Source organism: Perna viridis, chromosome 4, assembly GCF_037379345.1.
Source record: "Perna viridis isolate PV_CMFRI_1.1 ecotype Kerala chromosome 4, ASM3737934v1, whole genome shotgun sequence".
In the NCBI taxonomy this organism is placed as follows: Eukaryota; Metazoa; Mollusca; class Bivalvia; order Mytilida; family Mytilidae; genus Perna; species Perna viridis.
This window is the reverse complement of record NC_142448.1, coordinates 52828445-52950044: the sequence shown is the minus strand read 5'-3', so window position 1 is coordinate 52950044 and position 121600 is coordinate 52828445. Positions and strand designations below refer to the sequence as shown.

Sequence of the window (121600 nt, the reverse complement as noted above, 5' to 3'; positions counted from 1 at the left end):
AAATTCCAGTTGTTCTTCGTGTAGGGAGAACTAATGGCAGCATTGACATTCTTCAAAAAGTAGCATAGAATCACATTTCGTACACTCACACCAACTAATATCATCTTTACGTGAGATTTTGTCAACTTTATTTTGTTTCTCTTGGACGGCGTCCATGAACCATTCGTAAAAAAACAAATAGTGTGATAATATTACATATACCAAAAACAAAACTATTCTGAACTACTGAACAAAATAAAAAATACATAAACCTCTTACAGCAAAACGGATCATCTTATCGCTCTAGAATATTAGAGAGTACAATGAACAATGTGCACAGTTTGGTAAAGCTTATCAACTCGTCACTATCCAGGATGGTATTTGGTACCCTTTCTACCAAAATTTGATATTTTGTCTCATCATCAGAACTGTCAAGTTCTATGAACAACTGCAGAGGATAATTGTCAATTACAATATCCCACCAGACACGTACATCTTGTAGAAGCCAAGTCGACGAACAATTCAAGAATGCGTGGATATAAATATCTGGGAACGGTATGTTACAGTAAGTACGTATACTTCTGGATGAATTTCTGCCCAAAGTTTTGTAATAAAATACAATCTCTTAATTTCCGTAAACGTTCTTGAATTCTTCCAGAAAAGGGCTAATTTAATACGAATGGTGAAGGTTTCGAAATCTCGAAAAATCACTATCACTGTTCATACGATTGTTCCAGTTAGATGTTCGCTTCTCATCAGATGCACTATTAACTACCAATTTCCATACAGGTTTAGAAGGAAAGTCACTATCCAGGATGTAGTCTAATAGGTATCCAAGTAGACCATATTTACCAAGAATATCAACAATATTTGGAATGAATCCATAATGTTTATGCCTGTTGTCTATCATAAACGAGAAAAGTTTTATCATAAATATCTTCTTCGACAGGTAGCACTCGTTAATTTCACACAGTAAATGCAGAAAGAAGTTTCTTCTTATCGATATAATCATCAATAAGGTACAGTCCCAATATACCTTGACAAGAGTCTGATCCAGTTAACGTTTTCAGACCCAAAATGTACTTCACTAGTACTATAAAATGTTGGAATTTATGCAATGTCAACCAGTCTGTCGATTTCAAGTATGTCAACATTTCATAACCATAAAGAACAGTCGGTAAAACAGATGGGTTTGTTGATTCAGACGAAAGCCAGTTCAATGCAAAAAAGGAATTCCGTCCTTTTCTGCAGGCGGACGTAGTTCTTTAAATTGATTTCAATTTCGAGTTGATATCGATTCCAAAATGAGTGTAACCGTTACTAGTCCGAATTAGCTCCTCAAAATTGGGATTTGGCGAAACTACGCAGACTTTTTGTATCGCGCTAGAACTCTAACAAATATATAGGCTTTTGGCACAGGGTTATGTTGCTACAAGATTGAAGTCATCACTACAGAAGTTTTATGGTCGTCATCATGAACTCGTGGATCGTTTTGGTGTATCCATCTGCACCATGAAAACTGATTTATTCAACGGGTCATAGTTTTCCTTTCCTCGTTTGTCTACCCCGGACTTGACTTTTTATGAGCAACTCGGCCTGGTCCATTCTCCCAGTATTTAGTGGAGTCTGAGTTGCTCGTTTACTTTTGTTACTTTGTATGTATGATTTTAGTTACTTTATGTTCTTTGTTGTGTGTGTCTGTTTTCTATGTCTGGTCTTTGTCCCTGGATTGGCTTTTTTTAATTCGGCTCACAATTTGGTTTAAAATTCCCTTTGTATAAGGGTACAATAAGTCCAAGTTTCCACCTTGTAGGAATATACCCTTATTCCTATATTTAAAAAATGTAATTGAATACAACAAATCCATTTTTAATATTAGGAAATCAATTTCTAATATAAAATAATCCTTATTTTAATATAAGAATTTAATTTGAATTTTTTATATAAACAATGATTTTTTAATATTAAAATAGGGTTTTGTAATATTAAAAATCAAATTTGTCATATTAAAAAATGAATTCGTTATATTAAAACATAATTTTTTAATATTAGAAAACACTCATTTTTGTCCACTTTGGCTTGCCATACAAATGTACAAGCAACATTCATAAGGAAACAAAATGATGTGTTTTGTGTAATATAAAACACTAGCAATGCCGCCATTATCCATTACAGTACCCGAACAGGTCCGTGCAGAATAAAAATGAGGGTATTACCCCCTTTTTGGACTTGTTATTTTAGTCATTTTTAAAGTGTACTTTAGACTTAGGCACACAAATCCATAAACTTAGCATTTCGAAACAGCCGTGTTTTGTACTTCAAATTTCATGGAATTTGGACTTTACCAAAAAGTAAAATTTGTACTTGAGACTTCATTCACCCAAAACATAGAGTGTACTTTGGACTTGAAGGGGGGAAGGGTGATACCCTAAAAAATTGCGTTTCTGATTAATCATCGATCCGTCAGACCGATCCATTAAACCAGTGATCGCGTCACGTGACCACAGAGCGGCCGATATATTTTTACAGATTCCATTGTTTTATTTGTCTATTTCATACATATAAACATAATGTGGCAGATTTAAACATCAATTGATACTTTTATTTTACATTAGTTTTATTTTTATTAGATCATTCGTCATTTTACATATCAAAACTGTGATCAGATCGGTCACCGGTTATCAATCCGTCGACCAGCGATCAATTGAAAATGATAAGATTCAATGCAGTTGACAAATGTTAAATACTCAGCCACCAGAAACATGCAGTTACATAAACAGAACCAGTCTTAGTCATTAGGTTGGTGAACTTTTGAGATAAAAAGATAAAAGTTATATCGATTGTGCATGAAACTGGAAATTTGCAAGAGTTGTTCTTGTGCTGGTTTGTGTATGATCTTTTTTGTATGTGTATGAAGTCAGAACTGATTTCAGAAAGGGCAATACAGCAAATTAAACTGATTTCAGAACGGGCAATACAGCAAATATATACCAAAAAGCATCATTTGTTGGGTGTGTGTTTCTACATAATTTAATTCCTGGACTATTGATAGTGTCTAAAAGGGGCTGGCAGATTTTGAAAAATAATCTGTCTCGGTTTATTTAGGAAATAAATAATCTGGCCTCATCATACCAGAAAATAAATAGTCTGACTTCGCCTGCAAATTGTTAGAAAATATATATATTCTGACTTTGACTGGTGAAATAACGTCTAATGATAAACATAAAAATGAACACGTGCTTTGATATAGAACCCAAGCCACATATATTGATAAAATTTGTCAAGCCCCCGCCAATAAGAATCTAATGGTCATCCCCTAAGGAACAATAATATCAATTTTTATTACATTCTGTCCATTCTGAGGATCATTTTTTTTAAAGTAATATCAATAAAAAAATGAGGAAAAACTCGAAACATGGCGCAACAAATAATCATGAAAATTTGAACACAAGTAGATATCATCATGGTAACCCTTATAATAACTTCATGTTAGAATAGGCTTAATCTAATGGGTTTTTGAAGTATATGAAAAAAAAACTTCTGTCGGACCCCTATATTTTATATTTAGTAACAGCAGCTACATTTTTCAATGGATCAAAAACCCCCACATTAAATGCCACAAGGAACATTTATACACAGTTTGGTTCTAATCGATCCGGTAATTTCATTGAAGAGTTTAATAACAATGGACAACGATGAAGGACACCAAGCGATGGCAATAGCTCACTTGGCCTTCAACTTAGTGAACCCTCCATAAAGGACAGCAGCATTTTAAGTTTTCAGGATTGTTCTCCAGCTCAGATTGTCAAATGAAAATTGTAAAACAAAAATACAGGAGAATGCAAGTCGTTTGATATCCATCTTTCACATTGGATGGAACACAACCCAGGAAAATTAAATTAATAAATTACTGACAGAGGACTGCCAACCTGTGTTGTAGTTAGAGGTCAATTTAAATATAGCTCATTGGCTACAGGATTCATTCTTAAACCAAATAGGTTTGTCACTAGCCATCACGGAGTAGTCTGAGTTGGATCCTCAGTGGCAACTGCATGGTCATGCTTTCCATTACATTTAATCTATAAGGCTAAATTAAAAAGTTAACTGTTTTCATTATATTTTAGAACATATGATGGTATGGTTAATTGATTCAGAAAAATATAATTATCATCATTAAAAATCATTTGATTTAAAAATGTCTGGTAACTATAGTCACCACTGTTCTGAGGATTAAGCCCAATATCTCTTGATCAACTTAAGTCCAATTTTATCTTATATGCTAGTATTTTATTGGGTCTTTTTCACGTTGGACATCAGACAAGTTTGACAGATAACACAAGAGGCCCCTCAGGAGCCGGAATCGTCACCTGCTTCATTTTTTGCTTTTGCCTTTCTTTAACAAGGAGTCATCTGATAACCCAATGAAGCCTTTAGTAGGTCTAATCATAAGGATCATTTAATCATCAACTGATGTGTTTTTTGAGGGAGTTCATTTTGCTAGTGCTTCCATTTTTTGTGCAACATCTTGTTTACTTTATCAACAGTTTTTTTGTACGTCTTGTTTACCTTATCAACAGTTTTTATGTGTTATATTTATTATTTGGTTTGCTACATTGTGTATTCACATTGTCTCTGTTTCATGTGTTCACGTTTAGGCCATTTTGGGGGATTTTGATGTATTTGAATCATCCCACTGCTGATGCTTCAGTATTTTTTGCCACTATTTTTAAAGGTTTTTTTTGTAGTATTTATTTAATTTTTTTATGATATTGGCTAAAAACAACAAAAAAAACCCCTAATTTTTTGCCTTACAAGGGCATGAACTCTAACAAGGAGACATCCTAAAACTGTAACACAATGAAGACTTTGGTAAATCATTTCATTTCAAACAGGAAGCTGTTGTCCTTTTGGTCTGAAATCAAATCCAACAATATGGCATAATTTTATAAATCTTCTGTCAAAATGTAAGTACTGGTAGTTGCAAATAAAACTGTGATAAAAACGTTTAGATGACATCATGTAGAGCAAGTTTGTACATACGAAAAATATTTTTGTAGCAACTGAAATAGTTCCTGACTGTAAGTATCCCATAACATTTCTCATTCCCAGGTTAATGCTTCTTTGGCATGATTTTTAATGTAGCCTTTTATAGAACAAAACAATCAAGTTAAGTTAAAATTTAGTTTTCTTTTAATAACAATCAATAACATTGGTTTTATCTTCGTTGTTTAATGTGTCATGTGATCCGACATATGATAAAATATCATCTAATAGTGAAATAGGGTCATGTTCATCACATCTTTCTGAAACTTGTGACAATTTGTTTTCTACATTAAAAGACATCAATTTTGTTAATAAATCAATCAACACTGTTATTTCCCCATTTCTTATGCTTTCAAAAAGTTCGTGATCTAGTTTAGGTTTTTTTGTAATGTTACAGCAACCCATAATATGATCATTTTCTAAAGAATCTTGAATAAAATCTATTAAATTATGGTTTACAAAAAATTCTTTAATTTCCCTGATCAATTCTAATGTCTTTTCAACAACACTGTTATCAAAATCATCTGTAAGAACAAATAAGGCTTCTAAACAACCTGATTTAGAAAACCAGAATAATTTGTGAACCAATGTTTCTTGATTTGTTGTTTGAAAATCATGTACTGAATAACTTGGAAATGGTTTCACTTCTATGAAAAGTCTTAAGTCATACTGAATGACATGTTTCCAGAACTGAACAACCTTCAACTTCACTTCCCAATCAAAATCCTTCACCATGTCACATGACATCAATTGTAATACAGATTGTTTATGTTGTTCCTCCAGTACAGAGTTATCTCCCCATAGTAGTGTAAAACAATCTACTACAGATCTTCTGACAAAAGCTTCAGTGTCTGTCTTGCCAAGATTTTCAATTTGGGATATAACAATATCCTAAAAATAAACATGTATACATTTAAATACAAGACAGCTTCAAGCCACTACTCACTAATTGATAACACTATTCTAATTAAAAAAATATGACAGAAAGAAAACAGAGAGAAAACTAGAAAAATGTATGCAATGCTCACTAAATTGATAACTCCAAACTCCCTTATTTGATAACAAGCACCTTCTATGAGGGAGCACAATGGTAAAATGTAATGAATATTCTGCCAAAGTTCATTAAATTCCATTCAGTTGTGTAAAATGAGACAAAAATAAGAAATAGGTACCCACATGTAAAGGAATGAAAATGTTAAATAACTACAAATCAAAATCAGAAATATCAAATTCTAAATAAAGACTGTTACAATAAATTCAATTCAGTGACGTAGAGTAATTGATAACAGATGGGTACCCCCAAGTCCCCATATTATAAATAAAAACTTTGTATTGCGCAGCATGACACTATCCCAGTGGTCAAACCCTGAACAGTTGGGGCACATGCAGACACAATATTAGTTTTTGACACACTTAAGCATAAGGACTTACAATTTATTATGAACACAACAAATGATTCCAACACTACATTGCACAAAATTTTAAATTCAATTGAAAATCAGACCAAAAATATAATCAAAGTGTTGTTAGCACTGGAGGGTGTTGATTCTTGTGAAATTGTAGCATAAACAAAATTTCAAAGATTTCAAGATGTAAAATAAAACTGTGATCATGCATTTGCATTTTACATATTATCACTAACTGTTTTTTTCCTAATATTTATAAACCAAATGTCAATTCATACTACTGATCAAACCTCACACACATTTTACAAATTTTGTTCCACTTCACCTTTTTCCCCAAATTTTTAAACCTGTCCAAAAGTTAATATGAATTTACATTCAAAAACTATATTAACAGAGTATTTATCCTACACTGTAATTACACTCAAAGAAAACAAACTTCAGCTGAAGAAAATAATTTCCTTGATGAACAGAAGATTTTCAATAACTAGACACTTTTATCCATTTGAATTTTCCCACCAATTTTACTTCGTTAAAATCACTACTCTTCACTTCCTGTTTATTAGTGGTAAAATATTAATGATAGGATGAAGAATTTGACTGATAAATGTGTTAAATGGAACATTCTTAACACATTTTAAACTTCTTGACACTTTACTGCAAGAATTAAATTCCCTAAATGCAAAATTACTAAATATCTTTCATGGCCAAAAAGAAGTTCCTCAAACCTTCAGTTGATATGAAGACTAGATCTGAATTTTATTTGCAAAAAAAAATACAATATTTTTAGGCTGAATAAATGCAAGAAAAATATTTACTGGTTATAAAAGAGGTATTGAATGATATAAAAGGAATTACATTTGGACTATATTTTTGAGTAGTGTTCAGAAATAGTAGGGAAGTTCCAGTAATGGACCGGCGACAAAAGGATCAAAAACCTAAAAAGTTGATTTTTTCAGATGTGGCCAGCACGGAAATAAAGTTTCCAAAGACAATGGCAGTGCCATAACATTATAAGACTGCAAATTTTTGTGCAAATTATATTAAAAATCCCTTTATAAAATATATTTACCAAGCTCAGGGTGTCCAGTTCTGTCATTAAATGGTCTCTAAGTATTTGACACTGTAGAATATTACCCAGACAAGAGATGGCTGTAGACCTGACATAACTCTCACTATCTGACAGTCCAAGCCACACTGCCACATTCAATCTGTGATCACAGATCCACTTCATAACAACACCATCAGCTTAAATAAATCAATATAAACTTATCACAACTTAATGTGTGTTTATGTTAATGCATATGGGGAAAATAGTAAGACTGTTGAGAAACTTACATAATGAATTATCTCAACTGCATTATCAAAATACCAATTACTCCCCCTATCATTTTTAGTAGGAAAGTCTAACTTCTGTGCTTTTCTCCACATGTGTATATTACATACTCACCTTTGTAACAGCAGAATACAAATTTCAAGAAGGAAAGAGTTGCTTCCCTTCCATCCCAAGATATATCACAGAGGTGTCGTTGTATGCTGTACACAAATGTGTCCAAATGGATAGGTTCAGAATGGGAAGAGTTCAAAGCATACGGAAGTATGGCTGCAGCACAATCCAAACATTTAGAGTAGGTCTGGAACAAAAGAATAAGAACCTAAAGAGAGCCATACAACTGTTCATTTTTCACCTTTATATTCAGTGTCATAGTCCAAAGAAAGGACCTGAACCTGAGTCAAGAGTTCTGCTGTCATGAAAAAAAAAGAGAAAAGATACCACTTCTATTCACCAGAAAGGAATGGGCAAATGATACAAAGTTACCACTAACATTTATCAGAGCAGAAGTGGGCAAATGATAATACTTTCCAATTTAACATTCATCCCAGTAGAAGTGGGCAAATTATACAAAGATTACCTTTTTTCTAGTTATTGAATACTACTGTAAATTGCTGAGGAGCTTAAAAAGGACAAAACATTTGCCACTTATCCATGTAAACAAGATTGCTAGTAGAAGCCATATGCCCAATGCTGCTGAAAACCAAAAGTTGGTACCACAAAAGTCCAATTATTCCTGTAAAATTTATAAAATCAATGTGGCCATGCAATATGATCAACTATTGATAGTGACTAACAATCTAACAAAATTTGAACAAAATTGAAGGAGGATCTCAGTACACAAGTACTCCTATAGTGTACCATGTACAAATTAAAAAAAGGCCCATACCCCTGTAAAATTTGTTGAATAAAAATGATGATCTAGTACATTTAAGGGACTTACAAACCTGAAAAAATCTGAACAAGATCAAAGCAGAGGTGTCCAAGGAGTTGCATCCACAAAGTGTTCTTGTAGTGTAGCATGTACAGATTCAACTGAATGCCATAACCCTGGTCAATTGTCAAATGGATGGCGACACATATGATCAACTACATATGGTATCTAACAATCCTAATATTTGAATAAAAATCTGTGGGGCAGAGGTGTCCGAGGAGTTTCATCCACAAAGTGTTCCTATAGTTTAAATGTACCAATTCAACAAAGTCTCATAACTCCTGTAAAAATTAGCCAAAATGAAATTGCCATACTATGATCAACTACATATGGTTACCAAGAATCCTACAAAATATGAACAATTTCTATTGAGCAGTTTCCAAGGAGTTGCCTCTACAAAGTGTTCCATTCAAATTCAACAAAGTCCCAGAACACCAGTAAAACTAGTCAAATCAAAATGGCATTGCAAAATGATTAACTACATATGGTGTGACTAACAATGAAGCAAAATTTGAACAAATCCAATGAGGGTTTTTCGAGGAGTTGCATCTATGAAGTGTTAATATAGTTAAACATGTACAAATTCAACAAAGTCACATAACTCTAGTAAAATTTGTCTTTTTGACATGGCAGCATATCAACTAAATATAGTGGCTAACAATACCACAAAATTTGAAATTGGAGCAACAGTGTCAAGAGGAGTTGCATTTACTAGGTGTTCCTATAGTGTAGCATGATTCAACAAAGTCCCATTATTACTGTCAAATTGCTGAATCAACATGGTAGCATAATATGGTGAAGCCTCTACAAAGTGTTCCAAATTCAAAAAAGGCCTATAACTCATGTAAAATTTGTCAAATAGACATGGCAGCATAACATGATGATCAACTACATATGGTGCCTTACAATCCCACAATATTTGAACAAAGTCTGTTAAGCTGTTTAAGAGGATTTGTACCAACAAAGTCAAGTATGATGGACAAAAGGATCAAGTGCAATTTACCTTAAGTCCCCTTCAGTGATCATTGCAGGTAGGGGACTAATAGGTCATACTTACAACAATATCTACATTAGACTTCATACAGATTGTTGACAACACAGCTATGATTCTGCTTACATACAACTCCCAATTACTTGTACCTGAAATAAGTTCAAATAAAAGAACAGCATTCCCATGTCCCCCATGAAAAAAAAATAATTGAGGAAAACTTTAAATTCACTGAAAGTCCAAGGTCCATAACTTCCATAAAAATCAATCAACCCTAACCGAAAGTTGAACTTAATCTGTAACTTCTCATAGTAATACTACACACAAAATCTAAAATCACTTGGTGAAAGCTTTACAAAAAATAGTGTGGAAAACTGTAAATTCACTGAAATTTTCTAAGTCCAAGGGCCATAACTTCCGTAAAAATCATTCAACCGTAACCAAAGTCAAACCTAATCTGTAACTCTTCATAATAAGGCCACATACCAAATTTATTTGGTAAAAGCATAACCAAAAAAAGTGCGGAAACGCAGACGGAAGGACGTCCGGCATTTCCATGTCCCGTTGCAACACGTCGCGGGGGACAAAAAATAAATTAAATCAATAAAGACCTATAAAAAAAAAAATAAGAAGCATTGTATTAAGGTAGATCATGCCTAATACTTCAAGCATACAGATTTTTTTTTTTTTGACTTGACTTCCAGATAATTGGACTTTAATGCAGGCAATATCTTTTACAACATTTTATATGGATTCTGAAGGGAATTTTCACTATACCGCAAATAATTACAAAAACTGGTATATACAATTTCTTAAAGTTTGTGTACAGAGCAGTTAACAGACATATTTTAAAAAAGAAAATTTGGGGTCATTGATCTCTTTTTCTTGTTTTATGGACAAAGCGTCAGCGACATCTACATATGTAGAATGTAAGACCAGAACTAAGAATGGCTAAAAAATATTCTAATGGAAGTGACGAAAATTGTTGACACAGAAGTAGACTATTGCATAAGTGTGGATACGATGTTATATTTCTTTATTCAATAATAATTTGGAAATTATTAGCTGTGTAGAAATATATTAAGCTTTCCCAGAAGAAAGACTCACACATTCTTCTCACTGAATGAGGCTTCACCCATAGCAACATGGCGGTGCACCATAAACAAAAAATGAGTTCCACCCATCATAGGCACAACTAAAATTCCCATTGCATATTCCCACCAATTATCTCCCCTTTGAAAGAATATTCTGACCAAGGCTTATTTACATTAATGTTCATAATTTTACCATACAAAATTTTTTATCAAAATTCTTTTCTAATATTGTTAAAGTGTATGCATCTGCACCACAAGAACTAATTTATTCATAGTTTTCCATGCTGCCAGTTTTTAGTGGGTTTTGAGTAGCCCATTTACTTTTGTTTCTTTGTACATGTTATTTTGGTTATTGTGTGTGTCTGTTTCCCTGTCTGGTCTTTACCCTTGAATTCCATTCTTTTGATTTCCGCTATCATCTTGGTTCCCTAGATACTCTTTAAACATAATAGATTTGCACTCTATCTGTTGGTCCTTCTGTCAGTCTGTCAATCCCCCCAAAAATTGGAGTTTTCCACAATTTTTTTCTAAATGCTTGTATATGTAGTATATGTTTCGTTCCGCTTCACTGATTTTTGTGCGAGTTATAACCTTGAACTTTGAAAAAATTCACCCAAATTTAAGTTTTCTGCACTTTTTTCATAAATGCTTGTAGATATTGGGCTAATTTTTGTTATGTGAGTCTACCCTTATGATTTACAGACCAAGTATATGTTTTGTTCTGCTCCAGTGATTTTTGTCTGAGTTATGGCCCTTGAACTGTGAAAAATTTTCTGAAATTCAAGTTTTCCACACTTTTTTTCTAAAGGCTTGCAGATATTGAGCTGATTTTTGGTATGTGAGTCAAGCCTTATGAGTCACAGATCAAGTTTACTTTTTATTCCGCTCTGTTGATTTCTGTCCAAGTTATGGCCCCTGAACTTTGAAAAATTTACCCAAATATAAGTTTTCTGCATTTTTTTTTCTATATGCTTGGAGATATTGAGCTGAATTTTGTTATGAGGCTACCTTGATGAGTTACAGATCAAGTTTATGTTTTGTTCTGCTTTGCTGATTTGTTCCAACTTACTAACTTTCAGTTTTACATGCGACTCCAAAATTTCAGTTTTATGCACTTTTTTCTAATGACTTAAGATATTGAGTTGTTTTTTAGACAAATCAGTAAACTGTTATTTGAAACCTAATCTGTCCTATTGTCCGTGCATAAAACTTTGCAAATCTGATTTGAACATCTTTCTTGTCTTTGTCTATGTCCCTTCTGTTCAAAATCAAGGTCATTTCCTCGATCATTTATACTTGATCCAAGGCAGTATTTTGGTCAGTGATATAAACAGCCGGTACTGGACTATGTATTGTTTTGCAATACTCTCAGAATGCCTGTTTTTACATCATTTCAAGCATCTTAGTTTATTGAAAATACATCTGTGTTTGTATGGTTTTGCAAGATGACAGAAAAGAATGCACCATGTAGGATATGATCTACCTAAAGGATTATAGAATATAATATTTTCATACTGGTCCTGTACTATAATCAGGGACATGTATTAGTCAGCCTGTTGCAATAGTAGGCCTGATTATTTTGGGTTGAGCCAGTATTAGTTAGCCTGCTCCAATAGTAGGCCTGATTATTTTGGGTTGAGCCAGTATTAGTCAGCCTGTTGCAATAATAGGCTATTGCATATTCCCAGTTATTTGTTCATTTATTTCTCTATTGACTTTATTTTTAATCTGTATACGATAATGAATTCACCATTTCAAACTAAACAATTATAATCATGCATGAGGTAAGTTCTGAGCTGATCAATGATCCATGAACACCATTACCCATTACTACTAAGCCTTATTAAACAGTGATTCATGCTAATAATATAGCAGCTTAATAAATATATCTTCATACACAAAAAAAATAAAATAAATATTTTATGAGATTTAGAATGAACGTAATCTTTACATATTTGAAATGGAACAGAAATGGAACATCCTCTGCATACTGTATATACCAAAGTTTCAAAAGGGATTTTACAGGGTATTACATCCATTGTGTGAGGACACATTCAATTTCTTTGTATTTTTTTAAGTTGACAATAGACCTTGTAAAATTTTATACCAATCATCATTTACTGTAATTAAATTCCTGACATGTTTTACAACAATACAACAGTTATGCATGTTTTTAGTACATTTTGTTGAGGTAAAAGTTCATTATCAATCTAAAGAGTGAGTGTGTTGTAGGCTGTCAAACAATGATTCTGCTGGATATTACATAAAATTTAGTTGATTTTATTGTTTCTACATTAAATTATATCAAAAATATATCTGCAGAAAAGACACTTGATCCATGACTTGAAAATAATAACATCATAACTTTACTTTAAAAGAGGTCTCTTTTGACTGTAAAATACCTATTAAAATGTAAACATTGTAATTTAAGAACAAAAAGTGCAAACAATCTGGTTTCTGCATTTGTTATATGCAATTAATACATTAAGATTGTGGATTGGAGAGGAAAGTTATCAGTTCACTACACACCTAGAGATTGTGGATTGGAGAGCAAAGTTAACAGTTCACTACATACCTAGAGATTGTGGATTGGAGAGCAAAAATAACAGTTCACTACATACCTAGAGATTGTGAATTGGAGAGTAAAGTTAACAGTTCACAACAAACCATGAGATTGTGGATTAGAGAGTAAAGTTAACAGTTCACTACAAACCGAGAGATTGTGGATTGGAGAGCAAAGTAGAGTTAACAATTCATTACACACCTAGAGATTGTGGATTGGAGAGCAAAGTTAACAGTTCACTACACACCTAGAGATTGTGGATTGGAGAGCAAAGTTAACAGTTCACTACACACCTAGAGATTGTGGATTGGCGAGTTTAGTTAACAGTTCACTACAAACCATGAGATTGTGGATAAGAGAGTAAAGTTAACAGTTCACTACAAACCATGAGATTGTGGATTGGAGAGCAAAGTGAAGTTAACAGTTCACTACACACCTAGAGATTGTGGATTGGAGAGCAAAGTTAACAGTTCACTACACACCTAGAGATTGTGGATTGGAGAGCAAAGTTAACAGTTCACTACAAACCTAGAGGTTGAGGATTGAAAAGCAAAGTAAACAGTTCACTACATACCTAGAGATTGTGGATTGGAGAGTAAAGTTAACATTTCACTACAAACCTAGAGGTTGAGGATTAGAGAGCAAAGTTAACAGTTCACTACAAACCTAGAGATTGTGGATTGGAGAGTAAAGTTAACAGTTCCCTACACACCTAGAGATTGAGATTAGAGAAGTTAACACTTCACTACATACCTAGAGATTGTGGATTGGAGAGTAAAGTTAACAGTTCACTACACACCTAGAGATGGTGGATTGGAGAGCAAAGTCAAGTCAACAGTTCACTACACACCTTTAGTTTCTTGTATTTCTAGCATCTTCTATATTATGTCAGGAGTGCAACAAAAAATCTTGGAAATCTCCCAGGTACAAGATATATTTTCATGTTATAATTTTTTTTTTCTGTGAATTTTATGAGGCCTCAATTTGAAAGAGAAGTACTTGTTTTGTGACAAAAGTATCTATTGTTCTTGTAATTAAAAAACTTTTTACTTCAACAAAAAATATTTTATAGAATTACTTTTCACCAGCGTGAAAATGTATTGAAAACTGTGAACTGTTCCTGTATAGTAAGTTAGCCGATAAAATAACTGCTAAGATTAAAACTTGAAAGTCCAACTGAATATGTTGTATCTATAACTGTACCTTTGTTCAATATCTGGAGACATTTCTGTTGGACTTTTTGACTACCATGTAAAAATGTTTCCATTCCTGCTCCACACTCTTCATTGATTGTCAGCTCAAATATCTTGACCACCATTTCCTTGATCTCTGGATCCTATAATAGGATGGACAGAATGTTGACAAGCAGTCTTATGAAATGTGACTATCTTGTTTTATCCAATTATATAAATAGTACAGTCCCTGAACATGGAATATTCCTATAATTTCACAACATTAATATACTAGACTAACTTGATACATCACTCTCCCATTTGTCAATAGGTATCTTTTGACATCAAAATTGATTTGGATCAAAATCTAAGATATCTAACTACACTATAGCAAAATAGAATTTTGAGATGATTTCTTAGTATCTTTAAGCACAAAAAACATTTAAACTTGATCAAGTCACAACTGACAGACAGGCAGACCTGTGGACTGTAAGTCATACAGTAGACTTGCCCTCTATTGTATATATGATATAGAATCAATGTTATTAACCTCTCTGATAACGCCACCAGAGAGAAAAAAATGCAACCAATTTATTGTTCAATTTAAAGAGAGGGACTTGCAGCAAATCTTGTCACACAGTTTTAATGATGAATTACACAAAACTCTATATCAAATAACATAAGACATGTGCTATATCAGCTGAGTCTAAACATAAAAACATTTGGTGCTGGTAATCAGATACACCTGTAGATCTCAGATAAAATTTGGTGCTGGTAATCAGATACACCTGTAGATCCCAGATAAAATTTGATGCTGGTAATCAGATACACCTGTAGATCCCAGATAAAATTTGGTGTTGGTAATCAGATACACCTGTAGATCCCAGATAAAATTTGGTGTTGGTAATCAGATACACCTGTAGATCCCAGATAAAATTTGGTGCTGGTAATCAGATACACCTGTAGATCCCAGATAAAATTTGGTGTTGATAATCAGATACACCTGTAGATCCCAGATAATATTTGGTGCTGGTAATCAGATACACCTGTAGATCCCAGAGTTCTGTATGGAATATTTCTGAGTAGTTATACCTAAAAACATGGGATGTTAAATAAAGCATGTTTTTCTTTCTTTTTTCCTCAGTTATGTTTTTAGCAGATTATTACCAATTTTCATCCAGAGTACAGGGTTAGTTTGTCTTTTGTGGAATAGAAAAACAGAACTATGTATTATTATTCTAAAAAGGTGAACGTAGAGAAAGAACTATTTTTGTTGGCATAATCTGTTCTCATGTACCAATGCTTATGCCTTCTTTTTTAAATGCACCAAAAGAGGACTTTCCAAAATCCTCAGCATGAGTCAGATTATAATATCTTGTGCATTTTTTTTTGTAAATGAAAGTATAGAAACTAGCAGCTAAATATTAACTATCATCCAGATTATAACACAGATTAGTGTATCAGTTAAAATAGCATGAAAATTAAATGTCATTTATATACCATGTTTTGAATGTTTTCTTTTCCAAATGGATACAATTAAAGGTCAAAAGGTTAAGTGATTAAATCAAAAATAAATAATTTAAAAAGACCAATTAGAATGTTAAATGTAATAACTGGAAAGTTCTGGGAGGCTGGTTTCATATTAAATGGTCATTAATGAATAAAGATATGATCACTATGACAAGAAGCAAGTCAATACTCAGAGGATTACCCTATAGACTTATCCATATGTCAACTAATTAAGTCTATAACTTTTCTTTAAAAAGTTCAGCCATAGTCATTGAACTGTCTTTGGAATGGTCAATATGTGAAATGTTTATTTCTCAGAAGAAAATTCTATCGTGCAAAAAAACAACCTACCCGTTTATATGGCAGATTCTCAATGTAAAGATCTTAATATTACCTAACATTATGAAAGGTCTACTAGATTTTTTTGGAGATGACCTTTTGAGTTTTTTTTCCATGGAGAGTTAATTGCAATTCTTAAATGGTTATAGCATTATTCTGTGTGTAGAGAGAATGGGGACTGCTGTATGTAAAAACAACTTGCAGACTATAACAATGAACTAAATTGTGTTATAATGATATTGTACAATAAATATAGAAGTAAAATAACTCACAGAATTAATGAGCTGATTAATGAGGATACATCATTTAGATAAAAGACATATGAATGAGTAAATGTGATAACTATCTAAACACAACAAGATATCTGAGGAAATTTTACTTTTACACATTGTAACGGTATTAGAATGATATATGGAGAATTTATTTCTGACAGAAAAAAATCAAAGACCTTGCATTTTAACTGACTGAAGACTACATGAATCAAGGAGAAAAGTATCTTAGAATATGGATAACACAAGACTGTTCCAATTTCTTTTAAGCTTCAAGTGAATTAATTCGATGAAAGAAAAAATGTGATGATTTGATATTATTGAAGTAATACTGAAATGACACAAAAAGTTTTCTGTCATGATAAACAATACTGCTCAATGTGTATGCAGTTCCTAATAATTTGAGTATGGAGAATCCATTTCAATCTTTTTAAATGGGTGGCAAAGAATTTTTAAAGAACCTGACAATTCAAAATGAGGAAAGGTTTAAAATCATCAGTGGATATATTACACCATGTGTTGGCTTCATTGCTACTATATCTAATATCTTGGTTGTTTTCGTTTACATAAAACAGCTGAGGAATACAGGGAACCAGATTAGGAAAGTGTCCAGTATTCTATATACTGCTATAGCAACATCAAACATTCTTTCATCTTTTCCAGTTGCTGTTGTCAATGGTTACATTTTTTCCTATGAGAGTTTTTCTAACTATATGCCATACGAGTTGTGTTCTGTTTGGATGTATATGTTGAATTGGGTGTATACTCCACACATGTCCTCAATATGGTATGTAACATTGCTCTCATTACAGCGATACATGGTCATCAAACATCCGTTTACATCACTTGACAAGTGGTCATGTAAGAAAACATTGCTATATGTTTTAATCATTGGAATACTATCAATTGCGATTCAATTTCCAAGTTCAGTAGATTTTTCAATAGTTCCATACAGACTTTATAGGAACGAGACATTTAACAATACATTTGCTATCACATGTGCTATTGTGTATAAAGATTGGACAGGAGAAAAGCCAGAAATTTCTGACTCAGTCATTAATATAGTAAAACTTATTCTCTGTATTATGATGCCATGCATGATGATAGCCACATGTAATCTTTTACTACTTCTGTATCTAAACAAGGCAAAACAATTCTGTGCCCAAACAAGTGACCATCCTAAAGACAGTTTTAAGACCTGTAAACAAGATTTAAAACAGAAGAAGTTAAATCATCAACAGTCACCTGTTACAAGTCAACAAGATATTAAGGACCAGAAGAATTTACTTGTGCTTGTTTTCTCATCCACTATATTTGTTGTTCACATACCATACCTAGTGATAATGTCACTGTATATACACAGTATAGCAACAAAAAGTCACCACTTCATCAAATTGTTCAATGTAGGAATTATCAGAAATGTAATAGATTTAACCATTCACATGACCCATCCCCTACTGTTTATTCTATCATGTTTACTTAGTCAGCAATTCCGACATCTTCTAAATCAGTTCTGGAAGTGTACTAAACAAACAAGTTTTCAACAAAGAACTGTAATACTTGAAGTTTAGAAAATAAACAAAGAGTTCATGTTTTCTTCATTATAGTCTCCAAAATAACAGAAAATTTTCAATCTTGTACATGTAGCAACATAACCCTGTTCCAGAAGCCTATTTGTTAGAGTTCTAGCGCGATAGAAAAAGTCTGCGTAGTTTTGGCAAGCTCTGGCATAACATATGAGTTGTGATATGAACACTCCATATGCAGGTGCAGAAGGGATGTTGCCACAGACGAAAGGAAAGTTTACAATTCTGAATGAAGTCATCATGTTTGTGTTAAAAGTTTGGTCAATAGTTTTCCTTTACCATCAATTTCTAAGTGTAAGTCAAGATATGAGCTGACCTTACAGTGTGTGTAGTATCCTTTATCTCAAGTTCTTTGGGTAGATGTGATGTATCAAATCCCCGAAATTAGTAAAGATAATACGTCATCTATATGGCGGAGAAGTAGCCAAACGATATTCTATCTTTCTGATTAAATCAGCTATAAGCTATAAATCAGCTAACAAGATTAGGTTACTTACCACTAAGTCAACCAATGAGCTTTTAGAACCTACACAAGTTTTAGTGCACTTGTGTTTTGTTGCTGTGGAAAAAGTGCACATCACATCTGCACAAGTGATCTTGTATTTGGCAGGGAATTATACTTTATTTCTACATAAACTGGTCACTATAACTTAGTGAATTAAATATTTTTTATGAGTTCTGCATGAAAACCCTTTTTGTAAAATGTAGGGTAATTCCCATTCTTCTAGGAGCCAGTGTCGCACTGCAAGGTAGTAAACCCCACATAATGTTTTCAGGGTTATTAGTGTACACATGCTGTTTTAGGTGATGTATAGTCTTCTTGAGATTGAACTTAAGGTAGAAGATCCATAACTCATTGAACTTAAGGAAATTAGCTTGGAGCCTAGTGGTTTTTAGCCAGAATACCCCAAGGAACATTCATACCAAGTTTGGTTCTAATAGACTAGTAGTATCAGAGGAGATGAGTTTTGAAAAATTGTTGACGATGGACGATGGCATGTTTCCTTTGCTAAGGCGACAGATTTTCCCACCAAAATTTTAAAGTGCTCCAATTGTAATGAAACTTAGTTTTCAGGGTTTGACATGCCTAGTCTAAATTTTGAAGTTTCGAGATGATTCAAAAGACGACATAGACAACATTCCAAATTGGAAAATACGAAATTGTTTTGAAATTATACAGCCCTACTGGACAAAACTGGTACCTAAATAATCATACTCATATAACAAAACTTTTGTCTGAAACATTTTTGGCCTCCCAAAATGATAATTATCGTTGCTAATTTTCTGTTTGTAGAAAGTAAGGGCATTGCTTTAAAAAATTGATTATCTGCTTCAAATCAATCAACATCAACTTCCAGCGTGAATTTCCCCCTTGCTCTCCATTACGCGACCTGCCATTTTACCTAAAATAATCTTTACTGGAAATGGGGGAAAGTATAAGTTAATTACTTTTTCTTCAAATATGGAATATAGTCTATTGCCATGGAGACCAATTTTTCTGCCAAATTTTCAAATAATTTGATAAAACTTGGTTTGATATGCAGAGTCTGAATTCCAAATACATAAAATATAATTTCTGAAGTGCACTTTTTTTACTTTTTTAAATGTAATATATAAATTACCGACTTTTTCACAATCAATATGTTAAATGGACCCATTTGAATATATTGACAGGTCCATATATAACATACTGACTTTAAAGTCCATAATTGATAAATAATATACTTACCTAAGTTTCAGTTTAATTGGTGCAAGCATTTCGTGTGAAAATGTGTGTGACCGACTGATGAAGTAGGGTAAACAACCTTATTTTAGTTGCAGGAACATAAAATAATTAACCAATAATTATATGATATCTGATTCAACAGTCAATTATATTTAGGATGTCAATAGTTCAGTATTTATTCTGGTAAACAAACTAATTGTCAATAGAATTCCAAGTGAAAATGTAAAGAAAACAGTCCATTAAGTAGAACATTAATGACAGTGCCTTGGGAGGGTGGATATAATGTATAGATAATAATTCATTTATTGCTGAGCAGAAAAATAGAAATAATGCTTTTTCTTTGTAGAAAGATCACTTTTTCATTGGAATTTTATGTGTAATGAAAATTTCTTGTTAACCTGAATCACCTAATTAAATATAAAATAGGCTCAATAATGCTTTTATCCTAGATTTTACAAAGCGAATCCTAGCTTTCAGCTCATATTAAAGAAGTAGTCTTCAGTATGGGGCATCTAAGCAAAAAAAAACCAATTAATTCTACAGAGCCTTAATTAGAATTATTATTAGTCTTAATTAGACATCAGTAAAAAAAAATACTAAACATCAAAACAAAAGGAAAATTTAGAGACATAAAAATACCAGAAAAAATGGCCAAAACATGACCACAAGCACCAATCTACACAACAATAAAATAAAATACTTATCACTGCCATTTGATATTTTGACAGAAGCAATATGTAAACATGATAAGAATGTCATATTGTGCAATTTGATTTCAGACTTAATTCTGGTGCCTTTTCAAACATATAGTTTAAGGACTTTTCTAGTTTCTATCTGTTACAGTTTTCAACAACTACATGTAAAGATTAAAACTTCAAAATGGTCAATTCTAGCCTACTTGTTGCTTTCAAGGACAATTAATATTCTAACTAGAGACTATAAAAGAGCCAGAATTGCTCACCTGGCTCTATAAGCATTCTATTTTTGTAAACCAGCTATGTTTTTACTTGTATAAAATTTCCTAATGCTAATTCCTAAGGAACAATCATATCAATTTTTATTAAATTCTGTAGTTTCTGAGGAGAATTTTTTTTAAAGTAATATCAATACAAATAGCAAAAAAAACATGGAAAAAGGGCAATAACTCCAACAGATTAACACAAAAATTTCATCATAGGTAGATCTCATAATGTTGAAAATTTTTACCGTCTAAATTTTGCTAAACCTAACAATTTTGATACATGTGAAAACTTCTGTCTGCCCCCACCCCCACCCCATGTTCAATTTTTAGCAACAGCAGCCATGTTTTGATGGATCAAAAATCCCCACATCAGTTCTATTAAGAACACTCTAAGGAACATTCTCACCAAGTTTGGTTGTAATTGTCTGTCTGGTATTGACAGAGGAACAGATTTTTGAAAGAAAATAAATCTGAAATGGGCAATAACTCCAACATGGCACAACAGATAATCACAAAAATTTGACTACAGATAGATCCTATCATGCTGAACACTTTTTATGTCAGAATTTCACTAAACCTAATGGTTTTGGAGATATATGCAAAAACTTCTGTCTGGCTCCTATGTTCTATTTTTAGTAATGACAGCCATATTTTTCACTGGATCAAAAATCCTCACATCTGTTCTATGCAGAACACCATACCAAGTGTGGTTCTGATTGGTATTGTAGTTTCAGAGGAGAAGAGTTTTGAAAAATTGTTAACGAAGATGACGACAGATGCTACATGATAGCTACAGCTCATAGCATATGGCCAGGTGAGCTAAAAAGGCAGAAAGAAAGGGCACTACATTTTTAAGCCGCCATGTTTTGATGTACAATCGCTCAGGAATATGCAATACAAGATTGATCCCTACAATGTAACAGTATCATCAGAGTTATCTCCCATTATTTAACAGTTAAAAAATTATATGTTATTAAGGTCTTTCCCCACAGGGGAGGACCTTACTGTAATTCTTTTGATTATTATTATTATTATTTTTCTCCTGTAAATTCTTAAAACTGATTTGGCAAGAAAAGTATGCGACACATTGTTACAACACTTCTCACTATTGACCTGAATCACTAGGACTATGCGTTACAGACTTGCGGGGAATGACAAGTTAATGCACTCTTAGTTATCTCCCCAAACTCCAATTTGTTGTTTTTTCCTCTATTGGAAAAACTTGTATAGATAAAATCAAACTGACAAGTGCATAAAGTTTATCTTGTACTTGGCCAACAAAAATGTCCTGTCACTCGAAGTGATTAAATAATTCCTTGTATGAGTTATCTAACTTTAACCGAAATCAGTTTCCGTCACTTTTATTTTGAAAACCATAAGGCATAGAAACATAAGACTTTCAACATTCATCCTAAGAGACATATGATGTTTCCAAAAATGTATCACTTGATGACCTCCGATGACCTTGTGCTTTGAAACTGCTATTCCTTTTTCTTCTTATGACACAAAAACAAATAGTCATAAAGCTTATCGGAAATGATTTTCTAAATATAGAAGCGCATTTGTTTTACAAGTAGAATAACATATTGAAGTATTGAATCAATAAAAAATTTTCAATATCAGCACAATTTGACCAATCACTGTGTCGGAAATATTTACCTGAGAAAAGGTACATGAAAGACCAACCTAAAATAATGAGAGATGGTACCGTCCTACAAATAACACTAAAAAGTAATATGAAGTCCCTGTTTTAATACAGTATTTATTTCCTTTAACTGTACATAATAGAGTAATCACTTATCTCAAGTATAAATGTGATATTTAGTATGGTAATGCATTAGGAAAATTGGAAGCAGTACGGTACTGGTAGTTGGTGCTTTGACAACGTAATTTCAAAAACCTGAGTGTTAATGTGTATTGATAATACTGAACCTACAAATCATGTCATTATTATCTAACCGACTAACTTATATTACTTTAGTTGTGATTTTCTCTCTGCCAAGCTCGCAGTATACAGGAGTAAGAGTGGAGACTGGTTGATGCAGTGTCGGAATATTGTGATTGAATAAACTGAATGTGGTGAGTTGCTTCAATAGCTGTGTCTGTATGTAGGACTAGGAAAACGGTTTGATAAGATGTTCTGGTTATACAGTTCATGAAATATCAAACCCACATGGTACTTATACTGACCAAGTGATTTTTTCATCACTTAAATCTCAGTTACTCCGTATTAAGTCCAAATTTACAATTTTTTAGCTCCTTTACTTTATATTCACAGAACACATTTAAATTTCAGCTACTAGCTTTTGTTTTGATTCAAGATACCTTTTTCATTTATTCTATCTTACTACAACATCATTAGGAAATATATAGGGTAGATGTTTGAATGTTTAAATTTTCATATCTAGATCAGGATTCGAACCAGAATTTCTCACAAACATGCGAATACTTTTCATTAAGCTATCAAGATTGAATTAAGATTACAATGTTCCACATATTCCAAAGTTATTAGTATCTCAATGCCTGGTTTGTGAAGAAGTATGAAACACAACCTAAGTTAATGATGCATAAAAACGTGACCATATACCTTTTTGACGGATTCTGTTAAATGAAGAGATTCGGCGAGTGTTTGCAGTAATGAGGAATGATTTAAAAATGTTATTTTATGTACGCCAATATGTGCTATAACCGAAAAAAAGTACATCATGATAACATTCTACATACTTTGTAGTTTTGTTAGGGGTATGACCCATGCCCTGTGTTGGCTTTTTTTTTGGGGTAAATTCTGTATAGCAGAGCCTATAAGATAGAGGAATTATTCAAAGTAAATCATGAAGTGGTTTAACAACTGCAGACAATATTGGTATTTCAGTTGATACAATAACGGAGACATATAGATTGGTACTAGACCTTTGAATCATCTATTTAACCATATATAATGATCGGAAATTAGGCATATGTTTTTAGACAACCAGTCACACTTTCTTTGGACACTCTCAGCTGATAGATTCAACCTATGCATTCATCATAAGCATAATTCATTATGGACAACAGAGAGAGAAGGTTGATGACAATGTAGAAAATGAATGGAAATACCTTAGCAACAATTGTCCTTTAATTTTGTTTAATATTCTTTTCTAGGTATTTCAGAAATATGTATAGAGTATAAAAGATTATGGATAATGAAAAAATGAAAAGAAAATAATGAGAAAACTACTCTCAGATGAAATAGATTGTCTGAGTATATCAAAATAATAAAGTAGGATGACTTCAATAGTTTCAACATAATTTTCATTTCTCAGCTAATGCAACCATGGTAACTACATATATTTATGGTGAGCCCCAGATAGGATTACCTACTAGTGCATTTTATAATAACTGCCTGGACTGATGAACCCCAGATAGGATAACTTACTAGTGCATTTTGTAATCCAAGTTGATCCAATTTCTCCAAAGTAAAACAATACAGTTTAATAGCTTCAGTTCTAGAGGTCACCTGCCCCTGTATATCATAGTCATGTTTACTTTCTGTAGAAACCAACAATTTAAATGGTGAGGTTATGACACTTTTCATCCATTCTAAATGTTCTGGAATTAACCTAAAACAATATTCAAACAAAATGCTGTTATACATTTAGTATTCTACATCCCTGACTGTCATCATGGTTATAGTAAATCTAAGTTATACATGTCTTACCAAAATCTACTTACACTTTCATACCAGTAAATCATGAAAATCACCTGTATAACACGAAACGACTTGGCAGAAAGCTAATGTAACTTACTTGCTGACTTAAAATAAAGTTTAACTAATTTAAGTATCATATGAACCTGATAGTAAGCCTCTTACCCAGAATGCACCAGTCTGTAACATACATCCTGTCCTTTCATAATCTGATTTTTCATTAGTCTATTAATGACATCTAGAACTCTAGCTTTCAACAGATGAATAGATGTTACTCTAAAGGAAAATAAAACATCACATGTGTATGTATATAAATATCACAGTATATGTATATAAATAATCCTATATGAGTGATATACTTTATTTAACACTTATTAGTATATACTGAATATCACATGTGACACAGATTTTAAAACATGTCATGTGCATTATATCATATATTTTAATGTAATTTAAGTATTGTCTGTGAAGGGATGTGATATAGGTCTAGGGGTATGATATAGGTCTAGGGGTGTGATATAGGTCTAGGAGTGTGATATAGGTCTAGGGGTGTGATATAGGATATGCAATATAGGGTAGACCATATACAGTTGAAACAAACACTTATAATACATGTACAAAAAAGTCATATTTTAATCTAAATATATGATATAATTCCCTAAGGAAGTCATTAAACTTTTATTATTAGTTTGCAGCAGCTGTTGTTAATGAAACCAAGGACAATACCAGTCATTACTGAGGAGCTGTTATTATTGAAACCAAGGACAATACCAGTCATTACTGAGGAGCTGTTGTTAGTGAAACCAAGGACAATAACAGTCATTACAGTGAAGCTGTTGTTAGTGAAACCAAGGACATCAACAGTCATTACAAAGGAGCTGTTTTTGGTGAAACCAAGGACATCAACAGTCATTACAGAGGAGCTGTTGTTAGTAAAACCAAGGACAATAACAGTCAGTACAGAGAAGCCATTGTTAATGAAACCAAAAACAATAACAGTCATTACAGAGCTGTTATTAGTGAAACCAAGGACAATAACAGTCATTACAAAGCTGTTGTTGTTAATGAAAGCAAGGACAATAACAGTCAGTACAGAGGATCTGTTGTTGGTAAAACCAAGGACATCAACAGTCATTGCAGAGGAGCTGTTGTAAATGAAACCAAGGACAATAACAGTCAGTACAGAGAAGCCGTTGTTAATGAAACCAAAAACAATAACAGTCATTACAGAGGAGCTGTTATTAGTAAAACCAAGGATAATAACAGTCATTACAAAGCTGTTTTTGTTATTGAAACCAAAGACAATAACAGTCAGTACAGAAAATCTATTGTTGGTAAAACCAAGGACAATAAAAGTCATTACAGAGAAGCTGTTGTTGGTGAAACCAAGGGCAATAAGTCATTACAGAGAAGCTGTTGTTGGAGCTGTTGTTGTTAATGAAACCAAGGACAATAACAGTCATTACTGAGGATCTGTTGTTGGTGAAACCAAGGACAATAACAGTCATTATAAAGCTGTTGTTGTTAATGAAACCAAGGACAATAACAGTCATTACTGAGGAGCTGTTGTTAGTGAAACCAAGGACAATAAGTCATTACAGAGAAGCTGTTGTTGGTGAAACCAAGGACAATAACAGTCATTATAAAGCTGTTGTTGTTAATGAAACCAAGGACAATAACAGTCAGTACAGAGGATCTGTTGTTGGTGAAACCAAGGACAATAACAGTCATTATAAAGCTGTTGTTGTTAATGAAACCAAGGACAATAACAGTCATTACTGAGGAGCTGTTGTTGGTGAAACCAAGGACAATAACAGTCAGTACAGAGGATCTGTTGTTGGTGAAACCAAGGACAATAACAGTCATTATAAAGCTGTTGTTGTTAATGAAACCAAGGACAATAACAGTCAGTACAGAGGATCTGTTGTTGGTGAAACCAAGGACAATAACAGTCATTATAAAGCTGTTGTCGTTAATGAAACCAAGGACAATAACAGTCATTATAAAGCTGTTGTTGTTAATGAAACCAAGGACAATAACAGTCATTACTGAGGAGCTGTTGTTGGTGAAACCAAGGACAATACCAGTCATTACTGAGGAGCTGTTGTTGGTGAAACCAAGGACAATACCAGTCATTACTGAGGAGCTGTTGTTGGTGAAACCAAGGACAATAACATGTCATTATAGAGGAGATAGCTATCTCATATTAACATATTCACCTCAGAAGGTCATAGGTTTAATTCGTTCATGCCAAAGATTCTGTTACTGTTATTCTGCTTAGGATGCAGCAAATTTAGGGATATTATGGTGATAGGTTGGCTTGAATTTAGAATAATGTGTCCAGATGGAGTTACTCAACTTCCTGTATCAGTGAACATTGCTTCTGTGATGTTAAACATTTGACTCAGTGTGTCTGTCTAGAACAAAGTTGTGTTCTTTTGTTTGATCAAATACTCTCATTCTTAAATGTGTTAAATAACTAGCACAGGGCATTAAACTACAATCAATCAGACAACAAAGTATATGACAAGGCAATCCTCATTTTCCATATTCAAAGTTCCATTAAACTTGACATTAAAAAATTAAAATAAAATGCAAAAAGAAGATAGCTCTGTTTGTTTATGATGACCAAAATCTCTCCAAGCTTTTTTGATCCAAGTTACAGTCTTCATAAATATCAGACAGGTGATACATGCCTGATAACATCCACAAAATTCACCTTGATTTCTGAAAACACTCACAGACCATGTAACCAGTTATAGTTCGTCAAAAAAAAAACTTTCGAGATTTGCAAATGCAATTACATAGATTCTGTATTTTGCAAGATTTATTATTATTGATTTATTTTATTTAACAGGGAGATGATTGGTTCTCTCCAAAATACAAATCTTTGTACAGAAACAATTAGGTATTAATTAATCTAGAACTTAAATAAAACCAGGTCAATGTATAATATACCTATCCTTTCCCATCAAACTGATCAAGCATTGGAGACAATATTCATAAACAGGTTTTTCTCCACACTCTATTCTTTTTAAAAGAAGCTCATCAAAGTATGGTATCTTCTGGTAGATCTGTGTCCTCCAATCCTGAATTTCTATCAGATGTTTAATGATTTCAAAACAAGCTACCATGAAATCATATTTCTCATCAATCTTCTCTGTGGAGGACACATTTTCAATGTGCTCACAAATTCTGTTAAGAAAAGTGACCAGTTCTTTTAAATCATCTGAGCACTTGGAATAATGAGAAATGACAAACTGTATAATAGCTCTTCTCAGGAAAAAACTGCACCTCCTTTGTAAGGTTTTAAAAGTGACATCCATCAAATCTGCCCCAAAAAAAGATAAAAACCACTTTATAAGTAATATAAAAATACCACTTTTTAAAAGGGGTACTGTTAATTAACGGTAATACAAAATGAAAAGAATAGCTATTTGAAAAAGAGTGAATAACCAAAATATGATCATAAGAGCCAAAGAACGCCTAGATTTAAGGAGTGCTTGGAATTGGTTCCACACACAAGTTAAATCCTAACGCGTTCTCAGCACGAGTGATCATATTTTAGTTATTCACTATAACCAATTGATTATCTTATTTATCATTAAGATTTCCTCCATTATTCGTTCTTATTTTCTACATAAATTTCAAATTTTGTGACAATTTGGCAAGAGAAAGCGCCAGAGTGAAATTACCAAATTAATTTCGCACAGTGAATTATCGAAAATTTTCACACTGGGAACATTTGGTAAATCACTGGTGTCTATATAATAAGTGCAGTTAACTTACTTTCAAGAGACAGTGAAATTGAGCTTGGAATTTCCTTTAGGACAGTATAAAATGCTTCACCAACAGATGGCTCTTCTAAAAAGTCATGTGATAATGTTTTTTGCAACATCTTAATGACTAATTGGTGATACTGTTTCCTCAATACCATCTTGATACCCAAAATACCTGCTACTCTAATGCCAAAAACCAAGGTGGGAATACCTATTTCTGTATGGCAGATGATTTGGAAAAATTCTGGTATTCCACAGTCTTCTACATCAGCTATATTGTCTACTGTAAAAACAAGATCCATTAACATTTATATTCACATATATGATCATAAATATCCTAAAGAAATATTCAATCATGCTGAATTGGCATTAAAAAATTAAAAAACATGCCTGAGGCTAAAATATTGAGGTACATGTATGATTGTTAAGAAAGAGATGTACAGAATTGGAGGTTTACTACAGAGCTTTAGTGCAGTAGCTAAAAGCCTTTGACACAAAGGCTTAAGCTATATGTATGTTTGAGAAATGTATAATTACCAGTTTTACTATATACATATTGGACAAATTCTTAAATACTAATGCATAGTTACCAGTATTAATATATATATATTGGAGAAATGTATAATTACCAGTATTACAATAATATATAATTACCGGTATTACTATAATGTATAATTACCAGTATTACTATAATGTATAATTACCGGTATAACTATAATGTATAATTACCAGTACTACTATGATGTATAATTACGGGTATTACTATTATGTATAATTACCAGTACTACCATAATGTATAATTACCAGTATTACTATAATGTATTATTACAATTATATGAAACAAGAATCAAAATCATTCACTTGATCCAACAGACTACTGCTAAATATCCTTTCAATAGTTCTGTTTGTTACCACACTTTCACTGAGAGGTGAATGTTTGATCCTCAGTGTTGCAGGGTCAAATCATACTCTCTGGCAATCTAGTGATAATTACACCTATTATTTGTTTCATTCAGTGGTCTCACATTAATTTCTAATTATTGTTTCAACAAATGAAACTATAGTGGCACTTTGTACATGTACCTCTACAGAAACTTACAAATATGTACATAGTAAATCTGACAGAGACACAGAACTTTGTACATGTACCTCTAAAGGAACTTACAAATATGTATATTATAAATCTGACAGAGACACAGAACAATGTACATGTACCTCTACAGGAACTTACAATTATATACATTTTGTACCTTTCCTTGTACATAACAAATTGTGTTTTTATAACATTTCCCTGCATAATTTTCGAGTCCAGGTTGTATATATTAGTAGTCTAGATTAAAAAAATGATGTTTGCTGAGACATCTACATTGTATAATATGACATTTATCCTATACTAACTGGGAGGTGACCAAACACAAAGAAAGACTCCTACAATGACATGATTAATAATTTAAGATAAATAAAGGGCTTCGCCGAGCACAGCAGGATACTATTGCAGTGGTCAAACTCTGAACAGTGTGGGTAAGGGTGGACACATCATTAGTTTTCGACACTTAAGCATAGGGACTTACAATTCATTATGGACACAACAACTGGTTAAGACACAATATAGCATAAAATTTAAAATTCAATGAAAATTTTTCCAAATCAGACCAAAAATTTCAGGCCGTCATACAGACCCTTTAATACATTATAAATCGAAAGCTGTAAAAGATATCAGTTATCTGATTGACAAATGCAGTCAGGGAATTTTATATAGAATCCAATAAAAAAAAGGAATCAAAAGAGAAATTTTTTTTCAAAATTGGATCAAAAATAAAAAAGTTAATTTATGGTAAATGTGTCTGTAAGACACTAATGATGCCCCCACTTGCTAGATTTGCAAAATTAAGAACATGCTCATTTTTGTATTAAGACATGATCTATAGATTCAGAAAGGTTATGTACTGTTGGTTGATGAAGTAATATTTGGTATGTTAGGCTAAACACTACAAAAACACTTGCAATGAGAAAAAGAGGACTGATGGACAGACTGATGGACATATAAAAAAAGTTAATACCACCAATACCAAATCCCTAACTTTGTTGCTTGGGGTATATTTCTGACAAAAATTACAAAGTCCAAAATCACCCAGTTCCGTAATATCCCAAAATCCAACTATCACCCAGTTCAGTAATATTCCACAAAAATCAAGATCCTATGACCTTGCACACCATCATTATGTGTAGAAATATCCTGCAAAAAATATTTTAGTTGTAGTTCAAAAATAACAGGAGGAGATAGCTAGACAAGCCATATAGCCCTATTTCTTATGAAAATAACTAAGTTATGCCTCATATACATGTAGATGTATATATAGTCCAAATTTCCCCTTATCCTGCAACCGACTTTTTTATTTTGACATTTTAGATAAGTTGGGTGGGGTCAGAATGTTCAATGTTGCGCCTTACCAAAAGTTGGATTTTAGTCATTAACCCAAAATCATCCCCAGCCTTCCATTGGTTGTATGGCACCTTGTAATACAATTTCAAAGATATTCTAAAACAGTTTAGGCCAAAACCTCCAAAATCAATATTACATTGTACCAGCCTTCCTTTTCTGGTTTGTAACACTGTCATAAAATTTCATTAAGATCAACCAACTAACATTCAAGTAATCTCATGAAAACCAAGTTTCTATGAATGACAACACAGACGACAACAACTACATGGACAACAGCGCCATACACACATAAAAATGGTGCCTGAAAAAAAGTTTTAAAATACAATCACCGGAGGTAACTTCAAACTCGGGAGATTTGTGACTCCTGCACAGGAGAAAACATTTCATCGGGAGATTGGCCTATTTTGCCGGAGTCTCCCTGGGATACAGGAGGGTCAGCACTAACGATTTCAGTTTGTCAGGAAGTTATATTGCATAACTCTTGGAGATATAGACAATAGACAACATTCATTTGCGCTAAGTCATTTACAATTAATGGTTATGGCATAAATACAAACAATACAATTAGAAACCTGCTAAAGAGTAATCAAGGGAACCAAGGTTATAGCGGCAATCAAAAGAATGTAATCCAGGGACAAAGACCAGACATGGAAAACAGACATACAAAACAAAGAACATTAAGTAACTAAAATCATACATACAAAGTAACAAAAGCAAATGAGCAACTCGGACTCCACTAAAAACTGGGAGCATGGACCAGCATGAATCTCTACTACGAACTATATATTTGTATTGAAGTGTACCATATTTTTTGGAAAAACAGCGATGCATAATGTTTTTCAGTCCGAATTTTAACTGAGTATGTGGAATAGAAGTATACAGTGTTGAACAATCATAGGTTTTAATGCTATTATATTCTGATAATAGTCTTGAACTGATTGTCTCCAAAAGATCTTTCGAATTTTTCAGGATCCACATTGAATTAATACCACTACCTGAGTAACAAGTGTCATGGTAGGACTGAAAACCCTCTTTTACAGCTGCGAGTATAGAAGTTAAAAGTTTTGAAAGAGGTTTGGTGGTACATTTCGCAGATCCAGCTATGTAACTTTGTTTGTATGGATTCTTGTGGAGTTAAGGAATCCAGTACATAGATGGTAAATCACAGTTATTGTCCTTGGTAGAGAGGATAGCACAGATTTATAGTTTTTCCACAATTTCTTCTTTGGAGAGTGTGGTAGCAGTATAGGTCTTATCACTGCTATTATTTTCTATGTCTACCTCTGATAATAAACATTGGATGTAAAATGTTGTGCAGACAAAAACAATGTTTTTGGGCTGTCTGCTGGTACGACAACATATTTGTCGTATATAGTAGACAATGTTTTTGCTACATCGGGGTCTTTGATGTAGCATTGGCACTCATTGACCTACTTAAAACTTTCATTCGTTTCAAAATTAAAGACCTCACAGCCTTTAACCACTCTGACAGAGAATCAGTCTTCTTGTTCAAGTTTTATCAATTTTCTTGCGTAGTCCTCCATGGCATTCATAAGAACTTGAAAAGTTATAATTCCAATTTATGGAGGGTTTTTCACGGTACTTAAACAGTAATACTATGTACATTGTACTACACTTACAACAATGATGTGACAGTGATATTTATAGCATACAAGTATGACAGAAATAGATAATAAAAATTATTTCCAAAAAATAGATATATACAATGTATGTCCAATTTCAAAATATTTAATTTCAGAAGTAACATGTTTTCTGACTGGATAAAAAATTGTGTCCATCTCATAGACCAAATTTTGTAATGTGACTTTATCATCAACATTTTTTAATGATTTACTTCATTGTCAGTGAATCTGGTTTTGATGGACCTGCTTCCATCTTTGAATCTGGTTTTGATGGACCTGCTTCCATCTTTAAAAGTGCGAACAAAAGTAGCAAATAACTTTTTGGTACCCCTACCATTGCTTTCATAACATAAAACACTGAATGGTTTCTGTTTATAGTTTTCACAGTATGTTTGTAACCTCAAGACTTGGTACAATAAACTGCTTTATGATTTGGGTGCATTTAGTCCTTTTACATTAAATTTCTCTGCAATTAAAATGATCAGCCACAAAGAACGGCCACAAAGTTCATGTGGTATCTTATACTACATATAGAAAGAAATACTGTGATGAACTACTATATTTATTCTACATTTCTAACAGTCTACGATTAGTTACAGAATGAATCAAAACCCTAACTTTAATCTTAACATGTGCCAAGCTAATTAATAGAACAGAGGACTATAGAATGTTTACAATGACAGTATTCCCACGATACCAATTATCATAACCTGAAGATCGGAGCTGGCTAGACTTCGCTGCAGATGTTAATGTCTATATAATTGTCAATCACTACAGTTCGTAAAATCTTGACTTTATTAGCCATTCAAAATTGTAAATCATGCTATTTGTCGATATGAACAAAGATAATTCTAGAGAGACTCATAAGTCGATCAGCTGTTCCAATAATTTTTTACAATAAAACGCCTTCATGACACACGTAGTTGTTCACATAAACCAAAATGGCAGAAAAAAATTTACGAAAATTTGATAAATTCAATTACAGGAGGTATTTATGGGTGGAATTCTTGAAACCGGGAATCAATGTCTCCTGCACGAAACTTTTTTTTTGCGGTCAAAAGGTAAAATTACGGGAGACTCCCACAAAAAACAGGAGGGTTAACACCTATGATATTAAAGAAAGTCTTTTATCATAAAGTTGGGTTTTGATAAAGAAAACTAGCACTTTATTTTTAGTTACTCACTATACATTTTTGTAAATATATTGCTCTGATGTATACTGAGTGCACATCAAAAACAAGTGATGTACATCTTCCATGTCACCACTGTTACATGACAGACAAATATGATTAATTACTTTGGTTTCAGTATTGTGGAATCTGTCCCTTTTTATAGTCAATGTACATGTTAATCCCTTGTGGGATGCGTCAAATCCCAAAAGGGATTAATGTACATGTATGTCTGCTTATTGGAAATAAACTGTTAACACAGGCCTTGTGTTTTTTTTTGTTATAGCACCGATTCTGACCGAGGCTTCTAGTGATACAATAATACATGGATACTACTGTGTAATGTGTTATTGTTTACCTAATTACATCAATTATACAGGTCAGGGAGAACCATTATAATTGACATATAATATACTGTTTTTCAAATTATATCTTTTATTTTAGAATGGTGCACCACTTTTCAAAACAAAACCCATTATATGACCCTTCCTGAGCCCAAAAAGTATTTTCTTTTTGTTGAAGCATGCTGTATTTCTTGAGCCTGCCTGTTTACAATTTTTCTTTTGTTGTTTCAACTGTTCCATTGACCTTCAATACTGATGATCAAGTATTTAAACAGGGTCAGAATGTTTCTATTCAATTTAACACCTTTAATACCTGGCTCTAACCTGTTCAGGCTGTTGAGTGAAACTCATGTTCACTTGACCGCACACATTATTGATTTCGATCGACTGATAATTAGGGTCAATGTAATGGATAAAATAACAATAGGTGAACATACAAAAGCAATTTTAATTTAAATGCAACATGACGTGTTAACATCTAGAACCTGGAATGACAGGAATGTCATCACACTTCAGCATGGTTTCCTTCCTATTTTATTCTATTTTAATTCACCCATTCGTTTTGTTTGGTATCACTTACATGTTTCAGTAAGAATGTCAGCAAGTTTATTTAGACAGGTATCATCGCCGACATAGACAGTGGACCGAGTTAAGCCCTGAAAAACTTGGTGCATCTTCTCTTTCACATGTCTGTCCATTTTATTACTCTATACACTGTATATGGGAAAAAATCAGAGACATTCCGAAAAAGGCGCGTAATTTATTTCCGAATGAAAATAGGAATCTTCTTAAAATATACTGAATAAAACTCAACTTAGAATATAGCAAAAATCAAATCAGTGAAAGTTCGATCAGAAGAAAAACTCTAGACTTCACGAATGAACTGATGAAATTTCTAATGCACAAGATATCTGCAAATAAAATTTTAAAAAAAATCGGTCTTACTTCCGGATTGAACAACCAGTTTTTAGTATGTTATGAAGGGAGATAATGTCACTGTCACGTGACCTTTACCATTCAAGTTATCGAAACTGTAGCCGGTTGTTCAACGAAACGCCAAGAATGGCATCAAGAACGCCGGGGTTGTTACTTAGGTCACTGAAAGTAAGCGCAATCTACTATTCATAAGTTGATCTGAGAAAAATGTTGGTGGTTATGGTCACGGATATTGCCTAACTTCCTAAATCAAGTAATCAAATGTTGACCTTGGCATTTTGCATTTTTTTTCCCTATTCTGTAGGAACATGAGGAGTAGGTAAATTAATATTTTTCGCTTAACCTTGACATATTTTCACTTACAGGACCTATTGTAAAGGAAGAAATTAGCAAAAATTCTCATAGTTTGTGTTCTCTCATTTGTATTTGACGGGAGAAGTTTTTATATTTGATTACATGGACAAAAAGGTCATAATACATGAAATCACACTTGTAATTTTGCTCCAAATGACCCCAGATTTGTCTCTGAATTACCGTTGATGTCCGTGAAACAATCAAATTTTAAATTGTTACGTCATTGATCTTTCAGTTAAAGGAGAATTCAGTAAGAAAACAACGAGAAATTATATTATTTTCTTCAATGTTGTCCACAAGTGTAAATACCAGGGCTCATGCTACTGGGCGTTTGGGTGTAGTAGCTCACTTAGCCCTCTGACGACACTAAAAGCCAAGTACATGTAAAGTCGCCCAAACATTTTCAGGTATCGCCCCTGATCGGAACTGTACTCCATCTTTTAGCAGTATTTTGATAAGAGTTATCTCTCTTTCGATAAAGATTCAAGGTGTAATACCACTATTTCGGAAACCAGTGGCCTGCACATACAAGAAAGTAGTTCGTAATGACAAGAAGTAGTCCCAATATTGCACTCTATCATTCTCCTTGTTTGGTGGAGATATTCAAACTTGGTGTCATCTGAAAGCTAAATGAATCAGCAATACTCTAAAAACTTCATTTTCTTTATACAGTGTAGGGTAAACGGTTCTGAACAAAAACTCTAGGCCCCTTGATATGGCTAAATTTCAAAACGAAAGTAGTGATTTCTGCACCTGTCTCTTTCACTTTACCGTTCTTTCTTAGAAGACACATAAGGTATGTTGGTATTTTTATGAGAGTTAAGGTAAAGGGTGACCATAATGATACCCCTCTAGCACCATCTGTACTGATGTAAAAAAAATTTGAGCCTTATAAAAAGCTGAACTTAACATAGAAAGTAACGGAGACCAGAAATAGTAGTATGACACCTCAAACAAAAATGGCGCCCATAGGAGAAAATAAATTGTAAAAATTTTCAAAATCTATTGAATTATTTGTTACAAGCAAGTTTTTTAATCAACTTTTTGTTTCAAACGTTGAAAACTAGATACAGAATGAACATTTTTCACTTCAGCTTACAATAATTCATGTTTTACTGTTCACATTTCATTACAAAACATGCAAATTTGTTGTGCGGGTTCTTTGGTTAAATTTATCACAATTGATAATTCGGTAGAAAACCCAAAGCATTTCTTGTGATCTTCACGTTCCATAACAAACAGCATTAAGTTATCCATTTCGACAGAACATTTATTAAATTTGAGACAAGTTTGTACCAACCTTGACAATATGTGTCAATGAAGTTTCAGTCTTGATTGTGTTAGTAAAAAATTTTTAACATTACTATTGATACTCTTGATTAACTTGCATTAAGAGACTTGATATTTTGAAAAAGAAATCTGATGGATTAAGTGGGATCATTCCCACTTCTCCCTAGTGTCTCTCTGAAAGAGGAGTCACTTCTCTCTGTTTTTCTCAAGTAGCCCAGTATATGTCTCTTGTTATTTTTCAAACAGAATTTACAAAAACTTTTCCTTTTCATTGATGTCTAGATTAGGTGCTGCACTTACATCATGTTTTAACCATATTTCCACAACTAAATGTGCATGTCATTGTGACCATAGTTTTGATTGTATATTGGCAAAAAAAAATACTGAAGCATCAGCAGTGGGATGATTCTAATACAGTGATAGGGATTACCGTGCGCCATGCGCCATAATCACATTTTCTCTTAAAATGGCGCATTGCATGACTAATGTGCCATGTCATGGGGGCGCATTAAGTTTCCATCATTAATGGTGGAGTATTGTCTGCTACTTGTGGCAGCTAAAAAGGCATGAGCATGTCTTTTAACAAGGATTTTATTAGCTACATGTGGGTGTTTTGATCGCCACGTTTTCGAGGGGATTTGAGGACCAGGGAATGAAATGGTTCTTTGTTGTGATTTGTTTGGATTGCATATATTCTTCATCATTTATGCGTTTGAACGCAAGAACAATAAATATTGCATTATAAAGAACTTAAATAACACAATACTATCAGGAAAGTATGTACTGGTGGTCCCATTTGAAATTAAAATTTGTCACTAAAGTAATTTTTTAAAGCTTGACCCAAATCCAAACAAGTTATTTTTTGGAAACAAAAGATTAATGGTTGGTAACCAGAATCAAAACTGCAATTTTTGTAGAAACTTACTTACTTACTTGCCAACTGAACATGATTCTGAACCCTCCAATTGAAGATTGATGATGGTGGAGTCATGTCATCTGGTCCTAAAGCCGCACCAAAACATTTCCAAGATAAATGGGCAAAATCTAATTGTAATTCAACAAATAAAATGAAATAGGCTCTCACCTAAACAACTTCGGGTTCTGTGGTGGTGTGGACTATGATTAAGCAATAGACAACACATAACTATAAAACCTCAAGCAGAAAAGGAAAGTGATTTGTTGTAACAATTAATTGAATTTGACATATGATGCAGTTACATATAATACTGAAGAACGTAATTTTTAACTCTTAATGGAATATTAATCTGCAGTGTAAATTAAAGTTTGTTTATGCTACGATTATACATGTGAACCTACCGCCAGTAGGTCATTTCTACCGGAATGAGAACCTTTCTACAGTTCTACTGCGGGAACAGAAAATCGACCGCTTTCTGATTGTCAAAAAATATCTAGCAATACTAGTATTCAAATCCCAAAATTTGTGTTTCAATCTCATTCCTTTGATTATTTAATGATTATTTAATAATGAGCCATAAATTTGACAAAATGTGTTAATTGCTGTCTAAACAGATAAAGAAATGTTTTACAATGTATGACAACATTCTCGGTGGAGCAAACAGCTGATCAGTGTTATCGATGATGATTGACAATTAGAAAAATGGATCCCAATTGGATACATCCCCATTTTATGGACAGCCAATTATTTTCTATAGATTAATTTAATTTGTTAATTACTGTCAATTTAACAGTCTAAATTTTGTAGAGCCACGTGTGTTAACAAATTTTCAAATTACCATTCTTGATTCAAAATGTCAGTTACATGTACCTCCCTTATAATTCTTATTTTACATTTTCTATAAATTCAACAGTACATTATATTTCCCGTTTCATTTGCCATAAGTGAAGAAAATAATACTCTTTTTAAAGAATTGTGATGATTTTGGAAATTTGGTATCAACATTATTGAATACATATCCACAAATATTTAACCTCATGGTATGCAGTTAATGAAAAAAAAAGGCTTACACTTCAATTTTAATTGTCTTGGTAATGGTCATAAGAAGATGAAAATAAATTGTCAAGGAAGGTGGTGCTCAAATATGAAAATAACTTACGACATTAGAAACAAGAGAAAGGTAGGAAATCTTTTTTCTAGATTACTCAGCAAAGCTTTTAAAGGAAACAAACTTCAAGTATGAGGTTGTCCATAAACATCATATATAATTTACTTGTAATGCTAGGAGAAAAAAAACACAAATTAAAAACCTCCAGTTTTCAAACCAAATCTCCTGCTGAAAAATGATTGATCTCAAGTTTGGAGGAACCATTTTATCACATGTATGTACATATGTACATTGTACATTTAGTCTGCAATATTTACACAAAGCTGGCCATAGTTGCTATTCCATATTTTGTCCCATGGCTTTTTTTAGGATGGCTCATTAAAATTGAAAATGTCCCATTGAAATGAAGGGTAAAGGGGCCATAGTTCCATTGGCAAAATTTTAATCCCAATCACTGCTAATATGTCAAAATCCTAAAACATGGCCTGAAAGATGAACTACATGTACATACACAATGTAGCAAACCAAATAAAAGACTACACATAAAAACTGAAGATAAGGGAAACAAGAACATCACATAAAAAACTAAAGCACTAGCAATATGAACGCCCACAAAAAACCAGGTGTGAATCAGGTGCTCCGGAAAGGTAAGCATGTCCTGCTCCACCATTGGCACCTGCCTTATTGCAACTGAGTATAATCTAGTAATAATCAGCAACAACAATGCAATTTAACAACACGTTTCAAAACACTTGACATTAGGGTGTATTATCATTTATTATTAACTGATAGAAAATCATCATAAAAGATCAGTTAATATTTTGTAAATATGAGAATTTGATCTTAAATTTGATATCATAAATTAATAAAGTGTATCATGGATAAAAATTACACAATAGCACCATGTTTCCAAATAATAGATAAAATGAGTTCGCAATAAAATGTAAAAAAAAAATGTAAACATGATAAAGCCCCTTTAATTAGTTACTTTATGTTCTTTGTTGTGTATGTCTGTTTTCCATGTCTGGTCTTTGTCCCTGGATTACATTCTTTTGATTATCTGCTATAACCTTGGTTCCCTTGATTACTCTTTGAAACATTATTTTCTTTTCAACAAATTTATGTTTTTGTTGTTCACTTGTGAGCTCTCTCACAAGAGAAATCAATATGACACAATCACTAATTCTCTTATTTTGAATTTCAGGGCAGATTGTATGGAACTGCTGCTGCAGCTGCCGAATCATCAGAGGGGGCCAGTTTAGTGAGACAGCCAGCAAGGGTATTGAATGGCAAACTCATTTCCCATTTGTTACACAAAAGATCACCAATACATATTCTGTCTACTTTGTTAGGATGACCCAGCAATTTAGTCCTGCTTCAATTCTACCCCTGTCATTAAATTTACAGAAATTTTCATTTCAGTGCTACAATGTATCAACCTTGGCCTATAGTACATGTATGTACTTGTAAATGCTGAAAGATATACATTTATCACAATGAAATATATTTGTGTTAGTGCTGAAAGTTATCCCAAAAATGGAATACACTCTTAGATTTGTATGTGTAGAACATTCCATTTATATGATGAACGGTGAACACTCTTAGACTTGTATGTGTAGAAAATTCCATTTATATAATACTACATGTAGTGTTTTAACAGTAGCTATATTGGTTAAAGAAAGCATAGCGCAGTTAGCTAACATAAAATACATATTTAATCTCCGATCAAGGTTAACCAGTAAGCACTTTGAAACTTACTAGATGGTACTAGACACAGTAATTTCAACTATTACTTCAATATCAGGAAACTATGAGAATATACTTGATTTAACCAGGAAACTATGACAATATATTTGATTTAAATTATGTAGTTATTTACTTGTATCTCAGGTAACTAAGCTTGACAATGGACTTACTGTTGCTTCAATAGAAAACTGTTCCCCAGTTTCTCAGGTGGCTGTTTTAGTGAATGCAGGTTCAAGATTTGAGTCACGACAAGACATTGGTGTTACTCACTTGTTACGCACAGGAACTGGCTTGGTAAATTTTTCTTTTTTTTTTTTTGAACAAAGAATTTAAATACAAGATATACTGTGCCCCTTTTGTAGTATGACAGCTATGATGTGATATCAAGTCTTAATACAGATGGTTCAGAAATAATTTTTCTTGATTAAAACAGAACTCCACATATTCCTTATTGTGTTAAAGTAAAGTTATGCTTAGATCATGATGTTTAATATATATTTCTTTTTTATATGTTTAGACAACAAAAAACATGAGTGACATCAGCCTTCTGAAAACTGTGCAGCAGGCAGGAGCTTCACTGGGGTATCGTATTTTAGCATTCATTTACATACATGTAGATTGTTAATAAAGCTGAGACATAGTTAAATTTTAATGATAAAATTGAAACAGTTACAGTACTTCTTGAATAAAAAAAAGAAAATATGCAATCTGTGATATTTTCTTTGTGTAAGTATCTTTTTCCTGGAATAATGTCCTCCTTTTTTCTAATTTTCTAATTTTGTTTTATTATTATCGTTTTTGTACTTAAAACTTGCATGTTCAATTCCACATGTATTTTAGATGTACTGGAACCAGAGAATACTTGATTTACAATGTGGAAGCTCTAAGAAATGAAGTGTAAGTATCCTATGACTACTGGAAGCTCTTAGAAAATGAAATGTAGATATCTTTTTTTATGACTAGTAATATCTTACATGTACAAATTTCTGGGATTAGTGAATATAGAGTGCAATACTGTGTATACTTAAGTAAAGGTTATTACAGAACTGAATTAGAAATAAAATCCCTCATTAAGTTAGCACATTTAAGATGTCCATAGTCCTAAAGGGAAAGACCATCTTTTCATTAAATTAGGCTCTTATGAAAAATCATATCCTTGTAAAAAAAAATAATAACTTTTAATGTAAACTATGCTTTTGTAAAATGCACTAGGCTATGCAAAATTCGAAATCTTTGAAATATATGTTGATAGCCATTTGGCAGAACTCTTCTATCTGAAGGAAGATCATAAGCAGACTTTATTGATTTTTTTGGATAGCTTCCAATTAGCTTTTGACGTCACTAAGTCGGTTTGGTACTGTTACAAGTACTGCATATTAATTTGCAAACAAAGAATATTCTGTAAATATTTCTACGATCCTGTTTTTTTCTAATCACCAAAACATGCTGTTTAGTCAAGATTACGATTGCACAAATGGTAAGAGAGAAATATTCAAAAAGTTTTTTGACCAGCAACACAAACACTTTTTAGAAGTAGCCATTAGATTTTCCTCAGACATACTAGTTTTTTAGCTGAATATTGCTGCTCGGGCGTTAAACCCTAACAATCAATCAATCAATCTAGCTGCAAATCCTATTGTTCGTCAATGTTGTGTGACATTTGCTTACACGTTATGCCTCAATCTCTTCTTCTGTATATTTTGGGTTGAAATTTTAGGGGAAAATATGCACTTTCTTCGGATATTGTACTCAATTACCTATTACTTTCACTTTACAAACCGACTTCATGATATCACAGCTTAACCGGTCATGGTGGCTCCCATTTTTTTCAATTACATTTTCATGAACATTTAAAAGATTTGTTTCGATTTTTATTACTTGCACAATAACATAGTCTTCTCCTTTAACAAGCATTGTAGAAAGGTTTAAATGGCACTGTTTTGTCTGGTTCTTTCACGTAAGGTTTCCTAAGGATTAATGACCTTTTATTGATAGTTGATACAATTTTTTCTTGTAGTTTTAAAACACCTATGGATGCACTGAATGAAATTATAGTTAATCCAGACTTTAGGAACTGGGAATTGCAGTTTGGTTCCATTAGAAATCACTTAAGAGTACAGTTAGCAGATCTTAAGGAACAGCCTCAAGTTCGTAAGTAGAGGTTGTTAAGCCTTTGTACAATTTACATCTATACAAATGTATGTGACACCAAAAATATTTTGGTCAAGATGTACAGAATATGGTTACGGTTTCATATTCATCATTTATCAGTTCAAGATTTCTACTATAAAAAGATATATGTTCCAACGTTTTCTTTATAAACTTATTACATATATTATGTGTATGTAAAACAACAAGTATCACATTGAGTAGTAGGGACAGTTGTGTATCCTCATATCACTACAAGATGTCTAGCATTTTGCAGTGATACAGTTGTGTACCCTCGTATCACAAGGCATCTAGGATGGAGTATCACACGTGTTTGCCCTATGATTAGCACATCCTTATTCCTGCCCACCAACAATTATTAAACTACTTGTGCATGTATACAAAGTACTGAACTGTTATTTTGTGTATTTATGAATCTCATGTACCATATAAGACAGTTACAAACTTTTAAATTATGGTAAAAATTTCCAAGATTAGAAAAATTTGGCATAGGCTTAATAATCTAGTAAAAGTGAATACTGAGTATACTAAGCATGCTAAGCCATAAGGACACTATGTATTTTGGGTAAAATATAATACATATTATTTTACATGTAAATTGACCTTTTTTTTTGTTTTTTTGGTTAAGTAAACATTTCAATATACATAATTCTGATTTTACTGTTGTGATTCTCTTTTTACTGTATATTTTATTCTGATTTTGTTAATTTCCACTCCACTTGCTTGTCTCAGAAAACCAGGTTAAAGTAAAGGAGACTTCAATGAGTTCACCTACGTTCCAACTGACATATATTATCAGACAGTAAAATTGTTTACAAACACAAACTTGTTGCTACCTCTTTACAAGTTGAGCCTCTTAGCATGAAAGTTCCTACTATGTACTGGATTTCCAACATACAGATTTATTTCCTTTTCAAGTCACTGCTCAAGCACCAGACTTTCAATTTACTTTGTTACTAGTGTGCTCAATACCATAAAAGTCTGTAACAATTACATCCCCATGTGGGACCTTTGAATCTGTGCAAAGTTTAGATTTTCCTATCCTATACACTACTCTTCCACATAATGTCATGAAACAAAAATATGCATTTGTCCTTTCAGGATGTGAATATATTTGTTTGAATTCTTTTAAATCATTTTTAGTAACGAAAAACATAAAAACTACATTAATTTGACTTTTTTAACATACTTACAGCACCAGAGTTCCTGTTGGATAACATTTTCCTTCACGTTAGTGATACTTATTATCATTAAGTTATTGCAATTCCAGTGGGAACCAATTGTGCACCACTAATTGAGGACATCTTTCTGTATTGTTACAAATCACATTTTATAGCTATAATAAATAAAGGCCCTTCAAAACAGCATTAAGTAGATTTATTTAAGGCTGCATTAGCTGTCATTTTCATAAATTTTTGTTTCTGTTGAAATATGCCTTAACTTCGAATTATTTCTACTAAATTGTACTCTTCCTGTATAATTTCATTCGATATCCACAAATAAAATACATTAAATATATAAAATAGGTGTCTCTATATTTATTGTCTTGCAAGACAAAAATTGACCTAGATAAATTTGTATGCATGTGACTTCTGATGACCTTAATCTCTGCACATGCGCTGTAAGAGTGGCTTTTTTTTTTAAATGATGACTTCCCCTTGTCACCATCATATGGTGTGTACACATCACAGTTGGTTCAATTTGCTCATATATATATAACAATGTTTTGAATTATAAGGAAAGAAAACTTTATATAGACAAGACATTACTTCATGAAGGTTTTGGATACCACAAGCTCATAAAAACATACACAAATTTTTTCAACCAATACTAGGAACTAATTTTCAAATACAGATATACCTTTAAACGAATAATATGTGCACACTGCAGGTATTTCCCACCCTATATTTTGTGGTAATATTCTTCACAAAACATGGAAAGCCCAACAAGTTGACTAAACCATTAAATTGCATAGAAACTAACACACTACACATGTATTTATAAGCAATTTTTGGCATGACATATGATATATCCTTATTCAGTGACTTTTTATGTTCATTGGTTCTCAACCCAGCATGGGAAAAATTGGGATTGATATAATATACTATGAGGACTTAACTTTTTGTAGGTTTAAACTGGTCTGGGGCTGGTATGTCAGTTATGGGTAACTGCAAGTAATCCTTTGTTTGTTCATTTGTGTCACATATAATCACCTGTACCTGTGTATAATGTTGTTTTGGGTACAACTGCAGCCTGCTCTATGGTTAGCCTTGAACTGACATTTTCCATCTCGATTGGTTGTTGTTTCCTTGACATATTCACCATTTCCATTCTCGTTGTATTTTAGATTAACTAATGTTCTCATGAATGGCATAGAGGCACATCAAATATAATTTTTCTTTTCTTAAGGTCTGATGGAGATGGTTCATGAAGCAGCTTTTAGAGATCAGTTAGGAAGGTCATTGTATACCCAACCACAATTTATTGAACAGTTTAACCAAGAACAGGTAAGTAAGGAATACAGAGTATATCCATCCACAATTTATTGGACAGTTTAACCAAGAACAGGTAAGTGGGGATTACAGAGTATTACCAGCCACAATTTATTGAACAGTTTAACCAAGAATAGGTAAGTTAGGATTACAGATTATACCCAGCCACAATTTATTTGAACAGTATTACATGTATAGACTCCTATGATGTCTTCACAAAGATTGTTTGAATCAACAATCTCCTTCATATGAAGTTAATAAAATCTTTTTCGGGCCTGGTGAGCTATGTGCCCGTCATAGCTGTCCCGTTAACTTTTTCAAGCATCTTCTCCTCTGAAAATACTGGATAGATTGTAACCAAACTTTGCATGAATTTTCCTTAGGGTATTTTTAACAATCTGTGTGTGTGACTTTTGATCTGGCGAAAAACATGGCCTCCTTTACTAAAAATTGACCATAGGGTCAATTGCGGAATTTTGCAAATAACTCAAAAACAGTTGGGTTTAGTTAAAATCTGCTCAAGTAAAATTGTTCAGCATAATGGGATTGACCTACCGTATATACTTGCATATAATTCGGATTTTTGGGAGTAAATTTGGAGTTGCTAAGAGGGGTTCCGACTTATAAGTGAGATCTTGGCCGTGGGTTGAAAATTCTAGGCTGAGAAAGTGGAAGAATCAAAGTATTGACACGTAAAGGACACCTACCTTTAACACTCAGATCAGCGCTATACTTGTGTATTATAAAAGCCGATCTATGTTATATTTGTTATTATTGTGTATGCTCATAAAGTTATTGAATAAATGAATATTTGCAGTTTTATGTTTATTATAGTAGCATTGTTAAGAAATATTTAAAATTTATTTTTAAATTGTAATAAAAAGACTTTATATTAACAATATAACAATAATAGGTATGGTGTGTATATGTCGAAGAGAACTGTTTTGATTGACTTGATTGAAAAGAAAACAATGAAAGATTACCAGGTAAAAAGATGTTATAACATTAATGAGCAATCAATCCTTTGATTCACTTAATGGGTAATAAATTTATTAAAATTCTTCGATCTCAATAAGTCTCAAAATTTCTGATCAAAAATTGTTCTTCGCAGTTCTTTGTTTTTACTGATTCTGTCCTGGTCATTAGTTGAATAAACAAATATCCTAAAATGGCAGTCTCGCATTGGTCACTGGTAAACCTTGAATGATAACAACTCAAGTGGCTTGTTATATTTACTATGTAAATCATTACAAATATGTACAGAGTAATTTAATGAAACAAAAAACCAACATACACGTTTACAAATCTGGGAAACTGAAATGTTGATCAGACACGATGTACATGTAGGTATGCATGTAAATACTTCCGCAACACCAAAAGAAAAACAACAAACACATGATCATTCTTCACATTTTCCACAAAAAATTGTGTACTTCCTTACAATTTCACTGTTTGATGTACCTGTAAAAATTCAGCCCAAGTGCAATCTGACTTATAAGCAGATCAATGCTAGATTCCAGAATTTTTGGGCTGAGAGGGGGTTACGACTCATATGCGTTTCGACTTATACGCGAGTATATACAGTATGCCAAAATTTTCAGAAAGATTCATTGACGGATGAATAAGTTATGGGCCCTGAAATGGATTTTTTCACAATTTTTCATTTCTAACTTTGAAAATGTTCTTCTCTGAAACAAATGGATGGATTGAAACAAAACTTAGCATGAATGTTCCTTAGAACCTCTTTAACTTGTGTAGGAATTTTGATTTTGCAAAAAAAACATGGCCTCTTTCACTAAAAATAGACCATAGGGTCAAATTACAGAATTTTGCAAATAACTAAAAACATTTGGATTTAGCTAAAATCTGGTTGGGAGTAAATTTGTTCAGCATGATTGGATGGACCTATGCTGAAATTTTCAGGAAAGATCCATTGACAGCTGAATGAGTTCTGGGTGCTGAAATGGATTTTTTTCTGAATTTTACATTTACAACATTGAAAATCTCCTCTGGAACTACTGGATGGATTGTAACCAAATCCTAAACAATCTGTGGGTGGAGATTTTTTTATCTGTTGAAAAACATGGCCACCAGTACTTAAAATTGAGTATTTGTTAAAATAGTGAAAAATGCTGGTCATTTACCTGCAAATTTTGCAAATGACCATTGACCATTTTCCAATATTATACATGAAAAAGTGTCAACCCTTATAAAATTACAGTCTGCCAGGTGGTTTTATTAGTGGCTAAACATCCTGTCTACCTGTCTCCTAATTGTTTATTGGCAATATTGGAAATTAATTGACAGGTATGTGTCAATTGCCTGATCTTTGATCTGGATTTACCTGTAACTGAATAGTTTATTGCATAATTATGTTACGGTACACATGTTTTTACAAAGCCCCATTGTTTCTGTGCATGAAATGAAGAAACTTGAAGGATTTTCATGCATTTATTACTTGATTTTAAAAAGCAGGAAAAATTCCATGGACTCCACCATTTTCCCGCTGATCTTTCTGTGGTAACGAAAGCATGTGATACTGAAACTGTCTGTCATGTATTATGAATTAGTGGGAGATCATGATTATTTATTTATCAATTGAATGCTTTTAATACAGAAGTTAACACACCATTTGAAACAACATATTCACTATTTTCTTTAATTTACCAACATGTTCATATCTCTGAATTCCTCGACTGTTTTCTGATATGAAATGAAGAAAAAGTTTGAGAGATTCAATGACATATGTTTTGTTTACTTGTTAGAATGTCCACTTATGGTCAAAATCAACCTCGTTAGTTTTTTTTAGATGTACTGTTACAGACTAGTATGTGATGAAATAACACAAATTCCAATATTTATCTTAAATGAGTACGAAAAACATAAGTTGTTTTTAGTTTATTCTCAATGTGAGCATGTAAAAGATCAACTTTAAATCTGAAGTCCAATAAAATGACCAACATGGGCTGTCAAAATTTCTAAAGCCTTGGTTTAGCCAAATATTTACAAGGTAAGATTGATCAGCATGGTTAGACAGACCAATGCCAAAATTTTCATAAAGATCTGTTGATCAATGTTGGAGTTGCTGCCCTTGAAGAGTCATTGACTATGAGCGATTTATTTTATAATATGAAAACCAGATAGATTACTAAGATGCCCTCTATTGATTTTGAGATGAATAGCCTATGTTCAGTCATGCAACAATAGTGTCATAATATCTTAAAATATACCGAAATGATAAAATGGCAAAATTCAGAAGAGGAAGAAAACCACATATTAAGCAATTAAGATGTCCATTTAAAGTAAATTAGTCTTCATATATGTGTAGTTAAATTTGTACAAGTATTTTATTTAAGCAGATACATATCTAGGTCACCTTGTATATTTAGTACACTGTAGAAGATAGAGAATACGTGTAATGCATATTATCAATGTGGATTTTGCACTCTTCATTTAAATTTCAGTTATTAGCATACCATAAGAAGTTTTACACATTGGACAGAATGGCTCTGGTAGGAGTTGGGGTTAGTCATGAGGATCTGGTAGCAGAAGGAAAATCATTTACCCTTGGAAAAGGACAGAATTTGTCAACAGAAAAATCAGTATACCATGGAGGTCAGTCAGTTATGGGTTAACACATTTTTCTTAAACGTCTTCCAATCTTTCATAATAAAAGAATGACTAGCTCAAGTCCAAAATCCTCTAGATCAGAGACACAACTGTTCTGTTGATATACTGGGGTATGGCATGACATACATATTTGTCATCTTCTGGTGGGTGGCATGACATATATTTTGTCATCTTCTGGTGGGTAGTATGACATATATTTTCTGTCATCTGGAGGATGGCATGACATATTTTCTGTCATCTACCAGTGTTTGAAAAAAAATTTGGGCAAGTGAAAAGTCTTATCCACTGGCCCAAATTGCATGGTGCTGGCCCCAAAAGGATGTAATTTGTAATGGTTGAAAGTTGGGAAAATGAACTAAGAAATAATCAATCAGATTACAAAGACAATTCAAGCAAAGGCAAATTGCATTAATACAAGGAAAAAATAAGAACTTAAACCAATTTATTATTCTCACTAAACACATCCTAGAAGTAAGAACACCACAAAGAAGGAAAATTGTATCTCAACCTCCTTGTCTTTTTAAAAAGTTATAGCCCTTTTTCAGGCCTTGATATTAACCTTTGATTCAATTTGTTAACGTTGCTATTGCTCAAATGTATTTCTATTAACCCATCACGAAGGCCGTTATATATCTACGCTTTGTCCGACAACAATGTTGGTTGAATCGTATTGTACATTGTATGAGTTACGCTGGGAGGAATTGATCACTTACCTAAGTTATTTGCCTTTGTCGAAGGAAGTGTAAAGAAAAATAAAAACATGAAATGACGATTTCTAAAAAAAAAAATTTTCTAGCACGAGGGAGCGGTCGCCTAAACATTTTTTTGGGGCCAGCAACTTCATGTCTTTTGGGACCTTTTGTTCACCCTAATACAAAACTGCTCGCATTTGGCGAGCCGGCAAGCAGCCATTTCAGGCACTGTCTAATGGTGGCTGGCATGACATATATTTTCTGTCATCTACTGGTGGGTGGCATGACATATATTTTCTGTCATCTACTGGTTGGTGGCATTACATCTATTTTCTGTCATCTACTGGTTGGTGGCATGACTTATATTTTACTGGCATCTATTGGTTGGTGGCATGACATACATTCCTGTTATCTTCTGGTGGATGGCATGACATATATTTTCTGTCATCATCTGGTTGGTGGCATGACATATTCTACTGTCACCTACTGGTGGGTGGCATGACATATTTTACTGTCATCTACTGGTAGTTGGCATGACATATATTTTACTGTCATCTACTGATGGGTGGCATTTCATATTTTACTGTCATCTATTGGTGGGTGGTATGACACATATTTTACTGTCATCTACAGGCAGGTGGCATGACATATATTTTACAGTCATCTACTGGCAGGTGGCATGACATATATTTTACTGTCATCTACTGATGGGTGGCATTTCATATTTTACTGTCATCTATTGGTGGGTGGTATGACACATATTTTACTGTCATCTACAGGCAGGTGGCATGACATATATTTTACAGTCATCTACTGGCAGGTGGCATGACATATGTTTTACTGTCATCTACTGGCAGGTTGCATGACATATATTTTACTGTCATCTAATGGCGGGTGGCATGACAGATATTTTCTGTCATCTACTGGTGATTGCAGCCTGTCTTTGTTTTAATATTGTCTAAAATTGAAGAAAATCACACTGTTTTGTTTGAAATCAATATTGTACTTGTTCTATGGCTTCATTTGGTGACATTTTTAATTTGTTGGATAATCTTAATCTAAGTATTGCCATTGCCTGACATTTTATTGTCTCTTGTTCTTCTCTTTATATATCAACATAGTCTTCTAAATTTAATGTTGTTTAAGACTTGATTTTCAACAATGATATGTTGTAGGAGAAATCAGACATAGTAGTGGTGAAGATATGACACATGCAGCTATTGTAACTGAAGGTCCAAGGTAGAGTGCCAAGGTTTTATGTGGTACCTTCCAGATATATCAGTTAGTCCTTCCACCCTGACAGTTTCCAGATGATAACTTTAGAAAATATGGAAGGATTTTTTTCAAACTTTGTACATTTATTTAGTATCATAATTTACCGATAAGTTTGATTCGATTTTTTCACTAAAGTTCCAACTATTTGTATTGAGTTGGGATAGTTCTTATCCACAACTCCTCTGAAACTGCTGAACAAGATTTCAGGAAATTTTCACAAATTTAAAATGATGTATTGTGCACCTATGTTGTTTTTTTTCTTCAGAATGACTTTCAGGTTTTTCTTATGCAAAATTCGGACTATGCTGTTGGTTTATCAAAGGGGGACATCTTCTAACCCTCAACTCCTCTAAAATCACTGAATGGAACTCAATGAAAATTTCATTCATTTTTATCACATATTGCCTTTGCATTTCCTTTCTTTGTTCATGTTGTTTCTCATCTGTCGAAATGACTTCTTTGGGTTTCTATATGGTTTCTGTGTAAGAAGTAAGAAGTAAGGGGTTTTACCGAGTGAGTTTAGTTCAGGTTTCCTTGTTTTTAATTAATTTGAGTTATCTTTCTTGAAATATGAATAGGTGAATTTTTTTATATTCATTTGGGATTAGAATACTTCAAAAAGATGTATGTATTATGGAGAAGTTTGAATTTGAGTTATTTCTGTTCTTTCTATTAGATGATTTTTAATTTAGCATGAATACTGTGAAAGTACTTTAATTCATGGATTAGGGAAGAAGCACAAGGTCATGGATTCTTGAATATGTGGTTTTGAGGTTTTCAGTATACACATCAATGGAAGTCTCCTTTTCATTGGGAACCAAATTTCAAGGTTTGGCCTACCCATGAAAAACATGAAAATTGGTACCCCACGAACAGTTGTACCTTCACGGTATCTAAGGTATTAAATGTTGAACAAGACAGGTTGGGGTATCATTTGATTGGTCCATTTGGTGCCGTATTATAACATAACTATCTAATCAGTCAGTGTGTTACATCATCATTGGTCCATTAGATGCCCTATTATAACATAACTATCTAATCAGTCAGTGTGTTAATTTATCAAGTGAATCAAGAAAACCTGTGTTTCTTTCATACCCTATTATGGTATCATTATGACTTTTCAGATGATTGAAAATGATTTTTATTTAAAAGTAGACATTTTACTGATTCATAATAAGACAAAAATATGTTCAAAAAAGCTGATTTCTTAATGATGTTTTGATAAAAGTTAACAATAATACAAACATTTGGCTACACAACATTTAAATTATTTTTGTAGTTTGAAAAGTAAAGATTTGTTTGCTGTGTGTATACTCCAGCAGATCATGGGAACAGGGCCATTCATTAAATATGGAGATAACAGATTATCTAAACTTGGCAAAGCTGTTTGTGAAGCCATTCCTGAACATGCCTATGCTGTGAGTACCTTATATATTTATAGGTGACTGTTATGATTACATAGAAACATGCAAATTTCTAGATCAATAGAATCTGTGTCATTTTTATTTTCTTAATTTTTCAACAGTAAAAATGTTAAAAGATTTGGTTACATACGCATAGTTTGCTTATTTGAATAAAATAAAAGCTAAGTTTTTACAAAGAAGCATGAAAATATACCAATAATCAGTTTTCTCAGTACAGAAGGCTTATAATTTTTCAAAACTTTAAAATTTTTACTTTTGACAAAATCAAAGAAAATTAAGCAAGATTACTATATTTATACAGTTTTCTTATTATATCTTATTTCTAGCATCCTAATAGGAATAATTTTAAATTGAAAATTCAAACAGAGTGACATCAAATATTTTTGGCATAAGTCATAAAAATTGAGATTCCATATATTTGCAGACAACATGTGTCAGTGCTAACTACACCGACTCTGGTCTATTTGGATTCTACCTCTGTGCTGCCCCAGCTGATATGGAGAAGGGATTAAGAGCAGCCATGAATACGTTTGCTAGTGTAACAAAGAGTGGGGTCACTGATGAAGAAGTTACAAGGGGAAAGTAAGCTTAATTTATAACATGGTCAAAACAGGGAAATACAAACATTGATTTTTTTCAAGAATATTTGGCTATGTACATGTGTATGATGGAAATTTGAATTCTAGAAATCACAACATTTTGCATAGACAAGTTATTTTGCAGAAAGAAAAATGTAATATTCAAAAAATCTTTTTTTTTAGTTCACCTGGCCAAAGGCCAAGTGAGCTTATGCCATGACTTAGCGTCTGTCGTTGTCATCGTGGACAAATTTTTAAAAATCTTCTCCTCTGAAACTACTGGACTGACAGGTTTTAAACTTGGCATGATTGTTCCTTAGGGTGTTCTGCACAAAATGACCATTGGGAGTTTTGATCCATGCAAAAACATGGCCGCTGTTACTAAAAATAGAACATAGGGGTCAGTTGGCAGTTTTTTGCAAATAACTCAAAAACCGTTGCCTTTAGCAAATTTCTGGCACAATATTGTTCAGCATCATGAGATGAACCTATGCCAAAATTTTCAAAACGATTGGTTAACTGATGTAGGAGTTATGGTCCCTGAAAGTTTTTTTTTGTATTTTCGCATGTGCAACTTTGAAAATCTTCTCAAAATCCATTGCACAGAATTCAATGAAAGTTGACATATTTGTTCCATAGGGTATCCCACACTAATTGACGGTTGGGATTGTTGATTCAGGAAAAACATGGCCGCCATTACTAAAAATAGAACATACGGATCAGGTGGCAGTTTTTTGCAAATAACTCAAAAACCGTTGCCTTTAGCAAATTTCTGGCATGGGTAAAATTGTTAAGCATCATGAGAAGGACCTTTGCCGAAATTTTCAAAACCATTCATTGACTAATGTAGGAGTTGTGACCCCTGAAACAGTTCTTTTGTTTTTTTTTTCACATGTACAACTTTGAAAATCTTCTCTAAAACCATTTTCAAGATCATTGAATGAAAATAAGCATAATAGTTCTTTAGTGTATTGTGCTCAAAATGACTGTTGTGATTTTTAATCCGTGAATAGATATGGCTGCCTATACTAAAAATGGAACTTAGGGGTCATAAGACAGATTTTTGAAAAAAATTTAAAAATTGTTGCCTTTAGCAAAATTCTGGTTCAGGTCATGAAGATGCTATGAAAAGCATTTCTTGCATTTGACAATTTAGTTGATTTTAACTAAGCCTGTCTCATTCCTCAAGTTTTTCAAATAGGCAAATGGTTAACCAGGTGAGCGATTCAGGCTCTCTTGAGCCACTAGTTTATTGAATAAAAGGGCAATTTCATTTAAAATTCATACCAAGGAGTGGAAAACATATTCTTGTACAAACTACCAGCACAATTTTTACCCCATTTCCAATGAAACATTTTTAGAACACTTTGCAAATAAACAGAATGCTTTTCAGGAACCTATGTAGAACTGCCATATATCTGTTAAAATCCTATTAAGGGGTATTATTGACCATCCACTCTCTTTCTGTTTTGTTTCTTTATTTGGTATTTGATGTTAACATGATTTTTGAGAGGAATATGTCTTTATTGTAAATCTATGTAAGTCACATTTGTATTTTACACTACTTAATTGTCATTTTTACTTGATATATCAACTCCCCATTCTTCATTCTTAATTTTGTTTTCTACAAGAACTTCCTTTGACCTTTATTGTGAATAATAAAGATACCTTTGAAAGTCTGCTGCTGTAAACCACTTGCAGGTCACAGACTTGTCTATTACATTCATTCCACGTACTTCAAAAAACTTTCAGAGGACAAAGGAAAAAAACTGCTTTATACTTCTTATCACAAAAATATTGTTAACTTCTGACCATCAGAAACATTGAAATACTTCGCAAGTAGTGGATTTTCTTGAGAGAATTTAGATAATGTACACAGACATAGCTAATTGTACCCTTTGCCTATAGAAACAACCTATTATTTATTTATTTTGACAGAAAAAAAAATCCAGCAGTTAATCCATAGTTAGATATTTTAATTAAAAAACATATTTGAAAAATTTGGCTAGTACTTTTGAGGCTGTCCATGTAAAATTAAGGCAAATCCTGTTTTATGGGTCACCAGTGGCACAACAAATTTTTCCCACTGAATTTTTTGTGACCATGTAATGTTTATATCATACAAAAAGTATCTTTGTAAGCAAAGATATTTTTTAATCAACAATGGATGGCTCAGAAAAGGATTTTAAAACTCCCCAACAAAGCAACCAAATTTGGCACAAAATAAAGTTATCTCCCTTTTCCAATGAATTTCAATGCTTTCTATGTATATTTCTCTTTAATCGTTGCAGTTAATCAAAAGCAACATTCAACTTTGACAAAGGATGCATTTGTGATATAAAATAGATGGTACTTTTTTTTATATACAAAATTTGTGATGTGCCACAGACTGTCTGGTTTTTGCATGGACACAGTCTTGGTACATGAATTTAGTTTCATGGGGGTGGAAGGAAATGTGAATATTTCTTTAAGAACAATATTTGAAAATTTTTTGATAGTAAAGTTCCAGTTGAATAAATTACATCATGTTCTATCATCAGTGTAGAAATGTAAATCGTTATATTTTCCCAGAAATCTCCTCAAATCAGCTATTGCCATGAATTTGGAACAGAGTGAGAATGTCCTACAGGATTTGGCTGAACAGGCGTATGGAAGTGAGAAGATTAACTCTACTGAAGATCTAATCAAAGCTGTTGATGCTGTACAGACCTCTGATGTCTCTAGTGTAAGTTATCAATCATTTTAGAAGCATGATAGTGTTTTTTTTCTTACTGCAATATGATGCTGGGACATGGAAAATGCCAGACATCCATTCATCTGAATCTTCCAAACACATGCCTACATTTCTTTATAAAATCACATAATTTATATACTACATAGGTTATTTCGACTGATTAGGTGCTGACTGATTTTTACAGTAAGAGTTATTGCCTTCTGAACTTAGAAATCTTACTTGTATTCTACTTTACAACATTGTAGGAACTATCAGGGTCTTGGAAAATCTCCCTTATTTTCATCTAAACAAAAAGGTAGTCTCTCAGGCCTCCATTTCTTTCTGAATTTTCACAAGATTTATACTGAAGGAAGTTCCCACCCATAGCCTTCATAAGATATATACTGCAGGACTTTGCCATCCACAGCTTTCATGAGATTTATACTGCAGGACGTTGCCACCCACAGCTTTCATAAGATATATACTACATGATATTGCCACCCACAGCTTTCACAAGATTTACACTGCTGGACGTTCCCCCCACCCCCCATAGCTTTATTTAGATATATATACTGAAGAATATTGCCACCCACAGCTTTCACAAGATATATACTGCAGGATGATGCCACCCACAGCTTTCATCAAATTTATACTGCAGGACGTTCCCACCCATAGCTTTCATGAGATATATACTGAAGGACAATGTCACCCACAGCTTTCATCAGATTTATAGTGGACGTTGCCACCCACAGCTTTCATCAGATATATACTGAAGAACGTTGCCACCCACAGCTTTCATCAGATTTGTACTGCAGGACATTCCCAACCATAGCTTTCATAAGATTTACACTGCAGGACATTGCCACCAATAGCTTTCATGAGATATATACTGAAGGACATTGCCACCCACAACTTTCATACAATACATACTGAGGATGTTTCCACCCACAGCTTTCATCAGATATATACTGAAGGACGTTATCACCCACAGCTTTCATAAGATTTATAATGGATGACATTCCCAACAATAGCTTTCGTAAGATTCACACTGCAGGACATTGCCACCCACCGCTTTCATGAGATTTATATTGCAGGACGTTCCCACCCATAGCTTTCATGAGATATAGATATATACTGCATAACGTTACCACCCATAGCTCTAATATATATTTAGCTTTTATCAAAAACTTTAACCATCAAAATGGTGCTGTACTTCAATATTTAAAGTGTATTGATGGCACAAAATTAGCATTGTTTAATTTTTGACTTAAGAGAATATTAAAAGGATAATTAATTGGAACGATTGAGTAACCAAAATATTATCACAAATGCCGAAAAATGCCTAGATTTAACAAGTGTGCAGAACTTGTTCAGCGCACAAGTTAAATCTTCAAAAGTTCTTAGCACGAGTAATCTATTTTGGTTATTCACGATAACCAATTGATTATCTTATTTATTACATAGATTTTCTTCATAATTTTTCAATATTTTCAACATGAATTTTAAATTCTGTTATTGGCAGATTGGCATCAAAGTTGTGACATTTTGGCGGGAGAAAGTCCGAGAGTGAAATCACTGAATTTATTTCAATGTGAATTTTCCAAATTTATTACACTTGGAGCATTTGATAAAACACTGCTATCAAAATAATAATCATTGATAAATTTAAATTTATTACATAGAAGTTTTTCTCATGTGCATCAATATCTATTTATGGAAAATTGTTTTAGTATACCTCTGCAAGCAAAGTTTTGTGGGTTATGTATAGGAATCACCCCATCTGTCTGGCAAATTTATTTTACTATATATTTTCTTCAGTCTTCTGGGAGAGAGGAGGTTGATACAAGTTTTGAGGAAGTAATAATATATTTTTTGTTCTTGTAGGTTGCCAAGAAAATCATTAATGGAAAAGCATCTATGGCTTCATTAGGAAATTTACAAAGTGTCCCATACTTAGATGAACTGACCAAGTAAAAATCCTGCGACTTTTAAGACACTGATCAGAGATTTATTGACAAGTAGTTTGTGATCTTTGGTGAATACGTGCAGATGGAACTTAATTGTGTTTCATTATTTGTTTCGGAAAATAAATTTTATGTCGGTTATGTTTGGTTCTTTAGTGGTAAATCACTTGTCCCTGTCAACTGAAGTTTTTCAGTGTAACCAGTACTTAACTAGCAATCATTTACTACATTTTCATCATATATTTTCTGTCTTATATTAGTTATATCTAAAATCTGGAGGTTGTGATTGGCTGCATAGTGTTTTCTCCTGTTCACGTTGACAAAAATCAATCCATCTGAATTGGTAATCACGATTTTCATGCTCCCAGTTTTTAGTAGAGTCCCAGTTGCTCATTTACTTTTGTTACTTTGTATGTATGATTTTAGTTACTTTATGTTCTTTGTTGTGAATGTCTGTTTTCCATGTCTGGTCTTTGTCCCTGGATTACATTCTTTTGATTACCGCTATAACCTTGGTTCCCTTGATTACTCTTTCAATTTCTTATGCTTCTTTAGTAAAAAATTAGGACGTTGACTTTACAAGAAAAAAAAAAACTTTTACATGCTTCTACATTTCTGATCTTGACCCTAAGAATATGTTATTGATACACCTTACAGGAGTTTCATCCTTGTACTCTTGACTTTAGTAAGTTCTGAAGTTGACAACAAATGTATTCATACACCCTCCCTGTACTATTACTTTTTAATCAGCACAAATGTATAAGATACAGAGAGAGCAATAATACATGTAATAATACATTGTCCACCACTATTTTGTTACACCCTATTGAGGGATGCTAATATATTTTACATTATAGTGTGTCATCAGCTTTCATTATTGCATAAAAAAGACATAAACTTAAAAGACTACACATAAATAAAACTTTGATAGAAAAAATTTACCTATTTTAAAAATAGCTTTAATGTTTAAATACACAAAACAACACCACATGGACAGCCAATAGAACTGTTATATTCCATATCATCCCTGACTGAACAAGACTGAAGCATGGAGACATAACAATAACATTAACGGTGGGGATAATCACGCTGACGACTTCCACTAGAACCAGAATATCTATCCCTATCTGATCCTGTGTATCCACGACTATCTCCTCCTGAATATCCTCTACCATCAGGAAATCTATCCCGATTGTCTTGTCCTTGATATCCTCGTCCATCTATAGGATAACTGCGATTATTATCTGATCCCCCATAGCCACGATTTTCTGAACCAGCAAATCCGCGAACATCTCTGTTATCTCTATTTTCTCTGTGTTCACCCCTACCCCTTCCTCCTGATGCCCCTCTTGATGAAGAGGATCCCCGGCCTCTACCTCCACGGCCACCACGCCCAGAACCAGAACCATCCTTTGGGGTTGGAGATTTTGGTCTTAATCTTTCAATTTCTTCTGTGCAGCCAGTTGTTAAATTTGTTTGATTGAAATAACTTGAATACAAATCTCTATCATAATTACTGCTGGTAAGTTCATCCCCAAGTGTAAGCCAGCCTGGCCTAATCGTATCATCTCGTCCAAATAAGTGTAAGCGACGCCTCCCAAGACAAAAATGTTCAACCATGTGGAAAATTTCAACAGGTTTTTCTTTACTACCATATTCTTTTTCCTCTTCAATAATTAGATCAATGTCAACATTTGCGTGTATAAAATCTCCATCTGTGCTCCGTTTGACTGTACCTTTAATGCCCATCAAGCAATGTTCCTAAATATAGGAGAAATTTATAATACTTTTACAATGTTCTTAGATATTGAAGAAATGTATCATACTAATACACTGTTGTTACTCTGAACCAAGACTAAGACAGATTCAAGAATACAGACAAACTGTTCCACTACCTTAAATCAAAAGGTATTCAGTAATTCATCTTCTAAATAGATTAAATTCTAAATCCCTCTCTACTTAACAAATCAACCAACTACTTCATTGATGAATAAATAAATGTGAACACCATGGACCATGTGATTGGAAATGGTGATATCAAAACTTAGGAGTTACCAAAGTGTTGCAAAAAACCTAAAAACTGGTTGGTCAAAACAGGAGCCTTATATTACAGGGACTGCTCACTCCTAACAAAATCTATATAACATACAAAAATAACTGCCTCCCTGGTTTTATACTGGGTAAACATAAAGCAAAAGGTTTACATTTGACTTATACTGGGGGAAGAGAAATTATTCAGGATTTTAGTTATATAAGTTATAAAATTAACAAATTGATTGTGACAAAGTTACGATGAAAATAGTGGGAAAAATAAATATAATAATCAAAGACTGAAGTCTTCAAAGTCGCTAATCAAATATTCACTGTCACTGATTTTGGCATACTTTCAACATCCAAAATGTCACGAATGTGATATGCTCTAAAATGGATGACTTCTGCTAACATCTTGTTTCCCTTGATATGGTTGCATACTCTTTCATAACTGTGATGACCCGAATGTTTACAAGTTCCCAGTACCAGATTAATATTACATCAATTCAATGCTAACCAATCAATTCATCTTTTAATGTAAACTTCACGTTCTCATACAAGCAAAAAAACCACACAGACATCACAGGCCCTTTATCAAAAAAATATTAAATCATTTTGTTTCCATATTTGAGTTATTACGTGTGTTCTCAGACATGTCCACTTACTATTTAATGCTGTTTATACTATGCCCAGTTTTTTGTCTCTCCAAAACTAGGCATAGTATAAACAGCATTAAATAGCAAGCGTGCATGTCTGAGAACATGCATAATTACTAAAATATGGAAAAAATGATTTAATTTTTTTTTTTTTGGGAAAAAAAAAACAAAAAAAAATCCTGGTCCCAAGGGCCTGTGATAGACATATGTATGATACTTTTTCAAAAAAGAAGGTACATTTTAGTGATCTTCAGTTTGCTTATTATATTGACAAGGGTACTAAATTAGGTACCAGATTAAACAACTGGCAATGAATATACATAGATATCGGGGCTGTGCTAACCTACATAGTCTTGTAACAAGCCCCTGTGCCTGAATTGGAAACTGGGTTATGTCCATTGCTAACCGATCATTTCATGTAAACTTCCCGTTCTCATACAAGCAAGAAACACACATAGAACACATGTACATGATACTTAAGAGGTACATTTTGATCTCATATGACGCTATGCCAGTAAACACGGTGAAGATCTGCAGCTTTATGTGGTGTATAACTATATACTTATGCAAATCATATGCGAATACTGAGTACTGAAATTACGAGTGTAAGAAGTCGCTAACAATATTAGCGACTCAAAAATGTCAAAATTCACCTGTAAAAATCAATAATTACTTATCAGTAATTGCTGCAGGAAAAACTAAAGAAATAGGGTAACTTCTAACTGTTAATTAAGTATTTCAAATTCATTACCAGTATTATGCAATAAAATTATATCATTTTAAGGTAGATTATACCTAATACATCTAGATGACAAATTTTCCAAGTTTTTCTTAAAGATGACCTTGACTGAATATACTTTAGAATTGTTATATAAGAAACATAGGTCACCGAATTTAATTTTGAGATAATTAAGCCTAATTAAAGCCAATATTTTACTACATTTTATATGGATTCTGTAGGGAATTTTTAATATTTCGCAAACTTCTAAAAAAAAACTGGTTGATAAAATTTCTTAAAACTTTAAATAAAGAACACTTAATTGAAATTCTTTCATATTTCAAAACCAAAACTGGGGGTCACCAAACTTTTCTTCTTGCAATTTAAAAAAAAATAAAATTACCTACATATTTCAATAAAACATTTTCCAGCCAATTATCACCCCTTAAAAGGGCTTTTTTAAAATAATGTTTTTATATATCCTGACAAACAAAATTTTAGGTGGTTGGTTATATAGGAATCACCCTGTCTGTCTGTCTGTCCATATTTCTTGTAAGCACAACTCCTTTTAAACTGCTCAAGTGATTTTGATGAAATTTTATAGGAAAGTTGGGAATCATATGTAGATGTGCATGAAATAATATAATTATTGTTGGATGATGTCAAAAGGAGATAATCCAACAAGTGTATCAAATTTGAGTCCATTTGAAGCGGGGTATTCTCTTTGAGAGCTTGCTTACATATTTCTAGTTAATTTTACCATTCTAATTTTTATGTCAAAAAATCCTTTAAAATGACTTAAATATATCATTTTTTCATCATGTCGAACATTGACAGTTCATAGAAAATTTATATGTTTATATAATTTTGCAAAATGACAGAAAATAATGCTCTGTGTAATAGGTACGATCTACTTTAAAGAGATTTCTTCAATTTTTTAATTAGTAGTAAATTCAACAAGTAGAAAGACACAATGATTAACAGCTTACTCATCAAAATCCATCCAGAGATTTTTTCAAACCCTCTGAGCAAAGTTACCCTATTTTCAACAGAGAAATTTGACAAAATTGGCTAATAAACAGCAAAATAGCAACAGCAGTGTTCTATATAGATAACTAGTGACTTCTCCCTCTAATCTACACTCTTTAGTCAGAGGGACAGTGTGACATTTTTGACTGTTTTGTAATTTCATAGATGATCACTAAAATTTCCTCCATGGAAAATGCTGAATGTCAAATATTCCAATGGAATCATAGAAAAATAAGTTTTATAGCTTGTGAACCATGAATAGTGTAAAATATCAAGTTGTTTAATTTCATTTCAACATCATAACAAATGAGCCATTGTCAGTTTGTTATCAGTCACTTCCATCTAAATTTCAGACAACAAGCTCCTACCCTTAGTCTGAAAAGAATTTTATTTGGATACATTGACTTAGAAGCCAATTTTTTGCAAGGCCACCTCTATTTTTACTAGGATTGGCAAGTGGGCTGGTTCCAATTTCAAACAATGTGTTATCCTGTTGAAACTATATACAGGAAGTTGATATTTTGCAACAATTAACATCAATTTATTATGGAACCTATAAATTCTATATATTAGAATGTTTTTGAAACTTATGCTTACTTTAGTTCTTTGAAATATTGAGCCTGGTTCTAACGCCTTTGTTCTATCTGGGTTTTTTATGTTGGTTTTGATCCAACAAATATCTTCACAACGTCGGAAGCCCCATCTCTTTAAGCACTGAAATACACAACAAATATCTTCAAGCTTTCTGGTTGGTTGGTTTTCTTGAAGTGGACCACACAATTTATGAACTTACTTGGATACAGTGAAGTCATCAATTGAATGGCCTGCAGTCCATGATTTCAATAGCATTTTGGTAACAAATTAATTCTTACTTTTTTAACAAGAATTCAACCAAATTATAAGTAAATTATCAATGTATCTCATTTTTTTACAGTTGAAACAAAATATCGCAGTTTCATAGTCCTAAGTATCTGTTTAGGAGGCACAGCCTATGTAAGCAGGAAGTATTTTCATTCAATGTCTGTTTCTCAGATAAATTATTTCTATCTATCATAGTTTTCAAGATATTAATGGCTGAAAACTGTAAAAAAAAAAACAAAAACAAAAAACAAAAAGGATATCATTTTTCACCTTTCAAGAGAGTAATAACTCTTACAAAGAGTCATCTGACAACTTTGACCCCTTCAAAACTTTTGTAGGCCTTATAATAAGGATTATTTCAGCAATTAAAAGAATTTGCCTAAACCTAACAGATTTGGAGACATAATATGCAAAAAAACTACTGTCTGACCCTTATGTTCTATTTTTTTGTAAAGGCAGTCATGATTTTTCGACAGATCCATAATCCCCACATCAGTTCTATGCAGGATACCCCAAGGAACATTCCTATCAAGTTTGGTTACAATTGGTCCAGTAGTGTCAGAGAAGATTTTGGAAAGAAAAAACATCAAAAATGGCATAAAGACGTCGAAAAAGGGCAATAACTCAAACATGGCTGAACAGATTAAAATGAAAATTCGACCACAAATAGATCTCATCATGCTGAACACTTTAATCCTGTCAAAATTTGGCTAAATCTTATGATTTGGAGGTATATGTAGAAAAAAACTACTATTTGACCTTTATGTTCTATTTTTAGTAAAACCAGCCATGTTTTTTCAACAATTCAAAAATCCCGACATTAGTTCTATTCAGGATACTCCAAGTAAAAAAAGAAAAAAAAACAAAACAAAACAAAAAACTTTCATTTCTCCCCTTTTACGGGCAAAAACTCTTACAAGGAGTTGTCTGACAACTTCTATCCCTGAAGACTTTTGTAGTCCTAATAATAAGGATCATTTCAGCTATTTAATGAATTGGGCTAAACCTAATGTTTTTGGAGATATATGCAAAAAAACTACTGTCTGACCCCTATGTTGTATTTTTAGTAATGGTGGCCATGTTTTTCAACGGACCGAAAATCTCCAGTAGTAGTGTCAGAGGAGAAGATTTTTTAAAGAAATATTATTAACAAGAGTCTCCCAGGAGCCTAAATCGCTCACCTTGTTGAATTTTGCCTTTCAAAGGCAATAAATTTAACAAAAAGTTGTCCAACAATTTTGACTCAAGAAGTCTTTGGTAGGACTTATCATAAGATCTTTTCAACAATTGAAAATTTCTTTTAATCTATCATAGTTTTCAAGATATTGACTGACAACTGTTAAAAAAAGTCATTTTTTCCCTTTCAAGGGCAATAACTCTTACAAGGAGTCATCTAACAACTTTTATCCCTGAAGACTTTTGTTGACATAATAATATGGATCATTTCATCTCTTGAAAGAATCTGGCTATACCTAACTGTTTTTATGAAATATGAGAAAAACTACTGTCTGACCCTTATGTTCTATTTTTAGTAACCCCTGCCACGTTTTTTTGACAGGTAAAAAATCCCTACATCAGTTCTATGCAGGATACCCGAAGGAACATTCATATCAAATTGGTTTCAATTGGTCCAGTAGTGTCAGAGGAGAAGATTTTTGAAAGAAATAACATTAAAAATGGCAAAAATCGTTGAAAAAGGGCAATAACTCCAACATGGCTGAACAGATTAAAACCAAAAAGTTGACTACAGAGATCTCATTATGCTGAACACTTTTATCTAGTCAGAATTAAGCTAAACCTAACGATTTTGGAGATATATGCAAAAATCTGGTGTTTGACACTTATGTTCTATTTTTAGTAACGGTGGCCATGTTCTTTAACCAATCAAAAATCCAAACGATCGTTTTGTGCAGGATACTCTAAGGAGCAAACATTATAAGTTTCATGCAAATCTATTCAGTAGTTTCAGAGAAGATGTTTGAAAAATTGTTAACAGCAACGACGACGACGACAGACACCAAGTGATGGCAATAGCTCACATGGCCTATGGTCAGATGAGCAAAAAAACACATCTTTAACATGTATATAAGTACTGCATACTGAGTTTCAATATTATTGGTTATATACTTTTTGAGTTACACAAAGTATGTACCCTCCACAACATAAAGTAATGAAAAATGGCTAAGTTCAACAAACTAACATTTGCCAAATTTCTTCATAAAAGGAGGTGCATATCGTCAATGTACTATTTGAGATTTGAATTATAAATTACACAAAGTGGGTACCCTTAAGCATGATGAACAGAGCAGAGTCAGACAGATGCTATAGACCTGCTTTCAATACTGGTGATGAAGGTATATAAATGACTCATGGTTTTCATTTTTTGTCTTTGGACATGAAAAAAATATTTTGCTGGCTAAGTCATAGTTACAGATTACACATTGTGCTCAACCCAAATGTCTTTCATACTAAAACACCTTAAATAAAAAAAATCATAGTTTTGTCACACAGCAATATAAGCCAAATTTATAAAATGTATGAATTTATAGAAGTACTTGACACTTGTTTTCCGATCCACTCTTTATATACACTATAAATGATATGATATTTTACACAAATTGTCTTGGATTATACCCTCCATCTAAATACATGCAGTGGTACTCACATTCCTGCCCCTTTCTAATCCATCAGCATTTCCACACCAGATCCACAGGAATGATCTTTGGGCAGCTACAGATGATATATCTAATCTTTCAATCTGTAATGAACAGTCATTATAATTCATAGAAAAACTTCAAATGGCACATTTTTTTCCTTATCCATAAAATTCTTTGCAATATTAAAAAAAAAAGGCTGACAGATTTTACTTAGTCTGTTGTTCAAAATTTCATCTGCTGGACAAATATTATCCACTATGTATAAATTGTACTGGACTTATCAATAGAAAACTTTGTCAAGTAGATTTTGAATGTTTAGCACAACTAAATTCATTACCCTTTACCCATTGGTCAGGTTCCGAAAGAAAAAATACTTTTGGTTGCTATTTTTGGATCCTAGATCGGCAAAAATGAAATTTAATAATCAAAGGAACCAATATTTAATTATGTAACAATGCCTTAATCATAGACATGATAGACATTGACAGGTATTTGAGATCATGAGTTAGATCCATTAAATGGACAAAAATAGTACTAAAATGCTGTTTTAACTATTTTTCACATTGTACTATCGAATCTCTTATGACTGATCTTCAAAAGCGACATAGTTGTCCCTTGCACAGTGCATGAATATGACAGAATCATCAGTTACGTTGCTTCCTGCGGAATTCATAAAACTTTCCACTTCGTACAAGAAATGAAAAAATACTGCAGTGGGGAGACCCAAGACAGTAATTGTGAATGAGACAGGGGTCACTCCTCTGCCATTAAAAATAAAAAATAAGGCATGTAGCGAGGAGATTGACTCAATTTTTTGGTATTCAAACTGAAGTTTATAGTGAAATCCAAGATGACGGCCTGTTCCCCTTGTGGTTTTTTTAGTGTATGGCCATTTATCATCAAATGTAATAATTAAAACAGTATTTTAGTACAATTTTTGTCCATTTAATGGACATAACTTGTCACACAGTGTATAGCCATGGATAGTTAAATGTAAAAAATGATTAAAACAGCATTTTAGAATATTTTTGTCCATTTAATGGATCTAACTTGTGACATCGAGTCCCTGTGTTTAAGACATTTCATTTTGTCTAAAAATAGCTAAATTTCTGTAACAAATAAAAACAGTTTATTCACCTCATCCCAGTTCCAGTATTTATCATATACAGCCCCATTAGCAATATTGTAGTGCTTCAGGGGTGGTTCTATGAGAATTACATCAAACTTCATATCTAGATCCCTCAGGTCAAAGTGTTCAAGGTCACATTTCAAATACCTGTAACAAGCAATGTTAGTTAAAACACAAATCTACTTTAATCAAATCCTTATATAATTTTTAATTCTGTCAACCTGCTACTACTCATCAGCACTTCACATGAAAAGGAAACGAGCTGAAAAAAAAATCATATAATTTTTCAAAAAGCATTTGTTTTTAAAGCCAAGTATTTACCATGCATGTAATTAATTCAGCATTAGGAAAAGTTAAAACAGTGCTTAACAACTGTTCTTTTTTTCTGCAGGATATCAGTAACTATTTATTACATTAGAATCATGTATGTCTCACTAATATTTTCTGCACAATATCAGTAACTTTATATATTACTTACATTGGAATTGTGTTTGCATCACTTATTTTTACTGCAAGATATCAATAACTATTACTTACATTGGAATTGTTTGTATCATTTATTTTTACTGCAGGATATTAGCAACTATTACTTACATTGGAATTGTGTTTGTATCACTGATATTTTCTGCAGGATATCAGTAACTATTACTTACATTGGAACTGTGTTTGTATCACTTATTTTTATTGCAGGATATCAGTAACTAGAAATCATGGAGATGGCAGCCATCTCTTAGGGCCCCGCTGGTTGAAAATATATTTTTTAAATATCCACTGCTTAACAAGGAATATTGAGAACTTGGTAAAAAATTGGTCGATCAAAACGAAAAGTAAACATGACTTGTAACTCATAATAATTGACACATGATTGACTTGCTTACCAAATATAAGTCCAATATCTGCATGCGTATGGGAAAAAAGTGCAAAAAAATGTGATTTTAGTGGAATTTTGGAATTCCAAGGGCCGGAACTTGGTCAAAAATCAGTGGAGCCGAACGAAACATACACTTGAGTTGTAACTAATCATACTTGATACATATACACAACACTGGTCCATTATCTGCAAGGGTATGGGAACAATATGCAGAAAACTGCGATTTTAGTGAAATTTTGGAATTCCAAGGCCGTAACTTGGTCAAAAACTGATGGAGCAAAATGAAACTTAAACTTGATTTGTAACTATTCGTACTTGACCCACATACAAAATATCAGCCCAATATCTGCAAGCATATTGAAAAAAAGTGTGGAAAACTGATTGTGTTACGGCCGGACGCACAGATGCACGGACGGACAGACTGATTACTATAGGGCGGCTGCCACTTAGTGGCGGGGCCCTAACTATTACTTACAATGGAAATGTGTTTGTATCACTGATTTTTACTGCAGGATATCAGTAGCTGTTACTTACATTGGAATTGTTTGTATCACTTATTTTCACTGCAGGATATCAGTAACTATTACATTGGAATTGAGTTTGTATCACTGATTTTTACTGCAGGATATCAGTAACTATTACTTACACTGGAATTGAGTTTGTATCACTTATTTCTACTGCAGGATAAAAATAACTATTACTTACAATGGAATTGAGTTTGTATCTCTTATCTTTACTACAGGATATCAGTAACTATTACTTACATTGGAATTGTGTTTGTATCACTAATTTTTTCATCCTTTAATTTAATTAGTTCGCGTAACTTGGGATATTCCTCAAATCTGTTGGCCAAACCTGAAATAGTATAGATTGAATAGATAAACAAGAGGCTCCCAGGAGCCTGAATCACTCACCTGGTTAAATTTTGTCTTTCAATGGCAATAAATTTAACAAGAAAATGTCTCACAAGTTGGACTCGAGAAGACTTTGTAGGACTTATCATAAGGGCCATTACATGGCTTAACAGATCAAAATGAAAATCTGACCACAGATAGATCTCATCATGCTGAACACTTTTACCCTATGTCAGAATTTGGCTAAACCTAATGGTTTTGGAGATATATGTGAAAAGCTGCAGTCTGACCCCTATGTTCTATTTTTAGTAACGGCGGCCATGTTTCTTGAAGAATCAAATATCTAAACGCAATTTTAGTGCAAGATACCCCAAGGAACATTCATACCAAGTTTGGTTCCAATTGGTCATGTAGTGTCAGAGGAGAAGATTTTTTGAAAAATTGTTAACGGACGACAATAACGTGGACAACGGACGATGACGACAGACGCCAAGTGATGGTAATAGCTCACAAGGCCTTCGGCAAGGTGAGCTTAAAAGAAGTATCAATATAATGGAAATCCAAAGGCAATATCACTTCATAAAAACAGGTCTCTAAAATTTTAGATTTTCTTGCTGTCCAAAGGAAGGATTGGCATGAAAGTAACTTTTCATACATCAAATTCAACCATTCATATTCTACTACAATAACAACTAATCTTGTGTTAAATTTAAATTGCTATGGATATTGAGAAAAGGTTAAGGAAAAATGTTTCAATTAAAGAACCTAAGTGAGCGTGCTCACATACCCAACGCGTCCCTATGTTGGATACTTAAGTAAATTTGTTTGTAAGAGAAATACATGTAGAAGGACCCCGATAAAAAGAGGAATAAGAATGTTTTTTTAGGCTTTAGACCTTTATCTTCTAACTAAATTCTATTACTCAGAATGGTAGTTTCAAACTCCAGACTGTGATTTCTTTGAGTTTAGTTAATCCAAAGTAAATATCACAGTAGCGGAACAAAACATACACTTGACCTGTAACTTCTTATGGTGAACTTATATACCAAAAATCATGTCATAACCTGCAAATGTTTAGAAAAAAAAGTCTGAAAAACAGTTATTTCTGAGAATTTAGCTAAGTTCAAGGCCCGTAATTTTAGTAAAAATCATCAGAGCGGAACCAACTACAAACTTGTCCTGTAACTTATCATGGTTCATTTCTATACTAAAAATCATGTCAATATCTGCAAATGTTTAGAAAAAAAGTCCGGAAAACTGTTATTTCTGTGAATTTTGCAAAGTTTAAGGCCCATAATTTCGATAAAGATCATCAGAGCAGAACGAAAAATAAACTTGACCTGTAACTTATCATGGGGAATTCATATACATGTACCAAAAATCATGTCAATATCTGCAAGCAATAAGAAAAAAAGTCCGGAAAAGTTTTTTTCTGTGAATTATGCTAATTTTAAGGCCCGTAATTTCGGTAAAAATCATCAGAGTGGAACGAAAGTTATACTTGACCTGTAACTTATCATGGTGAACTTATATGCCATAAATCATGTCAATATCTGCAAGCATTTAGAAAAAAAGTCTGGAAAACTGTTATTTCTGTGAATTTTGCTAAGTTCAAGGCCCGTAACTTCAATAAAAATAATAGGAGCAGAACTAAAGTTACACTTGACCTGTAACCTATCATGGTGAACTTATATGCCAAAAATCATGTCAGTATCTGCAAGAGTTCAGAAAAAAAGTCCGGAAAACTGAAGACAGACTGAAGGACTGATCAAAAACATTATACCCTTCCCCACTTTGTTGCGTTGGGTATTTAATAAAAATATTTGAAGATTGATTGTAATTTGATTAAACTGGTGATAAAGATTTCAACATGCGAGAACAGCCAGGTGTTGCTGTCCAAAGTCGTACTTTAGAGCTTTAGAGGATCTAGTTGAGAAAAGGGTGGGTGAATTACCACAACAAAAAAATCCAAAGAGGTGGGCATGTGAAATCTATATCACCAGTTAAATACAATTACAATCCATCTTCAAATATTTTGATGGATTGAAACATTTTATTAAACTGGTGATATATACGATTTCCTATGAGATTTCAGAGCACAACTAGATCATCAACCTACAATGTGAACTGTAAAAACAGCAGACAGTGCAATTCCTACAAATGCAATATTATCAAAATGAATGTATAACTAGCTTACCCTTATCTTAAACTTACCAACATCTCGTATAAAGTTTTGAGGTCTTTCCCCAGTATCAACAAAATTCTGGCAATAATCATTGTGTGGGTTAGCACTTTGTGTTCCCTGAAATTTAAAGTGGATATATATAAGCATTCATTAACATGACTAAGATAATCATGATCAATGAACTTTTCAAACAGAAAGCAACCTATTTAATTCAATATTAAGAAGAACATAAGTGCCTTCATTGTTATGTGGGGTTTCATAAACTAAATAAGAACTTCCCGTGAGGAGCCTGAATCACTCACCTGCTTACATTTTGTCTTTCAATGGCTATACATTTAACAAGAAGTTGTCTAACAATTTTGACTCAAGAAGACTGGTAGGACTTATCATAAGCAGCATTTCAGCAACTGAAAGTTTCTTTCTACCTATTATAGTTTTCAAGATATTGGCTGAAAACTGTAAAAAAAAAAAGAAAAAAAAAAGTCATTTTTCATTTTTCATTTTTCAAGGTCAATAACTCTTACACGCAGTCATCTGACAACTTTGATCCCTGAAGACTTTTGTAGGCCTTATAATATGGAAAATTTCAGCAACTGAATGAATTTGGCTAAACCAAATGGTTTTTGAGCTATAATATGCAAAAAACTACTGTCTGACCCCTATCTTTTATTTTTAGTAATGGCAACCATGTTTTTTGACAGATCGAAAATTCCCAAATCAATTCTATGCAGGATACCTCAGGGAACATTCGTACCAAGTTTGGTTCCAATTGGTCAAGTAGTGTCAGAGGAGAAGATTTTTGAAAGAAATAACATTAAAAATAGCAAAAAAACATCAAAAAGGACAGTAACTCCAACATGGCTTAACAGATTAAAATGAAAGTTTGACCACAGAGAGATCTCATCATGCTAAACATTTTTATCCCTGTCAGAATTTGGCTAAACCAAAAGGTTTTGGAGATATATGCAAAAAAAAAACTACTCTCTGACCCCTATCTCCTATTTTTATTAATGGCGGCCATCAAAAATCTAAACACAACTTTCGTGCAAGATACCCTAAGGAACTCTGTGAGATGAATGCATGATTTTCTCAAAAGTACAGATCTAAATACGTAAATGATTATTGTTAAGTAAATATATAGCAAATGTATACTGAAAAACCACCGTTTGTTTGGTGGGTTTTCCTACACCATGAATCACTTTACCATTTATCATAGTAGTATAGTAGGCAGTGTCTGAATTTTATATGGATTGGTAATTAATTATTGCGATAAACGTTATGAATATACCATATTTTCAGGACTATAAATGGATGTGAAGTATAAGTCAACTTGCCTAATTTTGATCAAAATCGACGAAAAAAAACATAGATAAGTCAAATTTGGCAGATAAGTCGAGGGTCAGACAGGTGCATTTATATCGTAGGTGTAAACGGAGATCCGAGTTGAGTGGTTTGTTTTTAACAGCATATTATTCCAGCGATGTTATTTGGTATATTTCTGAATTAAATTAATAATTGTATTTTTGTTAAGGTGTACTTTGTCAGTGAGTTCAATTATTTTTATTGAATGGTGTGTCAATGGCTCTGAAGCCTCAGATCATCACCTGTATGAAATCATAAACATGTCAAACATGGGCACCCATGTGTGAAATAAGCGGGAAATTTTATTTGATGAATTGGTCATAACTACCAGCGGTAACTGATAAACAATATTACCTGGTATTACAAAATACAATAAAACATAATTGTTACCTGCAATTTTGGTAGGAATTAGCCATTTAGATAACACCTAACTGATTATAATTTGAGCCATGTGCGAATGTGTTACAACATACCGTAAATGGGTATAAATTTGCATATTAAAGGACCGATAACTCCAGAACACTCGATAATGTCTTTCCAGTTTAAAAGAGTTTTGTTAACGTATCTGCTAGAGTTTATTTATATATTTTAGCGGTTTCAATGTTTTTATTAACATCATCGTATGCATTCATAAAAGATAGCAGCAATGATCAATAATATTTTAATTCAATCGCCGGTTTGACTGTTTGAGTGACAGCTTTCGTTGATTGCAGTTTACCAAAAACTTTGAAATAAAGCAATCAAAAGTTAACTAAACAAATTAATAAAATGCATTGTAGATGAACATTTTTTCTTAAAAATCCTTATATAATTCAAAGTGGACAAGAAGTCCAGGCTGACACTTTGCTGAAAAAAAATATCAACCTATAGTCCAGAAAATACAGTAATGGAGTTAACTGTTTTTGGAGTATCAAAAAATCATTTAAAATATTAGATTGCCTTCATAACTTTCAAGATTCATATGATTCTTTAAAAAGTTTTGACTTTTCTACCCTGTATACAATACTGCCACATAAACTAATTAAGGAAAAGTCACTTAATGACATGGTCTTTTGACCTATCTGGCTCTCAATAGTCAATTCATTTCTTGTAATGACTACAATGCTTTTTTCAATGAATTTATATGGTATAAATACACTATATATATACCAATACAAACCTTGAGAAATGTACTGGAATCTGTGTAAATTTCTTCTAACTCTTCATCAACATCATCCTGTTATAATAATTAAACTACAGAAAAGTATTCTGGTTAAAGGTTAACATGATAGAAAAACATCTTCTTGGAAATATAACTTCATTTTAATGCCTTTCTAAGTTAAAAAAAAAAAAAAAAAACCCTTGTAGGGATCATTCCAAATGAGAAGTAATCAGGATGGAAACTTTCCGTAATAAGAATAAACCATTAGGACCCCTCCTTGATGAGAAGAAAAATGGTTTGGAACCCTTTATGTTCATATTGATATAAGTGTCTAACCTCGTCTTTTTTCTTTTTATATGATTTCTTTCTTTCCTCTTTTGAGTCCAGAGTTTTTGACCCCTCATCACTTGCTCTTCTCTTCTCAACAACAGCAGTGGTTTCTCTGAAATAGAAAAATAAACTAAAGTCTACACTACTGAAGTACCTGTTCCATAATACAAAAAATATCCATGATAACTAAAATCCTGCTTCCAAGAAATGGTGTAACTCACTAAAATCCTGCTTCCAAGAATGTTTAACTCAGTTTGTGGATATTTAATGTGCTCAATATGACACAACAAAGTTTATTTCATGTTATGTGGATGCAAAGTGTGCATCATGAATTTGAGGATTAGGTGTTCTTTACATGTTATGCTCCAGGACTTCATAAAATTTAGAGTGCTTTACATGCTGTGCTCCAGGACTACACAAAATTGAGTGTGTACTGTGCTCCTAGATTTGGGGGATTTAGTGTACTTTATTGCATTAAATTTACTGTAACTGAAAATTACAGAAATGGTAATCTTGTTGAGCTGTGAACATAAATTAGCTTTATCTTGTTCTTTTTAATTTTTGAATATTTCAAATTCCAACTGACAAGATATGAGCTTGCCTATTTTGATTGCCCAATTGGAGCCATAAAAAACTGTAAACAAATAAAACAAAAGCAATTTTTCATTTGTTGCCCAGTGATCATGATGTAACCACAGCTGTTGAACTCTTGTTCAAGTGTGGACACAACATTAGCTTTTGACACACTTAAACAGAAGGACTTACAGATCATTATGTACACAACATCTGATTTGGATACAAATTGCACAACATTTAGAAATTCAATTAAGTACATGTAAAAAGTTCTGCTTTCAGAGACCTTTCATAGATCACTCTGTACCCCATTACCTCAAAAATGTTTAATGATCGAGAAAATCTACTAGCATACTTTTTTAAAGCTGTTGTAAAGAGGGACAATTTAAAAAAAAATTCATTAAAATGAGATGAAAAAATTTTAAAAATAGTCTTCCAAAATATTATATTTTTTGCCCCTTTGACCCCTTCTTACTCAATAATGGTGAGAAATGTTCCTATACTGACTGTAAAATGCAGGTATTCCAATGAATCCAATGATTTTTTTTCAAAATCAGATTGGAAATAAACTAGAGGCTCAAGAGAGCCTGAATCGCTCACCTGGTTAACCATTTGCTTATTTGAAAAACTTGAGGAATGAGACAGGCTTAGTTAAAATCAACTAAATTGTCAAATGCAAGAAATGCTTTTCATAGCATTTTCATGACCTGAACCAGAATTTTGCTAAAGGCAACAATTTTTGAATTTTTTTCAAAAACTTGTTTTATGACCCCTAAGTTCCATTTTTAGTATAGGCAGCCATATCTATTCATGGATTAAAAACCAAAACAGTCATTTTGAGCACAATACACTAAAGAACTATTATGCTTATTTTCATTCAATGATCTTAAATGGTTTTAGAGAAGAAGATTTTCAAAGTTGTACATGTGAAAAAAAAACAAACAACAAAAAAACTGTTTCAGGGGTCGTAACTCCTAAATTAGTCAATGAATGGTATTGAAAATTTCAGCATAGGTCCTTCTCATTATGCTTAACAATTTTACCTATGCCAGAAATTTGCTAAAGGCAACGATTTTTGAGTTATTTGCAAAAAACTGCCATCTGACCCCTATGTTCTATTTTTAGTAATGGCAGCCATGTTTTTTCATGAATCAACAATCCCAACCGTCAATTTGTGTGGGATACCCTAAGGAACAAAATTGCCAACTTTCATTGAATTCTGTGCAATGGATATTGAGAAGAAGATTTTTCAAAGTTGAACATGTGAAAAAATGCCAAAAAACTGTTTCAGGGGCCGTAACTCCTACATCAGTAGAATAATCGTTTTGAAAATTTTGGCATAGGTCCATCTCATGATGCTGAACAATTTTACCAATGCCAGAAATTTGCTAAAGGCAACGATTTTTGAGTTATTTGCAAAAAACTGCCATCTGACCCCTATGTTCTATTTTTAGTAACAGCGGCCATGTTTTTTCATGAATCAACAATCCCAACCGTCAATTTGTGTGGGATACCCTAAGGAACAAAATTGCCAACTTTCATTGAATTCTGTGCAATGGATATTGAGAAGAAGATTTTCAAAGTTGAACATGTGAAAAAATGCCAAAAAACTGTTTCAGGGGCAGTAACTCCTACATCAGTAGAATAATCGTTTTGAAAATTTTGGCATAGGTCCATCTCATGATGCTGAACAATTTTACCAATGCCAGAAATTTGCTAAAGGCAACGATTTTTGAGTTATTTGCAAAAAACTGCCATCTGACCCCTATATTCTATTTTTAGTAACAGCGGCCATGTTTTTTCATGAATCAACAATCCCAACAGCCATTTTGTGTGGGATACCCTAAGGAACATAACTGCCAACTTTCATTGAATTCTGTGCAATGGATTTTGAGAAGAAGATTTTCAAAGTTGAACATGCAAAAAAATGCCAAAAAAACTGTTTCAGGGGCTGTAACTCCTACATCAGTTGACCAATCGTTTTGAAAATTTTGGCATAGGTCCATCTGATGATGCTGAACAATTTTACCAATGCCAGAAATTTGCTAAAGGCAACGGTTTTTGAGTTATTTTTAAAAAAACTGCCATCTGACCCCTATATTCTATTTTTAGTAACAGCAGCCATGTTTTTTCATGGATCAAAAATCCCAACATTCATTTTGTGCACAACACCCTAAGGAACAATCATGCCAAGTGTAAAACCTGTCAGTCCAGTAGTTTCAAAGGAGAAGATTTTTAAAAATTTGTCCATGACAACGATGACGGACACCAAGTGATGGCATAAGCTCACTTGGCCTTTGACAAGGTGAGCTAAAAAGTGAATTTTTAGGGTGTGGCCATACTATGCCCCCTATAGACTGAAAATGCTAAATGCTATTTTAAATCTGAAAATGTTTTTCTTAGCACAAAATTATACAAGAACCATATTAAAAAAGAAATTGCCAATATTGCACCAGAAATAAACCTTCAACATCATTTTTAAATGAACACCTATTTACCCTTTTTCCTCCTTTTTCCAGAATGGTAGGGGCCAGTTGCCTCATTATAAATAGAGTAAGTAACAATATATCAAAAATTTTATGACATTTGGTTCACTACAACTAAAATTATTGCATGGAAACAACAGCATTAGAACATAATATGTCAACAATTTTTTGGTCATTTAAAAAACTGTTATAACAGTAGAAGTTTATTTCATGCCAATGTTAAAAACCACACATTTGTTTGAAACAAAACAAAATTACTGACAAAGTAAGAATCATACCCTAAATGAAATGTTCACTTAAAGAATTTTAATCATTTGAATTTAAGTTGACATCTTCATATGGTAACTAATTTTCAATTTTATTTGTACTGTTCTAGTAAATAGTGTAAAATAAATCTACCTGCATCAGTAAATATGTTTCACCTCCAAGAGTAGGAAGACATTGCTACTTATTTTATTTACATGTGCATGTAAATTCTGAAAATAAAGGATTTTGTGTCTTTATTAATTCCAATCAAGTAATTTTTTTTTAATTTTAAAAGGGACACCAACATACCCCTGTTTTAAGACTTGGTTATCATTAATTGGTACCTAAGCGCATTAAGATCCTATACAGATTCATTCAGAGATAAGTCTTTTTGTGAGATAAAGCAATTGATATGAAATCAGATTCATTATAGGATGGTATTTACATAATTTCTATTGCTTCTGACATCAGTTGGATGTCTTATTATGGCCTGATTGGGTCAAAGTTTTATCGAAATTAACACAAAATTAGTTTCAATAAAAACAACACCAGTAAATTAATTAATCAATTCAAGATGGAGAAGCGAGACATCTAAATCATGGAAAATGTTTACCTAATAAATTAGACAAATTTTACACTGAAATGAGAAACCATACTGACTACATGCATGCATGAATAGTTTTTAGCCCTTATAAATTCTGATTCCTAAAATTCGTGATTTTCATGAAATTGAATTTTAACAATAATATCTGTCATTATACGTCAAGTAATACACATACATTTTTTAATGCACAACTTATATACTCACAAGAATTGTTAACAGACAGATGACAAGCTATGTGAAAAATATAAGGCTTTTGAATTTTTTTTTAGAACCTTGATAATGATAGGGTAAAATATAGAATAGAGTTAGAAACAGTAACAGTAAAGTTAACAACAGTACAGAAGGAATACAGTAGAACCTACAGAGTCATCTAGTTCCAGTCACTCCGAATCATCCCTAACCAGCTATCCGCAAACGTTACTGATTCATTAGACATCCAAGGAACAGATTCCAGTACTCGCCGGATCAGAACTTAACCTTCTGGACTTTATCAAAATTCATTCAGATTTGGATTTAGTGAATTTGGACATTGTTAAAATTTGAAAATTAATATTATAGAACCAGAAACTGACAACCTTAATAGTGCATTTTATATTTTGGTTACTTTTGGCTATTGTTATTATTAAATTGTTGAAACTTTATGTGTAGTTACTTTGCCACATATCAGTAAAAGAGTCTTAACCTACACACATATCCCGAGTCACTGGAGCCAAGCATACAGAGTTAATTCCTCTAACCTCATGCTCAACTGGCTCTTAGTGACAATATCCCAGTATAGTGCCTTCAATGTATAATTAACCTATACATAAAGACAACCTGTGACCCTGATTTTACACTCCCAGATAGGTCACTTAAGACAGGTTTGGCTGTACATGTAAACACTATTCCAACTAAAACTTACCAAAGCCAAAGATACATGTAGGATAAAAAACTTTTATACATTGGAGAACCCAAAGATACATGTAGGACAAAAACTTTTATACAGTGGAGAACCCAAAGATACATGTAGGACAATAACTTTTATACAGTGGAGAACCCAAAGATACATGTAGGATAAAAACTTTTATACCTTGAATAACCCAAAGACTCAAAATCATGTATCATTTGCACCACAAATATTTATAAAACCATTTTCAAATGCTAGAATGTAAAAGATCAGTGGAGATAGATTAATAAAATTAGGGCATTAATGGAACATTAAGTGATATTTCAAAGAATAATAGTGGAACAAAAGGCTCTAAAGAGCTTGAATTGCTCAACTGACTTTATAAAATAATACTTGGCCATATTTCTTCATGAATAAAAAATGCAAACAGTCATTTTGTGCAGAATATCCTATGGAAGAATTATATTAACTTCCATCTGTCCAGAAGTTTCACGGGATATTAAAGCAATAACATAACTCTAACATAACTCCAACATGGGTCAACAGATTTTCACCAAATGTCAGAATTTTAATAAACCTAATGGCTTTGAAGGTATAGGCAAAAACTGCTGTCTGATCCTTATGTTTTATTTATAGTAACAGCAGCAATGTTTTTTCATTGATCAAAAATCAAAAAGATGATTTTGTGCAGGATATCTTAAAGAACTATCATACCAACTTTCATTGAATTCTGTTCAGTAGCTATAGTGTATAAGATTATCTTAAAGTCATAACATCAAAAAATTTAAAAAGTAAAAAACTCGAAATGCTGTGAGAAAGCTCACAAAGAGAATACCCCCTGCTTCAAATGGACTCAAATGTAAAACCTTAAATTTGTATTTATCTGCCGTTGGAGTCATCCTTGGACCTAACCTTCTTATAATATAATATAAAAATTTCTTGAATGGTTTAAGAGAGGTTGTGCTTACAGGGTTTAAACATATAAAGCCATTAATAAAGATAATCTCCCACTGGCATTCTCTCACAGTAATTGTGTTCCTCCATCCACACCTTCATATGATGCCAAAACTTCTTCAAAATTCCATAAAAATCCCTTACATGGTAAAGGAGAGTTGTACAAATAAGGTTTTACATGTAAAATCTTTGATTTGATTATTTCCCTTTGGAGTCATACAACAGTATTTATATTCCTCCATGCATTTTAATAAATGATACCAAGCCTTCCTATAAAATGTCATCAAAATCCCTTGTGCGGTTTAGAAGCAGTTGCACTTTAAAGTTTTAACATGTAAAACACTTAATTTGGATTATCTTCCTTTGGAGTCCTCCAACAGTAATTGTTTTCCTTCATGCATATCTACATATCATTCCAAACCTTCCTATAAAATAACATCAAATTCCCTCGAGTGGTTTAGGAGCAGTTGCACTTACAAGGTTTTAACATGTATAACATTTAATTTGGATTATCTCCATTTAGAGTCCGTCAACTGTATTAATATTCCTCCACGCACAACTAAATTTAAAACTCAACCTTCCTATAAAATTTCATAAAAATCCCTTGGGCAGTTTAGAAGCAATTGCACTTACAAGGTTTAACATGTAAAACCTAAGTTTGGATTATCTCCCTTTAGAATCTGTAGACAGTATATATATATTCCTTCATGCATATTAACATATGATACTCAACCTTCAAATAAAATTTCATCAAAATCCCTTGAGCAGTTTAAGAGGAGTTGTGCTTACAAGGAATGTGCACAGACAGACAGACAGACCAACAGAAAGACAGATACTTCTTAAATACCCCCAAAACTTGGTTTGTGAAATAAAGTAGATTCAAAGCATTATCTTTTCAAGTAAATTTTGTGAAAAAATTTCTACGATTATAGTACCATAAGTATAATGATTTTGAAAGCAAACTTTTCCAAGCTTCATAATGGTATGCAACTTTAAGAAGTCAATTGTCCAGGGGATTCACAGTAAAACTTTGAAGATTACTTTTTTAACATGTAAAGTAATACATTGTAGAAACATTAGGTTAGTGAGACCTCGACAGATTTTCACCAAAATTTGACCAAAGATAGATGTAGATCTCATCATGCTGAAAACTTCCCCCTATCAGAATTAAACTAAATCTAGGAGTTTCAAAAATATATGCGAAAAAACTGCTGGCTGACCCCTAATATTAGACCATAGAACTATTTTTGGTAATGGCATGTATGTTTTTTTATGGATAAAAAATTGCAAACAGTTATTTCGTGCAAGATATCCTGAAGAACAATCGTACTAAATTTCAATGAATTCTGTTCAGTAGTGTATGAGAAGATTTTTGAAAGTGATAACATCAAAAATACCAAAAAATTCCCAAAAGGGCAATAACTCCATATTGGGTCAACAGATTTTCACCATAATTTAACCAAATATGGATATCATTATGCTGAATACTTTTACTCCAACTTCAGAATCTGGCTAAGCCTAATGTTTTCAAGATACCAGTATATGCCAAAAACTGCTATATTCTATTTTCAGCAACCATAGCCATGTTTTTTCATGAATCCTGAATCAATCATACCAATTTTCACTGAATTCTGTTCAGCAGTGTCTGAGAAGATTTTTGAAACAGTTTATGACAATAACTAAGACAGATATCAAGTGATGAGGAAGTTTGTAACAATGTAGTTTGTATTGATACCCTAATAACCTCTTCACAGAACAAAAACAAAATATTTTAAAGTGTTTCAATCAAAATATTGAAACTCAACTAAACTGGTACTCTCTGTGTTTCTTTCTGAAAGTAGTTTTTTTTAATTTCTTACTTCAATAATGACACTGAAGAAACAAAAACATTTCATATCATAAAAGCAATCAATCTTAACACCCCTTGTACTAGTTCGCAATTTAAACTAATTCAGTAGCATCAATCCCAAGGAATGCACATTACCCTGGCAAAGAGCTTGCTTCCTTGATCTTGATCTATCCACCCTTGCTTCCTTGATCCTGATCTACCAACCCTTGCTTCCTTGATCCTGATCTACCAACCCTGCTTCCTTGGTCCTGATCTATCCACCCTTGCTTCCTTGATCCTGATCTACCAACCCTTGCTTCCTTGATCCTGATCTACCAACCCTGCTTCCTTGATCCTGATCTACCAACCCTTGTTTTCTTGATCCTGATCTGCCAACCCTTGCTTCCTTGATCCTGATCTTCCAACCCTTGCTTCCTTGATCCTGATCAACCCACCCTTGCTTCCTTGATCCTGATCTGCCAACCCTGCTTCCTTGATCCTGATCTACCAACCCTGCTTCCTTGATCCTGATCTGGCAACCCTTGCTTCCTTGATCCTGATCGACCCACCCTTGCTTCCTTGATCCTGATCTGGCAACCCTTGCTTCCTTGATCCTGATCGACCCACCCTTGCTTCCTTGATCCTGATCTGCCAACCCCGCTTCCTTGATCCTGATCTACCATCACTGCTTCCTTGATCCTGATCTACCAACCCTGCTTCCTTGATCCTGATCTACCAACCCTTGCTTCCTTGATCCTGATCTGCCAACCCTTGCTTCCTTGATCCTGATCTACCAACACTGTTTCCTTGATCCTGATCTACCAACCCTGTTTCCTTGATCCTGATCTACCAACCCTTGCTTCCTTGATCCTGATCTGCCAACCCTTGCTTCCTTGATCCTGATCTACCAACCCTGTTTCCTTGATCCTGATCTACCAACCCTGTTTCCTTGATCCTGATCTGCCAACCCTGCTTCCTTGATCCTGATCTACCAACCCTGCTTCCTTGATCCTGATCGACCCACCCTTGCTTCCTTGACTCTAATCTATCCACCCTTCCTTGATTCTTATCTACCCATCCTGGCTTCCTTCTTCCTGACCTAGCCACCCTTGCATCCACTATTCTTATCTACCCATCCTTGTTAACTTAATCCTAATCTACCCTAATCTATGCTTCATCTATAACTGCTTAATCATGGTCTACCCATCCATGCTTGTTAGAACATAATCTACCTACCCATGACTGTTTTCTCATAGTCTACCAACCCATGCTTTTTTATACCATCCATAACTGTTTAATTATGTTCTACTTCCCCAAAATTGTTTCATTATGATTTATCAATGCCTAACTGTTTAATTATGGTCTTCTTGACCATAACTGTTTAAGCATGAGCTATCCATCCATTACTGTTTAATCATGATCAACCCATCCATTACTATTTAATCATGATCAACCCATCCATAACTGTTTAATCATGATTTACCTATCCATTACTGTTTAATCATGATCAACCCATCCATTACTCTTTAATCATGATTTACCCATCCATTACTCTTTAATCATGATTTATCCATCCATTACTCTTTAATCATGATTTACCCATCCATTACTGTTTGACCTTGATCTACTTACACATTTTTTTTTATCCTGTCCCGATATACCCACCAATGTGTTTTATTTTGATATATCTACCAATGCTTTTTATCCTGATCTACCTACCCATGCTTGCTTATCTGCTTATCATCAAAAATTTCTTCTTTACTTTTGAGAACCTTTTTTAACCCATCTGGACTGTCAACACCAAACTAAACAAAAATACATTGTGTTCATTAAGTGTATGATGGAGGATGGCATAATTCTTTATACTTCATACAACAATCACAAATTTCTATTGAATAAGCATTGTGTGTTATTTTAGTCTATTCTTTTTTAGCTCCGCCCCTAAAAATTGATTGATAGTTACGATATATCATCACAATATATCCCCCCGATATATCATCCTCATCACAATAAATCTCTCTTTCGACCTGAAATGCCTTTCCTTGTCTGAATACCCATCCTTTTCATTTTCATTTAAGATGACTTTAATTAGGAAAATGAATACTCGAATGACTTCCATTATTCATTTTTCTAAGTAGTTCATTTTTGTTATTTTGCTATTGCTGATTTATTTAAATGATAAAATACTTGTAAATTTCATTCCAGTTTGACATTAATTACATATGAGGTATTCAACAATTACACTTGAGTTTCTTAAGGTTATGCACATGTGCATAAAAGTGTGCTGTATTCAAAAGAATATTCAGTATAATATAACACATACTGCCCCCAGCAGAGGGTGATACACCAAGGAACACATTCAGAAAATATATTACCCAGAACTAGTCTCACGTGACTTATCTACATGTACCTCTACTGTGTATAATAATTGCCAGGGAGTATTAATCACCCTCTACTGCAGGCAATGCATGTACAATTGCCAGGGAGTATTTAATCACCTTCTACTGCAGGCAATATGTGTGTAATAATTGCCAGGGAGTATTTAATCACCTTCTACTCCAGGCAATATGTGTATAATAATTGCCAGGGAGCATTAATCACCCTCTACTGCTGACAATACGTGTATAATAATTGTCAGGGAGTATTTTATCTACCTGTACTGCAGGCAATACATGTATAATAATTGTCAGGGAGTATTAAATCACCTTCTACTCCAGGCAATATGTGTATAATACTTGCCGGGGAGTATTTAATCACCTTCTACTCCAGGCAATATGTGTATAATAATTGCCAGGCAGTATTTAATCACCTTCTAATCCAGGCAATATGTGTATAATAATTGCCAGGGAGTATTTAATCTACCTCTACTGCAGGCAATATGTGTTCAATAATTGTCAGGGAGTATTTAATCACATTCTACTGCAGGCCATATGTGTACAATAATTGTCTGGGAGTATTTAATCACCTTCTACTGCAGGCAATATGTGTACAATAATTGGCAGGGAATCATACAATAGTACATTTTATTGCATGTTCAATATAATGTTATTCTAGTAGAAAGGTTCTTCCCTTAGTGCCTGAACTAATTAATATATTTCTATGTAATTATAATTAATCCTTTTTGAAACATTTCAATACAGTATTACAAGAAAAATAGCTATTTCTAAGTTAATAATGGAGCTAGACAACTGTATCATTTTATATATGAAAATTTATGTTGCAATGATTCCTGTGTAGCCAGTTTGCAAACTAATACATGTACCACAATAAATGGACTTCATTTTAAGGTAGTGGATAGGCTTACAATTAAAATGTGAACCTAATGAAAAATGTCTGTGACATGATGAACGTTTTTATTAAATATCAATGGTCCTATATACAATAAGAACTTAATAAGTATATACATGTACATGTATAATTCTAAAAATAAGATTCTTAATGATTATTATCTTTTTTGATTGGTCGAGAACGTCTTTGCCAGAAAGTTCATACTAGCATAAACTTTGCCAGATTGTTCATACATGCATAAACGCTAGTCAACTTGAACCCAATATGGAGCCGTGCAGTTCAAAAGAGTGTGGCAATGACCTAAACGAAATAATACAGCTGTAAGAATAGTTATTGCATCCACATTAATTTTACCTTTACAGTTTGTTTACAGCTCTTTTCTGCTCTGGGAAAGAAACTTATAAATGCTTAAAATCTAACTACAAATAAATTCGCCCAAAAATTAAATTGTCCCAGAACTAGATTCTATAAATATACTTACAGGTTCAACACATTTAAAAAACAATAATTCCCAAATGTCGGGTTAGAACTATAAGGACTAAACAGCTATTTTTGGTCATTCATGCATGTATGAATGGATCTGTCCACTCCCAAACATTAAATAAGCTGTTCATTGAGTTTGGAAGCTCCGAGATCTGTTCATACAAGCACGAACAACCAAAAATAGCTGTTTCATTGTATAATGTGTGAACAACATTTGATAACATTACTTAAAGTTGTATGTCTCATTCACATTATTTATAATACAAATGCCATAACAATTTCAGTATTTCAGGGAATTGAATGCCATAACAGTTTCAGTATGTCAGCTAACTGAATGCCATAACAGTTTCAGTATGTCAGGGAATAGAATGCCATAACAGTTTCAGTATGTCAGGGAATTGAATGCCACAACAATTTCAGTATTTCAGGGAACTGAATGCCATAACAGTTTCAGTATGTCAGGTAACTGAATGCCATAACAGTTTCAGTATTTCAGGTAATTGAATGCCATAACAGTTTCAGTATTTCAGGTAACTGAATGCCATAACAGTTTCAGTATGCCAGGGAATTGAATGCCATAACAGTTTCAGAATTTCAGGGAACTGAATGCCATAACAGTTTCAGTATGTCAGGGAATTGAATGTCACAACAATTTCAGTATTTCAGGGAACTGAATGCCATAACAGTTCAGTATGTCAGGTAACTTAATGCCACAACATTTTCAGTATTTCAGGTAATTGAATGCCATAACAGTTTCAGTATTTCAGGTAATTGAATGTCACAACAGTTTCAATATGTCAGGAAATTGAATACCATAAAAGTTTCAGTATGTCATGGAATTGAATGCCATAACAGTTTCAGTATGTCAGGTAATTGAATCCCAAACAGTTTCAGTATGTCAAGGTATTTAATTCAGTGGATTATTAAGACTACCACAGGTGTTAAGTCTCTCACTTTTGGTGGGAGCCTCCCGATAAACAAACAAATCTCCAGTGTGCCCATGTAAAAGTGGAAGATTTACATCCATTTTGAAAGTACTCATATGTGAATTTTTGGCTCAGAATTGTAATAAATGACTTTGATTCTTGAAAAAACATAGTGATCTGTCACGATAAAGACCATAAATTCAATTCATTGTAATATAAGAAAACATTACTTGTCACATTTCAGGGGTGGGGATGTCACTCGAAATTGTCACAATTAAATTGGACTTAAGTTCAAATAAGTCTGTTGCTAGAGCTAAAACATGTTGCGAAAACAAAACCTAGGCAAATCTCCTGCTTTGAGAGAATTTTGAGAAAGAAATCTCCCACTTCAGAATTTTCAAAGGTTAGCACCTATGCTAAGATGTAAGAGGTTGGATAACTGCTCCTGCATACTCCACCCCTTTTTTCCATGTGCCATCTTAAAAACTGCACACTCTACCACCAAGTCAGAGAATTAATTACCCTTAAAACTATAGATTCTTTACCTTCATACATAAGATGGTGACCAAATTAAAGATAAAAAATTAGCTGACCTAGTGAGAAAATGCAGTATTCCTGGAAATCCATTGCAAAAGCAGTTAAATAAACATTATATATTCAGTTTTCAGTATTTTGAATTTACAAATTGCACAAATTTTGATACAAAACAAAACTTTTTAAATTAACCATTGAATACCCAGTACCATTAAAAATTTCTTTTTGTCAAATATTTTGCATTCTGTAAAATATGTGACTAAACCAAAGAAGGCTTTCAAAAGCTTTCTTAATAAAAATTGAGTTTCACATAGTAGGGGAGCCCTAATTAATACATTATCTGTGAAAATACAAGAAAGAATTTTTTTTTACATAAATTCCATCATTTTGGTTTTTTTTTTTTGTATTATGGAAAGCTTAACATTTTAACTGCCTGAATAAGGTCAAACCATAAGTATAAAATATATATTGTCTTCATTATATAATTATAGAAGATTTCGAATGGAATGTTAATCCTCATTGGACACCTTATAAACATGTGTAGGCCTTGTTTACACCAACTATCCATGAAACTTCCCTCTTTCAGAACTATTCAGACAGTTTCCAATGATGGGAGTGGCCATTTTCTTTCAAAAATTCTGTATTACCGTGGTATTTACAAAATTCTACTTATATCATCTTGTTTAAATAGAATTCACAGAACAGTAAGAAGCGAGACAAAGACATAATAGAATTAACATTTATTTATTTGATAGAAAAAAAAAACATTGACAATGATATTATAGAGTTCATCAGAGCCAATAAAATGATTAGTTTCCTATGTTTATTGTTTTAATTTTTATTTACCGGTAGCCAAAGTTAAAGCCTCAGATTGTATTTTACACATTTTCTTCTAAAGTTTTATGTCGTAACAACTTAGCTCCACACAGTGCCTCTTTGTTTTAGCTTGCTTACTGATTACTGTCTTTTTCTTTCTGATTAAAATGTCAGAAGCTTTCTTTATACAAAATTAAATATCATTGCTGATTTTATAATGTACATATACATGTTAATGGCCTGTGTTTAATATAAACAGCTGACGGTACATAGAGGTCATTTTACAAATTTTATGTGGCAACCAACTGGTCTATAAACATGCATATTGCAATTTGACCCACAGAAGCTTGAACTATATGTTATATTATATGTATATGTTTTATATATAGTTTACACTGGATCATATGTGTGGAAAAAAGGCAAAACATATAATTTCTTCAATTATGACATCACATTCTTAATTTGAAAGTGAGGCAGTCCATATAATTTCCTACTGGTCCATATTACATCATATGAACTGGCAACTATATCAAAGAGAGTAAACCAAATCTTCAACGTATAGTATTTCATCATAACATAGTGAGAAATGTTCCACTAATGATTATCATAAATCTTCCAATTCAACATTGAAATGCTTACAGGTATGTCACAATCAGATGTCCATCCTTCACCTACCTTCTGTTATATGATAACTACTAACTTAAAAATTGAGATATGGACATGTTTTTAGGTTTGAATGAATCAGAACACAGTAGTTTTACTGTGTACAAAATTCTGGGAAGATTGTGTTTTCCTAGTTGATCAATAAAAGGGTTTGAAAAGCTCATAATGATGTTTCATTTAAAGATTACCAATCTTACATAATGATATTTAGTATGTATTTATTAATTTATTCTTTTTGGCATGTGTTTTATATGAAGCTGATTTTTTTCTGCTTTTTTTTGTAGGTTTTTTCATGAAGATACACTGAAAAATAGCTAATTCATGAGAAAAAAAACTGAGACAACTGTTTCGTTATTTAATGACTACCTTTAATGAATTGAATTAATATAGATTTATCATTTTCAGAATACTGTTATTTTCAGTTTAATTAACAAGGAAGACATATTAAACAAAGTTTTAAACCATTTTTTACGATGGTTCAAGGGATTATCAAGCTGCCTCAAGAAAAACTTCGTTGACACCAAACCACCAAAAAATGTCCTGTCCATAGACCTATATTATATCAAATTTGCCAACAGTAATAAAACTACTATTCATGGCAATAAATACATCAGCCTTTGGTGTAACTATATAGTATTAAAGTGGACATCCAAATGTAGTGAATGCTTGATTTTATTTGGTATACTGACAGAAATGTCTTGTCCGTAGACACGTGTAAAACTGTTTTTTGAGATCAATATATTACTTTGAGCTGATAGGACAGACATGTCTGCAATATATGAATATATTTTGTTTTAAAAGAAAGACATTTAATATCAATATATTGCTAAAACAATATTTTTTAAACTCTCGTATCATTTTTTATTATAGTATGTAGAAATTTCATTTTAGATTTTAATAAGTGCTTGTGTATTTTTTTTGTATATTTTTTATGACCTAATGAAATAGATTGGATAATGAAAATATCACATAAAATCTAGTTATGAAACTGAAATTGAACTAAATGAACATAACAAATGTGTCTACGGACAAGACAAAATCGCATAACATAGATATGGAATGATTTCAATGTCATTGCCAAGATAACAGACTAGTTCATTAAGATGGATCTAAGAAGAAAAGACAAAAAACAAACATCAGAACCACAAATCAATACAAAAAGGCAGAAAAGGTGGTATGGTGACTTGAAAGTAGACTTGAGAAGTAGGACTGAAAAACCAAAAGAACAATGTGAACCTGTATCTGAAAAGGCAGTTTGTTTGTTTGTTTGTTGGGGTTTAACGTCCCAGCAGCAATATTTCAGCTATATTCAGATGATGAACATGAAATTGATGATAAAATGAAAAACGGATGGGACACAAGGACAATGGGGTCGACAAATTTTGATTGCCACTGGAAATAGGGAGAGGTGGGTAGGGTCAGGCAATTTAGCCTCCTGTGGCGGAGCCCTATGATTCCTACTCCGGAAGAATACCACAGTAGGGTTCTTTAACGTGCGAGGAACGTGGCACCTTTCCAAACACGGTGCACCACTATGGTTTGCGGTCAGGTTTTCCGTATTATAGCCCGACAACCCCAGCATGTAACACGCCAGGGGTACCCCCTTCCACCACCTGGGGCACACAACCCAGTTGCTCTGTGTGCAGAGCGCCCTAGCCCCCGGCTAGGGTTCTGAGCACTATTTAGTCGCCTTATACGACAAGCTTAGCGCTGCTGCAGGCCTATTCTTTTAACACCCGTACCTGCATGGGGAATCTGAAAAGGCAGAGAGGCAGAGAGAATGAGAAGATATAGGGAAAAACTAAAAACCAACCCAAACAGAAGACACAGATATGAGGAAATGAAGAAAAGAGATAGAGAAAGGAAAAAATTCAGAGACAAACGAAAAAGACATTAGACTATCTGATAGTAGAAAACTTGATAGTGATGCAAAAAAGGACATAGAGAGAGAAGAAAAAACTGAACAATCTGCTTCAAGTACAGAATGCAATAGTCAAACCCTGACAGACAACTATAAAATCCAGCAAACAGCTGTGCCTTCTGAAAAATTGAAAAAGGCAAATGCTGTCTACAGAATGCAAAGATGGAGGATGAGAGTAAAACTCAGAAGTCGAGAAGGCAGCTCAAGGTTAAAAATTTCAGAAACTAACCAAAACATTGACATTATAGGAGGGAAAATACAGATTGTGCCAGGAAATCAAAATGAAGACGTGGAAAACAATCAAATGAGAATGTAGAAGAAGAATAAGATATGAATCCAATAATTAATTATATTTTGTCACAAAAGATCAATTTGTTAAAATATAATTCATTTTGCCACACTGTTTAAATGAAGTTAATACATATTAAGAAATAGGGTTCTTTTTCTGCTTTATCTATTTTTGTTGATAGTTGATTTTTTTTAAGTTAAATTAGAAAATGACAATATTGTTTTTCATGTTCTATCTTTATTCAATAAACATTTGAAACATTCTTATTAAAAAATATTGATAAAGATACAAAAAAATAATTCAAAATTTACATACATGGAACAATGTCCTGTCCATAGACAAATTCAATGAAAATATAACTGATTTTTATAGGCAATGATTTTGTTACTGTCTGCCTTAGGATTATAAACACATACACCATTTGAAAGAAAACTGAAACTCCATCCCAAAAATGTATGTTTTTTTTCTTATTCTAAGCTGTTAAAAGACTTTGAAGTTGCATAAGAAATTGAGTTCTGTTTTTTTTTTTTTGCATAATTTGAAAATGTTTACATCCTTTTTTTCCTAGAGATGAGTTACAACTTGAAAATTATATTTTTCTCATTCTATGTTTGTTCAATAAACAATACTAAAATTTGTACTTGTATTTATTGATAATTAACATAAAAAACCTCAGAACTTTTATACGTGTTAAAAACAGTCTTGTCCGTAGACATTATTCAATGAAATAATAACAGATTTCACACTGGAATAATTTTGAAGAAATTTTCAAATCCTGTCCAAAACTGTGACTCATTTAGCTTTAGAGACAAAACTAAATTGAAAAACAATAACTGAAAGATGAGAGTTTTATATAAATAAAGACAAAATGTAAGCAAATATGATTTTTTAAAGAGGAAATATGTGATGACCAGGTTATTCAGCATTCCATTTATAAATTTAATGTAATGACATTATAATTAGAACCATTTTACACTGAAATATTTGAAAAGACATACCTCCAAATGTGTGTTACAGAACAGTATGTAGCTTGTTTTTTTTCTCTCTGAAGTTTTAAGTTTGAAATGCAAAATCAATGAAACCCTTAAACTATTTTGAAAAAAGATTATTATTTTCATATAATATCAGTATTTGGGCTTCAAAAAATTACCCTGTCTTATATTTCAAAAAGATTTGAAAAATAATCCCAAGTGAAACATTGTTTGGACATCTGATTGTGACACACCCATTAACAATTTTTATTAATTTAATTGGCAATTATATATTTCCTGACCTTCAAGTATACAAAATATACCTCCTTCTTGAGGAACAAGATTATGATTCCAAATACGAAATGACACTGGTTCCCGTCGTTAGAATAACAAATCTGTCATGTATAGCGCTTTTAGCGTGAGATTCACACGTTCAAGCACAAAATCATGCTTTCACACTTATTACAATCTATCTTAGCTGTCATGATTTCAATTTTTTCTGATTTTTTGTCTCCCAAAAATAAAAATTGAATATTTACCCCATTTGAAACTGGAATGGGAGTTGTTCTGGATTGTTTCTAATGTTATTTTACATCATTTTCTAAAGAAACCAGCTACAAACAGTATCATGAAGCAGGCAATTCAAGTGAAGGTCACAAAAAACCCATTATAATATTTTGAAAACAAAAAAATCTATAGCTTCTAGGGCCCCACTCCAGACCCCTATCCTTCTCCAAGAGTCTCAGGATCCTTGACAGCTCTGTAATAAGGGAACAGGAAATTTACTGTTTTCTTCAATAAAGTTAATGAATTTTATCTTAAACAATATACATGGAGGATTTACATATATTTTAGTTTTGGATGAATCATTTGGATTAAATTTTGTTAGCTATTAGGTCCTGCAGAACAATCATTTTTGCCAGACCAAGATATGAATTCTGCCAATAGGTACAAGAAGGTAGTTTGGAAGGATGGCCTTCCTGCATTGTAGTTAAGTAGACAGCTTTTGACTTGGCTAAAGGATTAACTCTTTAACCAAACTGGTTTGCTGCTGGCTTGTCATCGAGCAGTCTAGGGTTTGACCCTTGGTGGTGGATTATAATTACACATGGCTGCAAATGCTTTTGTATATTGTCTGTAGCTGACAGAACTCTCTCTAGTGACATTAATAGTAACTATATTAAAGGAAGTGGCATAAAAATATCATGTCTTTAAAAAGTACCACAGAAATATGTATGCCAACGAAATAGGTTGTTTAAATACATCAAGGATTTATATATAGCAAGGACTGTAATCTCATCCTATTTTACATAGTACGATAATAAATATGTCGCGTGGGGTGACATACAGCAATATTACCCATGATGCATTTCATTGATGCTGAGCGTGCCCTTTTCATGGTGGACGATTTCCACCGCTTCAATATTTCATCACGGTAAATGTCCATTCGAGACCTTAATCTTTTATCAAATTTCAACCTGGTCCCACCTTTGAAGGCAGTCTTCCCACCTTATTTAAAATTCAAACTTGTTTTCCAAACCTGATCAGTCATCATAAAATTTGTTTCAAATTGATCAGAAATGGTATGAGGGTGAACACTTGTATAAGAAATTTTATAGCCGTAGCTCCACCTTCCTTTGTGATATCAACATTTTTATTTGACCTACATGTACTTTTAAGGGCAGTTTTCCCTCCCAATTTAAAATCCAAAAGATATCGGGTGGTTTCGCCCTAGTTACATGTTCGCCCTGAGTTGTTTCGCCCCGAGTTGTTTCGCCCTTATCAATTAACAGGTAAATGATTGATGTTTTAATAAATAAAAGGTATTGTTATTCATGATAAACTAATTAGTACTCTAAAGAAAAAAAAAAGAAATCGTTAAAAAAGCATGTTTGCAGAAAAGAAGTAATTAATCCTCATTAAGGAGCAATTAGGTATTTTATTGAAATTTTGATTGGTTTTTTAATTGTTAGGAAAATTAATATAACGGACATTGTTATTACAGAAATATTCTTCAAACAGTAATTGACAATAGATGTTATTTTCAGCTTTAACTCAGCTTGCAACCTTTTGATCTTCAAACAATTGCCGAAAATGTATAAAAGACACAAGTTCGAACTGGCATATTCATTCTTGAATTCGCATCTTGACATGTCCTTATGGCAGACAACTTTTATTTCTTGTAACTAGACAGTCCGACCTCGTCAACATGCCATCACTTGAATTATTAATTAATTCAATTGATATGTAAATAAGCGTCAGTTGTTAAATCTTTACAACAGTATGATCTAAGCATGTGCCCGAGATTACATAGGTAATAAAATAATTAAGTTAATTGATATGTAAATGGATGTCAGGTGTACCTAGGCACGAGTCACAATTCACACGTGTATATAAATTGCTAAATAAACATATAAATTAACAAAAATGTTGTAAACCGGCACTACAATGAAAATTTGCATTATACTTAAGTACTGTTATAAAACAGTGTTGTTACAGAATCATTAGAGAATAGGGAAAATAGAGATATATTTTTAAATTTTTTTTATTTTGAAAAAAAAAAAAGAAAAAAAAAGGTTGACAAAGGGTTCTATTCTCAAGGTCCTAGTCACACCTCCATGTGACAGGGCAATTATTATTGTTGTTATTTTTTTTCTTATGTTTTTATTTATTAAAACTTTATTTTGATTATAATCTGTTTTATCATGCTTATCTGATGTATTTGCCTGATTTATGTTGTATAATACATATTGATAAATATACTTAATAAATAAATAAATCAAAGCTTTTGTTTTGTCATTTGTTTGCAATTGATTACCAAGTATCAGTCCAACTGAAGACAGCAAGTATAAAAAAAAAAAAAAAAAAAAATTATTTGGTAGATATTAATTGGTTGTGCAGTTTTACATTCGACTTAGTTTATTTCACTATCTAATTTTGATATACAAAAATCAGGGTGAACAAGATTTAGGGCAAAACCACCCAGGGCGAACCAGTAGTAGGGCAAAACCACTCAGGTGCGAACCGGAATTAGGGCAAAACAACACGGATTCAATCCAAACTCCTTCTTCAGAACCTGACCGATCGTCATAATATTTATTTTCAATTGAACAAAAAATGTCTGAGGATGTCTACAAGAAATTTTATAGTTGTAGCCTCCTATTCTTTCATGAATATCGAAGTTTTTATTTTGACCAACTGTTGATATAGAAAAAAATGGCGGCCAGAGTCATGCCCTCAAGAAAGGTATTCCCTCCTACATTAAAATTTTAACTTCTTCTTCTAAACCTGAATGATGATCATAAAATTTGTTTTAAATTGATAAAAAAATGGTCTGAGTGTGTATATAAGGATGTTTATAGCTGTAGCTTCCCCTGCTTTAGTGATATCAATGTTTTATGTGACCTAATTTTGACTTCAATTGAGTATAGGCAGCAAGTAGCTGTGGCCAGTATAGTGAAATCTCGCCATGCGAGATATTGGGATCAATTATGAGATGTGAATCCTTCTATATTTAACTCCTTGAGTATATGAATGTTAAGCTTCTATTCAATAAAAGTGATTATGTTTTTTTTTTTATTCAGGACTGTCATGTCACGTGCATTTTAAAGCAGATTTGGGTAAGGTCCTTTGCTCTATCGTTTTTTACCTTAAATCTATCCAACTTAGTTTTGCCAAATCTCAAACATATGCGCCTTGATTCAATGATTGGCTTGAAAGCTTGCATTGGCAGTCATGTTTTGTTGTCTCATGAACTTGATTTTAACATTTTTGTTTTAACTAAATTGTATTTTTTTTCCTTAAACTCACAGCTTGTGCAAGTAACTGTTTCCTTTTCTGTGAACGCTCTCTTAATTCTTTTAAACGATCCCCCATAATGAAAACCGGCAACTTGTTTTTGTTGAACTGGAACCAAACTAACCAGATCGAAATATATTACGACAATCCGAAGTTCATTGAAATTTGTTTCCAATTAAATATCTCAAAATGACTATATAATTCCCATGCGGCATTTTTATTCAAAATACGACTGTGCACAAAACAACTGAATAAATAATTGATTAATTTCTTTTCTAGTTCTACTTAGTCACGCTAATTAACAACAGATGATGTCATGAAAAGACAAATGACGACTGAAACGAGATGGAATTGTATATTGTATGGTTATGGAAATTAATCTTGGAAATTTCTTCGACATATATTTTGTATAACTTTATTTCCCTTTTGATAAGAAGTAAAATAAGTAAATGAATGAATAAATAAAATCGGAGAAAATGAAAATTAAACCTAAATACAAAATAGTATATATATTATTTTTAGGTCATAATGGAAAGATTGGAAAGGATGTTACGCCTATTTTAAAGTCAGCCTCATATCCTGATATACACTTAGAAATCAATGGAAAGGGGAAAACTCGTGACAAAACTATATACATGTACATGTATATATATATAAAGTCTAAAGGAATCTGCCAACCAGCAAACTTAATGAGTATCGGATCGTCCAGTCATGACGATGCAGCACAAACAAAAATAATTATATAAGTCTAAAGGATTGTACAACGATACCGATAAAGATGTTTACACACTATAATAAAGTATATAATGGGCAAAATTTTCAGTCAACAAATGACCTTCTTCAGTGCCTTAAATAAACTGAGTGTGTATGAAAGTAAATGGTCAGTGAACACAACTCACTACCTAATCAGGTGAATACCTGTGACGTATAATTTTTTTTTTTTTTTTTTTTACCGAGAGTAACAAAGATCTTGAACATTGTGCTATAGACACACGTTGTGTGTTGATCTTGAATACTGAACTATAAAAATAAAAAAATATTTACAAATAAGAAACTATACAAAATAGGAAGAACTTAATGTTTTTTGTTAATTCCGTGTGGGTGTAAAACACGGAGTTCTTTTATCCAAAATCCCTCCCGCTTCACTCTCTGTAGATCGCTCCAGATCGTGTTTTGTTCCACGATGAAGATTTTCATTTTGTTGAAATCATCGAGGCAGTGGTTAGGTAATCTAAAGTGTTGACTCACTGGGAGTAAAGGCTTTTTTGTTAGGTCGCTCCTGTGTCCGTTCAAGCGCTTGTGAAAAGGCTGTTTAGATTCACCAACATATTGAAGGCCACAAATGGGACAGTGGAGCAAATATATTACATTAGCACTCTTGCAGTGCACGTTGCAAAATATTTTGTAGCGTTTCCCCGTGACTTTCCTTTAATCTGTGGCAACATATGCCTTCAGCACCTGCGTATGAAGTTCATACAATATGACAGAACTTGCCAAATGTTGTACCGTGTTAGACTTCTTATTTTGGATTTCATGTTCTTTGTTATGTGAGAAAAAATTTCCCTGCCTAATTTAGATCTTCATTTATATCCTTGGAATTTATTCTTTTGATTTCTGCTCTAATCTTGGTTCCATTTATTACTCTTTAGAGTAATCGAGAGATTATTTTCATCTTCCAGATCGAGATAGCATAACTATGGTGAATTGTCTTTAGTCAGAGCGTCCAAAACATTAAATGTGAATGGTTCTGTTTAGTAAATCGATGACATGACGAAACATTATCTATCATACTTTCCAGAAATAAAGAATCCATGTAGGCTGGTCCATTTACAGGTATATGTCTGGGTCTGACGTGGAAGGTCTTGTCATGATTTTATGACATGGCGATGTGCTCTTTCTAGAAGCAGTACTTCAGTCTCTGATAAACCTGACCACAGCTCTCAACCAAATAAGGCATTCATGTAGGCTACTTGAAGCACAGTCATGTAGCAAGTGGATAGACTCAATAACGACCAAAGGGTGAATGCGGCTTCTGATGATGTAAAGAGTGGAACCTCTTAATGTTCTACATCCATGGAACTGAACTTTGTGTCTAGAGTACTGATAACGACATACATATTACCTGATATAGCAATCGTATTCCTCTTTTCAGTGTTACACCACATTTTGATTGGATTGGGTAATCTGTTATGTTGGAATATTTGAATGGTCGGAGCTGAGAGGCAGAAGACATGTCACAACTTCTCGATCGAAGTGTTGGACTGCATCTCTGTTGGCATGTTTATGCATTTGTTTGATGTTGAGAACTTGCTAAGGATAGAGATTTGGCGCAACAGATGTGGTTGATGGTACAATTTTATCATATCACTGCATGGCATTGATGGGTTTTCGGACACGTGTGCTTTCGAGGCTGGATTGGTAAGCAAAATTTAAGTCTTATACGTCATTGGTCCAAAACGTTCACTGTGATAAACATATAATTTGCTAGTTATTTCAATTTAATATTATTTATGCAGTTATATTTAATCAAAACTTTTTGCTTATTTGTTCTAATTAATATGAATTCAACTTTTATATATAACTATATTTTCCTCTTTGATAAGGAGTATGAATACTAACATACAAATGAATCAAAAAGTAAATAAGGAAAACATGAAAGTTACACAATATATTACACAAAATAGGAATATATCTTCATATGTTCAAAAACCTAGTATCACATGTATCAGTCTATAATCTTTATTCACATAAATTAAAATCTTAGCATTTTATTTTATTACTAAAAGATAAATGTTCATGACACCTAATTATGTAAACATACTTTATCTTGTATGCCTAATACCTTTTTAATTTGTTTTTACTCAAACGAGGAAAATTATTACCAAACCAATTATATAAACATTTTTTTTCACTTTCTATATTAAAGTGTCATATGTTTACAATGAGGCAAGTACTAAAGTATTTAGCGTTTGGGTTTTTGTCACAGATTATGTACAAGTATTACAACAATTTCTTTATTTTGACTAAATTTAGAAATATGTCATGCAGTTTTACTTTTTGCTCAATTATATAGATATATATTATATATATACAGCATATTGCAAACCTCCCTAGAAATGGTGTGCCCGGAAGGGTTAACCATACTGCTCGTTGAAAGTCAGATGGAAGAGGAGAATATCTACAACAGATTGAATTGGACTTTGTCACAATGAAAAATTCCATGTGATTGTCGAAAAAAAAAATCCAGAAAAAAAAACTGAATAAAAACATAATCTTTCATCAAATAAAACATATTTCAATCAATTTGGAGGTTCAAATGTATATTTTGAGGTTAATCCCTTTTGGTATTCGGTGCTGGAGATATTTTTGTTTTGATCGGTAGTGGTCAAAACAAAAAATATCTCCAGCGCCGAATCCAAAAAGGGATTAATTCTGAGGCATTCTTGGGTATTCTTAAGGCCCACCTCAGATAAAAACAAATGCAAATAAACAATGAATAACACAAGAGATACATATATAATAAGAGCTGGCTATAAAAATCGTATAAAGCAGATGAATGGCTGTAACCTAAAAGCAACTTAAAAATGATTAAATGCAATACAAAAGCGTTAAAGCAAAATAAAAAAATATACACCTGAAATGACCTAGATGGAGTCAGCACAAACTGTGCATTTACATTTGTTTCTATCCCAAGATTTATGTTTTTAAACTGACTAAAATTTGATATTTTTCAGTCATCAAGTAGGTCATTCCATAAAACAGCTGTAACATATATTTATAAGAGATCTTACCAATGGTCCACAGTTGTTCTACATTATGAATATCTAAAATTATAATTTGATTTTTTGAGATCATGTAAACATGGTGGTGACAGCTTGTTTAAAATACATAAAAAAACTTTGAAAAAAGTACAGCAAAATAGTTCCCGAGACCCTGCATTTTTTCTCTTGCTTAACTCTTCTTGTTCATTATTACTGAAACGTATTTACGACATTTGTTTTCACTTAACACCAAAACTAGAATCTACATGACACAGACCGCAACGGTACTTGTGACGAACTGAAAAAAATGAAATACATTATATATAAATATGTTTAAGTTGATTTAAATACACAGTATCACAAACTTAATCACTTAAGAAAGTATATGGACAAACGTAATAAAAGCAATTGACCGACGGTTTGCGCACACCGTTTTAAATTGTAAGTTTTTGGTAATTTATTATATCAATAATTGCAGTCTCTTTTACGGCAAAGTTTCCGGTACGAGTTGTCCCTCTTCATTTCCATAAAATCCAGAATGTGATTTTGAAGTGTGTGTTTTTACATTGATGCAAAATGACTAAACTAACAGTCCCTCTTTTTCGGTCTAATAGCATGAAAATAGTTAAATTCAACAACTACAAAAAGTTGCACCCGTTCAAAGTGATGCTTCCACCTGTGTTAAAAAACCATGTACAAAACGTTGACCTTCTCGGGAAAGGTGAGATTTATATACGTGTGTGTGTGTGTGTGTGTACTCGTGTAGCATTTTTTTCTGAAGAACATTTTTCTGTGGGAGATTTTTTTTTTTTTTAATGACAAAATAAATAAAAAAAACTGTTAATACGAGGAAAGCTTTGGTCTTTACGGAAGAACATTGCAGCCCTGTGAAAAATATTTTTATTCAGTTTCCTCAAGGTACTGCTGTTCCCCTAAGATACAATGTCATTCCTAGTCAGAATTTCCCCTGACCCTGCAACGCTCCTCTTTTTATTTGGATATTGACATGTCGGGTTGGGGTCAGAACGATGTGCCATACAAAAAGTTGGAGATTTAGCAGTACCGCGGAGTATCGCGTTCAACCGCTTGTAACGACTTTCAAGTTGAAATTGTGCATGTCAAACCTACCTAGTATGATTTTGGAATCATTTTTCTGTATGCTGATACCAAACTTGTGACAAAAATTACATTTGTTATTGAAGTTTTCGATAATTTTCCACGAGAGACCCTGTGTTGTTGACATTTTGAACCGTAATAGAGAGTTGGCGGAGCTTGTTACTTTTGGAACGGAAGGGTAGTGGGCACATAATTTTTCAGCGGAATTTTGAAATATTCTGTTAGATTCCGGTTTTTAAAATCGTTTCTGCTCCGTTCCGTTCCAAAGGTAACAAGCTCGAAATTTGGACTATGTCTTCATGCCATTTATCATTTTGCCAAGTTTGTTAAGGAACTTTTCATCATTAATAAGTGGGAGACTGCAAAAGGCAACCAAATACTCGTAAAACTATTGAAAGAACTGTTCCAGGTTTGGCATAGATTGCATGGTTTTATCAAGATCCTTCCAACCGGAAGTAGTGTTTTGAAAAATAACATAGACGTATTTTTAACATTTTGATAAGCTTGCATTTTCACTATTTCTGAAGCTTCAGTGTACCCAGATGTAGTGTTTGCCTGGACGAAAAGTTTCTCAAATGTCATTATGATAAATTTTTAGACAGATTTCTTTACATTTAAGAGCAAGCTTTGCTTATTATGTCATTCCCTCAAGATACCATGACATGTCCTTCCCCCAATATACTATATTGTTTGGGGTTTGGTGCTGGCGATATTTATTTGTTTTGTCTAAAACAAAACAAAAATATCTCCATTGTTGAATCCCAAAACTCAGCAAAAGAGATTGAGTAATATGATCTCCTTAAGTCTTAACATAAGTATGGTTTTGTCTGTAAACCAGGTATGGGATGATTCATCTGTAAAAATTGTTACATCCTCAGATATTGTTGCCCTTTAATAACAGCCGAATATTAGCTGTTTCCACAGGAGACTTTTCCCAAAATATTGAAAAATATTTTCCCAAAGGAAAGAAAATTCCAAATTGTCAGGCATGATTTGTTGAAAACCAGGTAAAGAAGCCAGGGAAGTGTTCCTCAAGACATGATTTTTCTGTCTTGTAGTTTGTTTACTTTTGGGGAATGTTAATTTCCACAAATTGTAACCCGTACTACATTTTCCCAATGTGTTGATAACACGACAAAAATTTCCCAAAAATAAAGGGTTGAGGCTGCTTTTAAAACAAGAAACAAAATCACTGATCCTAAAAACAGCTCTTCCTATGTTCATATTCCATGATTCAGTATATACATTTGTATATTATGAAACAATTTTTTACTGGTCCTAGTGTAAACATTTTGGAGCAAAAATTTACCTGTACTTTTCTGTAGTAGAACAAAATCAAGTGTTACACTCTCCAGTGAAAACTATCTGCACTTCTATTTTTTTTATTAAACTGTCTGTGAGGCCTACTGAAGGATTTCCAATGAAAAATATTTGGGATTAAGAAATGCATGAATCACTAATCATAAGCTTCTGCCTGGTTTTAACATAGAGCTGCACTTAAGTGTGAGCGAAGCAAAAGGATAAATTTCCCTTTTCAAGAAGTAGACTTCATGCCATACTTGTACAGTACAGCTCACAGCATAGTCTGATAAATACCTGGCACACATCACTTCATGCCATACATGTACAGTACAGCTCACAGCATAGTCTGATAAATACCTGGCACACCTCACTTCATGCCATACATGTACAGTACAGGTCACAGCATAGCCTGATAAATACCTGGCACTCCTCACTTCATGCCATACATGTACAGTACAGCTCGCAGCATAGTCTGATAAATACCTGGCACACCTCACTTCATGCCATACATGTATATCATTTTTGCCAAATTTGATTAGGATATTTTCAACAGTTGGATGTTGTAAAATTATCAGTCAAACCGTTTCTGGCTGGAAAAGAATTTGAGGCTTTATCACAATCTCTTCAACCGGAAGATTTTTTGAAAATGTCTGAGTAGTTCCAATCATATAACAGTGAATTCTTTGAAACATATTTTGACCATTTCTAAAGCTTCTGTAGATCTTGATGAAGTGTTTTGCCTTGATGAAAGTTTCTCAAGTGTCCGTATGATGAATTTTTAGACAAATTTATATACATTTACGAACAAGCTTTGCTTGCTTATTGAGTTGAGTTTACAATGAATGATGAAGTAAAATTTATGCCATTTATTAGTTATGTGGAGTTTAATTAGGATATTTTTGATCAGTGGAAGCTGGCATAGGACATTCCAAGTATTTGTAAAATTATGTGTCAAACAGTTCAGGGTTTTGGCATGGAATGCAGAATTTTGTCATGATTCCTCCAACCAGAATTTGTCAGAGTCATTCTTATAGAAATATATAGACGTCTTTGAAACATTTTTTATAGGCAGCGTTTTTGACTATTTGTAATGCTTCAATAGATCACAATGTACTTCTTGTGTTTTGCTTCGGCGAAATTTTCTCAAATGTCAGTGTGATAAATTTTTAGACAAATTTCTATAAATGTTAAAAGTCAGCTTGGCTCGCTTATTATGGCCCATTTAAGGTTTCCTCACGAGCGAAGTTAAAAGAAAATTCATCAGTCAGGGGTGTAACCTGTAATAGTTATTTAACAGAATAATTTTACCCAGTTATATATTATCATATTTGATGACAGGAAACAGCCTTTTTAGGTCATTGTTGATTGATTAACTACATGTACTATGTACATGAATAATGTCTGGATTTTAGGGTCCATTTTTGTATATGTACATACAAGATCTTTACTCTCCATTTTACCGCTTAGATACTTTTTTCACCATTTGAGAGTATAATTATACAGATACTACATATTGTTTTTAGTATGAAATGCATACTGAATGTACATGTACATGTGTGTACACGGCATGAGGGAAGTAAATCTGAAACATTCCCAAAGATCCTTAAGTCAGAGCTGCTTGGCTTAATCAGTTCTTGGTCCGACCTTGTGATGTCATACATGTAGTATTCATGTTCATCTGCTCAATTTTTATTTTACCATTTTTGGATTTCACTAACATTTAGCACCCTATTGGACCTATCAAACCAAAAAGATGGAACTTGTGATGTTTTAGTGTAACTTTTTGATAAATGGCTAATAGCTTACTCATTTTCTTAACACAGTTGAAAAGTCCAAATTAAATCTTTCTCATGGCTACTTGTTAGACGAAGGTCACACTATCAACACAGTTTCATACGAATAATAAATTAGTTACATCAAATTGGTATTCTTATACTGGTACCACAATACTTAAATTCCATCATTATTCTTTCTTTTCATAATTGACATTTTGAAAACAGTAGTAAATAATAATAAATAAATGAATAAAGTATTGATTACTCCATTATACTTCATGACTAGTGTGGCAGTTTTTTGTCTTTATACTATAAATAAAATAGTATTGGAAATTAAGTTTTTTCTTACAGTAAACATATTTGATGACATCAGTTATGTTGTTCATCAGCCTAGTTGTCAGAGGTAAAGAAAAAATATGTCTTGTTTATTGAAATGTTAGATAAAATTATTTTATTTTTTTTTAAGTATTTTATATAGACACTTATGGGAGGATTTCTTGAGTTTAATAGTGTTCATCTTAAAAGGTTTAGGAGCATTTCATAAAAAAAAATAGGAATAAAATGTGCTACTAAGGGTGGGTAGGGTAACCTTAAACAGACAATTTTTTGTTTCTCAGGCCTGATTTGAATTATATCATAGATATTTAAGGAGAATTTGTTACATTTATACAGTAGTTGCTTACATGTATGTAGAAGTAATGTTAATGATAAATTGACTGCCCCAAGGGACAGTGATATTACCTGAAACATTGATAATACCCTTTAATATTAACAACAACTGTGTTCATTTCATTGAAGAATCAGAATACAGTAGTACTATGTGATAATGCCCACCTGACATTTTAATGCACATTAATGAATACCACATGACCATGTATGATGTTTTAAACAATAAGAATAGTTTATTCTTCTTGTAAAATAACATGTAATTAAAAACTTCTAAAACCCTGAGGCTTCATTTGAAATCCTTGTACAAGGACATGTATTGCACATTTATCTGTAATCTGTACTTTTGATATATAGCTTGTTGACTCTTGCTCATGACAAGATATTCAACAAGTACTATCTTTAAAACAAGATGGCCGACACAGTAAAATTTTGTTCTTTTTACTTTAATTTTCGATACCATTTTTTCGAACACCACTAAGTTATCAGTATTTGGCCAGTCGGGAAACAGAATTGCGATCAGGTGACTTGAGTTTCCATAGAAAAGCATATTTAAGGTCAAATGGTAAAAAGCGAAACTATACTGACTGCATCAGAAAAATATCCATCAAAACATTGGGATTGATTGTGACGTCACCAGACCTTCTCATGAGTTTTGAATGATATAACACACTTATAGTTTGTAGAACTTTGTACTACTAGATTTTTTTTTGCAAAAAGTACAAAAAACACATTCAATGATCAAAAATGCAGTTATAAGGTTATCAATAAACAGAATAATAATAACTTTGGTTTTTGATATTGTCAGTATCAGTTACTGTTATTCTATATAGCAGTACGTGTAGTAGAACTTCTTCATGGTGGGTTTTTAATTCCATGATACAATGTCTCTATCTACAGGAGATTTATGTATGGATGAGATGTCAACTTTAATGGCATGTTGGAGAGACCATGAATTTGCTGTTGATAAATGTGCGAAGGAGATAGCCAAATTCCAGAACTGCGTAACTATGGCTGCTGTAAGTTTATATGTACAGAGTGTTATAAATTTGTTGTAGGTCAACAATCACATAGTTTGGAATACTGTAGTTTGGTACACTTGTTATTAAATTGTTGAATTACCAGGTAGGTGTGGGCTACTCCAGCTTCACAAAAATGTTCAGTTTCAACTTTATCATAAAGTTTTGATGTTACAATGTGTAAGAGAACCTAGGGTCAAATGTCAACTTTATGATGTAATTTAGCATGAGTTCATGGATATTTGTTATTTAGCATGTGTCCATTGACATTTAATACAACATAAGGTGATGGCGTATCATAAGTTGCCTATCTTTGAAAGCTTAGATATTCATTGCTTACAAAATACAGATTAATTGTGTCAAGACTTTGATTGTAATATGGTTGAAAGTCAGAAGGCACTCTGAAAGAAAATACATGTACAGCAGTATATATACATGTTAATGTCACTGGAAAAAAGCTTTTCAAAACTTCCTGTAATTTAACCCTATCTGTTTATTGGTTGTAATGTCTTCTTTAATTTGTGCCTTTATAAGGCAGCTAAAACTCTAAGTTCCTGGTGAGTTAAACTGTTAGTTAGCTGAAAACTCAAGGTTCCTGGTCATTTGAACTGTGAGTTAGCCAAACATTCTATTTTTTCGGCCATTCAGACTGTCTTAAAAATCATTTCATTGGTTTTTATATCAACCACAACTTCAGTGTCAGTGTATGAAATTAGAGGTATACCAATAGACATTGTCTATGTTTACTCATACAGGCCTACACTAAAATACTGATAGACATTGTCTATGATAACTCATACAGGTCTACACTAAAATCATATACATTTAACAGAAAATTTCATGAAAATTTCCTGTAGGTCTATAAATCTAGTTTGAAACACTGGGTGTTCCTAATAGTGGTTAGTCAGGCTGCCTGAAAAGTCTTTTTTTTCTTTTTATTGGAATTTGAGAATATCACTAAAGAATATGATACTTACAATACACATGATACATGTGTAAATATGATGTTCTCATTTGTCAACTAAGAGTTGTTGCCCTTTAGTTGCATTTTTTTAAATATTTCAAAAGAAACATTTTGCATCTACAGTTTTCTTTGAATGAGAAAAGAATTAACACATTCATTAATAGAAATGCACACTACTGATCAATATATTTCAGTTTAACTTATCACAAATTGGCAGTTGACATAAATTTAGTAGAATTCTAAAAATAGCAAAACAGGATTTAAAAACACTTGAGCACTGATTTTGAAACATGAAGGTTAGGGTATTATTGCCTTTAGAAGTACTCTATGTTGATCTGTGCCATTAATTACACCCCCTGTCTGCCACACTTAAAGCAGATGTATATAGTGATAAAGGTGCACATCCTTCTTCCATTATGCAGAGGGGTACCCATCTTTTATCTGTTACTTCTACTTCTACACCACTGACTGGAACTTCATGAAACAATCTTTATTACATATTCCAATTGTAGATTTTGATGGAGATCAAATTAAAGATCAAAGGTGCATGTTATTTAATTGGAGTGTATCATATTATTTAATGGGTAATTAGGGTTCACATGTATCATGTTAGTGAGGTCAGCTAAAATTTTAAAACCCTTCATGGAAATGGCTGAATTAGTATTAATTTGATCTGCTGCTTGTCTTTGGCACATTCCTGCTTACACTACATTTACTTATGAACCAGTATAAATTTGTCATCTTTGGAGGCCTTTAGATTACAGCTTCAGGATGATATTTATACACACTGAACTGATATTATTGTATTGTGTTGTAATGATATAAGCTCCCTTTTATTTTTTTAAAACTTAATTTAACTTCTGATTGTGTGATTAAGAGTGATTTGAATTTATTCATGAAAAAGTGGGTGGATTTTGCAGTTTTAAGACTAAAATTCTCAAAAGTGGTTCATGAAACTGGAAAGTAAGCTCCATTTTCTATTGTTATGAATTTCTGATTTTCCATTTCCAAGTTTTCAGGCTTTATTCCTAAAAAAAGGGGGGATTTCTCATATTTTCATGATAAATCTAACTTGAACTCCAAGAAACTTTGTAAAATTGTTTATATATATTAATGCAAGCTCCTTTAGGACTTCAATATATTTTAGACAATACATTTTTGAGTTATGGGACTTTATTCATACAAAAATTGCACAATTTCCCCATTTTTCGACTAACTCAAATTCACTTTAGTTCCACTGAATGCTATGACATTACAAATTGTTTATTACCTTTCATTTAGGCTTTGATTTTTATTCTCCAGAAATAAAATTTTTGGATCCATAGAAATCAAATTATCGGTCTGAGTGTTTGTCTGTTGAAGTAATCTTTTTATAAGCCTTTTTGCAAGTACAGTAGATTCCTTTTAATCACTCAGTCTATTTGTCAGGAAAATATATGCAATTACCAGAAATTATCTTTTTTTTTCAAAGGAAAATACCTAATATTTTCAATGTTGAAGTGGGATATACATGTATTCTTTTATCATATTTAATTGGATTCCTGTCTTAGTGTCTATTCTAAAGAAGGAGAAAATATTCTTGTAAAAACAAACTTCTTAAGAAAACTGAGGCTTTTTCACTATCATTGTATTGTTATTTTACCTCTTTAGATACATTTTTGAGTAAATTTTGAAAAATATTTATGCAGTTACCTGTAAGAGGAATTTTCTAATTTTATGTTATGCAAATAAGAGAAATGTTTTACATGGATAAGATGTGTTTGTTGTTTGAGTTTGTATGCAGTTATGTAATTGGAATCTACTGTACAATGTATTATTTGATCACTTTCATTCTGGTTAACTCCTCTGTCAAATCAATCAAAATTCACAGCTATTTTGTTCATATTTGCCCCATCTGTTCAGGATTCTACCTCTATATTTAGCTGTGCTTTGCAAATCATTTCATTGAAACCTTCTGTGTCCTATGAATGGTTTTTCTTCCAGTTCTTTATTTATAAGATTTATATGTGTTTGTTAAATTATAAGCCCATCCTTATTATAAAAATGAAAAATGTCCTCTGCAATGAACAGTTTTTGAATTTTTTTGGGGAAGTGAAAAACAAACACATTCATGGACATTGTATGATTTTGAGCACTCTTTATGAATATGTAGTGTAATTAATTATTCAAGTCAGTACAAATTCAGCCTTGTGGACTTAAATATGATTTTATTTTAGGTTAAGAAATGATTCTAAGGAGATGACGTGAATTAAAGATTAATAATACTTTTTAATAATTCAAAAAAACTTTGCATAGAAAATGAAGGCACAAATACATGTTCAATTATCAATAGTTAGGCTACAATGATTTGTTTAGAGTCAGTATGGCTACAATGATTTTAACTGGACCTGTCATACTAAGATTTATTATTATGATTTTTATGTATTTCTTAGTATATGTCCATCCTTCCAATTCACCTCGTAAATGTAAATGCTATCATGTCTACCATGATCTATATATACCAAAAGTTACTGTCATGAATCTCTTGGACAATTTCGAAAGTCATCAACAGCCAGATGATACATGTATTATGGTACATGTAGTTACTTTTCTTGGAAATGGAATTTCTTCAAAATTTGTAAGTACTTTTATGTCTACATTTCTTAAAGGATTTGAATAAAATTTATACCTAAGTTAACTGCCATGAATCTTTTAGTCAAGGTATATACTACCAATGACCAGCTAACATTGTGAGAGTTATGCCTTGGAAGGAGTTATAACTCAGCAGCTTCCCCACAGAGGAACATGTCATGCAGGTGTTCTCTATTTGATTTAACCTGTTATTTAGAAGGAGTTATAACTCAGAAGCTTCCCCACAGAGGAACATGTCATGCAGGTGTTCTCTATTTGATTTAACCTGTTATTTAGAAGGAGTTATAACTCAGAAGCTTCCCCACAGAGGAACATGTCATGCAGGTGTTCTCCATTTGATTTAACCTGTTATTTAGAAGGAGTTATAACTCAGCAGCTTCCCCACAGAGGAACATGTCATGCAGGTGTTCTCTATTTGATTTAACCTGTTATTTAGAAGGAGTTATAACTCAGCAGCTTCCCCACAGAGGAACATGTCATGCAGGTGTTCTCTATTTGATTTAACCTGTTATTTAGAAGGAGTTATAACTCAGCAGCTTCCCCACAGAGGAACATGTCATGCAGGTGTTCTTCATTCTGCTTTAATTTTGTCCTAGTTTATCTGTGTTGTGGGCGTCACTGCATGTCAGATTGGAGGACCATACTTGTTGACTTTTAAAAGATGTCATTCTCATGTGACGGCTGTTTTTGTTTGTTATACACTTGTGTTTATTTCATTTATTTATATTTATTTCTAAACACCTGTGAATTATAAAAGTCATTGATACTGAAGACTCTTTTGTCAGAGTTTTAAGGGGCCAAAATTGTTGGGCGGAGTTGCAACGCATAATTGATGAATTGAAAATTGCAAATGGAATGTTTAAAGTTAGATTTCAATTTATCAAATGAGCCCCAGGCAGTTAATTAAGGAATTTGAAATTGTTCAACTCTTTTATGTTTTTTTGCATACAGTGTTATATTGACTTATGTCACACTTTGTCAATCAATATTATAATTACAGCTGAAAAATCAATTTAATTTAAAAAGAAGGAATAATATATTTTTAGTATTGTAATGTGGAGTAGTTTGTTCTGTTTGTACAAAATTAGGAGAGATGGAAAGGTCTTGTATTATTATTAATTTTCTTAAATATCAATGGGAGGATTTTGTAATTGCCTGCACTAGTAAAAATATCTAGAGAAGTGTTACAGTGTAAGATAGAAACCAAACAGAGGAGGGGTAATTGTAGTACTAATCATCAATCAGCCAAAATTCTGATTACATGTAATTTAATTTAATCAATTACTTTTAAACATATCCTGTAATTCTGATTACTTTATGATTACATCATGATTACGATAGAAATATTTAAGCTTCAAATGGTATCTATGGGTAATGGATTATGTCAACAACAAAAAAAGAGTAAAATGATTGTTTATCATTCAATGCTTCTTTGTGTAAATTTCTCATTTGTTAATTTTTTTTTTTTTGTGAAGATATTACAAAATGTTAATTTAATAGCAACAAGTAAAAAAAAAATCTAATTATTCTAATGAAAAAATCATCTGCTGCATTAGAAAGACTTTTCAGCATAGGAGGGAAAATATTCCCTACAGATTTCAATTTAAAACATTTCAAAGATTGATGATGATCAAGTGCAATTGTTTTTTAAAATTCAAATGAAAGTCACATATTGTTATATTGAACTTCTATATATTTTATAGAGCTATGTGGTTAATAAATTGGTGAAGGTTGATGTTCTACTATACTTTAGAAAATAATATTAACTGTTAAGTTCAAAGAATTTAAGGCCTTTAATATGAAAAATACAAATAACATATTAAAACAAAATGTTCCTAGCCTTTCAGTTAATTCATAGTTATTTGCAAGTGCATTGTAATCAGATGTAATCATGATTAATAGTCAATGTAATCATTAATTTAATCAACCACTTTCTGAATTGCTGTAATCATTAATTTAATTTAATCATACATTTGATTGACCTACACTTAGAAATAGATGGTAAAGGAAAACTATTGAGCAAAGTTTACGACAAACATGACGACTTTTCATTCAAAATTGTCAACTTTCCTTTCATTTGTGGCAACATCCCTTCAGCACCTGCATATGGAGTGTTCATATCACAACTCAAACATTATGACAGAGCTTGCCGAAACTACACAGACTTTTTTTATCGCGCTAGAACTCTAACAAATTGGCTTCTGGAACAGGGTTATGTTTCTACAAGATTGAAGTCATCTCTACAGAAGTTTTATGGTCGTCATCATGAACTCGTGGATTGTTATGGTGTATCCTTCTGTACCATGAAAACTGATTTATTCAACGGGTCATAGTTTTCCTTTCCTCGTTTGTCTACCCTGGACTTGACTTTTTATGAGCAACTCGGCGGGTGTTTCTAGAAAAGCAGAGGAAGCTTACCCTACCAGTGTACCTGGTCCATGCTACCTGTTTTTAGTGGAGTCTGAGTTGCTCTTTTGCTTTTGTTACTTTGTATGTATGATTTTAGTTACTTTATGTTCTTTGTTGTGTATGTCTGTTTTCCATGTCTGGTCTTTGTCGCTAGATTACATTCTTTAACTTGGTTCCCTTGACTACTCTTTGACAAAGTAATTGAAATTTCATCAATAACACTTAAAGTAATCGGACCGATCTCTGAAACCAAATACAAAATAATAGTTCCATTTTTAACAGAAGTCAAAGTTGCTTATTAACTTTTGTTTCTTTGTACGTGTTATTTTGGTTATTTCATGTTCTTTGTTGTGTGTGTCTGTTTTCTCACTCTCACCTCTGGATTTCCACTAGAATCCTGGTTCTTTGTTGTGAGTGTTTTCTGTCTTACCTCTGGATTTCCACTAGAATCCTGGTTCTTTGTTGTGTGTGTCTGTTTTCTCAGTCTTACCCCTGGATTTCCACTAGAATCCCGGTTCTTTGTTGTGTGTGTCTGTTTTGTCAGTCTTACCCCTGGATTTCCACTAGAATCCTGGTTCTTTGGATTACTCTTTCACAGTTTCTGAATTCAGTCACTCAGTATTGGTTGCACCCACTGTCACGAAACTTTGGAAATATAGCTATTAATGTTAGATTCCTTTTCAATTGTTATGAATTTCTGATTTTTTTTCTACTTTATTCATTAAAAGGGGTTTCCTATTATTGTGCAATACATTGAAAATCTTTGAAAAAAATTATCATGACTTCGTTGAATAGTTTTTTTTTGTTTTGTTTTGTATTTTTAATTAATGTATGCTCATTTTATAATTAAATCTATTTTGTGTCAAATATTCAAGGATAAACAAGTTTGAATTTTTTTTGCCCATGTATACCTTAACTGTTCAGGGCCAGCTCTGAGAGTGTATTAAGCTGAACTCTATGAGGCATTTTATTTTTAGAATATTGAATGAAACATGATATGGATGTTGACAGAGTTGTCAATATATAAGTAGATTCAAAAGCAAAAATGAGATAATTGTAATCAGTAACCATAATCAGCTGTAACTGATTACATTTTTATAAGTAATTACATGTTATCAGTAATCATTGTATTACAAATCAAGTATATCTGTGTAAATTACAGTTTTATTAAATGATCGAAATAGCCTCAAGAAAAGAATAAATTTATGTACATAGTTACAACACAAACATATTACTCAATGCTATTTACTTTGAGAAAAGAAATCATGTTTAATCCATTGCATTTGAAATTATGAGCAATAATGATGTAATTGATTACATTTGAATGTAATCAGTCCCAGCACTGTCTAAAGGGGGTTCACCTCCTTATGCTAAAAAGAATTGATTGATTATATTTTTAAAAAAATGTGAAATCACTTGAGCTGCACTAATGATACTGATGGAGAGGTTTAGAAGTGTCTGACTCAGTAAACATAGGACAATTATTGTTACACTATTCCAGAATTTCTTTCTGTGTCCAGTGATTTCCCTTTAAAAGGGCCTTCAGTGCTTTTATTTGTTACTCTGGCTATTCATCCAATGATGTAAATAATTGTCTAATGCAGTAGTATATCTTCCAAATTTAATGCAGATCAGGCAAGTAACACCTGTGTCCACAAATCAGTGTTGAAACCATTTGGATAAACTTTGTCGGTTTGTGTACTTAATAATGGTGTTAAAATGGTGAAATTTAATTTGAGCACATTTTCAATACAAACATGAATACATGGTATAACTTGAATAAGTTTTGTTGGGGGCATATTTTTACATTGAAGATTAAAGTAGCCATATAAAAAGAAGAAGAAAAAAAATATACAAGTGTTGAGAAGGACTTCATCTAATTGATGGGCAAATCAGGTGACAAGAAGTCGTCAGATCATGTCTATCTAAGTGATGGACAAATCAGGTGACAAGAAGTCGTCAGATCATGTCTATCTAACTGCTGGACAAATCAGATAAAGGTGACAAGAAGTTCTCAGATCATGTCTATCTAACTGCTTGACAAATCAGATAAAGGTGACAAGAAGTCCTCAGATCATGTCTATCTAAGTGATGGACAAATCAGGTGACAAGAAGTCGTCAGATCATGTCTATCTAACTGCTGGACAAATCAGATAAAGGTGACAAGAAGTTCTCAGATCATGTCTATCTAACTGCTGGACAAATCAGATAAAGGTGACAAGAAGTCCTCAGATCATGTCTATCTAAGTGATGGACAAATCAGGTGACAAGAAGTCGTCAGATCATGTCTATCTAACTGCTGGACAAATCAGATAAAGGTGACAAGAAGTTCTCAGATCATGTCTATCTAACTGCTTGACAAATCAGATAAAGGTGACAAGAAGTCGTCAGATCATGTCTATCTACTTGCTGGACAAATCAGATAAAGGTGACAAGAAGTCCTCAGATCATGTCTATCTACTTGCTGGACAAATCAGATAAAGGTGACAAGAAGTCCTCAGATCATGTCTAACTGCTTGACAAATCAGATAAAGGTGACAAGAAGTCCTCAGATCTTGTTTCTAGTCTTACTTGTAGTAATATAACCATAACTGACCAATCAATAATTACAAAGCATATTTTTCTCCTTGTTTCAGGATGATCACCAGAAACTACAAACTAAATTAAAATCTGGCAAGGTGAAGGTCAAAGGTCATTACAATACAGAAGTTGTCAATGAGATGCTAAAAAAGTTTCCAACACCACCACATACACTGAAACCTAAATGACCAGGAATGATGAGGTATGGTTCTGTAAAAAAATCATGCATGAAACCTTAATGACCAGGAAAGATGAGATATGGTTTTGTCTAAAAATCATGCATGAAACCTAAATGACCAGGAATGATGAGGTATTGTCCTGTCTAAAAATCATGCATGAAACCTAAATGACCAGGAATGAGAAGGTATGGTTCTGTCTAAAAATTCATCTTCAGTTTGCTCTAAAATAACCTTTATCCTTTTAATAGACCCTTTAAATAACCTCTTCCATGTTTATATCTGTTTTTTTTTATAGTGAGACAGACATTTTGATTAGAAAAATAACAACTTAAATAAAAGAAAAATAACAACTAAAAATTAGCTGTTAATGCCTGCTAAACCAACACTTCTATTGGTGAGCACATTGTCTAATCCATCTTTTGGTGGGTTTCAAGACAAAATATTTTTGTGCAAAAGAAATGAATGAATCAACTGTTTTTAATATTTACATGATTCTTAAGCTATTCTTAATAGAGAGGTACCTAGGAAGAAATCAGATTGTTGTCTCGTGAATCAAAATAAGGAAAGGTCAAATATGCCTTTTGCCTGCCCTATTAACCCTTCCCTCATCTTTCAATCATTCTGACTGTTCCTTTAACCTTTCACTCATCCCTCTACCCTTCTGTCTGTCCCTTTATCTTTTCCCTCATTTCTCTATCATTCTGCCTGGCCTATTAACCCTTCCCTCATCTTTCAATCATTCTGTCTGTCCCTTTAACCCTTCACTCATCCCTCTACCCTTCTGTCTGTCCCTTTATCCTTTCCCTCATTTCTCCATCGTTCTGCCTGTCCCATTAACCCTTCACTCATCTCTCTATCGTTCTGTCTGTCCCTTTAACCCTTCACTCATCCCTCTACCCTTCTGTCTGTCCCTTTATCTTTTCCCTCATTTCTCCATCAGTCTGCTTGTCCCATTAAACCTTCACTCATCTCTCTATCCTTCTGTGTCCCATTAACCCTTCACTCATTTCTCTATCCTTCTGTCTGCCCCTTTAACCCCTTCAATCATCCCTCCATCGTTATGTCTGTCCTCTCTCAACTCATTTTTCTATCCTTTTGTCTGTCCTTCTTATGCCACACTTCTTACCCTTAGCTCCTTGGTAGGTAGGTAGGGAATTTTTTTCTGCAGAGTACACATGATTCTGTAAAAACCATATCATGATCAAAGAAGTGAAAAAAAACGTTGCATTTTAATTTTTTTTTCAGAGAATAAAAATAAAATTATTTGGGTAGGGCCATTTGTTATGGGTAGGTAGGGTAATGGGAAACCACCTTATATTTAATGTTGGCCTTATTCTCTACTATGTCTGTATTCTTTTGTTTATTATAACACTAGTCTGTGTCAGAAACCTACATGTACATGTGTTATGGGTTAAATATTTAATCACTATCAAAAATTAAATTGAGAGATGAATCAAGTTTGAATCTATAGCCTATACTTGCCTTTACTGTTTTAAGTTTCGATCGCTGTGATCATATCAAGTTGCACTACACATAACATTTTGTCTTCAAGCTCAAAACAAATAAAGTGCTGTTAGATCCTACATGCAGTGACTGAATGTAAGTGTCATTCGTAAAGAAGTTACTGTATGTTTCTCTGTACTGGTGAACTTTGGTCTTTTGTTTTATGTGAAAGTTTTGGCTGTTTAGTTTCTGGTTGTTTAGAATGTATTTATTTATTTCTCTATTTTTAGGAGGTTGTATGACAGGATGACCAGAGATGTATGGACAATGTGATCATTGAAACATTAGATAAGGAAGTTGTTGTGATGTGTGTCCAATAAAAATATAGACTTACAGAATCTACTGGATATTGCTATCTCTGTTAGAATTGTTGTAAACAGAACCATAGTACTCTTTCTTGTTACCTGACCTCTTTGTCCTACATGTACATGAACCAGAAAAGCAATATTTACTTGGGTCTCATGGTTGTAATCAATGACTATATAGCTCTCAACCCAGATCTAGTTTCACTTAGACCCTGATTGTTATTTAATGTAAATCCTTTGGAATTCATTTTACCCTAGATTACTGTCTTTTGACAAGTTTTCTGTTCTAACACTTAGTACTCAAATACCAATTATTAAAACTTTTGTTCTTATTGTAGTAATTTATAGTTCCAAACTGTTACAAATTTATCTGTAATTAAACTTTAACAAAAGAATTTAATGCAGCATGAAATTAACTGTCTGAAGACGATATCAGATTATTCTGTTTGACAGGAAATGTCAAGATTTCTATGATTACATTTATGAAAGATTAGTCGGGAGCGGAATCGGCACACGCCAAAAAATGTTACGTCATCCCTCATCAGTCTTATATTTCCCGCTCTTTCTGAAAGATAACAAGAGGTCCAGAACGGAGCCGGGAATGTCGACTGACTGCGATTATTAAAGCACCCACTATACTGCTCTGTTTAAGGGTGAAGTTGGGTGACATGCATTTGAAATCCACCACGCAACGAAGTTGCAAAAAGAATAATTGTTCAGATATGTTTCTCCGTCTGTCAGCCAGTCCTCTTTTTCTTCTTAATGTCGATTGGATGAACCTATCAGGCTGTGGTAGCACCTTTATTGCAGAATGCACCCCAACAAACTAAGTAATCTATTTCTTAGGGGCATTTCCAAATGAAGAAAATTGCTGTTATTCTAGGAGTTAACAACAATATATTTTTTAATATTTTGTTCAATACCCCTGTGCATAATTTTAAATCGAAACCAAACAGTAAATGTGGGTCAAAGACGTCGACCCAACTTAATTTTCATTTAGGATATACTGTCTGGGTAATTATCATATATTTTGACAGTATCATTGCTTTTGAAGATATGTTAATTGTTTATTGTATGAACTTTAACCTTGATAGCACGCCTTCTTTGTTTTGAATATAAATTTGAGTGTAAACAACAGAACCACACCTATATCTTTTACACGTTTTATCTCTATATCGAACTTCGTTTATGATTTTCCACAAAAGAAATATCATTTTTTTGTCATTTCAAAAGTACTTTTTGATTTAAACGAGCTACCTTTGCATAACAAAGAATTAGTAAAGCTTGTCATTTCAGTTGTCTTTCTGGACTGAAGACTCTATTATAGATGGAAATTCATTCACTGATAAGAATTTGTATTGTCTCACAAGTACCGGTAGAACCTCTGTTGGTATATAACTTGTATCTTTGACGGTCAATGTTCGTGAAGCTCTTCATGAGAATTAACCAATCACAGTGCTTATAAAGGGCAGTATGGAGATCAACAATAGAACAAATTAAGTCTGCATTTGCACCTACACGACGTGCATTTTCTTTGCATTGATGGAAGGACGTAACTTAATAAAAACAAACATGTCTTAGACTTGTTGGGACACATTTTGGCCTCTGAGGGTATAGTCTGATTATTTATTGAAGTTTGTAAGTCCGTTCCATGAAATACAGAATAGGCAATGTAATTCTATTGAGGTATTATTATAAATTGAGCTTCAATACACCAGTTAATCCATAAAACAAAGTGCAAAAGCAAGGTTACCGATGATTACACATTTGTATGCGCAACTACATACTGTGTCCTCACTGCCCACAAGTTTTCATGAAATTCGGTTCTGTAGTTAACGAGGAGTTGCCCTAACAGTGGTATATTTCATCAAATATTTCCTAGTTTTAAGGGGCATTACTCCAACAAAATTCAGTGGATTAGCTGTTCCTTTTTCTAAAGATTGCTGGTAATATGGATATCTATTTATCATGTTTTAGCCAACTACAAAGTTTCATGAAATTCGTTTCAGTAATAGGAGGATTTGTGCTTACAAAAGTGTATGTAACACGCACACAGGGCAAAAAACAATATTTCTCTCCACCGAAATGGAAGGAAACAATTATATCACCTTGACTATAGGTCCACATCATCTTTTTTCATCACTTTGCGTCGGTCATCGTCTGTCGTCCACTTTTAAGACAAATATCTGAAACCGCGTGCAGGTCCGGGTGTTAAAAGAATTGGCCTGCAGCAGCGCTAAGCTTGTCGTAAAAGGCGACTAAATAGTGTTCAGAACCCTAGCCGGGGGCTAGGGCGCTCTGCCCACAGAGCAACTGGGATGTGTGCCCCAGGTGGTGGAATGGGGTACCCCTGGCGTGTTACATGCTGGGGTTGTCAGGCTATAATACGGAAAACCTGACCGTAAACCGTAGTGGTGCACCGTGTTGAGAAAGATGCCACGTTCCTCGCACGTTAAAGAACCCTACTGTGGTATTCTCCCGGAGTAGGAACCATAGGGCTCCTCCACACGAGGCTAAATTGCCCACCTATCCCTATTTCCAGTGGCAATCAAAATTTGTCGACCCCATTGTCCTTGTGTCCCATCCCTTTTTCATTTTATCAGCAATTTCATGTTCATCGTCTGAATATAGCTGAAATATTGCTGCTCGGACGTTAAACCCCAACAACCAAACAAACAAACTGAAACCGCGTAATGGATTATAACGAAGTTGGGTCACCAGCATACTTTCAAAATGTAGATAAAGAGTAAAATACGTTCAAATAACCAATTTTTACATATAATCTCAACACTAGACTAGAAAATAAATGTAACCTTCATTTTACATTTTGACGAACTCTACAAGTCTTTGGTCGAATTTGTATGACGATTCTTTTGAGTTATTACCTTTGAAAGACAAAAACATGGTGATGCTAGTGATTTTTAGCTTTTAATTTGAAAATAGTAATGGATAGAAACTTTCAATTGTTGAAATGATCATTGTGACAAGGCCTATAAAAGTCTACATGTTTCAGATTATGTGAGGACTCCAAGGTAGAGTTATTGTCCTTATTAGACTAAAATGACGAAATTTGTGGTTTTAAATCATCATAGATAGACGAGAATATTATAAACATAAGTCTTCGAGAGCCCAAGGTTTAAGAGTTATTGCCCTTTAAAGGCGAATTTACCAGGTGAGTAAATCATATTTCTTTGGAGTGTCTACTTTCCGTAAAAGTTGGCTGCCATTCCGCAAGACTGAACATAAGACAACATAGCAGTTTTTTTTTGCAATTTACCCGAAACCTAAAAATATATCCATATTTTTCTGTTTTGTTTATTGTCATAAAATTGTATTAATATTCAATTTATTGCACGAAAACCATATGTTTACAAACGACGACGACAGCACCACACATTTTTTTTTTACGGTCGTACAAAAATGAACGTTAAATCAATGGAATAGTAATTAAAGAAAATGAGTAACTGGTGCAGGATTTACGATTTTTTTAATCAACTTGTTTGCTGCTGTGCTGTGCTATGGGTCTATAATATTGCTTCAAAATTTAATAAGTTCAGTGAAAAATTAAGTAAAAATACGTGTAATGTGGTTTTACATGTAACACTACGCCATTTTAATCAGTCGTGATTGTCTTAGAAAAAAAATCTACGGCAGAAGAAAAACTCAAGTGGAAAATGTTATTACTCTGTTATTAATATTTTTAGCAACGCATTTGATTACTCATAAAATTTCCAATCACATATATGTAGTTTATTATATAATTTTATGATTCAGACCTTACCGAGAGGGAATTTTTGTTTCAGGGAGATTGCCTCGGGACCGCAGCAGACGACATCCGACGCCATTTATGTTTTCAATCTGTAAATCTTTTAGATTGTTTCTGTTAATTTCCGTAGAAATATAGTCATATCTTCAGACATCATCAAATTGTTTTCCTTCTTGATTAATTATACACGGGAATAGTGACCCATACACGACAAAAATACATTTATTTTGGTATTTGGAAAAGTAGTTATATATTAGACGGATTATGACCCTTAACATTGCATATATTACCAGTACTTCCACAGAGTCAAGAGGTCTAGATCATGCAGTTATCGTAATGATAAATGATATTTATCTAATTCAGTGTTGGAGAAGATACGGTGTGTTCCAGTAATGATGAAGTGAATTTTCCATATATACGATGTATTCCAGTGATGGAGAATTGACCATCAATCGATGTATTCCAGTGTCGGAGAAGCGACCATAGATACGTTGTATTCCAATATTTCCGTTGGTTTTATAACATTATGATGATGCGTTATTGGAACCGGAAGTCAAATAAGTATAAACTGCACACCTGAAATCATTTACGTCTCCGTCCATTTTGGTTTCAGGCTAGAAACCACTAATTCCACTTCCAATAGGCTTCTATGCTAATTTCACAATATTCAATGGCTTCTCTGGACTTTACCTTAACTTTAACCTGCAGAGGACTATATATCAGCATAATTCTACATATGTCAGCTCACAATCCTCAGAATAGCATGTGGGGTTAGCAGACTTGCAGTGCAGTACTGGTCACCGGAAGTGAAGGGTCTATAAATAGCATGGGAAATCCCAGTGTTTTCACAAGATAGGGGTATATTTAGAAATCATTATGGAGATTAGGCTTCACATCACAAGAAGCAAAATGCACCTATAAAATGTACAGAAATGTTTTTCCTTTCAGAAACTGTTTAAATTTTTTAAATAAGATAAGAACTTTTTTCACAGCACTATGGGGAACAGGGGTAATTTCTGCTTAGGACTATTTTTGCGTACGTTCCAAATGCTCATTGGTTGAATTGGTGGTCTGTAACCTAAATTCATAATAGGATTTTGTAAACTTTTTTCTCTCATTCACAATATCACTACGGGACAGTCTAAAACCGACGTCGGTGGCATATTCATGAAGTTAGGTTGTAAACACTGATTGAAAAAAAAAGTCTCATAATTCTTTTACGACTTTACTCTTAGTTTATGGACTGCCTCAGTTGGTCTTTATCCCAACATAGTCAATCTGCATAAGACTTTAACTGTTATCCAATTTTCAACCCCACCATTCAAGCACATTTCGCAACACTTCCATAAACTTCAAGCACAGTTCTAACATTTCCTTAACATTAAATGTGTACAATTAACAAACTCGCAAACAAACTAATAGTCATTCTAAACATGCAAGACATAGTGGGTTTCATTTTCTCTCATTAAAGAGAGGACACTTTCGTACCGACGTTCCTTTGTTTATTTACTTTGTAAAAGATTTTGTCAGGACTTTTTTCGGTTTTTGTTTGGTTTTTTTTCTCCAAAATTACATGTATTAGTCCCATTGAAAGGGTTTTTAAGTTTACACTTCGTTACTTCTGTCAAACAACTTTTATCCGTCCTTTTATTAAGCACTTATAAGGTAATGTTTGACATGGGAATGAATTATCATACTAGATAACGTATCAAATTAAACATTTGGACTTGGGTACCTTTGACTTATAATATCATGAAAATAACACCATTCTGAACCTTTTGCCAAAAACATTTTTTTTTTCGATTTTTTTTCTTTTTTCGAAAAGACGAATTTCGAGGTGTGTGTGAACGATCGAATACATCTATCACATTTATAGGCTTGGTTTTGGTTCAATGCTATGGGTTTTATTTAAGACTTCGCAAATTTGATGAAACTGACACGTTTCTGGAATGTTGATGGATTTAGTTATGTTCGTCACCGATTTAATGATTTAAGAAAACTGCAAACCTTGCACTTGGTTCATTTTCCTGAAATGCAAGCTGATATTTTTTTATGTGAGAGTACCTAGACAGTTATTAACAGATTGATTGTTCCATTTTGGTGGCTTTTTTTTCGATTCTGGATATTTTAATTTAAACTTAAAAAAAACTTTTTGGTTTCCTTTCATTGTCTTTATTTCGTTTCCGATGAAGTCTGTATAGTATATTGGTTCGTGCAATACTCTGATAATCTTTTTTATTTTTAAATTATTTAATATTTTTATTCATTATTTTTTTGTAATTTGTTTGTTTGTTTGTTTTGAATATAGCCCTTGTCTTGCTTTTTTTATTATTATTATAATTTCCACAGACACTATTTAATCAAAGACTGAAGTCTTCAAAGTCGCTAATCGTCAAATATTCACTGTGACATGTTTTGGTTTACTTTCAACATCTGAAATGGTACGAATGCGATATGATCTCAAATCGGGTGACTTCCGCTAACATCTTGGCTCTCTTGATATAATTGCGTACTCTTTCGTAACCGTGATGGCCCGAATGTTTTCAATCATCCGGAAAAAGATTACACAACTGGAGCGCTTATGATATTGACCAGGGAACCAGTTTAGGAACCAGATTAAGCAACTGGCAATGAGGCACCAGTATCCTATTGCATATCCCTGAGTCATGGATGCTATAAAAATATAGTGCATTTTCTTTTTGCCTCTCTACAAACTAATATTTTGTCAAAAGATATGAACAATGACTTATAAAATAGAGCAAACATCACACTGTAAGATGAAGAACTTTTTTTAAAAGAAAACCTAACATAATATCATAAAAATGTTCCACTGAAAAGGTTGGTTTGGTGAGTGCAAAACGAAAGTGAAAGTTGGGAAAATGGCTATTTGTAGTTCGAGACTACTTTTCTGTCCGATCTTCATGGACTCACCCTATTTTCTTTGTGGGAAATTATTTTTTCACATGTCCTTAGAAATGCTACATAAGTGAAAGTTTTATTGAATCAATTTACATATTTTTTTAAAAATCCTAAAAATATGCACTTCACTATAGAAGTCTATGGGAAAATTAATACGATACTGAGACCATGAATATTCATAGGTACGAGACCACAATTATCTGCCCTTAGCTTTTCGTTGTATTCGAATACAGTTCCTATAATAATAGGGGATTTTTCAATAAAATTTTAGAAACACTTCCTTTCAGAATTTCTCATACTTTTTGTGCTCAAATGGAAGAGGAATAATGAAATTATTTTAGTAGATGTGTTGAAATGAGAAATTTG

At 32.9% G+C, this 121600-nt stretch overlaps 5 protein-coding genes across 7 annotated transcripts; 3 read left to right on the top strand and 2 right to left on the bottom strand.

Moving 5' to 3' along the window:
• Positions 1-5151: 5151 nt before the first annotated feature.
• Positions 5152-34696, bottom strand: LOC148620527 (integrator complex assembly factor BRAT1-like). 2 transcript variants are annotated; one of them, XM_088581443.1, is made up of 10 exons: positions 34543-34696; positions 28374-28646; positions 27543-27915; positions 24750-24860; positions 24315-24498; positions 14541-14673; positions 9750-9832; positions 7876-8059; positions 7498-7673; positions 5152-5913 (listed from the first exon to the last, which is right to left on the bottom strand). In XM_088581443.1, exons 1-10 carry the CDS (start codon positions 34658-34660, stop codon positions 5170-5172), a joined length of 2379 nt encoding a protein of 792 aa, XP_088437569.1. In that variant the 5' UTR covers positions 34661-34696; the 3' UTR covers positions 5152-5169. The 2 variants fall into 2 exon arrangements, with proteins under 2 accessions (XP_088437569.1, XP_088437570.1); XM_088581444.1 differs by lacking the exons at positions 7876-8059; positions 9750-9832.
• LOC148620528 (uncharacterized) lies at positions 22771-25834 on the top strand. The gene is made up of 2 exons (XM_088581449.1): positions 22771-22978; positions 25273-25834. Exons 1-2 carry the CDS (start codon positions 22974-22976, stop codon positions 25736-25738), a joined length of 471 nt encoding a protein of 156 aa, XP_088437575.1. The 5' UTR covers positions 22771-22973; the 3' UTR covers positions 25739-25834.
• A 225-nt stretch (positions 34697-34921) lies between the features above and the next one.
• On the top strand, positions 34922-57390 carry LOC148620526 (cytochrome b-c1 complex subunit 2, mitochondrial-like). The gene is made up of 13 exons (XM_088581448.1): positions 34922-35066; positions 39771-39845; positions 40457-40606; positions 40830-40894; positions 41153-41209; positions 42330-42463; positions 44891-44988; positions 48438-48588; positions 50471-50534; positions 51850-51988; positions 52419-52576; positions 55144-55297; positions 57170-57390. Exons 1-13 carry the CDS (start codon positions 34953-34955, stop codon positions 57257-57259), a joined length of 1449 nt encoding a protein of 482 aa, XP_088437574.1. The 5' UTR covers positions 34922-34952; the 3' UTR covers positions 57260-57390.
• Positions 57391-58192: 802 nt separating this feature from the next.
• LOC148620525 (N(6)-adenosine-methyltransferase non-catalytic subunit METTL14-like) lies at positions 58193-98320 on the bottom strand. Of its 2 annotated transcripts, none has more exons than XM_088581447.1 (10): positions 98252-98320; positions 82370-82455; positions 73080-73185; positions 72762-72818; positions 70270-70357; positions 67966-68056; positions 66339-66477; positions 65210-65302; positions 62281-62397; positions 58193-59010 (listed from the first exon to the last, which is right to left on the bottom strand). In XM_088581447.1, exons 1-10 carry the CDS (start codon positions 98276-98278, stop codon positions 58318-58320), a joined length of 1497 nt encoding a protein of 498 aa, XP_088437573.1. In that variant the 5' UTR covers positions 98279-98320; the 3' UTR covers positions 58193-58317. The 2 variants fall into 2 exon arrangements, with proteins under 2 accessions (XP_088437573.1, XP_088437572.1); XM_088581446.1 differs by lacking the exon at positions 98252-98320 and adding an exon at positions 94352-94478.
• A 265-nt stretch (positions 98321-98585) lies between these two features.
• On the top strand, positions 98586-114582 carry LOC148620524 (small ribosomal subunit protein mS37-like). Its single transcript, XM_088581442.1, has 4 exons — positions 98586-98821; positions 103860-103978; positions 112619-112764; positions 114475-114582. Exons 1-3 carry the CDS (start codon positions 98677-98679, stop codon positions 112748-112750), a joined length of 396 nt encoding a protein of 131 aa, XP_088437568.1. The 5' UTR covers positions 98586-98676; the 3' UTR covers positions 112751-112764; positions 114475-114582.
• The last annotated feature ends 7018 nt before the right edge of the window (positions 114583-121600 follow it).

Coding starts and splice junctions, on each gene's coding strand:
- LOC148620524 (XM_088581442.1), top strand. CDS start 98,677: ATGACTAAACTAACAGTCCCTCTTTTTCGGTCTAATAGCATGAAAATA. Junction 98,822..103,859: donor CGTTGACCTTCTCGGGAAAG/GTGAGATTTATA, acceptor CTCTATCTACAG/GAGATTTATGTATGGATGAG. Junction 103,979..112,618: donor ACTGCGTAACTATGGCTGCT/GTAAGTTTATAT, acceptor TCCTTGTTTCAG/GATGATCACCAGAAACTACA.
- LOC148620527 (XM_088581443.1), bottom strand. CDS start 34,660: ATGGACAGACATGTGAAAGAGAAGATGCACCAAGTTTTTCAGGGCTTA. Junction 24,861..27,542: donor AGTTTGATGGGAAAGGATAG/GTATATTATACA, acceptor ATTTTCCTTTAG/AGTAACATCTATTCATCTGT. Junction 7,674..7,875: donor TGTATTCTGCTGTTACAAAG/GTGAGTATGTAA, acceptor GATTTATTTAAG/CTGATGGTGTTGTTATGAAG.
- LOC148620525 (XM_088581446.1), bottom strand. CDS start 94,417: ATGGGGGATCGTTTAAAAGAATTAAGAGAGCGTTCACAGAAAAGGAAA. Junction 72,819..73,079: donor ATAAAAAGAAAAAAGACGAG/GTTAGACACTTA, acceptor TTATTATAACAG/GATGATGTTGATGAAGAGTT. Junction 68,057..70,269: donor AAACTTTATACGAGATGTTG/GTAAGTTTAAGA, acceptor ATACTATTTCAG/GTTTGGCCAACAGATTTGAG.
- LOC148620526 (XM_088581448.1), top strand. CDS start 34,953: ATGTCACTGTCACGTGACCTTTACCATTCAAGTTATCGAAACTGTAGC. Junction 40,895..41,152: donor CAGGCAGGAGCTTCACTGGG/GTATCGTATTTT, acceptor CATGTATTTTAG/ATGTACTGGAACCAGAGAAT. Junction 41,210..42,329: donor GAAGCTCTAAGAAATGAAGT/GTAAGTATCCTA, acceptor TTTTTCTTGTAG/TTTTAAAACACCTATGGATG.